This window comes from Geotrypetes seraphini, chromosome 11 (assembly GCF_902459505.1).
Source record: "Geotrypetes seraphini chromosome 11, aGeoSer1.1, whole genome shotgun sequence".
Lineage (NCBI taxonomy): Eukaryota > Metazoa > Chordata > Amphibia > Gymnophiona > Dermophiidae > Geotrypetes > Geotrypetes seraphini.
Genome location: NC_047094.1, coordinates 46,789,831 through 46,934,009, shown reverse-complemented (window position 1 = coordinate 46,934,009; position 144,179 = coordinate 46,789,831). Strand labels below are relative to the sequence as shown.

General features: G+C 44.6%; 1 protein-coding gene across 3 annotated transcripts; it reads left to right on the top strand.

The window, feature by feature from the left end:
- The first annotated feature begins 29,080 nt into the window (after nucleotides 1-29,080).
- Nucleotides 29,081-131,652, top strand: SEC14L5 (SEC14 like lipid binding 5). 3 transcript variants are annotated; one of them, XM_033914369.1, is made up of 16 exons: nucleotides 29,081-29,253; nucleotides 45,030-45,198; nucleotides 61,019-61,168; nucleotides 67,163-67,294; nucleotides 76,001-76,129; nucleotides 82,418-82,640; nucleotides 83,811-83,923; nucleotides 95,982-96,171; nucleotides 99,293-99,381; nucleotides 102,641-102,711; nucleotides 105,217-105,388; nucleotides 113,273-113,407; nucleotides 114,226-114,360; nucleotides 116,952-117,200; nucleotides 123,616-123,794; nucleotides 130,701-131,652. In XM_033914369.1, the coding sequence occupies exons 2-16, from the start codon at nucleotides 45,136-45,138 to the stop codon at nucleotides 130,795-130,797; spliced, it is 2,127 nt and encodes a 708-aa protein (XP_033770260.1). In that variant the 5' UTR covers nucleotides 29,081-29,253; nucleotides 45,030-45,135; the 3' UTR covers nucleotides 130,798-131,652. The 3 variants fall into 3 exon arrangements, with proteins under 3 accessions (XP_033770260.1, XP_033770261.1, XP_033770259.1); XM_033914370.1 differs by lacking the exon at nucleotides 29,081-29,253 and adding an exon at nucleotides 34,456-34,505; XM_033914368.1 differs by lacking the exons at nucleotides 29,081-29,253; nucleotides 45,030-45,198 and adding an exon at nucleotides 48,956-49,033.
- The last annotated feature ends 12,527 nt before the right edge of the window (nucleotides 131,653-144,179 follow it).

Genomic DNA, 144,179 nt, shown 5'->3' with positions numbered 1-144,179 from the left:
TTAGCGCAGTCCTAGGGAACTCCGGTCCTCGAGAGCCGTATTCCAGTCGGGTTTTCAGGATTTCCCCCAATGAATATGCATGAGATCTATTTGCATGCACTGCTTTCAATGCATATTCACTGAGGAAATCCTGAAAACCCGACTGGAATACGGCTCTCGAGGACCGGAGTTCCCTACCCTTGCATTAGCGTTTACCGCACGCTATATCGATTAGTGCACCTTAGTAAGAGAGGGCCTTAAACTTTTTATTGCGCTGTGTACTGTAAATGCTTTATGCAGTCTGTTACAACAATTTATTTATTTAAAAGATTTGTATTCCACACTATCAACATTTCTAGGTGGATACCAACAAACATACATCATTTAAAACAAAACAATTTATAAAACTTAATATCTTCAAAGCAGCTAAATATTTTTTTTTTCAAGTTTTATTAGGATTTTATATACCGCCTATCAAGGTTATCTAAGCGGTTTTTACAATCAGGTACTCAAGCATTTTCCCTATCTGTCCCGGTGGGCTCACAATCTATCTAACGTACCTGGGGCTATGGAGAACTAAGTGACTTGCCCAGGATCACAAGGAGCAGTGTGGTGTTTGAACCCACAACTCCAGGATGCTGAGGCTGTAGCTTCAACCACTGCGCCACACACTCCTCCATATTAACCCCCCCCCCTTTAGAAAAGCATGGAAGAGTTTTTAGCAACGGATGGCCCACGGAATGCTGTGCGCTGCGCAAACACTCATAGGAACTCTATGACTGTCAGAGCAGCGCAGAGCATTCAGCTCGCCGACCGGTGCTAAACCTCTCCCGCGCTTTTGTAAAAGGGGGGTAAATGCAATATCCCCCACCCCCCTTTTTCTGAAGCCGCATCCGGGGTTTTTTATCGCAGGCCATGGTGGTAAAAGCCCTGATGCTCATAGGAATTCTTTGAGCATCGGAGCTTTTACAGCAGTGGCCTGTGATTAAAAAAAACCCCTAATGCGGCTTCAGAAAAGGGGGGGGAGGGGGGCTATATTTGATATTGTGTTGAATGCTATTGTAAAATGTATTTTAAAAATACAGTTTAAACAAAGCAAACTGTATACATACTGAAACTAGAAACTATGTAAATTATGATCTTAGCCAAAAGCCAGAAGTACAATCATTATGGATAACACTGAGAGAATGAATCCAGACAGTCACAAAGTGCAGAACATAAGAATAGCCTTACTGGGTCAGACCAATGGTCCATCAAGCCCCGTAGCCCGTCCTTACGGTGGCTAATCCAGGTTACTAGTACCTGGCCAAAACCCAAGGAATAGCAATATTCCATGCTATCGATCCAGGGCAAGCAGTGGCTTCCCCCCATGTCTTTCTCAATAACAGACTTTGGACTTTTCCTCCAGAATAATGATTAATGTCTAAGAAAGGACAAAGAAATGCAAAGAATTGTAGAGATCTGATATCTGTAATATTTGTAATTTTATTACAATACCCATCTGATTTATTATTTAGCCTTTCTTTTTTTCTGTCATGTATGTTTCATGTTTTATATTTTGGAGTTCAAATTGGAATGTACTAAGAAACAGGAATTTTGGATCAGCAGAAAAATGTTTTTTAAATAAGAATAAACATGTTGCTTCAGTGCTCCTAATTGGGACATTTAGCAACTGCGGCCTAGATTCTCAAAAATATGCATTAAAAACTGACGGGCCGTTGTCACAGCTGTTAAAGTAGTGATTTTTTAAAAATTGAATAATTCTCCCAAAAAACATTCATGCAAATGAAGTTGGTGGAGAGTAGTGAAGATTCACTGATGATAACGATGGGCACATACGCAGAATAAACACTCAAAAAAACCCCAAGCCCCAAAGTCAAGCAAACTCCACCTGACAGCAGGAGAGATGTCCATTCTCTCCTGCTGCCAAGCAACACCTCCCCAACATCCTCTTGGCAGAAGGAGACATGTCCCCTATGTCCCTCGCTAGGCAAGATGCTCACTCTCTCTTGCCGACAGGCAACACACACTCCAACACCCCCTCAGCAGTAGGAGAGATGCCCACCACCACCAAGCAACACCCCTCTTGGCATTGGGAGAGATGCCCATGCCCATCACGCAACACCCACCAACACCCCTTCAGCAGCGGGTGAGATGCCCACTCTCTCCCGTTGCCACACAACCCCCCAATACCTCCAACGACCCCCCGCCCTCTCCCCTGTTCCTTATTTGGATGGCTGGCCAGAGGGATGCCTACTCCCTTGGCCAGCAGGCCTGCCTCTTCAAAATGGGATGCACCAGGGAGGGACCTGAGGCTCTGATTAGCCCAGGTTGTTTAATGCCTCTCCTATGGGTGGGGCCTTAGGCATCTGGGCCAATCAAAGCCTTAGGCTCCTCCCAGTGCATCCAGGGAGGGGCATGAGGCTTTGATTGGCCCAGGTTGTGTAAAATCCCTCCTATAAGAGGAGCCTTTTGCATCTGGGCCAATCAGAGCCTCAGGCCCCTCCCCATATGATAATCTCATAAAAAGCCTCCAGGTCTCTCAGAATATATTGAAATATGCTGCGAGATACGGTCTATCAGTATAGTGTTGTAAAGCACTTCATACTTAAGAGAGAAGGGTTTTGAATTTATTCATTTTCTTAGTCAAGCATGGCAAGGTATCTTTTTGACTTGAGAAGAGGGAGTAAAACAAACCAACCTCTGCCCCTGTTCCCCTAAACTTCCCAGTTGTTTCTGTGGTGTGAAGTTAAAAGTTAGCATAGCATGGGATGGAGGTGACTGGGGCAGCGGCGCCTGGCATCACTGCACCTTACTCCCTCACATACCTCCTCAAAATCTTTGGCAGCAGCAAGAAGCATCTTTCCTAGCTGCTGCTCACGCCAGCCTAAGCTCTCCCTCTGATGTCAGCTTTCCATACCCATCCCAATCTAACTATGAAGAGATGGGTGGGCAAAGAGCAGGAGAGGTGATGGCTCCCCCGCCAAGAAGGTGCCCAGGGTGGTCCCCTCCCTCCCTTGCTCTGTTACTGCCCCATTCCACTGCCTTTGTCCTTACCTCTTCCAGGTGTTCTCTCGCTTTTCCTTTACATTTCCACTCCTAATTGACATCTGTCCTTGTCCCTGTTTTCATGCATTATGCTATTGCTCCTATCATCTCTGGCATGAACCCATTCCATTCCATTCATCCACCACCTTTATGATAAACAATTCTTCCCATTATTATGGAGTGAAGGAGTAGCATCCTCACCTGGAGTACTGCGTGCAGCACTGGTCGCCATACATGTAGAAGGACACGGTACTACTCGAAAGGGTCCAGAGAAGAGCAACTAAAATGGTTAAGGGTCTGGAGGAGTTGCCATACAGTGAGAGATTAGAGAAACTGGGACTCTTCTCCCTTTAAAAGAGGAGACTGAGAGTGGACATGATTGAAACGTTCAAGATACTGAAGGGAATAGACTTAGCAGATAAAGACAGATTGTTCACCCTCTCCAAGGTAGGGAGAACGAGAGGGCACTCTCTAAAGTTGAAAGGGGATAGATTCCGTACAAATGTAAGGAAGTTCTTCTTCACCCAGACAGTGGTAGAAAACTGGAACGCTCTTCCGGAGTCTGTTATAGGTGAAAACACCCTCCAGGGATTCAAGACAAGGTTGGATAAGTTCCTACTGGAACAGAACATACACAAGTTCCTGCTAAACTGGAACATACGCAGGTGAGATTGGACTCATTTGGAGCACTGGTCTTTGACTTGGGGGGCCACTGCGTGAGCGGACTGCTGGGCACGATGGACCACTGGTTTGACCCAGCAGCGGCAATTCTTATGTTCTTATGATGGTTTAGAAGGGGGGGGGAAGAGAGGAACCAGTGAAATCAGGGTTCAATCCCAGTGCTGTTCTTTGCGATCTTGGGGGACAGGAAAATACTTGAATGTAACTTGCCTTGAAGCTAGGGTTACCATATGGCTCCAGAAAAAGGAGGATGGATTGAGACAGCTGGGTTTTATTTATTTATTCATTCATTTTTATAGCCCGTCCTCCCCAGGAGCCCAGAATGGGTTACAAGGATAAATATGCAAAGTTTTCAGGAACAGAGATACATACATTACAGAGTCAATAACATGCTCTAGGATCAAAACACAAAGCTATAGAATCAATAACTTACAACTTATAGAGAATGTGACTAAGAACACATGCTTTGCAGAACTTCCATGGAAGTAAAACCCAGATGTGTCCTTTTTCACTTCACACATATGGTAACTCTAATGCTAAGGCGATTGCCCTGATTGCAACCCCCCCTCCACCAGACAATTCTGGTCCTATGTACGGCTTTTAGGGACCCCCTTAAACCTGTGTTATTTCTATCTTCTGATTCTTCTCACTTTGTGCGATGGCAAAACCACTTCTTTTTTCTGCTTGTGTTACCTCTCTCATACACTCAGAAATCCTTTGGCTTTCATCACTGCCTTCTTACACTATTTGGCTGCAGTTCCCACGGTGTCAACATCAGGAACAGAGCTAGAGAACTGCAAAAACATGCTGAGCTAGAAAGAACCACTACCAGTGACAGCCTGCTCCACAAGATAGGTCAGACACAAGGTTGGTGCAGGGAAACTTGTGCAGTAATCAGTGTGTGAAGTAAGATGAGAAGTCTTCAGCCAGCTTGAGGAATGGAGGAGTAGCTAGGGTTACCATATTTTTCTCTGGTAAACCCCGGATACATGACCCCACCCCATTCTGTCTCCAGCCCCACTCAGGTCCGCCTTCAGCCCCACCCCCACAAAGCCTCCTCTCGTCTTCTGAACGAGCTCCAGCCAAGCATTCGCGCATGCTCAAAGGCCCTCCAGACATGGCCAGAGCTTGGTCGGGGCTTTCCAAAACCCAGACAAATGCCAGGTTTTGGAAAGTCCATCTGGGAGCCTGGACAGTCCTCTAAAAAGATTTCCCAGACATCAGGAAAAGCAATGCCTTAAGCAATCAGGAAAAGCAATGCCTTCCAGGGGTGTCAAAGTCCCTCCTCGAGGGCCGGAATCCAGTCGGGTTTTCTGGATTTCCCCAATGAATATGCATTGAAAGCAGTGCATGCAAATAGATCTTATGCAGATTCATTGGGGAAATCCTGAAAACCCGACTGGATTCTGGCCCTCGAGGACCGACTTTGACACCTGTGCCTTAAGCAATCATGCCAGAGCTATTGGATAAAGGGAAGGGAGGGGAGATGCAACATTGGCTTTCAACAAGCGCGCATAAGACATACTTTTTCTCGTCCCAAAACTGCTATAATTCATGTAAATCTTGTAATTTGTTTTTTATGTCAAATTTTATCATGAACCATAGCCAGAAACACATGACATGCTATAATACATGTGCTCAAGAAGTGTGCTTTTATCCCCCCTCCCCCCCCAAAAAGACTATAATTTATTTGAATCATCTATTTATTTTTCATGCGCCACAGTCAAAACACATGCCAGAGATGTGCTTTTCACAGTACTGGCACCCCTGGACCAGTCGCTGATTTTTGTTTGCCATAAGTCGATGCTTGGAGAATCACTCGGCGATGTTGAAGAATCCACCAGCGTGCTCGCTTAAATATTGGTGAGCCCATTTGCATGGCAGAATCGGAGACTGCTAGGAAGCTCAGATAAGACCACGTTAAGCCATTTTGGTCCGCCGCTAAAATACATGCACGCTAAACTGGCTGGAACTGGTTTAGCGTCCGTGTTACAAGCAATCTTAAGTTTTGAGAATCTAGTCCTTATAGTATAAGCCCACTAAAGACTGATAAAATGCCTGTATATATTTAAACTACTTTGGTTATGCCACATGTACCTTTTCTTTTTATCTGACCTCCTTACACATCCAGGGTGGGAAATGTATTATTGTTTGTTATTCCTATTTTATTTATTGTATGGAAATTATAAATGTATATCTACATTTATTAGTTAAGGGGGAGGGGAGAAAATGAGTGTTTTTTAAATTATTTGCATATTTAAAGCGCTTTTCTTGATTTATGTTTAAATTCATTGTATTGCACTATTTATATTCTAAAATTAATAAAGATTTACAAAAAAAAAAAATGAAAGGTGGTATATCAGCTCTATGACTATCTTTTCATGGGCATTAAATTAATTAAAAAAAAAAAAGAAAAACAAACAAAACCAAGCCCTCCTCTTTCATATGAATCTGTGTTCATTTCTGGCATTGTTGCACCTGCTCCTGGCCTTGTAAGGGATGAGTCATAGGTTACACAGCCCAGTCCCTGCCTGGAGAGTCCAAACCTTTCATTCCTCACTGTGCTTGTGGTAGTCACACCCTCCTTGACAATGCAGTGGGCTTCAGGAACCTGTTCTACAAGCTGGCTGCTGTCAGACTAGGTCTATTTGATCTCTGCAGAGCGCGCATCAAAAGTTCCACCCCGTTTACTGCTGGATACCAGCCTCTCTGTGGGCATTCACATGTCAGAGGATGACAGGACCCTAATGGGTAACAAAACCTGGCACAGCCCTGTGGTGATTTTAGGTGATACAGGCCTTTATATTTCATGACTGGGAACACGCTTGCAGATCTTTCTGTTTCTAGCATATTGTTCCAAAATCTTATAATACCTCTTCAGAAAGGTCACAATTTTTCCAGGTCTCTCAAAATGAGTAAGAACGCCCTCTGGTGACAGGATGGTAGACTCCTTCTCCCTCTTTTCCTCTGTGCTCTGCCCTCCTTATTTATTCATTCAATTTTCTATACCATTCTCCCAGGGGAGCTCAGGACTTCTTATGTCTCTCTACTCTTCTCATACTACTCTCACTTTGTTTCCCTGTTCTTTTTTCACTCTTTTATTAAAACTCTGTGTGATTCTGGTTGACTCTTCATCCCTCCTTTCCTGTCAGATCTGGTTTTAGACAATGGGGGTAGTTGCCTGTGGTTCCAAATATTTATAGATTAACACTACCATACTGCTATTTGGCTTGCCATGGGCTCTCCTTTTCCCTGCATCTCTCTGCCTTTTTTCCCTCAGGCTGGCCCACTGCCCTGCATGAGTGCAACAAAAGGAGCACCAGAGGACATAAATTGAGGTTTCATATTTAGGAATAATGTCAGGATTTTTTTTTCCACAGAGTGTGGTTAATGCCTGGAATGCCCCCCTGAGGGAGGTGATGGAGAAGAAAATGGTGACCGAAAAGATGAGCACAGAGGATCTGTAAAAAGAAAATGAATGGTTAAAAAAAAAAGGTTGCTTGTGTGCTTGTGTCAAGTGACGCTTAGATGGCAACTCCTGCTGTGCAGAACCAAGGCCAGTATTGGGTAGACTTGCACTGACTGGCTCACTGGTTGAGCTGCTGCTTCTGTACCCAGAGGATGTAGGATCAAATCCCAGTGCTGCTCCTTGTAACCCTGGGCAAGTCACTTAATCCTCCAGTGCCCACTGCATTTCAGTTTAGGATGGGCTGGAGAAGGCTTCAATGGAAACTCCAGTAATTTGAAACATGAGGACAGTGCCAGGCAGACTTCTACGGTCTGTGTAGGGTTACCAGACGTCGGGATATCCCCAGACGTCCTCTTTTTGAGGATGTGTCCGGGGATCTGTCCGGCTTTTGAAAAGCTTCCGGCAACGAGCGATGTCGAGACGGCATTCACGTATGCGCGGATGCAACGTGGCGATGTCACGTGCATGCGTGTGACATCGCCACGTCACAGTTTTAATTCCATATAATTCTCCTAAATTTTTAAGATCTAATGACCAACTTTTGTTGGTCATTCCTTCTCTTAAAATTATTAACACTCGAAGGCAATTCATTTTTACTGTAACAGCGCCACAGACTTGGAATTCACTCCCACTTTATTTAAGAGAGGAGAAGAATTTGGAAAAATTTAAGAGCCAACTTAAGAGCTTTCTTTTTAAAGATACGTTCAATACCTAATTGAAATGTTAATTGCTCTGTTATGCATTTTTGATCTTCAATTATTTATTGTCCTCCCTGTCCTCCCATTCCTTTTGTGCTTTTCCTTAATTGTTGATTCTTTCCTATCGAACATTGTATTTCTTCCCCTGTTGTCCTATTGTTTGCTTGTTTTTGTATTATTTACCTTGTTTTAATTAGTTTGTTTTTGATGATTTTATCCCCTTGTTAACGTTTCTCTCTATTTTATGTACATTTTAGAAATTTATTTTATTATGTGTACATCGCTTAGTAATTGTAATAGGCGATTAATCAAATAACAAATAAACTTGAAACTTGAAAACACCAGCGCATGCGCAAATATTGTCCAACGTCTCTCGCTGCTCATGTAGGTTGAGGGGTGGGGCCTGGGGTAGAACGGGGTATGCCTGGCTGGACCGGGGCAAGCTTGGGGCAGGGCTATGGGTCCGAATTTTCCATTTGGAAAATCTGGTAACTCTAGGGTCTGTGCCTGCATATGACAAGATGGTTCGGATAGGCTTGGTGGGCGTCGATGGCAACTCCAGTAGCTGGAACCTAATGACAGTACCAGGTGGACTTCCACGATCTATGTCCCAGAAATGTCAATTTAATCATGAATTTATAGAGTGTGACTGTTGGGTAGAATGTATCTAAGCCAAACCGATTGGCATCTTGGGACTGGTAGTCTGTCCCGTGAAGACTACCAGCAGGAAGGATGCTCAGTCCCACCTGCCGGGACCCCCGATGCTGGGCCCACCAAGCCCGAATCTCCACAGTAGGATTGCCCAATTCCTACTGGTGCCACCCCGTTAACACATCCCCCAGCAGGAGAGATTCCCAGTCCCTCCTGCTGGCACCCCCCTCTCCCCATAATGACTGCATCAGGAGGGATGCCCAATCTCTTCTGCTGGACACCCCACACCCCTCTGCAAAGGCAGGCCGCAGGAAAATGGAAGGTGGAGGCCTAGCAGATATAGTGGGCCTGCTCCCCAGTTCCTCATAAAATATTAAAACCATACTCTTCAAAAAACACATAAAACCTATCCAGCACGACCAATCCCAACCCAACATCCAACACTCTCTATACCCTTAGTACTCTCTAATATTCTTCTATCTACCAAACGTTATCTAAAACCCCATAATTCACCCTATTCTTATCTCCTAAAGACCTCTACTTCCCATTGGTAACTCTTTACCCGATGTTTTATTACCTTAAAAATTTTATGTCATCGCTTATTCTATTCCTTCAAATTTTGAGTGTAATTCTTGTTTTAGTTTGGATGTAATCCGTTTTGAACCGCAAGGTAATGGCGGAATAGAAATCACTAAAGTAATATAATGTTGCTGAAGGAAAAAGAGGGTAATAGGATGATTATAAAGATGAGCATATTTTCATTGTTCCAAAAAAAATGATGATTGCCCCCAAAGGTTGCTGGTTTCATAACTTCATTTTATCATCCAAAAAGCTTTAATTTTCTGTAAAGATCTCATTACATTACATTACATTACATTAGGGATTTCTATTCCGCCTGTGCCTTGCGGTTCTAGGCGGATTACATTATAGAAGATATCTGGACAGTTCCAGTTGAATTACATTTCAGGTTAGGAGTATATTACAGTAACAGTAAAGAGTTATGATACTTCAAGTTCACAGAAGATAATACTTGTCACAGAAGTTATTACATATGACAGAAGATATTGCATTTTGCAGAGGTAATACATGGCAACTCGATCGTTTAAATCAGGTGTAAAGTAGAAGAGTTACATTACATTTTAGGTCACAGACAAAGAGATAGTATAGATGGGTGTTTCCGAAGTCGTTGGTTGGGAACTCGTTGGGTGGTGGTTAGAGTGATGGGAGATATTTTTTGAACAGTAGTGTTTTTATTTCTTTGCGGAACTCTTTTATGTCTGTTGTTTTGGTCAGTAATTTTGAGATGTCAGAGTCTATTTTAGCTGCCTGTGTCCCCAGGAGGTTGTCGTAGAGTTTCTTACGCCAAACACGCTTATACTAAGGGAGAAATATACTATTTGGTATTTAATGAGATCTTTACAGAAAATTAAAGCTTTTTGGATGATAAAATGAAGTTATGAAACCAGCAGCCTTTGGAAGCAATCATCATTTGTTTTGGAACAATGAAAATATGCTCATCTTTATAATCATCCTATTACCCTCTTTTTCCTTCAGCAACCTTTTGATATGGGTAGGATGTTAATCTGAGAGCCTACATCTGATTTTTTTTCCCCAGTTCCTCATAAGCAGTTTTTGGGACTTTTCGTCAATGTGGCTTGTTCCGTGCAGAGACCATCTTAATAACTATTATTGGAGCTGAGGTTCCGTCTTTCACAAAAATGGAATTATTTTGTAAAATTTCTGTTAACAAAGGAAAATCGTGTTTTCTCCTACGGCCCTCAGTTTGAACACTATTACTGTATATATTCAAATATAAACCAAGAAAACCTTTTTTCTACCCAAAAAAGGTTGCCTCAAATATAAACTGGGGATTTATATTCAAGTGTGCTGCCCAGCTCTACATCCAGGCCCCTGCTGCCCACTGCAGGCCTCCATAGACCCTGATTGGCTTAGGGCCTAAGCCAGTGCATCCCAAGATGCACTGGGAAGGGAAAGGGCCACTATTTTGAATAGGCAGCACTATTGGCAGGAGGGAGTGGGCATCCCTCCTGCTGATGTTTCATACAAAGGTACAGGGAGTGTGGAGGGGTGTGTGGGGTGTTTGGTACAGCAGAAGGCTCTCTTACAAGGGGGTTGGGGGGGGAATCTCTTTGCTGGTTCAGCTGATCATAGCCACGGATCACAGCTGCAGTTTTGGGGAGTCCTGCCGGCTCAGCTGATTGGGGATTCCCCTGCCGCAATCAGCTGATGGCACTATTTTCAAAGATAAGCCAGCAAAGATAGGCCAGGATTTTCTGGGCCTACACTTCCGACGCCTATCTTTGCATGAAACTTTAGGTCACCTAATGCCACTTCCAGCTTTGACCATGCCTACTTTGGCACATGGTGGCCTAAAGCACCTAAATAGGCGCAATTCTGGCGTCTTTTATTTAGGCACCGGTAGGCACTTCATTTTTACAATTTTTTGCCATTATAAATGGCATTACTTAATTAACTTAGGAACCTACATTTAGGCATCATTTGTAGAATTTCTCCCTTAATTCCTGAAGAACATTCCATATGAGGATAAATGTGCTTTTGGCTGAAGTGTTTGCTACTATAAAAATGTACGCAAATGTATTTGGAGGTTTTCACATGAACAGGTTTTTGAAATCTGTACTTTCATGCTACAGTACCAAGTTGAGGTACTATTGCTATGTGGAAGAGTCGCCTAATGGTTAGAGCCGTGGTCTGTGATCCTATTGCAGTACCTTGTAACCTGGGCAAGTCACTTAACCCTCCGTTGCCCCAGGTACAAAAACTTAAATGATGAGCCCACTAAGGACAGAGAAAGCACCTGCATTTAATATGCACACAGGGCCATAGCACGGTATGTGTGGGCAGTGCGGTTGCACAGGATGCAGGGGCACTTAAATGGGGGCATAGGCTGCAGTACAGAGTGCCTCGCTGCCTCCTGTCTGTCCCTTCCCCCTAGGACATAGTGCAGAGTCTCTGCCTAACCCTTTCCCCTTGGAGACTTCCATTTGTGGGTGAGGTGCAGCGGTGCTCCATGGAGCCTCCTGCTCAGGTGTGTTCCAGGCATTGATGAGTCTCATCCCCTTTGAGATGCTTTTCCTCTTCCTGTGTAGGCAGGGCCTGGCAGTACTTGAACGTGCTTCACTATGCATGCTGGGCATGGTCGTTCACCACATTTATTCATTTATTTGTTCACATTTATTATTATTTATTATTATTCTATGTCAATATTTTAGTACCCCTGAGGAAGGTGGTTTACCGAAACAAGGCCTGTGTTGAGTCCACTCTATACAAATGTGGACAGTATTTTAAGTTTCTTGAAGAAATAAAATGAAGTTTTTTGAACATTATTCGTTTCCACAGTTCTGTTTTGTTTGGTATAGTCTATTGCCTGCAGGTGAGGGGTTTGGAGAGGGGTGGACTCCAGGCGGACAGATAGAGATGCATTGTAGGGAGACCAGGACGAAGGAAGTCATCCTGCCACTGTATCGTGCAATGGTGCACCCGCATCTGGAGTACTGTGTCCAGTACTGGTCGCCGTACCTGAGGATGGACATGGCAGTGCTTGAGGGAGTCCAAAGAAGAGCAACTAAGCTGATAAAGGGTATGGAGAACCTCTCATATACTGACAGACTGAAAAAGCTAGGGCTGTTCTCCCTGCAGAAGCGGAGGCTTAGAGGAGACATGCTAGAAACCTTCAAGATCCTGAAGGGCATAGAAAAGGTAGACAGGGACAGATTTTTCAAATTATGGGGAACCACAAGTACAAGGGGGCACTCGGAGAAATTGAAAGGGAACACGTTTAGGACAAACGCTAGGAAGTTCTTTTTCACCCAGAGGGTGGTGGATACATGGAATGTGCTTCCGGAGGCTGTGATAGGCAGGAGCATGTTACAGAGCTTCAAAGAAGGTTTGGATAGGTTCCTAGAGGACAAAGGGATTGAGGGGTACAGATAGAAGTAGAGGTAGGTTATAGGGATAGGAGTAGAGATAGGTTAAAGAAATAGTCAGGGACCACTGCTCAGGCAATAGGCCTGATGGGCCGCCGCGGGAGCGGACCGCTGGGCGAGATGGACCTCTGGTCTGACTCAGCGGAGGCAACTTCTTATGTTCTTATTCTGTGGAGTGTGTATGTGTGTGTGTGTGGGGGGGGGGGGGAGCCATGGTGAACAATTGCATAGGGTGCAGTTATGGCTTGCTACAGCCCTGTGTGTACACAATAGCAGTAGGATTCTTAACACACAAAAATTATTATAGACACTTGTAATTTCCACAGTGTTGTCTTTCAAAATTAAAGCCTGACTACATTAGAGAGAGTATATTCCTTGTGTGGTACTAATGAATAATTAAATGTAAGAATAATACAATGGAATTGCTTGGCTGGCAAAATACAAATGCAAGGAAAAGAGTGGGAGAAGTTGTTCACCATGAGCACTGCCCACATGTCAACGAGGCTGGAATTCTTTTGAGTCTACAGAGTGACAGAGCCAGCTGCAGCTACCGCAGCAGTTTCGGCAAGCCCTGCTCGGCCCAACCCTCCCCGAGATGTGGCAAGTAGAACTCATCCCACCCTGTCACCACACCTCTTCACCTTTTTACAAAACAAAAACAGCAGCTAGAGCTGAGACTTCTTCCCGAAATCAATAATCAGTAAATGCAAGTCAGTGATTAAGGGGCTGGTAAATGTGGCTCTCGGCACAGAATTCTGGGATACTAGACTTCCAGGTTTGAATCCGACCTACAGCATTCACAGAGGAAATAGGAATAATTGCTCTGTGCTCACAAACACAGACTGAGCTGTGTGAGTATTCAATATAATCATACAGCACTCCCAGCATGGGATTTGAAAACTGGCTGCTGAACTAAAAGGCCAATTCTAGAACAGAGCTCTTACAGTCGCACACTGTCTGTATTCATAAATATACAGAAAAGCAGCACTTATACACATAGAACCATGATGGCAGATAAAGGCCAAATGGCCTATCTAATCTGCCCATTCACAGTAACCATTATCTCTTCCTCTCTCTCTGAGATCCCACGTGCCTATCCCAGGCTTTCTTGAATTCAGACACAGTCTCTGTCTCCACCACCTTTTCCAGGAGACTGTTCCACGCATTTACCACCCTTTTTGTAAAAAAAAGTATTTCCTTAAATTACTCATGAGCCTATCACCTCTTAACTTCATCCTATGCCCTCATTCCAGAGCTTCCTTTCAAATGAAAGACTCGACTCATGTGCACTTACGCCATGTATATATTTAAACGTCTATCATATCTCCTCTCTCCCACCTTTCCTCTAAAATATACATATTGAGATCATTAAGTCTGTCCCCATACTCCTTATGACGAATACTACGCACCATTTTAGTAGCCTTCCTCTAGACCGACTCTATTCTTTTTATATCTTTTTGAAGATGTGGTCTCCAGAATTGTACACAATATTCTAAATGAGGTCTCACCAAAGTCTTATACAGGGGCATCAATACCTCCTTTTTTCTACTAGCCATACCTCTTCCTATGCACCCTAGCATCCTTCTAGCTTTCGCCATCACCTTTTCAACCTGTTTAGCCACTTTAAGATTATCACATATGATCACACCCAAGTCCTGCTCTTCTGTCATGAAAATAACTTCTTTACCCCTTAAACCAGGGGTCTCAAAGTCCCTCCTTGAGGGCCGCAATCCAGTCGGGTTTTCAGGATTTCCCCAATGAATATGCACGAGATCTATGTGTATGCACTGCTTTCAATGCATATGCATTGGGGAAATCCTGAAAACCCGACTGGATTGTGGCCCTCAAGGAGGGACTTTGAGATCCCTGCCTTAAACTGTACTGTTCCTTTAGATTTTTGCAGCCCATGTGCATGACTTTGCATTTCTTAGCATTAAATTTTAGCTGCCAAATTTCAGACCATTCTTCAAGCTTTGCTAGGTCTTTCTTCATGTTATTCACACCATCCAGGGTGTCTACTCTATTGCAGATTTTGGTATCATCTGCAAAGAGGCAAATCTTACCTGACAACCCTTCAGCAATACCACTTATAAAAATGTTAAAAAGAACAGGCCCAAGAACAGAACCTTGAGACTTATCACTGGTAATACCCCTTTCTTCAGAGCGATCTCCATTGACCACTACCCCTCTGTCGTCTTCCACTTAACCAGTTCCTGACCCAGCCCATCACTTTGAGGCCCATCCCAAGAGCACTCAGTTTATTTATTAGACGTCTATATAGAACACTATCAAAGTCTTTGCTAAAATCTAGATATATACCACATCTAGTGCACTCCCTCTACCCAATTCTCTGGTCACCCATCAGATTTATCTGACAAAACCTACCTCTAGTGAATCCATGTTGCCTCTAGTCCTGTAATCCACTAGATTCTAGAAACTTCACCATTCTCTTTTTTAAAAGTGTTTCCATTTATTTGCTTACCACAGAAGTCAGACATACTGGTCTGTAATTCCCTACTTCTTCCTTACTTCCACTTTTGTGTAGAGGGACCAGATCCGCCGTTCTCCAGCACCACTCCCAACTCCCAAAGTGCAAAGTAATAAAATTTGCAGATGACACCAAACTATTTAGTAGAGTTGGGATCAAAGAGGACTGTGAGGATATGCAAAGGGATCTGAACAAACTAGAAGAGTGGGCAACGAAATGGCAGATGAAGTTTAATGTAGAGAAATGTAAAGTCTTGCATGTAGGAAATGGAAACCCGAAGTACAGCTATATGATGGGAGGGCTGGTAATGGATGAAAGTACCCAAGAAAAGGACTTGGGGGTGATGGTGGACAGGAAAATGAAGCCGTTGGCACAGTGCGCAGCGGCCTCTAAGAAGGCAAATAGAATGCTAGGTATTATCAAGAAAGGTATTACAACCAGAACGAAAGAAGTTATCCTGCCGTTGTATTGGGCGATGGTGCACCCGCACCTGGAGTACTGCGTCCAATATTGGTCGCCTACCTTAAAAAGGATATGGCGATACTCAAGAGGGTTCTGAAAAAAGCAACGCGATTGATAAAAGATATGGAAATCTTTCATAAGCTGAAAGATTAGAGAAACTGGGGCTCTTTTCCCTTGAAAAGAGGAGGCTTAGAGGGGATATGCTAGAGACTTACAAGATCATGAAGGGCATAAAGAAAGTGGAGAGGGACAGATTCTTCAAACTTTCAAAAACTACAAGAACGAGAGGGCATTTGGAAAAATTGAGAGGGGACAGATTCAGAATCAATGCTAGGAAGTTCTTCTTCACCCAAAGGGTGGTGGATACCTGGAATGCGCTTCCAGAGGGTGTGATAGGACAGAGCACGGTATTGGGGTTTAAGAAGGGATTGGATGATTTCCTGAAGAAAAAGGGGATAGAAGGGTATAGATAGAGGATTACTATACAGGTCCTGGACCTGATGGGCCGCCGCGTGAGCGGACTGCTGGGCATGATGGACTTCTGGTCTGACCCAGCAGAGGCACTGCTTATGTTCTTATGTTAGAGAAGTATTAAAAAGGTCAGTCAGCGGAGCCACCAGAACTTCCCTAAGTTCCTTCAGCACCCTCAGATGTACACCATCCGGCCCCATCGTTTTGTCCACCTCCTCATGAACACAACCCTCTGAAAATTGATAAAGGTCTATCACTCCACCATCCCTATTCGCATTTGTCTTCTGTGGTCCCACTCCTGGATCTTCAGCCATGAACACAGAGTAGAAATATTTGTTAAGCAATTCAGCCTTTTCTTTATCAGCTTCTACATATTACTCCCCTTCACGTTTGAGTCTCACAATGCCACTTTTGCACTTCTTTCTATCACTGATATGTCTAAAAATGGCTTGTTTCCCCGTTTTACCATGTCAGCTATTTTTTCTTCCATTTGAATCTTTGCTTTGCTGACCACTTGACCAACCTCTCTTAACCTTTCCAGGTAATCTTGCCTGTCTTCCTCTTTCTGTGATCTTTTGTAGTTTATGAAAGCTAACCTCTTATTCCTTATCTTCTCAGCTACTACTTTTGAGAACCAAAGCGGCCTTCTTCTCCTCCTTTTTTTTTTTTTTTTTTTTTAAATTCTTTACTAATTTTAAAAACAAACACAAAGTGCAATACAATATTCAAACAATTGGTACAATAAACAGCACTTATAACTAACAGATAATAATATAAGAACAGATCACCCTCCTTCCCTCCCTCCCACCCTCCCTGGATGTGTGTGAAACTCATTCAGAAATCAAAGGCTTATATTAATGATCAGTTTTTACAAATTTCTCTAGTGAACCCCAAGTCTCTTTAAATTTTTTATAGTGTCCCAATTATTCCGAGTTCATTTGCTCATACCTATAAAATTGGCACAGGGTTTCCCACCAAAAGTTGTGATTTAATCTGTTCCAGTTTTTCCAATTTTTTGTAATTAGTTGCATAGCAACTCCTGTCAAAATAAGAAGTAATCTAGTCTTGCTTGCATTAATTGGACTCGTGGAGGGGCATAATCAAAAGAAACATCTAAGTCTGTTTTGGCCTAACTCACAAGTCGTCCAAAGTCAGACATGGGAAAAGGTCCATTTTTTTAAAAAAAATACGTTCAGCATATTTTTTTCCCAAAAATCGTCCAACTGTATGTCTAGCCGTCTGATCGTCCAGACCGCTAAGTCGTCCATCTTTAAACCCCACTTTCATCCAAAAATTCATCCAAGTCAAAAACGCCTAGAAAAAGACCTTTTGGATGTGGGAGGGGCCAGAAAAGTAAGGGACTGGACCCCTAGACATGGCAACAGAGTAGAGGGGCACCTTTCAGGGCATTGCTGTGAACTTCACAAAAAGGGTGCCACATAAACATCTCACAACAGCTCCCTTATATGTCATGGTGAGTCCTCCAAAACAACCCCAGAATCTACTAGACCCATCTATCTACCACCCCAATAGCCCTTATGGGTACAGGAGCCACTTATATGGCAGTAGAAAAGGGTTTGGGGTTTTTTTGGGGGGTGCACATGTTTCTCTATGAATGCAGTGATTAGAGTGGCTTATGGGCCTGGGTCCTCCTCTGCATGGTTCACTAACTCAACCCCCAAGACCACTTAAGCCACCTCTAGGCAGCTCTACTAGGCTTTCCTATGCCAGGCTGCCAGTGCAAAAGCAGATATGTAAAGTTGTTATTACATTTTTTTATGGTGGTGGGGGAGGGGGTCAGTGATCACTGGGGCTGTGTGTGGGGGTCTGTACTTTGTGTCTGCAGTGCTTATCTGGTCACTTTGGATACATTTTCTGAACTTAGACCTGGTTTTAGATGGCCTAAGTCACAACATCCAAGTTCCATCTAGGCCAGGGGTGTCCAATGTCGGTCCTCGAGGGCCGCAATCCAGTCGGGTTTTCAGGATTTCCCCAATGAATATGCATTGAAAGCAGTGCATGCACATAGATCTCATGCATATTCATTGGGGAAAACCTGAAAACCCGACTGGATTGCAGCCCTCGAGGACCGACATTGGACACCCCTGATCTAGGCAGTGTTGTAAAACCTTCGGTTATACATGTAGTACAACAGCGGTCTCAAACATGCGGCCCCCCAGGGACTATTTTGCGGCCCGCAATCTGTCCTCTCCACTTCACAAGTTTTCCGATTGTGGAGAGGACAATCGCATACAGACCGCGACTGCGGATCGCCTACAGCAGGGGTCCCCAATCTGCTTCCCTTCCCGTCTCACTGCCCTCCCCCAAGCCACCGCAATCGGAGAACAGGCCAGCGCCAAGCTCTTAGCCTGGCTGGCCCGGAACTTCCTCTCCGACATTAGAATTGATGTCGGGTGGCGAGAATTAGTCAGCCCCGCGTTGGGGAAGATAAGCAGGGAGAACTAAGACATCAGCGCTGGCCTGTTCCCTGACTGTGGCGGCCTGTTCCCAAATGGTGGTGGCCTGGGGGAGGACAGTGAGAAATAAAGAAAGAAAGGGGGGGACAGGGAGACAGAAAGAAAGAAGGGAGACGGGACACAGACAGAAAGGGACATGGAGAGAGAAAGACAGAAAGAAAGGGTGGGCATGGAGAAAGAAAGAAACGGGGCACGGAGAGAGAGAGAAAGTCAGACATATAGAAAGAAAGGGGGCATGGAGAGAGAGAGAGAGAAAGAAAGAAGGGGGCAGGGTGAAAGAAATAAAAAGTTGGGGATGGAAGGAGACAGATGCCAGATCAGGGGAAAGGAAGGAGGGAGGGAGAGAAAGGAAAGAAAGAGATGTCAGACCATGGAACTAGGGATGGAAGAAGAGAGAGATAGAAGGGAAGTAAGACATGGAAATGTAGATTTTGAAAAGAAAGCAGAAAAATTGAGTATTAAGTTAATGCCAAAGATGGATGCAAGGCAGAAAGTGAAGATGGAGAGAAAAACAGTCAAAGGACAAGAAGGCCCTGGAAACAGTTAAAAGCACAGAAAAATAAAGTCACCAGCCAACAAAGGTAGGGAAAATTATTTTATTTTCAATATAGTGATTAAAATGTGTCAGTTTTGAGAAAGGAAAGATATTAAACTTTAAATGTGAGGGCCGCAGAAAAAATAGTTAATGACAATTTTGCATAAGGTAAAACTCTGTATAGTTTATAAATCTTTCCTTTAACTGTTAAAGGAAAGATTTATAAACTATAAAAAAGTTTTATCTCATGCAAAGTTGTCATTTCTTTAATAAGACATTAACTTTTTTTCTGCGGCCCTCCAAGTACCTACAAATCCAAAATGTGGCTCCACTAAGGGTTTGAGTTTGAGACCACTGCAGTACAACTAAGTCTAGGACGGCCCACGGCCCACGGCCCACCCTCACCACTCCTCCTAATGCCCCTTTTAGCTCTGGTTGTTCAGCAGCACTGTGAAGGCCTAAGCCATTTTTAAAATGTGTCTAAAATCTTGTTATCGGCACTTGGACATTTTTTGTTATTGATCGTCCAAGTGCCGATTTAGGCCAGTTATTAGATGTTTTCTGTTTCGATTATGAGCCCCTTAGGTTTTAATAAAGTCCCAAATAACACTATGCCATATGATAATGGAATCAAAACTTCCAATATCATGTTGATTTTTACCCCATATAGACCTCCAAAAATTGAGTATCAAGGGACTAGAACAACAGGTGATCCAGTGTCCCTATTTCAAGATGACAGTGCCAGCATTTACTAGGCTCTGAACTAACTAAATTTTGCAACCGAACAGGGGTCCAAAAAAATTCTATACAACAGAAAAAAAACACAAGTTTGCCTCATAGATGCCGATGCTGTACATCTCATTATCCAAGTCCAAATCCATGGCCATTGAGTAGCAGAAATATGTTGCTTTGTCTCAATGCTACAAATGTCCCTTAGGCTTGTTTTTGGTTTCTTATTCAAATATTTCAATATTCATTTATACCACTTGGCGGCCTGATGTCCCTGCAAATCTGTCTGGAAACATAGGCCCGGCAAGATGTACCATTTTTTAAGCTATACTATTTTTAAAGTTACGCCAATCAGGGAACCCTTTCTGAATGGCCTGTTTCAACTGCAACCATTTATAAGCTTGATACTTTGATATGCCGAATGATTGTTGCAATTGTAATAAATTTAGCATTTTCCCATTTGAGATCACATCATCTAAAGTATGTATGCTTGCCTGCAGCCGATGTTTCTTACTTGCCTCACAAAAAGATTTGTCACCCTTACAATAACTCCTTTCAGTTTTGCCCACTGCATTTCTACTCCTTCCAGATGTTCCCATCCAGACAATTCCTTAATGTAATCCCACATAGAAACAAAGTAAGTTTATTTTTTTTAAAGTCTACAACCTTTACTTTTGAATGAGCCTTCTCTACACCTGTCTTAATATTAAACCATATCATGCAGTCATCACTGAATGCCAGATGATCACCCACTGTAAAATCAGAAACACTTTCCCCGATTGTAAGCACCAAGTCCAGTATGACCCCATCCTGTGTGGGTTCTATTATCAACTGCTGGAAAGTCTATTTCTAGAAGTCCATGGTTGGAGCTACAGCCTAGGCACCCTGAGTTTGTGCATGCAGGCCCACACTGCTTCTTGTGACTCTGGGCGGGTCACCTGCTCCCCCATTGCCCCAGGTACTAGAGAATGACATGGTGACCATTACCCGCGGCTAGCTGATGATGCTTCTGGGTCAGCCTCGTGCAGCATGCAAGAACCACTGCATGCATTCCTGCAAACAAGTGCCACTGAAAGCAGGAAGGAGCAGCCAAGCTAGAAGGAGGACTGTTGAGGTAACTAGGATCCCCGGCTGACCCCGAAGGCTTCCCTTAAAACCATGGGCTCGCAAAGAAGTTGAGGTTTAAAAAAAGTTTTAAAAAGAGGCTGCTGCTGCTGGGGATCGAGTCGGGCTCCCCCCCCCAAAAAAAATCTGCAGCATACCAACACGAACGCATGTGCAGACCATCTACAGGGAAAGCAGATGGTCTGGATTGCACATACTTCTGGATTGCACACTAATTATCCGTGTCGGCACATGGGGGCATTCCTCCGATCACCCCCATTAGAATATTATTGCTTGAAGAATCCATTGGACCTGCTCGGATCGGTCACGATCGGGCAGGTTAGTGAATCTAGCCCTTAGTTTGGTAGGAGATAGCATGGCAAAGATTGTCTGACAGACATATATTGCTTTTTAAAAACCACACAGATATGATGATAGGGAGATTCTGACAAATATGTGCTGAGACTCCTCCCATCACTCATTTTAACATAACACTTCAGGTAGCAGAGCTCATTTCCTGACCCAGCAGGCACTACAAAGCACTTTTGCATTAAAAAAAAAAATCTAGTTTTGGAAGCCTTTTCTTAAACTCTTTCTTGACTTTCAAATAACTGAACAACATAAAAAGGAACAAGTCTTAAGCAACAGGTCCAAAACCCACTACTGCTCATTGTGAGCTTGAACAAGTCACTCAACCCTCCATCAGGGTTGTAAACTCTCTCAGGACAGGGAGTTACCTAGTGTATCTGATATCTCATCTTGAGCTACTATAAAAGGTGTGAGCTAAATCCAAAACAAATAAAAACAGCTTAGTACAGTTTCCATCTAAAACCAATAGCCACGCCCACCCCCAACAGACTCACTTGGATAGCAGGAAGAATATTTGTTCAAATAATAGGACAACATAAAAAAAAAAAAAAAAATCCAGAGAGACACAAAACAAATAAAAATACTGTCAAATTGTATTAAGATAGTCTGAATCCGATTCAACACATCCCACACCAGCCTTGCTGAAAGCAACTGAGAGAAGTGTATATATATTGGGTTGGGGGATAGAAGAGGAGACCCAGGGGCTAGGTGGTTCTGCTGTCCCAATGGCTCACGTGGAAGATCTTGTACTGCAGAAGCTGCTAAGGCAGAGCTTCAGTGCCAGCGAGTGGGAGAATATTTTAACTATGGCACACTGGGGACATCTGGTGGCCAGTCACAAGGATCTACATATATCAGTTTTTAAAAGGCGCTGTATGGTCTATGGCCCCTGGCCAGGTTATCACTGTCTTGGTAGGGCTAGATGGGAAGATGCTGCAAAATAAGGGAAACCCCAAGATGGTTATGAATGAAGCCTTATGTCACCATCACTGCTTGCTGAGTGGCTGACGTCAGTTCTCGCGAGTCCCGCAAGAGCTGACGTCGGCCATTCAGCAAGCAGTGCGAGGGGCAGGCAGGAAGCTGAAATGATCGCGGCTGCCTGCCATGCATCGCTGGAAACCCGAGCCGCACGCCGTCCAGCGAGGGGGCTCCGACAAAGGTACAGGGGGAGGTACTGGAAGATAACCTGTGGCTAATACTATGGGGCGGCTTATCTTCTGGTTTTTAAAAACATAGGCCGCCCTTTTCTGCGACCCATACATGGCGGGTGGCCTATGTGCGGGGAAATACGGTAATGCTGTTAAACAAAATAAAATTGCACACAACAGTGCTGAAAAATAAATACAGTAATGTACTGTACAAGTATTGCACTACAACAGTAAGCAATTACAGTAGTCTGTTCATTAACCAATGCAATGCATTAGCCACACTGGGACATGCTACTGGGCTTTCTATAAAGGCCCTTAGTGTGCTTACCATTAGGACAAAACGGTTCAAAGGTACTGTAGGATGCTACAGTGCAGATTAGGAAATGGACATGAGATGGTACCCTGCCATTACGAATACATTGCTTGACAAAAAAACAGCTTTACAGATATGTACTGTACAGTATCACATAACCACAGTAAGCAATTAGTGCCTCTTTTAGAAAGTCACAGAGTGGTTCTCCTGTGACAAAAACACCAAAGCCCTTAGGAATGGAATGGGCTTTGGTGCATTAGCCATGATGGGACACGCTATTGGGCTTTTTAAAAGAGATGGTAACTACCATTAAGAAAACACTGCTCGACAAAAACCAGCTTTACACCAATATAGGTGTACAGTGTTCCCTCGTGAATTCGCAGTTCACGAATTGTAGACTCACTCATTCGCGGTCTGCTCCGACCGCCTTTTCCTGTAGTAAAGTCAGGGTACACCAATCAGGAGCTGCGTGTCAAAGCAGCTCCTGATTGGTGTAGCCTGACTTTACTACTGGAAGAGGCGGTCGGCGCAGACCGCGAGTGATTTTCTTCACTCGCCGGCGCTCCAGCTGCCCCTCTCTTGCCTCTCCAGCTGTCCTCTCCTGCCTCCCTTGCCTTTTGACAGACGAAAAACCGCATTTGCGCATTTTCAAAATTCAGTGGAGTACTTTATAATACTACACTGTACTGTATCACTCAAGGTGAACTTCTGTCAAATTAGCCACTGGAGAGGGATAGGCTTGCAGCTCCAGAATGGCAGTAGAAGATGACAGTGTTGATGCTGGCAGGTCAACCTCAGCCTGATCAACCTCTGGTGCATGAGTCGAGGCTGGCAAGTCAACTTCTGCCACATCAACTTCTGGAGAGGGGCAAGGATGACAGTATCTGTAGCAGATGGAGATGTCGGTGCTGGTAGGCTCTCTTCAGCCCGATCAACCTCTGATGCACAAGTCAAGGCTGGCAAGTCAACTTCCGTCACATCAACATTTGGTGCGCGAGTATCTTAATTCATTGACTAAAATAATCCATATCAGCCTTGTCTGCTTGGCTTTCCGCCTCGTGTCTCAGTGTAAAAAGGGTAAACATAGAGTTTGTCTGATGCTTGAATTTTAAGACTGCGGTCCAGCATGGGATTAAACTGCTCCATGTCACTGAACAGTTTTTCCAACACCGATGTCCATTCTGGCATGCAGTTTAGGTTCTTTCCTTTAAGTGCGGGAGGATTTTCAGGCTCTGTAGACAAAAAGTACCAATACATCTTATCATTCCCTCTGTAATTCCCCCATCTGAGCACTGTGTACAGATGAACCTTCTTGTCCAGTTTGTCTGCTCTTTTGAACTGCTATTTTCATTATATATGTCTGTTTCCCAGTCTGCTTGTAAAACAAGCCAGTCTCATTCACATTGATGACCTGCTCTGGAACATACCGTTTTTCTTCAATTACACTTAGCAGGTTCGTTTTAAATTCCTCAGCAGCTGAACCTGCCTCCCTGGAAAGGCTAACATTTCTTAGTGCATATCACTTTTTAAAACACGCTAGCCAACCTGAACTCACAAAAAAGGGTTTCCCATTTTCCTGCCCCTGGGTAACATGGATGTAAATGTCTCTGGCTTTCATCATGACAACAATGCTGTTCATTGTGCTTTTTTTCTCATTCACAATTTGCATTATCCACAAATTTAGTTGTTTCTCCATCTTTTTCATTGACTGATAACCACAGATGTTGTTTTGGAACTTTTCGGTGCAGCGTCGTGAACAGACCATCAAATATCTTCCTTTTATTGCCAGATGGATCAGATTGTGGATTCATTCATGCTGAATTTACAGCTGACAGCAGAAACAGACTTGCCAGAACAAAGCTGGTCTATAACATGTACAAGTATTTTGTCACTCAGCATGCTTCCTTTTTAGAGCTGTACCTGCAGATGCTTATAACTCACTCTTACTCTTTTATACTAACTCACTCTCTTGATGTTTGGTGGCTGTTTCTGGAAGCAAAGCCAAAACTGAAAGTGAACATGAAAAGAAACAAAGCTCTATTTCTCTAAGGTTGGAGAGCAGCAGTCACAATGAATGCAATTGTGGATAAGTAAAATCATGAATGCGCAAATTAACTAGAACGGACTGTACAGTATTTTGTTTTTAGATGTCAACATTTAAAAAAACATATGTTTACTTACATTATGCCAAAAAAAGAACTGAAGCAAAAAGTATGCTTTAGAACTTGTATACACTATTTGGATTTGATATAATGTTGAAATTTTCTATGCATTTCTTGTTTTAGTTATTAGCATGTCCAAAAAGTTGAAACAATTAGAGACTGCATTTGTCCACCAGGATTCCCTTTTTTTATATAGATAATAATAATTTGTATGTAATTGTTTTAATTAATAAGTCATTTATAATGAAAAGCTTTGGGTAATTGGACCAAAATTGAAGAAAGTTTCCAAAACAAGCGTCTTTATAGATCCTAGCTAATCTCACCTGAAACAAAGACAAAACTTCTTCAGCAGCTTAGCAAACAACAAATAATTTTTACACATCTAGTAAAACACACTGGCAGAAAACGCTCAATGACCTCAAATGATATTGATCCAAACACAAGGTCACATGAAATCCCAAGCTCACTCATCTGCGCAGGCGCTGACCTAGAGTTGTAAGACTTACAAGAGAGAATAATACGGATGAAACTCATTAATTAATAATCACGAAAGGCGGAGTCACGCGCGAGAAAGCCAATCAACAGGAACTAGAGGGCGTGGCAAAATTGTAGGAGGAGGTGTGGCCATCTGTGGCATTGTGGGGAACCAAGGTGGATGGGGCGTGTCTAAACGCGACCTGAATCAGAGGAGGGAGAATCTCAGATGGCGCGAGGTGCTTGTCAATAGAGTTAGGAGCACGACCTTGATTGCGGAAAGGGCGGGGCGGCGTGTTTAGAGGGCTGGGCTTAGGGGAGGGGGAGGGCAGAACTGTGCCGGTGGGTGGCTCAGTAAAGCCGCTTGGAATTTGGGAGCCGGAACAGGAGCAGGTTTGGGGGCTTGTGATTAATAGTGGGGGTTGCTAGTCTGGGAAAAAGGGCTGCAGCATGGCTTTTATCACAACGATAGGGAATTTGGGGTGCTTTTGGTACTGACTTGTTTTTCATAAATTCACTAATAATAAATGGTAATAGTTCTGATAACAAAACTGTATGGAGTCGGGTAATTAGTGATAGATTCAGGAATAACTGGTACGGCGGGTAGATTGCACGATGTACAGACATGAGATCCATAATGGAACTACAGTAGTCTTATTGGATAGTCAATGCAAACCTAATATTCTGTACATTATTAATTTTAAATCCTAATCAACTTTGTGATCTGTAATTTATTTAATGCATGCTAATATCTATAATAAGCTGGCATCATTTGACTAAAGAAAGTAAAGCACTAAGGCTGGAACTTAAATCTGGGAAAACGTATACCACAATGAGAGATGTCAAGACACCAGAGTGTTAAAATGAATGAAGTGCAAGGAAGTAGATAGTAAGAGATTATGGAATACTACTAGGAAACAGTAGGTAGAGCTGGAAGATACCAGGATTCAAGTCTCAGAGACGCAATAAACTATGAAAAGGATCTGATATGAACCAACAAGACTTGTGGATCTGTGTTGAAGGTGACAACAACAAGAAGGTTTGAAGATGTTGGCACAGAGGGGCATTTTCATTATAGCAGCTAAGTCTGAATTGAGACCTTTTGCTGAAAACGTCTCAAACCAACATTTATGTCAAATCAAAATCTATATTGTAGGCTATTCCAGACTGGACTCTAGCATACTTATTTCAAATTCAACACCAATCAAACAATCCTCATAAGAAATAACATAAATTCTTAACGATCCTCAGAGGGTTTAGAATGTCCCATAGGTTCTAATGATAATAATCACCGGACCCAATAGTCATAGGATCAGTAATTTATGTATTGTTTATATTATATATTTTTTATATTTTTATCTTAAATTATTTATCAATCAAGTTTTACTTAGCTTTATAGTTACTTCACTCAAATTGGGAGCGCCTCTACCGACATGTACATGTTTCAAAAGGTCTTTTCATCAGGGCTGAGGCTCCCGTAATTAATCTAGCAAGAAACAGGATAAAAGTAGAATATTAGTGATCCTGTTTCTTGCTAGATTAATTACGGGAGCCTCAACCCTGATGAAAAGACCTTTTGAAACATGTACATGTCGGTAGAGGCGCTCCCAATTCTAATCTAATCTAATCCTTAGGTTTGTATACTGCATCATCTCCACGTTCGTAGAGCTCGACGCGGTTTACAGTAGGAGAAATAGGAAGGAACTACAACAGAGGGTTAGAGGTAGAAATGTGAAGAAAATTTAGAGGACTTGGGATGCCAAGATATAAGAGTTTCCTTGATTCCTAAGTTGGAGGGAGACTTACATTTTTTGAGAAAAGCCAGGTTTTCAGATGTAACTATAAAGCTAAGTAAAACTAAATAATTTAAGATAAAAATATAAAAAATATATAATATAAACAATACATAAATTACTGATCCTATGACGATTGGGTCCGGTGATTATTATCATTAGAACCTATGGGACATTCTAAACTCTCTGAGGATCGTTAAGAATTTATGTTATTTCTTATGAGGATTGTTTGACTGGTGTTGAATGTCAAACCAACATTTAGCACACAGCTATAATTGAACCAGAAAAATGTCTAAATTTGTGGTTCGATTATGGCTTTGAGCTGGACATTTTCAGGCTCAACATGCCTATCTATAAGTACCATTTACAGAAAAAAAAAGTCCCAGGGAAAAATGTAGAAAAACAAGCCATAGGGAGGACAGTCTGGCAGCATTTCTAGTGAACTGACCACAGCAGTGCAGAGGGGCAGCCTAGTGGTCAGTGCTGTGAGCTTTACAGAAAGAGGCCCAGATAGAAATGGTACCTCAATCCTTCCAGAAACAGAGAAAACCAACTGCATCTAAAGATATGCCACTACAATAGCCCTCGGGTGGTTTGCGGGTCACTTAAGTATTTAGGTATAGAAAGATAGTTCTGTGTTCCCACTTCGTACCGACCCACTGGAATCGATTGCCCCCGCAGATAAGATCCCTTGAAGGACTCCTCAACTTTAGGAAGCAATAAATAATTACCTCTTCACCTAACTCCATGACCGATAGATTACAAAGAAATGTAGATTGATACAAAATCCTCGATATGTGTCGCGTTAGGATAAAAACTTGTACCAGAAAAACCAAACAAACAACTTGTACTATAACTATGGCGTATTGTAACGTGTTATGTATGTTAACCTGTCCTAAGCTCTTTGGGAAAGAATGGGATACAAAATGAATTTACATATACATACATACATATATAAATTCGTTTTCTATCCCGTCCTTCCCTAAAGAGCTTAGGAAAGGTTAACATACATAACACGTTACAATGTGCCATAGTTACAGTACAAGTTGTTTGTTTGGTTTTTCTGGTACAAGTTTTTATCCTAACGTGACACATACCGAGGACCTTGTATCAATATACATTTCTTTGTAATCTATCGGTCGTGGAGTTAGGTGAAGAGGTAATTATTTTATTGCTTTCCTAAAGTTGAGGAGTCCTTCAAGGGATCTTATCTGCGGGGGGCAGTCGATTCCAGTGGATTGGTACGAAGTGGGAATAGGAACGTCTTTTGGCACAACCAAGCCCTGTTGCGTTTACATATATAGGCAGGACATGAGTGGGCTCCCATTTACAGAAAACTATAAGTTACACATGCCCCCACTACATTTACATGGTGTAACTGCTAGGTGCATAAATAATAATAATAACTTTATTCTTTTATACTGCCATAACCAAAAGTTCTAGGCGGTTTACACTAAAAAGAGCTGGAAAATCAGCAAAATACAATAATACAGTAAAAAATACAAATATTTGTAAAATAGAATTTCAATAATAAAACTCACTAAGTAATAAACTTATCAAACAAAATGGTCTTAATTAATTTCCGAAAACTGCAATAGGATAACATAGCTTGCTGAATACATTTATCTAACCAAGATTGTCGCATACCAGCTTGAAATGCTAGGGTCCTATCTAAGAAGGTCTTATATCTACACCCATTAATGGTAAGTCGCCCTGATACAGGGCTACACTGATATGCTACAGAATTCCCTAATAGTATAGGCTCTCACGATATAGGTGCCCAGTTATATACTTCCCTCCTACATGCTGTTCTGCTGCTTCCTGTACCGCCAGCATTCCCCTGGGCTCTTGTTCCCATGTGTCTAAATTGGGTTCCTGTGATAACAAGGCTGCTGGGGTGTTAGTGAGCTCAGTTCCGCTTTCCCCCTGACAGGTATCACTGTTACAGTGTCCCATTGCACTTCGTGTTTCATTAGTTTGCCTCCCTGGAGAGCTCTTCTCGCTTACCGGCTCTCTCAGCATTTTAACTTTGCTGCTTCTGCTTTAAACTGCCTCTCTGACTTGTAAGATCTCCAAGCCTCTGCCATCTCACTAATTCACTAATTTAGCATTTTACTAACAACAAATGATGTTAAAAAAATCTCTCAAGGATCTCGACTGTTACACGACGTTCACATTCTCTCTTTCAAAGAAGTCAGCGGATCGGTGAGGCTATTTAATCTTGGAGCTTCATGCAGGTAGGTACACTTTTGGGGTTTTTTTTTTCCACATGTTTAATGCTCATTGGTCGTGTTCCCCTCGCTTTGTCCCTCCACCCCCACCTTCTCCCACCTCTCGTATCTTGGAACATTGGCTTCATGTTACATTCTGTCACTGTGGGTTGTGATAGAGAGAGATCTGACAATGGCTGTGCTGTTTTAACTCTTTGAGATTGGCTTGGCTACTGTTTGTTCATCAGCACTCTAGACTGTGCACTGCTTGGTGGAATTTGAGTGGGATAAGATCAGACTTCGGCCTGGCCGAGGCCCTTCTGGCATTTGCAGAGATTTGATGGGAAATTCAGGGGACATCACATCAAACAGACCTTAAAACATGCAAGTTCATTTCTTTCCATTTCAATTTTTGTAAAATTAAAAAAAATTCTGTAGTACTAGGGCAGAAGGGCTATGAGATGATTTGTAAACGACAAATTTATTGTGATCGGTGTTTTTACTCGGTTCAGAAAGGAATCGTGGACATTTTATATTGTAGGAAATAAGTTTTGAACAATATGCAGAATTTAGATTCAAAGAGAGCAAGCAGAGTTTGGATGGTGGGGAAATAAACAACAGAAGCTGGAAAGAGCTTGGTTTCTGGGGAGATAGCACTGAAGAGCTAAGGAGGATCTGGCTTACTGGAAGTAAGAACCGGACAGTATGAAAGGTTTGAACTCCGACCCAGTGGCGTACCTAGGGGGGGGGGCGGGCCGCCCCGGGTACCAGCCCTGAGGGGGTGTTCCCGGCCTTGCCGCTCAGTCCCCCCCCACGCCCGAAGGACCGCTCGCCCCACTGACCTTCCAGCACACCTATGAAGCAGCCCGCAGCAGGATCGCGACGTCAGCAATCCCTCAGCTGCTTGGGCGCTGCTTCCTCTGACGTCAGAGGAGGGGGCGGGACCGCGACGCAGGAAGCAGCTCCTAAGTAGCGCAAATATAGCTGACGTCGCGATCCTGCTGCGGCTGCTTCATAGGTAGTGCGGGGAGGCCAGGGGGGCGAATGGTCCTTCGGGGTGGGTCGGGGATCTGACCCAGTTCTAATACCTCTCCGTCTCCGTGCCGACCGACCCCCTCAAGGACCGACCCTTGGAAACATGTTTTCAGGCTTGGAATCCAGTTAAAAGGCAATAGACGCTCTGTCTATACCTGGGACCAAACTGAAAGAAATTTGTCCAGCCCTGGCAAGTTCAAACCCAACTCAAACCAAATTCTGCACTCCTGGGGAAGGGGGAGGTTTTGCTTCTGAGAAAGTGCTCCTTAGTACATCAGAATCTCTGTCTGCTTCTTGGCACCAGCACTGGAGAAATAATGAGACGCCCTACTTTCTTTCTGCATGTGAAGCCATCTGGAGGGGGGGGGGTGTTTGTGAGTACCAGAAGGCACTGCGAGGAAGGAACGGGGTATATTAGTAGATCTGTGTGTGATGGAGGGCACTAGGGCCAGCAGGAGTGAGGTACATAGTTAGAGCTGTAGAGGGGGGGGGGGGAGAAGGAGGGTGTCCCTATTGCAAGGGAGGAGTGAGGTTTTCCCTCGCCTTTTCTTCAGTCCTAAAGTTCACATTTTCTGGCTTTGGCTGCCTTCAGCAGTCATGCGACCGGGTAACAAAGCCCCCCTGACCCTGCACGCTGTCTGATTCGGCTGCTGTTGAACAGTTTGCGTGCCGGAACCCTTCTCAGGCTGAGTGGAATTTGGGTTATGAGCTGCAGGGAGTGGTTGTGAATTTCTCCGTGAGAACCTTGTGCATCCTCCTCCAGCTTGAGTCCGCACTAGACGCCCGCACTAGACGTCCCCACGTAGACGTCCGCACTAGACGTCCGCAATAGACGCCCGCACTAGACGTCCCCACTAGACGCCCGCACTAGACGTCCCCACTAGACGTCCGCAATAGACGTCCCCACTAGACGTCCGCAATAGACGTCCCCACTAGACGCCCGCACTAGACGCCCGCACTAGACGTCCCCACTAGACGTCCCCACTAGACGTCCCCACTAGACGTCCGCACTAGACGTCCCCACTAGACGTCCGCAATAGACGTCCCCACTAGACGTCCGCAATAGACGTCCGCAATAGACGTCCCCACTAGACGTCCGCAATAGACGTCCGCACTAGACGTCCCCACTAGACGTCCGCAATAGACGTCCGCAATAGACGTCCCCACTAGACGTCCGCACTAGACGTCCGCACTAGACGTCCGCACTAGACGTCCCCACGTAGACGTCCCCACTAGACGTCCCCACTAGACGTCCCCACTAGACGTCCCCACGTAGACGCCCGCACTAGACGTTCCCACTAGACGTCCGCACTAGACGTCCCCACGTAGACGTCCGCACTAGACGCCCGCACTAGACGTCTAGTGCGGACGTCTACGTGGGGACGTCTACGTGGGGACGTCTAGTGCGGACGTCTAGTGCGGACGTCTACGTGGGGACGTCTAGTGCGGACGTCTACGTGGGGACGTCTAGTGCGGGCGTCTACGTGCGGACGTCTACGCGTGCGCGTCCTCGTGCGCGCGTCTTACATTCAGCACCAAGTGGCAGAAACCTAAACCCCAAACTCAGATAAATGCATTCCCAGGCCTTGTTCTCCCCTCCTCCAGGTCAGATTGCTGTTGAAAGCTGAGGCAATAGGAAATACGTCAGCCTCGGGGAGGATCGGAACTCAAGCTGGAGGAGGATGCACAAGGTTCTCACGGAGAAATTCACAACCACTCCCTGCAGCTCATAACCCAAATTCCACTCAGCCTGAGAAGGGTTCCGGCACGCAAACTGTTCAACAGCAGCCGAATCAGACAGCGTGCAGGGTCAGGGGGGCTTTGTTACCCGGTCGCATGACTGCTGAAGGCAGCCAAAGCCAGAAAATGTGAACTTTAGGACTGAAGAAAAGGCGAGGGAAAACCTCACTCCTCCCTTGCAATAGGGACACCCTCCTTCCCCCCCCCCCCCCTCTACAGCTCTAACTATGTACCTCACTCCTGCTGGCCCTAGTGCCCTCCATCACACACAGATCTACTAATATACCCCGTTCCTTCCTCGCAGTGCCTTCTGGTACTCACAAACACCCCCCCCCCTCCAGATGGCTTCACATGCAGAAAGAAAGTAGGGCGTCTCATTATTTCTCCAGTGCTGGTGCCAAGAAGCAGACAGAGATTCTGATGTACTAAGGAGCACTTTCTCAGAAGCAAAACCTCCCCCTTCCCCAGGAGTGCAGAATTTGGTTTGAGTTGGGTTTGAACTTGCCAGGGCTGGACAAATTTCTTTCAGTTTGGTCCCAGGTATAGACAGAGCGTCTATTGCCTTTTAACTGGATTCCAAGCCTGAAAACATGTTTCCAAGGGTCGGTCCTTGAGGGGGTCGGTCGGCACGGAGACGGAGAGGTATTAGAACTGGGTCAGATCCCTGAAGAAGCTCATTCTCCTTCTATCAGTTTGGTTCGGTGCAGTGGCGTACCTAGGGGGGTGCGGGGGGGGCGGGCCGCCCCGGGTACCAGCCCTGAGGGGGTGTTCCCGGCCTTGCCGCTCAGTCCCCCCCCACGCCCGAAGGACCGCTCGCCCCACTGACCTTCCAGCACACCTATGAAGCAGCCCGCAGCAGGATCGCGACGTCAGCAATCCCTCAGCTGCTTGGGCGCTGCTTCCTGCGCCGCGGTCCCGTCCCTCCTCTGACGTCAGAGGAGGGGGCGGGACCGCGACGCAGGAAGCAGCTCCTAAGTAGCGCAAATATAGCTGACGTCGCGATCCTGCTGCGGCTGCTTCATAGGTAGTGCGGGGAGGCCAGGGGGGCGAATGGTCCTTCGGGGTGGGTCGGGGCATCAGGCCTTCAGGGTGGGGCGGGCGGGCGGGCAGGCAGACTTTCAAGGGGGAGGGGGGGTGACAGGCAGGCAGGCAGGCCTTCAAGGGGGGGTGCAGGTCTTCGGGGGGGGGTGCAGACCTTCAAGGGGGTGCAGGCCTTCAAGGGGGGGACAGGCAGGCAGGCCTTCAAGGGGGGGACAGGCCTACAAGGGGGGGGGACAGGCCTACAAGGGGGTGCAGGCCTACAAGGGGGGGGACAGGCCTTCAAGGGGGGACAGGCCTTCAGGGGGGGTGCATGCCTTCAGGGGGGGTGCCGACCTTCAAGGGGGTGCAGGCCTTCAAGGGGGTGCAGGCCTTTGGGGGGGTGCCAACCTTCAAGGGGGGGTGCAGGCCTTCAAGGGGGGGGGACAGGCCTTCAAGGGGGGACAAGCAGGCAGGCCTTCAAGGGGGGGACAGGCCTACAAGGGGGTGCAGGCCTTTGGGGGGGTGCCAACCTTCAAGGGGGGGGACAGGCCTTCAAGGGGGGACAAGCAGGCAGGCCTTCAAGGGGGGGTCAGGCCTTCAAGGGGGGGACAGGCCTACAAGGGGGTGGGACAGGCAGACCTTTAAGGGGGGACAGGCCTACAAGGGGGTGGGACAGGCAGACCTTTAAGGGGGGATAGGCCTTCAAGGGGGGACAAGCAGGCAGGCCTTCAAGGGGGGGTCAGGCCTTCAAGGGGGGGGACAGGCCTTCGGGGGTGCAGGCCTTCGGGGTGGGTGCAGGCCTTCGGGGTGGGTGCAGGCATTCGGGGTGGGTGCAGGCCTTCGGGATGGGTGCAGGCCTTCAGGGAGGGACAGACCTTCGGGTGGGGGGTACAATCCTTCGGGGAGGGTGCAGGCCTTCAGGGGGGGACAGACCTTCGGGTGGGAGGTAAAGTCCTTCGGGGGGTGCAGGTCTTCAGGGGTGGGGTGTAGCCCTTCGGAGGGGGGACAGACCTTCGGGGGAGGGGGGTCCTGGTGTAAAAGTACACAGAGGGAGAGAGGGAAGGGGGGGTTCAAAGATACGTGCATATGCCAGACTTTGGGGGTTAGAAATAATGGGTCTAAAAACAGAGGAGTGGGAGAGAGATGGTGCATAATGGGATTTAGGGAGGGAAGGAACAGAAAGGGAGAGAACTTGGAAACAGGGGATGGTGGGGAGGGGGGATAGAGATACTGGATAGGAGGATAGTTGGGAACAGAAAGGGAGAGATGGTGGATCCTGGGGTGGTGGGGAGTTGAGAAAAGGTGAATCTGTGGATGGAGACAAAAAAAAGGAAAGATGCCAGATCTCCGGGAGAGGGAAGGGAAACGGAAGGGGAGAACAGAGATGGCAGACGGATGGTTAGCACGGAGAAAGGAGACCCTGGCAAGCAAGACAACAAGAGCCTGGGACCAACAAGATTTGAATATTGATCAGAGAACAAAAGGTAGAAAAAATAATTTTATTTTCTGTTTTGTGATTACAATATGTTAGATTTGAAAAGTGTACATGAGACAGCTTGAAATGGGAACTTTTCTATTTTTGTGAATGGCAAGGCTGAGTTCAGTTAAAATATATGCTTTATAAGAAAATATAATAATGTGTTTTATAAAGTTTATAAGCATTGCTGGCATACTCGGTGAGGTGTTCCTAGTGTTGGTGGTGGTGGTAGCATGTCAGTGTGTTGAGAGGAAGAGGTAGTCTGGGAAATTCTGCTGAGCAAACTCTGGGCCCATTTCCACCCCCAGTTAGTCCACTCCACTCAACTGGTTCACACACTGAGTGGGTCTTTGGGTGTTATTTCTGGGTAGTTGTTTTAGAATCTCTTCCAGTGGTTTGTCAGTATCTCCTTCTGGTCCAAGGAAGGAAACTTTGTCAACCTTAGCATTGACCTTCAGAATATGTTTGTAACAGCGCTGCTTGTGTGGCATTAGGCTATGTAGTGATCGAAAGAAAAAAACAGACCTTTGCACATTTTTGCACTATATGGTGGGTGTATGAGGAGATTCATTTCCTGCACAGTTAAGTCCATGTGAAGTTACCTTGTGCTGTATTTGACATCTAGCAAGGTCTCTGTTTGGAAGGAAAGATCTAAGCTTAAAAATGAAGTGGCCAGAAGTTATGTTAAAAGTAGATAGCGTAGCTGGTTTTAAGAAAGGTTTGGACAAATTCCTGGAGGAAAAGTCCATTGTCTGTTATTAAGACATGGGGGAAGCGTCTGCTTGCCCTGGATTGGTGCACTCAGTTGTTCCCACTTGGAGAACCTATTGACTTTTACTGCTTTTCTGTGTGGCTTTAACATTTTTGCTATTCAGTATACCTAAACTATTATTCAGTAGAAAAAATTTGTTTGTTCAATCAAATCCTGTGTGGACATTGGACTTCTATGAGTGAATGTTCTGCTTGATTGAACAAACTAAATTTTTTCTACTGAATAATAGTCTAGGTACAATGAAAGTAAATAGCAAAAATGTTTGAGTAGATAATTAAGGAAATCTTTTTCATATTGCTTGCTTATGGACTGGGAAAAAAGACTGTTCAAGCAAATGTCTCCAGAACTGCTTTAATGGAAAAATGTGATTTTTTTTTTTAAAGTACTTTGTGAAATTTATTGTTGTTGTGAAATTTATTGTTATACTTTGTTTAAACTTAAAAAGCGGTGTCATTAACAGTGAATCTAATCGAAAAATCGATTCAACAGGGTGAATCGGATCGAATGAAATATTTTTCTCTGAATCAGGCAGCACTATTGGCTACCATGAGAATGGGCTACTGGGCATGATGGACCATTGGTGTGACCCAGTTAGGCTATTCTTATGTTATGTTCTCATCTGTAGGGGCCTTTGTTTTCACTTCTTATTTTAATGTATTTTTTTCCTGGGAACTTATCAGTGTTTTTTTATAATGGGAACAAAAATGGAAGAGAATTAATGTGTGTGGAATGGGGGGGGGTAACTAATTTCTTCAGCTAAATAATTCAATCCACTTCAAACAGACATAGGAGAACTCACGCACCATTCACACACCCTCCAACCAAAAACGTCAAAAGAAAAAAACTGTTCGACAACCTCCTAGCCATTCGAGCTGCAACACTTGACCCCCAACTCTACAACCTATTGACCTCGACCACAAACTACAAAACCTTAAAAAAAGAAATAAAAACCCTTCTATTAAAAAAACACATAAAACCAAACTAACATAATCAGAACTGTCCCAAGCATCACCTGCAACTACTCCATATGTACTTCTGATGTCATGACAATTCAGACATAATTTATGTTATGTTATGTTTGGAATAATGGTTACATAAATGAGGTTCAATAAAAGAAAATTTTCTGTGGGAGCATTTGTTGGAACTTCTGTTATCCTGATTTCTTCTATCTGTGGGCTTTCTTTAGCTAACCTACTTATCTGGGGCTTTCCACTTCTGCAGCTGCCCTTTTCACGGTCCACTTTGCGCTTGCACTCTCTGGGGAGGGGGGGTTGGGTCTGGGCTTGGTGGGGTAGGTGTGTCTGGTAGTTTTGTCTGGGTGGTGGCTGGGTGTTTCTTGGGTGCTTGTTGTGCGGATTGGTGTGTCTGGTGAGCGGTCTGGGTGTTGTTGCTTGTGGGGGTTTTTTTCATTATAAAATATGGCTGAGGGTCTAGTCCGGCTTATTATTCTTGTGGGTTCTGGGGTGGGATTTGTTTGCTTGCCCCAAGTTTTGGCCTTTTGTTGTGTATTGCTATGCCTCTCATTGGCAATTTTCTCTTGGGAGAGGCTTGTTCATGCTTGTTGTTGCTGTTACTCTCATTCTGTGTTCTTTTTGATAATGTATAAGTTTCTGTACAGACCATGGTTGCTTGTCTGGACCTTTTGCCATTCTCAATAAAAATACTTTGAAAAAAAAAAAAAAAAAAGAAAATTTTCACTGCCTGTTTCTATTCTGACCATTTATTCCATTTCATGGTTATTGCAAAAAAAAAAAAAAAAATTTTACATGAGGGGGGGGGGGGGGTGTCAAAAAATGATGGGCCCCGGGTGCCACATACCCTAGGTACGCCACTGCTCCGACCTAAAGGCAGGATCCGGGGAGGCTTTGGTAGAAGAGATAAGACACAAGTATTTGAAATTAATGACAGGATGACGTGAAGGGTGTGGCTTGCTGGGCAATGACAGGACCACAAGAACTGAAGTACTGTATGTGGAAAAGTCACGATTTTAGAGAGAGTCGGCAGGGTGGGGTAGTGACTGAATCCAGAGAGGATTACAATCGTGTTTGGACTGTGGAAAAATGACATATCATGAGAATAGATTACATTATAGGAGGAGAAGGGAATGCTTGTCTGAAGCTCATTCATGCATCATTTAATTCATATTTTTAAGTTTGGCATGCCATTTGGGCTTAGAGGTTAGGATCAGAGTAATATATTTCGGGATGAAAATGAATCGGAATGGAACAAACTATTTGAATCTGGAGAATTTAATCTGAGAAAGTTGCTATTTTTCTGCTTTATACATGCTATTCTTGCATACTATTTTTAGTACTGTATATATTTCCTGGTTTTGAGGTTTGTGATAAGGCTGAAAATACTGTTTGACAGCATTTATAATGCAGGGGTTCCTGAGAGGTTTGAATCCAGGTCAACTGTTCTTATTAACTGGTTGCCTGGCCCCTAGTGGTAATCATTAGGGGTCTCAGTGGCCATTTTTGAATCGTCTTCTGCTCTCACTAGACACCAGGGATCCTGGTAATGCTGGGGAAGGGGATGGGGAATTGGAAGGGGCTGTGAAGGGCCTTGGGGATGGTCATTGTTAGGAGTCAGGTGGGAGTTGCAGGTGGGTGTATCAGTTGCTTTAGGAGGTGAAATGTGAGGAGGCTAGGGAGGGGATCAAATTATTTGTGTCTTTTGGGGAGGGGAGGGTGATCAATGTTGGGGGATGATTGCTGAATCACTGGTTCTGCGGGCTTGAGCTACTCATCTGCAGTGGGAGCTATCGGCACCTCAGCTGCAATGCTGTCCTGCAGTTCAGTGCCTTAGACCAGAAGACCCTTCTCTTCCCCCTGGCAGACTGCAAATTCTTCCTGGGCCACACTGTCTTCGACACCAGCATTTGGTTTCAACTGATTTGATCGCCCATCCATGGTCCCACCCACTTGAGTGATTCAGGGAAGCATAAGTCTGAGAGCTCAACCTCTATAGCCTTTGGGGCTCATAATCAAAACAAAAAAACATCTTAAAAAGTGGCCTAAATGGGTGCTTAGACGATCAAAAAACCTGGTCGTCCAAGAACCCATAATCAAAGCTGGTTTTAGACGCATCTAAAACCAGCTTAGGAACTTTCCCCTGCCTCTAAACGCATAGAGTGAAAAGAGGCGTTTATAGAGGAGGGGAAAGGGCGGGAGGTGGGCTGACCTAGACATAGGTGTACAGCAGGTATGACCAAAAGTTTAGGCAGGTTGCCTAGTCGGCACTTATACGTTTTGACTTAGACTAAGTCAAAACAGGTATAAGTGCCGAAAAGGGTCCGCTGACCTGATCGCAGCAGCTCGGCGGCCCCAGCAACCTGCCTACCCCCTACTGCAACGATCGCGGCAGGAGAGATGGCTCATCTCTCCTGCCGCGATCCACCCCTCCCCCCAATCAGATCAGGCTGAAACCCCACCCGCCCGACATGATCAGGGCAGGAGGGAGCCCAAGCCCTCCTGCCCCAGCGAAATCCCCCACCCCCACTAAGATACAGGCAGGAGGGATCCCAGGCCTTCCTGCCCTTGGCGCATCCCCTCCCAACAATGGCCCCCCCTGAACCCCCGATCGCCCCCCCCACCCGCCGACCACGTGATCCCCCCGCTGACCTCTCAACACCACCATCCACTCAACACCCCCACCAGTACTTCAAAACAGTTGACTGGAGGGACGGGTTCCAAGCCATCCGTCTGGCAGGCCTGCCATCCGTTGAATGGTGGGCCTTAGGGCCTGATTGGCCCAGGCACCTCAAACCTCGCCCACAGGTGGGGCCTGAGGCGCCTGGGCCAACTGGAATCAGCCCAGTAGCCTTAGGGATGGGTTGGCCCAATGTGCTTAAGGCCCCACCCACAGGAGGGGCCTAAGGCTACTGGGTCGATTCCGGTTGGCCCAGGCGCTTCAGGCCCCACCTGTGGGCAGGGGTTTGAGGCGCCTGGGCCAATCAGGCCCGCTTTTCTGAGGATGGCGGGCCTGCTGGACGGACGGGCTTGGGACCTGTCCGTCCGGCCAACTGTTTTGAGGTACGGGGGGGTTGAGGGTGGGGGGTGGTGTCAAGGGGTAGGCGGGTGGGTCGTGGGGTAGGTGGGTGGGGGGGGCCGATCGGGGTTTCAGGGGGGAGATTGTGGGGGGGGGGGGTGCGCTGAGGTCAGGAGGGCCTGGGATCCCTCTGCCCGTATCTTAGTGTGGAGGGGGGGTTTGGGTAGTCACCGGGGCAGGAGGGCTTGGGCTCCCTCCTGCCCCGATCATGTCAGGCGGGTGAGGTTTTGGCGGGGCAGGAAAGCTTGGGCTCCCTCCTGTCTGATCCGATTGGGGGGGGTGGTTCACGGCTGGAGAGATGGCTCATCTCTCCTGCTGTGATAGTGATCCCAAGTGCCGTGTTTGGCGGCACTTGGTGGTATCGCTATTGTGGCAGGGGAGATGAGCCATTTCTCCTGCCGTGATCGTTGCTGGGGGGGTGGATTCTGTAACCAGTGTTTTTGATAGACATTGGTTACAGAATCCAGCTTTTAGGCGAAGGTCTGGCTCCTCCTTAGCCTAAAAGGCCTGGCTTTGGGTGTTTGGGACTTAGGTTTTTTTGGGGGGTTTATTATATGTCTTAAGTGTAGACGTAGTAGTGGTCTGGGCGTTTAAACAGCTGAACGTAGAGGCAGGCCATTATTTTTTTAAAGTTTTTTTTGAGAAAGGACATTTTCCCTGCTTCTGCTTTCAAGGTTTAGGGCCTTAGGCCAAAAGGGGACTTAGACTTTTTTTTTATTATGCCCCTCCACTTGACTTATCCTGACCATTGTCAGGGCTGTTTCTCTGTCCCTTACTCTGGGGAAGGACAGTGGTGCAAAGGGATTTTGCTTGGGGAGCCTGCTGCATCTCAAATTGACCTCTAGACCCTGTCTCACTCTCCACTTTTTCTGTCCTTTCAGATTGCTCCCCCCTGTACTGTTAGTGCTGACTCTGCTGCAAAGCCGATTCCGACACTGACCTCTTCTCCACGTGATTTTCCTAGAGTGGTTCAGAGCTAATGGTGTTCAGGTTCATCATGTATCTCCCTGTTGGGTTATGATCTATGCTTGTACCCTGGGCACTATACTGTGGGCTGCTTGGGCATTCCTTGCTGGTACAACTGTTCCATGGGCAAGAATTCCCCACTGCCCTTTTCACCAAAAATTCAACAACTAAATTCAAAAAACATGATCATCATGTGTCCATTCTAAAAAAATAAAAAAAATGCTGATGTTTTTCTGAGTATTGGCTTTGAGGAATTATAGTTGCTTCACTGTAACTGTTTTGCTGCCCTTTAAGCTGCTTTCTTTAGTGGCTATCTAGTTGTGCCTCATGGTTGGACCATCATGCCAAACCTCCCCTCCCCCCCACACACATGATCTTCAATCCTTCTGACATGCTGGAGATGGGGTGTTCCAGTGAGGTGGGAGCTTGCAGTGGAGGTGTGTATTGCATTGTGCCATCCGTTGCCCGTGTAGACCCTAGCAAATGGCCTATGGTGAACTCTCTGCACTGACTCCTTGTGGAGAAGACCCCCTTTTCCCCCCCTTGCTCCAGTAAACAAAGCTTCCTGTGCAAACAGCATATGATTCCTTACGGATGGGTTGGATTGCAGAAGGTATCAATCGTTTTTCTGAGCTCTGTCACCTTGTTTCCCTGGGAACTGCCCTCTCTCTTCAGTCTTAACATCTACAAGCGAGTTGAAAAGGTGCCATTTCCTCTGCTGTGCACTATTTTCAGGTCTTAATCCGATCTTTTTTTTGAGGCTTCTCTGTGCTAAGAGGTTCCCAGTAGTCCTGGTACAGTTCTGCCTGGGAGAAGGGTCAGATGTTTGGGTCTGAAGCCAGGAGGACCACACTTTTAAAAGAGCACTTGCCTGGCCGGCCTGCTCTAACATTTGGAGCTCGGGAATAGGTTCCCTGGGAATGGTGCTTGCCCCTGTGGAATCCAGCACTGGAGCAAAGGCCACTCCTATAGGACCTTGTTTAGTAGTCATATAAACCTGTACCCCAAATAAACATAGAAAGCCATTTACATGTGTAAATTTGCACTACATGCTTATGACAAGAGGCATGTTTTGGATGATAGGGTAGCACCAAAATCTACACATGCCACCACTTCAGAAGGAGAATTTGCGTCTATGATTACAGAAATCAATGTCAGGATTTACAATTCTTCCTGAGTACACAGGTTTTTTTTTTTCTTTTTAAAAAGTGCTTATTTTGGGCCTCATTTTACAGAGGGGATGATCCTTGATCCCTCAGTGTTATTTTACCTCAAAACTGATGGTGCTGAAGATTGCAGCCTCTGCAATTAGTAAATGTATTTAGAAGTGTAGGTTTCCAAACTGGCAGGCATACACGACTATTTTAAGTATAGTATTTTTAATTTCAACATGCCCTTTAACACATGAAAGCACCACCACTTCGATGTGCAAATTGCCGAGATGCTTCCGTTGATGTTTTAAAGGTTGACAGTTGTAATAAAATGGCTGCTCCCTCCACACATAGCCAGTACATGTGTACTCCTGCATGCATTTTAGAAAATGTTCTTTGGCAGCAGATCCTTTCCTAAAATACTGCTAAAAATGGACACATTCCGACCAGGATTTCTCAATTCAAATTTCTATGTTCCGTCTAAAAGAGGGCTGCCCACCACAAGATATCGGAGAACACAAATTCAAAGGCACCATAGATGGATTAACTCTTCTATAACTCTGAAGAGCCTTTTTTTTCAGGCTCTTCCAAGTATGTGCAAGCCACCCCTAACCCTATCCCCACACATTTCCTCTCCAATCTGATATCCAGCTAAAGGCAGGTTCATCCGAGAGGGAAGGTGGGTGTGTTTCTTTGGCTGATTTATTTTGCTGTCCACAAAGTACACCTGTTGCAGGTAAATAAACCTTACTTTGTCCATGGACAAGCAGGATAAGTCAGCCACACATGGGAGGGACATAATATCGAGGAGCAAGTTAATCAAGCTTTCACAGACCCAATAGTATGCTGTGGTAGGATGAAGTTGCATGAAGGAGATATAGACCATAAGTCCTACTGGAAGATCAACAAACCATGAAAAAGGTCAAGGCAAGGATCAAAGGCGACACGAAAAGCATGATAGCACATACATACCAAGCACCGGAGACCAGAGGAAGCTGTATCAAAATTCATAGTGAAGGGATCTGCATGGAGACATAACGGGAGGGGGTTTTGCAAGGAGAGAGGGGGGGTGGGTATGGCCAGAAAATTTTGTCAGTCTTCTGAAAGAGTACCAGATATTAAGAAAAGGTGCAGGGGGCCCCTTGTTTGCAAGTGCCAGATTCTGCATGATTTAAGCAGTTGCCAATTATGATGATTTTTTGTCAGACTATTGGTGGAATGATTGCCTTTGCTTTCTGATCCCATCTTTACTCACAGCTAAGGCAGGAAACTCAAATTACTGATCAAAAGTGGGTGGATGGCCAACATGTCGATGGATGGCAGAGTTAGCAATAAGCTGGCTAACAATGTTGGAGTAGAACTCGGGTTAAGAACAGGTCATGGTAGCCATACTACTGAATGGACCATGAGGCCTATTTGCATAGCTTGTAATAGCTACAGTGATTGAAGTGCGATGTGAAGAGGGCTCTGTTAAGTATAGAGCAAGTGGGTTCTCCTAAAAGCTTATATCAAAATGATGAGCCTTTTGCCTGCTTGTGAGCACTTTCTGCATGCGGAGCAGAGTGGAAGTTGTGACGTGCTGTGGCTATAAATTGGAGATTATGCAGTGTGAGCATAATCATGCTGATACCATGCAATCCCTCACCATGCCACAATCACAGAGAGAATCAACAAGGAAGAAGTAACCTCCCAATGCAGGTTTTTGAGCTTTCATTTTTAAGTAGGTGAGAAGCAAGGGTGGTAAGAGAGTCTTGCTTCAGTGGTGTGGAAGAGTTTCTTGTGTGCGATGATGCTTGCACTAGACAGCAATGGAGATACCTGTCGTTGGTGAAGTGATTCAAGAATGCAAGGAGCCCAACAGGCCTAGACACTGGTGTAATGTCTAAGGCCTGATCCAAAGAGTAGGATAAAGAGAAAAGTGTGTTGCACGTGTAGGGGACATCTTTACCACACCTATAATGCAACTGGGCAGGGTGCAAGTATAGGGAGTGTATGGGTTATTTGTTTTAATGGCCCAAGGTTGTGTCTGAAGCTGAGATGTGTCTAAACTCTGGTGAGTGCAAAAGTAAGCCATGTAGCTAATAAAGGATATACAAAAAAACTGTGGAACAAGTATGTATCTGGCTGGAAAAAAAATCAGTTTTGTTAAAAAATCCAGTAGTAGCTTTGCAGCTGTACTCAACTGTAGGCGATGTGAAATGATATATTAGGACCCGACGCGGTCCATGTTTCGGCAATTCTTGCCTTCATCAGCAGTCCATATATCCAAGAATCCACATCAAATACATGTAAAACAACTATTCTGCCAAACACCTCAACAGTGTGCTCAGGAGAGGTTTGCAACACAATAAGATCATAAGAATAGCCTATGGGAAATGGGCATTCCTGCACTATCTGACTATTATGTTCTGATTAGCACTTGCTAACTAGATAACGTGGACTTAACATGGTAGCATTTAGTCTTCGATTTTATACATGACACCTAAAGATAGATGGCACCGATAAATGGCAATTAACTCATAATTGACTAATTGCACTTGATTGGATGGTAGGCGCCTAATTTGGTAGGCATCTACCACTTTGAGGTAGGCGCCTAGTACAAGGCACCTACCAAAAAGTAGGTGTGACTAGGGGGGCGAATAGTGGGCATGTTTTTCATGTAGGTCAGTGTATTGCAAATTGTGTGTCTCCTGAGATTTCAAGTGTGCCGCAGCACACTGGGGAGGAGGAAAGGTGCCAGCTGACTGCCTACAGGATGTGCCTCTCATGGCGAGAGGCACATCCTGTAGGCAATCAGCCGGCGCCTCTCCCTCGCTCCAGCACTCTTCCCTGCTGGCACCCCCACTGGTGTCTCGGGGCCCATCTGGAAAGCCTTTGCGCCTGCGCAGACATCGACGTGATGACATCGCGCATGCGTACGACGACATCATCATGGTGATGTCTGCGCATTTATGGATGCCTCAAGCAACAGCCACTATCTTTAGTGTGCCACGACTCGAGAAAGTTTGCGGGACATTGATGTAGGTGCCTGTTTTGGGCTTAGGTACCCTTAGGCACCTGACTTAGGTACACTCATTTAGATCAAGGAAACCCTGGCATAAATAGGCACCACTAAGCATAATTCTATAAAGTGCGCGTAACTTTTATAAGTTCGTGCTTAACACCATACTACTCAATGCCTAATTTTTAGGTGCCATTTATATAATTTTCCTTCTAAATGAGAGACGGAAAGTGTTCCTGTATTAACTTTTTTGTGCAGGTTCCATGTGCTAAAGGGGACACAAAAATATGCAAATGCCCTTCAAAGTGTGTGACGCAGTGGTTAAAGCTACACCCTGGGCAAGTCACTTAATTCCCCCCTTTGCCCCAGGTACATTAGATAGACTGTGAGCCTGCTAGGATAAAAGACTTGAGGTCCTGAATAAATTCAGGTAAAACATTCTGAGCTCCCCTGGGTGAACAGTATAGAAAATTGAACAAATAAAGTCTGATTTATGTAGACCTCGGGTTTCATCACTGTCATTCTGTGACTCTATTCTTCTTACGTTCTGACTCCTGAATTATTTCTATGCATGTCTTTGCTGTTTTGTAGGAAGAGCTGTCGGGAAGAGCTTGACTGAGATCCTGACTGACTCATGACCTGGCGAGATGATAACCAATGAAATTCAGTTCTGAATACACATAGATGGGAAGAGGCAATGGTGCAGAAGTACCAGTCGCCGGTGCGCGTGTACAAGTCTCCTTTTGAGCTGGTCATGGCGGTAAGTGAAACTGAAAAATGACTAGGGTCTGTTGATCTGAGCTTTAAGTGGCCAGCAGAAGAATCGGCAAATTTAGGTGTGTTCTGGCCCAGTAGATAAATTAACATTGTCTCCATTTCTTTTTATTATTAAGCCCATCCTTTTTTAAACAGTTCACATAAAATCATTCATAAAATGCATAAAATAACATTACAAATGATCAGAAGCAATCATACATCAGCAAGTTTCAAGTTTCAAGTTTATTAGGTTGCTTGTTAAATCGCTTAATCAGATTTCTAAGCGATGTACAATAAAATATACATGTAAGGAAACAACAACATTACATACAATTTCAATTATAACGTAAACAAGGGTAAGAGGGGAAGAAATACATTTTTTTATAGTAAAGAAAGAACTTATAGGGAGAACACATAAGGAGATTAAAGAATGGGTAAAAAATAATTAACTAGAGTAACACTGTGTAATAAAATTTAATTAATTTGCAAATGCGTCTTTAAACAAAAAAGTTTTTAATTCGCTTTTAAATTTCCCAAACACTTTCTCCTCCCGTAAAAACATGGGAAGCGCATTCCAGACCTGGGGAGCTGTACATGAAAAGATAAATTGTCTTCTTGTGCTAATTACTTTTAACGTAGGAATTGATAATAGGTTCCGTTCACTAGATCTTAAAGTTCTTTTAACAGAATATGGGATAAGTAGTCTGAATAAAAATGCTGGAGTCTTATTTTCTAATGTTTTAAAGATAATAGTACATAATTTGTGTGTAATTCTGTGTATGACTGGCAGCCAATGAGCCTTTTTAAGGAGTGGTGTCACATGATCGAATTTTTTAGATTTTGTTATTAATTTAATGGAAGCATTTTGAATGATTTGTAAACGTTTAATTTCTTGTAACGTAATTCCTGTAAATAATGAATTGCAGTAATCGATTTTAGACATCACCAGAGAGTGAATAAGAATATTAAGTGCTCTAGGACAGAGGAATTTAGAAATGGATCGAATTTTCCGCAATCTATAGAAGGTGGTTTTAACAATACTACTAATGTGATCATGATAATTGAGTTTATTATCAAAAATTACTCCTAGAATTTTAGTATTTTTAACTAATTGAAGAGGAATATTTTGAATCATAATAGGAGTAACTAAAGAAAAGTTTTCCTTCCAAGGAAACAGCAATATCCATGTTGATAAAAGTCATAGGGACAATCTTGTTCATAAAAAGAATTTACCACCTCTAGAAACTTCGAATTCCATGTGACATAATTCATGATAACTTTTTTCTAGTCTGCCTTTTATCTTTCTTGTCCTGTCTTTACTTTCTGTGTTCCTTATTCTTTTCCTTTCTTAAAAAAACAAAACAGGGTACCTCTCAAATGTACTAAAGCATTTTACGATATGTTCCGTGTTGCTATTCGCTCTAAGGAGGTTTGACAAGAGCATTCCTGTATTATCCAGTCAGCAATAGAAACCAAAAAAGGAACTGCAGAACTGATGTACTTGATGTATTTAGGTCAACAGAACGTTGTATCAAAAGTGGTCCATCTATATCCTAAATAAACGAGGACCCAACATGGTCTATGTTTCGATTAGCACATCTTCCTCAGAGGTCCTATTGTGAGATATGAGAGTTTCACAATTGAAAGATTGAGTATATTTTATAAATGTAAGCACATGCAGATGTGCATATTGTGATGTGTGAGATAAACTGAAATGTGTGGACACCAGTGAGGTGTGGATATGCTGTGCACAGTTTAACGTCAGGCATGCAGATGTAAGCATGTGTACCATAAACAAAGCTAAAGGATTATGCGAAATATTCATATAATGGTTGAATCCATCCAAAAGGGTGTGCGCGATGGGCACATGTGCAGAATAAACGCAAACTCCCCCCCCCCACCAACAACAAATCAAGCCACGCAACGAAATAAAGCAACACCCCACCCCCGGCAGTGGGTGGGATGCCCACTCCCTCCTACCACAAAGCAACACCATCCCGCCACCCCCTGGCAGCGGGAGAGGTGCCCATTCTCTTCTGACACGTCGTACAATCACTTGATATTGCTACACCCTCCTTCCAGCAGCGGGAGAGATGCCCACTTCCTCCTGCTGCCAAGCAACACCCCTCCCTGACACGGCAGCTGGAGAGAGGCCCACTCCCTTCCACTGCCAACATTAAGCGACCCCGACACCCCCACCCCGGGAGTGGGAGAGAGGCCTACTCCCGCTGCCAAGCAACCCACCCCCAATACCGCTCTGCAGTGGGAGAAATGCCCATTCCCTCCCGCCGCCTTGACACCCCTCCATTCCTCTGACGAACCCCCTCCCCCTTACCTTGCTTACAATGGCTGGCCAGAAGGATGCCTACTCCCTTCAGCCAGCAGGCCCACCTCTTCAAAAATGTGGGCCTTCCTCTCCCAGGTGCATCCTGGTATGCACCGGGGAGGGGCTCAAGGCTCTAATTGGCCCAGATGCCTAAGTACCCTCCCATAGAAGGAGCCTTAAACAACCTGGACCAATCAGAGCCTTAAGCCCCTCCCCGGTGCATCCTAGGATGCACCGGGAGGGGAAGGCCCACCATTTTTGAAGAGGTGGGCCTGCTAGCCAGAGGGAATAGGTATCCCTCCAGCCAGCCATTGTAAGCAAGGTAAGGGGGAGGAGGCAGGGGATCATCGGAGGCACGGAGATGATGGAGTGGCGGGAGGGAGTGTGCATCTCTCTCGCTGCTGGGGGTGTTGGATAGGGGTCACTTGGCGTCAGGAGGGAGTGGGCATCTCTCCTACTGTGGGGAGGGGGCGTTGCTTGGCAGTAGGAGGGAGTGAGCATCTCTCACACTGCTGTGGGGAGGGGGTTAGCAGTGTCAGGTGATTGTGGGCATCTCTCCTGCTGATCTTCAATTTTGGTGTTTGTTGGTTGTTTTGTTTTATTCACTTTAATTTGCATAGGGGTGGGGGTGGGTCTGAGCTGGCAAACCTTACTTTCCTGTCAATGCCTGAGCCAATCAGTGCTCAGGCACTGATCAGAAAGTAAGGCAATGACAGCTCAGGCCTGATTGGTAAATTTTAGCAGCAAATGTGGCAGAGAATCACTCGACATAGATAATCACTCGGGGTGCTCATAGTCTGTTATTAAGACATGGGGGAAGCCTCTGCTTGCCCTGGATTGGTAGCATGGCCAGGTATTAGTGACCTGGATTGGCCATCGTGAGAACGGGCCATTGGGCTTGATGGACCACTGGTCTGACCCAGTAAGGTAATTTTTATGTTCTTATGATTGCTAGAAAACTTGGAAAAGACCCCAGTAAGCTGTTTTGATAATCCGCCACTAAAATATATGTACGCTAAACCAGCTAGAACTGGTTTAGTTAGCATGTTAAAGGTAGATTTTAGTTTTGAGACTCTGCCCTGGTTTAGTTTCCTGTCCCGGCTAAATTATGCAGATAGTTAACCTTTTAGCATACCCAACGCACACACAGGCAAGTGCTTATAATTTTTAGACATATATTTTATTGAGTAGATATGATAGGTGAACTTACAATGGATGAATCTCCTGGATGTTGCAGCTGGCGAAGAGAATGGAAATTTGAAGAATGGAGGGTGGGCAGAGATGAGGAAAAAGGCAGGAAGGTGCTCTAAGTTTCAGAGTTGAAATGCTGAGTTATTTTTGCATGTTGCAGGATAGCTGAAGGTGAAAATACTGGTGCTTTGCTGGGAATAGAGCCACATGCTCAAGATGGAAGCATAAGTGTGACTGGATTCTGAAGATGAAAGATTCTCAGGGAATACCCAGAAGGCAGGGGAGGGAAGAGGAGACCAATAAGGACAGAACTTGGCAACAGGTAATAGAACGAGGTCATACCTCTGCAGACATGTCGGAGGAAAGGTTATAGAGTAGAGCAGACCAGGAAGTTCATCAGTGAGAAAAAAAGACCCAAACTTAGATGAGAGGAAAAGGGAGGGGGGTCTTAGGAGAAAGACCATTAGAACAAAGCTTAGCCAGGTAAGCAGGAGTGGCTGCAGTATGTAAGAAACCACACTACACATAATGCCTTCCTTGCACACTGACTTCAGCATAAAATCCCATGGAGAGAGGGAATGCATTAAACATGTCTTAAACTAGTGCAAGGCTGCTGAGGGCAGAACACCTAGATCAGCTAGGCATGCCAATCTAGACACCTATCTTAGGCGTCATTTTATAGAATCTGGGCCTATTTGTCTGACTTTTTTTCATCCCCTGCTTCTGAATATAATGGAAGAGGCTGTCCTAACTTTAGCTGGGGGAGTGTGTGATGCAGTGGTTAGAGCTACAACCTCGGCACCCTGATAGGTTATGGGTTCAAATCCCATGTTGCTCCTTGTGACCCTGGGCAAGTCACTTAATCCGCCATTTTCTCAGGTACATTAGATAAGAGTGTGAGACCACCGGGACAGATACCTGAATGTAAACCACTTAGGCTATAAGTGGTATATAAATACAATTTTAACTGTAGTGGTTGGCATTTTAAAAATATGGGCCCCTATATAGTCGATCAAGTTAAAATGAAATGTTTCTTTGATGTTGAATCCATTGTAACTTGTAAATCATGAGCTAGTAACCATGAAACAACACCTATTTAAAACGCTGTTCAGTTTGAAAGGAAATGAGAGAATGCTAATTTTGTCACAATAATGAGATATGGAAGAGGAAGCAGTGCAGAAAAGAACTGACCATTTCATGCACCAATCACATCCATAAGGAAGGCTGGCAACATCTTGTCCCTGTCATCCTTTCCTCAATCTGGTCTCCTTCGTGTTCTCTGAAGCTGCCTGTGTGTTTAACATTTGAATCTCCAGTGAGCTGCATGCACACTGTTCCTGGAAAGGAATTGTTTATACGGTACATTGTTTTCTCCCTGCCAGGGGCTGAGCTGCAGTGAGTGTCAGCTGCAGATCCGCCAGGTCCCAGCTGCACGGTTTAGGCTATTTCTGGAATGTTTGTCACATCCATTTGGTGCGGGTCTTGCTTTGTCATGCGTGCCAGCTGCCACCTTCTGAATAGCCTCTTTCTGTGAGCCTGGGTGAGTGAGAGAGCTCACTGGATTCTGTCCAGGTTATGAGGACACTGGAGCAGTAGGTGATGGGAACCATCTAATAATCAAATACTAGGAGATCTTACGGAAGGGGGGGAACATTTGCTCAGCTCTTGTTTTTAAATTTTATTTTAATTGACTTTTCAAACATAGCAGGAAGATTGAGGAAAGGATGGGATGGTACAATTTACAGGCTGATCCTGGAAGAAAATCTATTTGAATATGCATAGACCTGGGAACGGAGAGAAGATTCACTTTTATTTATTTAGTTAGTTGGGTTTTATAGCCTGTCCTCCCCAGGAGCTCAGAATGGGTAACAGCCAGGGCCGGATTTTCCTATAGGCTAACTAGGCTTCAGCCTAGGGCCTCAAGATCAAGAGGGGCCTACATTCAAATTGTTAGCAAAATTAAAAATTACACTATTCTAAAAACAGTGAACACTAAAACACTGAACCGAAAATAAGGAGAAATTCTACACATATGACTAATAAACAAACATAAAAATGTATTGGTTAAGATCAACGCATTCGGCTCATTGGGTCTGTTCGTTTGTATATACAGTGGTGCCTCACACAACGAACTTAATTCGTTCCAGGAGCAAGTTTGTTATGCGAAAAGTTTGTTATGTGAAACACGTTTTCCCATAACAATACATGTTAAAAAAAATAATTCGTTCTGTAGCATAAAATATGCTAAGATGACATAAAAAAAGATAAATTTACCTTGTTAGAGCTGTTAGCATGATATAGAGGGGATATATGTGAAGGGGAGGGGAGACAGGGGTTTTGTTGATCCTTGCTGTGTATTATAATCACCCCCCACATACTCCCCAGTACCTTTTTTAATTCCTCCCATCTTTCCCAGCCAGTGGCGTACAGGCCAGAAGCGCAAAGATCAGGAGCAATTCCTCTGCACGCCTGTGTGGGCCCATGCCGATCTCCGAATGGCTGCAGTTAGTTCTTGTGAGTCCCGCGAGAGCTGGCTGCAGTTAGTTCTTGTGAGTCCCGCGAGAGCTGACTGCAGCCATTCAGAGATCAGCGCAGGCCCAGGCAGTAGCACAGAAGGCTTGCTCTTGATCTCTGTCTGCGCTTCTGGCTGGGAAATTTGCTAGACCACCAGTTCGAGTGAGCGGGTGAGAAAGTTGCAGCAGTGGTGGCTTTTTTAAAAAAATATGTGGCGGCGGGGGGAGGTTTAAAAATATGCGGTGGCGGCGGGGGGAGGTTTAAAAATATGCGGTGGCGGCGGGGGGAGGTTTAAAAATATGCGGTGGCGGCGGGGGGAGGTTTAAAAATATGCGGTGGCGGCGGGGGGAGGTTTAAAAATATGCGGTGGCGGCGGCAGGGGGGTTTAAAATATGTAGCGCCGAGAGAGGGCAGTTAAGGATGCAGCTCGGGCGACTTCGTTGTGTGAAACGAAGTTCGTTGTGGGAAGCAAGACCTGAAGTTCGTTGTGCGCAGCGTTCGCTGTGCGAGGCGTCCGTTATGCGAGGCACCACTGTACTAGATTGCACCATACGTTCACTGATTGCTATGGCAAATATTGACGTGCCTTATGCTCCTAAGCTCTGGTTTGTTCTTGCATAAATAAAGTGCAGATTGGTGTAGATTGGAACAGACAAACGAACAGACCTATTGATATCCCGACGTTCGGTTATATTCGTGTTACTTCGATAATATGAAACACGTGTTAATGTTATTAGAAAAGATTCTTATTTTAGGATTGCGTACACGATCATTTGATTCTCGCCTTTTGAGTTCAGTAGGTTCAATACTTTAGTGAAGTGTTTATAGACTATTGAAAAATTTTTTTGTGACAATATCTTCATTTCGCGGAATTCTAAGTAAGTTCTTAACATATGTTTTAATTTGCATATTTTAAAATGTATATTACGTGCTTTATTTTATATTTTCATGATTATATCATAAATAATAAAATCCTAGAGCGCACATGCGCTGTTGAAATATCGTGAGTCCTGGGGGCGTGAGGTGTGCTTCTGTGTCACTCCTCATGGCGCCTGCGCCAGCGACTCATCAAAATTCAGCCGGGGGTGGGGAATCCGAATTGCACACGTACTCCAGCTCCGGATCGGATCCCGCTGCTCCTCTCTCCCCCCCCCCCCCCACCCCTTTCCTGGCTCTGGAGGGGAATCGGTCTCAGCCCCGGGTGATGTATTTTATTATCTCTCATGTAATTTACAAACTTAAAAATGGGAGGTGAAAGGGCCTCATAAGTGGAATAGCCTAGGGGCTCTTTTCATCTAAATCCGGCCCTGGTAACAGCGATACATTCACAGTACAGTGGTACCTCGGAATCTGAACGCCCCAGAACTCAAACAACTTGGAATCCAAACTTTTTTTTTTTTTTCCCTTAAATTTTGCCCCAGAATCCGAATGCTGCTTTGGAATCCGAACGAACCACAAGCGTTGCTCATCCCAAAACTTCCCCTCTGACGCAGCTTCCTGTTTCCGCCGGAGAGGGAAGCTTTGGGCTGAGCACCGCTTGCAGTTGCCGTTGCCAATCTTGCTGCCTATGTCAGTGGGGGGCCCGATCTTGCTGAGTTTGTGGGACCAAGGAATGGATTAATCCAGTTTCTATTATTTTCAGTGGGAAAAATTGTCTTGAAACTCGAACGTTGTTCTGGAATAGATTAAGTTTGGATTCCAAGGTACCAGTGGATTTTGGAGGTGATACATGCACAAAATTTTTTTGGGGGGGATAGGATGAAGGGAACATTCACATTATACTGAAGGGCGGAGAAGGGAGGGAGGATGTGTTGACAATAATTTGGAGGCAGCGCATAGGGGTATATGCATAATACACTGGGTAAGAGAAGTGAGGTTTACAGAAGTACATTAACATTAGGCAGAGGGTTTTAGAAGAATCTTTGGGAGTACTGGTGGCATAAAGGGATGACTTTACAAAGTATTGGATGCACTTGAATAGGTTACATTTGTCTTATGCTCGTCAGGGCATATAGATGCATTCACATTGCCATATTTGTTATATACTCAAGGCAGGGATTAATGAGGACAGTGATACATTCACAGCTAGACTGGTGAAATGGGGTTGGTGGGACCATGGGGTATTGGAAAGGGTGTTTGAGGTGGACAGAACCCTGTCATCAGCAATGAGTCTTAGGCTTGAGCGTAGGGCGCGAGTTGGTTTATGGTGGTCTATTCTGTTTCCTAGATATTGCGGTTCTGAAAGATAAATGATTTTGTGTGTCGGCAACATGATCTTGAATTTTACCCTGCTTTCAATCGGAAGCCATTGTATCTCTTTCAGTAGCAGGATGAAACTCGTCTGCTTCAATTTTCCCAGCAGAAATCTATCTGCAGCATTTTGTACTATTTGGATTTGCCTGATCATGTACGTCGGGACGCCTAACAGGATTGCATTGTAGTAGTCAAAGATTGAGAGTGCTAGGGATATTGCTACGTTAGACATCGCTGACCCAGTAGAGTTTGCCATAAGTGTTTGTCATGATGCGTTGGATGTGTATCGTCATGTCTACGGTTGGGTCTAGCCATATTCCTAGGTTTCTCACTCCTTCTGTGGATGATTTTATGGTGTTTCTTTCAGAGTTAGTTGATATCTTGGGCTGTTTTCACCCCATTTGTAGATTAGAAGTACCCATAGTTCTGTTTTTTCCCTGTTGGCTACTATTCCATTTGTTTGGAACCAACTGAAGATTTTCTGTATGTCCGTCTTGATCTGCTTGGTCTTCACGTCCCATTTCTTCATCCTTGTTTGCTGATTAATTTCCCCAGCAGTTGGAGGAAGATGTTGAACAGCATGGGTAACATGGCTGATTCCTGTGGAATCAAAATACCAAAAGGTGAAAAATGTGTTAACCACAGTATAACAGCTTGCCACAAGGTTAACTAAATGAACTAGTGCCTATCGTGAAGGAAAGATCTCAGATTTCCACCCCAAGGATCATATTGCTATTATCCTTTGGATTTTTTGGGTGGTTGAGGCTATCTTTCATTGATTAAAACCTTCATATTTAAATGACTGTATATTGTATCAGTCCTATCTTATTTTTATAATCTTTCAATAATTTATATTAAATATTATTTTTACAGAACTTTTTTCTTTTTTTTGTGTATATGTATATGTGTATATATATATATATATGTATATATATAAAACTTCTTTTCACCATAAGTGATAATTATATTTGTGTTTTAAGGTTGTAGTATGCAAGGCCCAAACTGCATACACTGTCTACTCGAGACCGGCTTCACCAGTATGTTTTCCAAACATCATCCGACGGGAACCTGTTGCGCCAAGATGTATTGGCTTCATCAAGGCTTAAAAGTTAGGCTTTTATCTAAGCAAAAAAAATCAATTTAGCTAAGGTACATAATTTGTAAAAAAAACAGTAAAGGTAATGTTTAATTACTATCAGCGTTTCAGACAAGTCGCTACTGCATGAACTTGATTGCTCAAAATGGCGCTTCTTAGTGAGATAACCTTCACTTGTGCCTTCTTTTATTAATTTCCTGACTGTGTTTTGTAAACTCACTAAGAAGGATGTTAGGTTTCTCTATACACCCAATCCAGTCATTCCAGTTCTCTATTTTTTACCAAAAATTCACAAAAGTTTAGAGCATCTACCAGGCAGACCAATCATTTCTTCTCGTAACTCATTGCTGGAACCACTTAGCAAATTTGTAGATTCTTTTCTTAAAAATATTGTGATGGAGCGTAAGACCTTTATCAAGGATACAACACACTTTCTGAGAATTTTGGATGCGATCCCCAAGGGTGATTTCCCATTTTTCATGACTACACTAGACGTTACTTCACTATATATCTCGATTCCTCGGCACTCGGCAATTCAGCTTGTGAAAAATGCTTTAGATTCACTACCAAGACCCTTTCTGATTCCTCCTGATTTTCTAGTGAAAATTGCGAGATTAGCCCTAAGCGAAAACTTCTTCATTTTTTGAGAACAGGGGCAACCTTCACACCCTCCATCGCAAACCTTAATTAATTTTGAGAACGAATAAGTTAACAACTCACCATTTGCTGATAATATTTATTGCTGACACCATTTTAAAGATGATGTCTTCATGCTTTGGAAAGGCACGCAAGAGAGTTTGAAGATGTTTTTGACTTGGATAAATTCTTGTGATGTCCAATTGAAATTTACTATTAATTTTTCTGATACTTCCATTCAGTTTTTGGATGTGGACATTCAACAAGATAAGGCAGGTTTTACAACAAATTTTTTTTTACTAAAACAACTGATAAGAATACCTTTCTCAGATTTGATAGCTGCCATTCAAGGAAGCTTAAGGAGAGCTTACCCTTCTCCCAGATGTTGAGAGTAAGGCAGAATTTTTCATTTTTTGAAGAATCAAGGTACAATTAGTGACTCTACAATCTCATAGTAACATAGTAGATGATGGCAGATAAAGACCTGAATGGTCCATCTAGTCTGCCCAACCTGATTCAATCTAAAAATTTGTTGGGTTTTTTTTTTTCTTCTTCTTAGCTATTTCTGAGTAAGAATCCAAAGCTCTGCCCGGTACTGTTCTTAGGTTCCAACTACTGAAGTCTCCGTCAAATCTCGGCTGTTATCAAGAGGATACCTGAAAGAGGTCATAGATAAGGCACATCGTAGAGCTAAATATGTCAACAGAGAACACCTATTTTATAATCAGAGAAAACGCTTTAGAAGCGGAAGACATCAGCGCCGGCTGCCTGTTTACAGGACATGCCTCTCCTTGCCTGGCATCTCGGCACACCTGAAATCTGCTGCGGCACACAGTTTGCGATACACTGATTTAGAACAAAAATAATAGTGAAGGCCCACACAAGCGTTTGTTCTGCATCTAAGTATGAGCCTTGCAAAAATTTTCTGTGTAAGTGATTTTTGCGAGGCTCATATTCCGTAAATCGGTAAAGATCTCCTCTGTCTTCTCCCCCCCTTACGCCCCACCCCTCCACTCTCCTATCACCTTCCCAAACTCCAGTATAACCCTCTCTTACTCTCTCCACTAACAAATTGTACCTAAACGCATATAACTTTCCTTAAACTAAACTACTGTATTTCCCCCTTCTCTCTTTCTGCTATACTCTCCCTGTATTTAATTCTCTCCAAAATCTATAAATCCAATCACTAAACCTATTGTATTACTTATATGTCTAGTTACTCTCCACTGTGTATGTTCATTTGTAGACCGTTCTGAGCTACTGGGAGGATGGGATAAAAATCCAAATAAATAAATAAATAAATAAAATAAATATTTAGGCACAGAACAAGCGCTGATGTGTGCTGACACTTATGTTTTTTGTTTGGACATAAAAGAAGCCACACTTACCATGAAATTTTGTGCACATGTGTCCAACACACTCCCTCCTCCTCACATTTGCTGCAGATCTTCCACGCATACAATTTGTGTGCAGGTAGCATCTTGCATGCGTTATAGAAGCCATGTGCTCAGACATCCGTAAGCAGTTCTGCCGTGAGCCTTTTTGAATCATCTCCTGAGTGTTTATGAAAAAGTTATGGAGAGAGACTGGAAGAAAGAATGGAGACAGAACCAACCCAAGAAGATGAGAGGAATTTATTTGATAAATTTCTATCTAGAAAAGCAGGTTACGGTTGGAAACAGGATACTGGTCTTGATGGACCTTTGGTCTGTCCCAGTATGACAATTCTTATGTTCTTACAACAAACATCCATACGAATCAAACATATGAAAACAAACAACATTCATCGTAAAATTATTTTAAACAATCAAGATTAAAAACAGAAAAACTTCAATTCAGGTCAAAAGCTTGCTGGAATAAATGCACTTTCGACTTGTTTTTTTAAATGAAAAGGTCAAAGTTAACTGTCTCAAATTTAAAGAGAAATGGCCCTATAAAATGGGACCTCCAGTATAAAACATGAGTACGATTTTCATCTGAACAGACATGGTGAAAAGAAGGAATGTCCAATAGACATTTCTCTTGAGAGCATAATGCCCTTGTTGAGCAGTAAAGCTTCAGACTTGATGCAGTATTTAAAGATAATTAAAAACTAAAATCAACACTTAAAAACTTTATATGCCAAATAACTGGTGACCAATGAAGATCCCGTAATATAGGAGTGTTATGAGGAAAACGGATGACCCCCCTCAAATTATCCTGGAGATGTGGTGAAATAGTTTATAAAAATGCAGCCTGTTCTTGATATAGGAGCCTCGATATGCCAAATGTTGCTAAACTGTAGAGAAACACAAGAATCTATTCAGAGATTGGAGCTAAGTCTTTAGAAAACAGCTGCCTGTTAGCTAGTGAAGAACTAAAGAAGTGATGCCAACCAGCAGTGGTGTGTAATGGCTGTCCCTTTCGGATACCTAATACTTGCTCTAGCTAGGGGTGCTGCAGGTCAGGAAGGGGGTACATTGTGGGTTGAATTACTAGAGGTATGTATTCAGTTCTGGGACTCAGCTGAGGTTGGGAAAGATTAAGAAAGAGGTGTACTTGCAGTGGGAGAAACCCAATGCTGGAATAGCAAGAGGTGCTGCAAGACAGGACTGAGGTACTTTGCAGAGCTATGAGAAAGTTGATGCTTCTGATTAGGATTGAAGTGTAGAGTAACTTGAACAGTGTCTGTCTGCAGGATACCTGAGAGTAACCAATTAAAAATTGAACCAAACTATTAAATCAGGTAACTGTATAGAAAGATATATTTGGCATTTGAGTTTCTTTACATGCCGTCACTGAGGAGGCTTTACTGCTGGCAGTATTGGCTGGAGAGTACAAGGGGCCGCTGAAAAGTTCTCAGCCCAGTCAAGATGAGAATGATGTGGAGCCATAAAACTTATAAATAATTCCACGCTTTTCTCGACACTTTTTGTTTCAATGAGGCAAATGCATCTAGAAAATGGGCACGAGTATAGGGAAACCAAGCCATTGTGACATCACCAACAAGATTGGCTCTTAGGCATTGGTGGAATGAGGCAATATGAGGGGCCACTGATAAGTTCTCGGCCCAAGCAAAAAGAGAATGATATGGAGCTATGAAACTTACAAGTTATTTCACACTTTTCGTTTCATTTCATTTCATATCATTGAAACGAAAAGTGTGGAATAACTTGTGAGTTTTATAGTTCTGCATCATTCTCTTCTTGGTTGGTTTGAGAAATTTTCAGCAGTCCCTCGTATACATTTTTTCTCGATAAATGGCATTAAACTATATGACCGTGGCTCGTATCCCTGCCTTGGAAGCACAGGTAACTGGTCAGGTTTTCAAGATAGTTGTAATGATAGTTGTAGATTCAAACTCACGCTGTTCCTTGTGACCCTGGGCAAGTCACTTAATCCCCCCATTGCCTCAGGTACATTAGATAGATTGTGAACCCACTGGGACAGACAGGGAAAAATGCTTGAGTACCTGAATAAATTCATGTAAACCATTCTGAACTCCCTTTGAAGAACAGTATAGAAAATTGAATAAATAAATAAAATTGGAGACCCATAGGCAAATGTATCTTATGCACTATCTTATGCACTTGTGACTATCCTGAAAGCCAGAATGATTAGTAGGATTGGCCCATGGGTATTGGATGCCCTAGTTGAACCTTCAGCCATGTGTCGCCTCTTCACCACAACTCCTCCTTCCAGAGGTGGCTCAAGGCCCTAATCCCCTTCATAATACAGGATCTCCTCTTCCCTTTCTAGCCCTCCTCCACCCTCACGGCCCAGCAGCCCTCCTTCACCTCAATCTGCCACCACCTTCCTTCTAACCTGAAACTTTAATGGCACTCAACATGGTGGCGGGCCTTTCAGTATAGGCCACACCTGAGCTACCAGCTCTGCACCCTCTGATTTCCTGTCGGAGGGAGTGGGGGAGGGAGCAGTGCTTGAGACAGATCTGTACTGAAAGTCCCACTGCCATGCTGAAGCAGTAAGCCACATCAACACCCTCTATAGTTTTCTACCCTAGGCGGCTACATAGTCTACTTAATGGCAGTCCCAATCCTGCTGACATGCAGGACACGGTTGAGAACTTCTGCCATAAGGTACATTTATCCCTGTTTATCACCACAGCAGCACTCATATAATATAGGATTGCAGCCAGTTACTTCTGCACTTGGCTTTTTGATGACTGGACTGATCCCACTGTGAAGGTCAATTGGAAATTTTTCATACCAGTTGAGTTAGCAGCTTCACCACTCAGTGGTATAGTAGTCACCATCCCAGCACCAGGATTTCCTGCTACTGTCTTGAGCTGCTGTATTTTTAGAATTTTTAGTTGTGTAAAATTGGTGAGAAACAAGGGCTCAGCAGTGACTTGAAAGCAGAAATTCATCCCTGCTCTTTGTGTCTCCTTCCCAGTGGCATAGGGAGAGACAGAGGCACCTGCCATCCACCCCCGGTGGTTGTGTCTATTAAATGCATTCTGCCCCCTCCCCATCTCTTCTAGATGTCACTAGCACTAGCAGGGCCTCCTATCTGCTGTTTGCACCAGCCTCAACCCTCCCTCTAACATTACTTCCTGGTTCCATGAACATAGGCTTACCAGCTATCTGGGAAAACCTGGACATGTCCGGGTGTTGGAAAGCCCTGGCGAGCTCTGGTTGTGTAAGGAGAGCCTCTGAGCATGCGTGGATGCTCCAGGCCCTTCAGATCTGCACATGCTACAGATCCTCCAGATGCGGCCGAAGCTCATCAGGGAAGAAGAGAGGAGGCTTTGTGGGGACGGGACTGGGGCTGGAGGTAAAACTGGGCAGGGCTGTATGTAAAACTAGACAGGGCTGGAGGCGGAACATAGTGGGGCCATGTGTCCAGGGTTTTGCGGCCCAAAATCTGGTAACCCTACATGAATGAACAGGAAGTGATGTTAGAGGGAGGGCTGAGGCCAGCCTGAGCAGTGGAGGGGGGGGGGGGGGAGGAGAGATGCCAGTGCCTCTGCCAAGTTGGTGCCCAGGGTGCTTTTCCCCTGCTTCCCTTTAATGCCATTGCTCTTACTATCGGCAAACCTCATCAGAATTTCTTTCATTCATAGGACTCTGTAATCGAGATCCCCTGTGCCCTTCAAGTTATAGGGCTCTCATTGATGGGCAGGATAGGAAGTCCTTTAATAGAAATTTGATATAAAATAGACAACCTTCAGCTCATGATTTTGTTGTCTGTATAATTTGATTTGTTTGAACAGCTCTATAGATAGACTCCCCCTCCCCATATACACTAAAGAATAATACATCATTCCCTGCTGGAATTCTGTGGGTTTTGAAGGATATTCATATCCAGGCAAGCTCCCAGTTTCAGCTCACATTTCATCATGGGTTATATTCAAAATATACATTTCTTTCCATCCCTTTCTTTGTGCATCTTTCCTGTTGCCATTCCCAAGCTCCTAAAAGTCTTGTTTCTCTCTCTTTTGTGACCCTATTTTTCAATATGGGAGTGATCTGACTGAGATACATAACATTATACCTCAAGTGTCATGGCAAAGCAAACATCTTTGGAAAGTCTGTAATGTGTCTTTGAAGTCTGGGCAGGTGTGCTCCTTTCCTGTATGTGTGTATTCAGCAGTAAAAATTTGTCTGATTTTCAGGACCCAGCCACTGTTTGGTAATTGGGTACTATAAGTTAGGTGCTTTAAATTAACATAGTAACATAGGAAATAATGGCTGTACCACTGCTGTACCAACCAGGCACTGACAAGAACTGATGTTGCATGCAGAAGACTGTAGTTTGAAGTTTTGTGATAGGTTCCTAATGTTTTTCTCCTTTATTGCTTTTCAGGCCTATGAGAAACGCTTCCCTACCTGCCCTCTGATTCCTGTCTTCCTGGGCAGTAACATTCTATCCGAGTACAAGAGCAAAGATGGAGCGCTTCATATAGTGGAGCGCAGCTGCAAACTTAGTGTGGACGCGCCACGCTTGCTGAAGAAGGTGAGCAGAAACACTGTCCTGGTCCACACCTATGACCAAACTTACTGCCACATGCTCTCTGGGTGCCATTTGGAACTACCTCCCGACCTGCTTACGCCAGTTTTGGAAGGTGCTAAAAACGCATCTGTTTTCATTATAGTTTTGCTATGATTCATAATGTCTATGTTGCTAACCTTTATTAATCTTATGTAAGCCGCAATGATTCCCAGTTGACATTTGTGTGGTATAAGAAACAATATGGTATGGTATGGTATGGTATACTCACAGCACACTGCAACTAGTGCCAAGAAATGGGAAGACTACAAGACGCTGGAAAGTTGTATAAAATATTCAAACAAAATGGCTATCGTTACAAAAAAATAAGCCCAACTTCACAGTATCTGTACTTAAGGCAACTATTTAAACAAAAAAAAATTATTTGTTTTTTGCTTTGTCTTTTCTTTGCTTTCCTATTTTAAATGGCGTTCTTTTTGGTTTTTGTTTTTATATATTATGTACACTGTGCTGTTGAAAAATCGAAGTGCGGTGAAAACTTTTTAGATTGTAAACAATTTTTATTGACTGAAAAACAGGCAGAGCCATAGGAAAACTACAGGATACAAAAGACAGCGAACAAAGGCGGGAGATCAACTTAGCAAAGCATAGCAGTACAAAGGCATGCGTCATTTTCATCTACCCACTAACCCCAGAAACCCAGAACTCCCCGCCATCCCCTCTTCCCACCCCCCACCCCCTACCCTCCAAATATGGAGGGGAATGCAAAGGCAGCTCCAGGGTGCAAAAAAGGACCAGGCAAGCCAGTCCTACTTGGAAAAGAAAACACCACCAAGGTTTCCCCAGGGTCTAGACTCTGATGACCCCAGGGCACTCAGCAGAGCAGGGCATCCCCTCCAAAAACAGACCCCTCAACCCCTCCTCCCGCTCCAGAGCAGAGAGATGCGATGATCCAGAGCAGACTAAGGTACACTCAACTGTTAAGCTAGGGTATTGAGTCTAAGGCTGTGCCCCCTAAACATTTTGAAAATTAATTTTTCTGAAATTCAGTTTTTATTTTTTATGGTTTTTATCTGTTAACTATTATTGTAAACCAAGTTGAGCTTTCTTAGAATGATGACTCGGTATATAGAGCCAAGCCTTAGATTAGATTAGATTAGGAAGTTCGTCTTCACCCAACGGGTGGTGGACATCTGGAACGCGCTTCCAGAGGGCGTGATAGGGCAGGGTATGGTATTGGAGTTCAAGAAGGGATTGAACAATTTTCTTAAGGAAAAGGGGATAGAAGGGTATAGATAGAGGGCTACTGTACAGGTCCTGGACCTGATGGGCCACCGCGTGAGCGGACTGCTGGGCATGATGGACCTCTGGTCTGACCCAGCAGAGGCACGACTTATGTCTTCCTGCTTGGGGTTCCCGACAGTTCATGCACAAATTGGGTGTGTTAGGGCAGAAGGAGATTTTGTTGGTTTTGATGACAGGGGTTGCATCCTCCTATTGGAGTTGAAGGAATCGCTTACACTCTTTGATGCTCTTGGAGCATCACTTGGCAAGGGCTAGTCCTAAGAGCAAGAAGCGCTTCCTTCAGATTTTGGAATTCCTATCTACAGGTCTTGCCACCTCGTCCACGTAGTGAGATACTGAATTCCTTCTGATTTTGCAGAGATCTTTGGTGTTTCACCCAGTTGGGGGCTCAGGGATGTTGGCTTGCCTGCCTTCTTTCCTTTTTTTGGTGGGAAGGGGATGTATTCTGTGATTATCATATACAGCTTCCTCCTTACTATTTCCTTCCGGTACTGGACAAGACTACATGAGGCTAAGCTGTAGCTTATAGTTGTTGTTGGGACTTGCTATTTTGGGGGACGTTCAGGGGGAGGGAAGGGGTTTCTGTCATTCTTCAAATTTCTTTGTTACTACAAAGGAAATATTTTAATGACTTGAAGTATATACTTACTTTGCTGGATTATTTTTGTATATTGGATTGTTTGGTTCGGCTGTTGTCATCAGTAAAAAATTGCTGGATTATTTTTATATTTTGATATCTCGTATATTGGATTGTTTGGCTCTGTTGTTGTCATCAATAAAAAATTGTTTCAACATAAATAAGTTCAGTATAAAATCATAACTATTCGAGGCTTGTGCGAATGGGATCAGATGGCTTGCGGGGACGGCAAGGGAACCGAGTTCGTGGGGACAAATTTTTCCTCTGTCTTTCTCCAATACGGGATGTCCATGTCCCTTATTTTTGCCTTCAAGATCTGGACGTTTCCGTTTGTAAAATGGATGTTTTTGTTGGATGTTTCCAGTTCACATCGACGTCCATCTCATGTGTTTTCAAACTGGAAGTATCCTGTTCAAAAATACTTGTGACATGGATGTCCGTTTGGGCATCTTTTCAGAAATGCCCTCCACATCTCCTAACTGCATTGGAAGAGTGAGAACACAGGTAAACAAGTATTTCTGAAACCCCTTTAACTGTATTGCTTTGAGAGGAAAGGGTTAGACCCAGAGCTCATAGTATGGGTATGGCAGTCATTCAGTGTAATACAGGCCCCAGGGACCTGCACTGAAGATCTCCAAGGGAGAGGAGGGAATTGTAGAGTTTTAGTAATTGGTATGGATGGCAGACTGGCTAAGTTGTATAGTTTTTATTTGCCAGCATTTTCTGTGATACCCGTGCAGTATAAAAAGGGTGATTTTTTTTTTTTTTTTTTTTTAACTGTGTGAGTAGGAAATAGGTGGAGGCTTTCGGGAACACTACTGAGGACTGACAAAGAATATAAATAAATCTTTACAAGAAGCTGCCCCTATATAGTTAACCTGTATAGTTAATAGTGCAATGTATGTAGTACCTATTGCACTGTTTTAGTTTGAAAATCAATAAAGATTTACAAAAAAAAAAAAAGAAGCTGCCTCACTGACAGTGTTGAAAAAAGCTATGGAATATAATAAGGGAAAGAGGATGAGATACGGCTAAATTGGGAGATTATCTTGGCTAAGTTTAGTAGCATTTAAGCAACTGATTTCCAGGTGCATAAAAAGAACAAACTCGTATTCAAAATATTTGTAGATAATAATAATAGATTTAATTATATCTCCCTATATCTTAGAGTTCAGAGGGGTTTACATCAAGAATAAATTGCATAATAATAAGTGAGTCTTCAATGATCTTCTACATGTTTGATATGAAAATGAATTCAGAATTAGATCATTTAAAGTTTTATTGCAGATAACCTGCCTGAAAAGATAATGGGGTCTTTTTGCTAAGGCGCCTATTATATTCTATAGGCACCTTAGCATTTAGCGCGTGCTAAATCGGTTAGCATGCCTTAGTAAAATGATCCCAATGTTTTGTCACGGTATCTTTTAAACTGGCATCCTTTAGGAGTCGGAAATGAAAATAAAGTAATTCTACGTGTAAAGCGAATTCCAAAAACATAAGAATAGCTTTACTGGATCAGACCAATGGTCCATCAAGCCCAGTAGCTCGTTCTCACGGTGGCCGATCCAGGTCACTAGTATCTGGCCAAAACCCAAGGAGTAGCAATATTCCACGTTAGTCATTCCCCTAGTCTTTGTAATTTTTGACGGAGTAAAAAAATCGATCCTCTTGTACCCGTTCTACTCCACTCAGGATTTTGTAGACTTCAATCATATCTCCTCCTCAGCCGTCTCTTTTCCAAGCTGAAGAGCCTTTCCTCATATGAGAGGAGTTCCATCCCCTTTACCATCTTGGTCGCTCTTCTTTGAACCTTTTCTAGTGCTACTATATCTTTCTTGAGATAAGGAGACCAGAACTGAATGCAATACTCCAGATGAGGTCACACCATGGAGCGATACAGGGGCATTATAATAATCTTAGTCCTGTTAACCATCCCTTTTTTTTTTTTATAATTCCTAGTATTCTGTTTGCTTTTTTGGCCGCCGACACACATTGGGTGGGAAGGTTTCATAGTATTATCTACAATGATATCCAGATCCTTTTCTTGGGCGCTAATCCCCAAGGTGGACCCGAGCATCCGGTAACAGTGATTCAGGTTATTCTTCCCAATGTGCATCACTTTGCATTTGTCCACATTAAATTTTATCTGCCATTTGGACGCCCAGTCTTCCAGTGTCCTAAGGTCCGCCTAAGATAAGTAGGTGAAATGCCAAAAAGTGTTTTTATAACACAGGCAACCAAATTTGAATATTATTCTGGCTTCAACTGTTAACCGGTGTAATGTGTTCAGATTTCTTCAGACCAAAAATGTAATGAATTGCTGTGTTTTGAATGATTCTGTCTTTTGACGATATTTTTGATAAAAAATTCTTGACTTAATCAAGTTATCATAAATTCTGGTTCTATCGTCATGTTTCCTCATCACTCCTATATTTTACTCCTCCCCCCTTTTTATAAAACCGTAGCGCAGTTTTTAGTGCTGGCCACGGCAGTATCAGCTCCGCCACTCATAGAATTCCTATGAGCGTCGGAGCTGTTACCCCTGTGGCCATTGCCAAAAAACCCACGCTACTGTCTTTGTAAAATGGTTGGGGGTGGGGTTAATTTTCACACTACTTGATGGACTCTAACGTACTCGCCTTTCATTTTTCAGGGAAATATACCATGTTCTCTCCATTTTCTGTTTGATTCACGCTGTCATTGTCTGTCTCACTGGTTCCTAATTCTTTTCAGTTTGGAGGATAGTAAGATGTCTTTCTGCTTTCTTTCATTAAAAATGGAACAGTTCCACATATTGTCAACAATTTTCGCCATTCATAACTATTGCGACACTGCTCTGACTATTTTTCCCTCAGACACAAAGGCCCCGATTCTATAAGTGACGCCTAAAACTTAGGCGCCGAGTAAAGTGGCGCTTAAGAGTAATTCTATAAAAGCTAGATGCACTTTATAGAATCGCGTTTAGTGGTTCTTAAAGTGGGCTTAGGCGTTAATAGATGTTCTAACCTTAGAAGCACCCCATTTATGCCAGGGTTCTCTTGGTCTTAATGAGTGCGCCTAAGTCCAAATTAGGCGCCTAGATGAATAACTGGCCTACAATCTGCCTTCAGACCATGCCTACTTTCTAGTTGGCGCCATGGACAAGTGGTAGGCGCCTACCACATTTAGTTGCCCACCATCCAATTAAGTGCAATTTACATCAGTTAAAAAGTGCTAATTGTTGGGGTTAATTATTGTTATTAATAAGTTAGGCACCTAGATTGGCTAGGCATGCCAATCTAGGTGCCTAACTTTAGATGTCATTTATAGAGTCGGGGCCAAAATGGGAGAATCCTTTGTTTGTTTCATAGGATTTGGAGGGTGGTGCATTATTCCCTCTAAGCTGAGCGGGTGTCCTCCAACTGCAATGCTAGCAGCAGGGAGTGGTATGTTTTTAGTTGCTATAGACAAGCAGATTCCCTGAAGTCAGTGGTGTAGTAAAGGTGGGGTGGAGGGGCGGTCCACCCCAGATGCTGTCTTGGTGGGGGCGCTGGCACCCATCCTTCCCATCCCCGCACTACCCCCACGTGGGTGCATGCCCCTTCCCTTCCCCATACTTTAACGTTCCCAGTGTGAACAGTAACCCCAACCTGCTGCTCACGCCAGCATTGGCTCTTCTTCTGACATCACTTCCTGGACTTTGACATCCTTTTTTCCTTTGGAATTATTGGATATTGTAAATGTATTCAAAACTCATAAATAAAAAAAAACAAAAAACAAAAACAAAGGAAGAGCCGACGCTGGAGCGAGCAGCAGGTTGGGGATGTTGCTCGCGCCGAGAACGTTGAAAAGGTATGGGGGAAGGGAAGGGCATGCACGCAACGGTTGGGGAGTGGGGGAGCGGCGCCTCTCAGCCTTGCTGCGCCACTGCCTGGAGTCCTGCAGAACTTGTCTGTCCCTCACTGTGGAAAATGTGATGGTGACACAGCGCCCTCCAGTGACAGGACTGTTGGTGGAGGACTCCTGCTCAGCTTAAAGGAAACAGTGATGGTAAGGTAAGTGCTTTCCTCTCTTTGCAGATTGCTGGTGTTGAGTTTGTCGTCTTTGTGCAGAAAAACACACTGAACTGGAAGGACCGCACGCTATTGATTGAAGCGCACAATGAGACCTTCAACAATCGAGTCCTCGTTCATGAAACCTGCAGTTATTCTGTAAGTGGCTTTGGCGAATCTCATTGTTACTTTGCTCACCAGATGTCATCATGCAGTCCAATCTAGGTATTATGCACCTCTGTGATGACATCAGCAGTCGTATGTTGTTTCATACAGTGTCTGATCACTTTTAAAAATAGCCGCTCTATTCTGAAATGTCATTGAATCTACCCTACTTCTATTGATCCTTAGGAACCAGACACAAAAGCTAGGGTCTGGTTACCTGTGTTAAAAGCACCTATACGCTGACAATGGAGACATCCAGGGCAGAATCTTTTCAAGGAAGGGGAAGCTCATTGAATAAGTCTGTCTGAAGTTGCCACTTTTCCACATGGCTTGGCAGCTTTTGTGCTCATGGTTCTTCTGTTGCTGGAGCTATGACGCATTTTATGTTAATTATCGCTCTGCATGTTTGTGAGATTGTGCTCTGGGATTCAGCACTGACACATTCTGAATTCTTTCAGTACCAATTTCAGTCTCCAGATCCCATCTCACAGGAGTTCTCTTTCCTCTATCTCTCTAGGCTCCTCTGCTTTTCCTAGGACGCTCATTTGGCCTAGTTACCGGGGACTTATTTACCTTCCCTGTTGTTTTGGGTAGAGCTTTATTTTTTCATAGCTTTTCTCTCTGGGCACTAGCTATACCCCACAAAGGCTTGTTTGCAGTGTGTGCTGCTCTTGGATATAGTTTCAGTAGTAGCTGCCTCTCTATATCCATGGCATCTTCAGTTGAGTCCCAGATATAGGGGAGCAGAGGGCTACTACTACTGCTAGTTATCATTTCTATAGCACTGAAAGGCGTAAACAGCATTGTACATTTAATATTCAATAGATGGTCCCTGCTCAGAAGAGCTTACAATCTAATTTGGACAGACAGGACATCTCAGGGTTGGGGAATTTCTGGTAGAAGGAATGATACATTGGGTAAAGGTATCTGACAGTTAATGAGAGTTAAGAGTTGAAAGCAGCTTCAAACAAGTGAGCTTTTACCTTGGATTTTAATACTGCTAGAAATGGAGCATGATGTATCGATTCTGGCAGCCTGTTACAAGTGTGGCAAGAAAGAAAGGACGGAGTCTGGAGTTGGCATTGGAGGAGAATAAGAGGGACTTACTGAATGACCGGAGTTCACAAGGGGGAGCATAGGGGGAGATAAGTGAGGAGAGATATTGAAGGGCTACAGAGTTAATGTAATTGTAAGCCCAGTGAGAGGAGTATGAACTGTGTTCAGAAACAGATGAGGAGCCAATGAAGTGACTTGAGGAGAGGGGGTAATGTGAGCGTGGTGGCTCTCATGGAATATGAGTTGTGCAGCAGCATTTTGAATGGATTGAAGGGGTGAGAGATGGATGAGGGGGAGACCTGGGAGAAGTACATTGCAGTAGTCTAAGCATGAGGTGATGAGAACATGGATAAGGGTTTTGGTAGTGTGCTCGGAAAGGAGACATTGGATTTTGATAATATTATAGAGCTGGGGTGCTTTCTCCCATTTCTGCTCTCTTGGATTAGAACATGGGTGGGAATATTGTCTTGTTCATTCTTAAGGAATTTACTTTCAGTTGTACTGATCTGAAGAATTCTGTTTCCATATTTGAGGAACATATGTCTGTTTACAATAATTGTTTTTGTTACAGCTCATAAGAACATAAGATTTGCCGCTACTGGGTCAGTCCAGCGGTCCATCGTGCCCAGCAGTTCACTCACGTGGTGGCCTTTAGGTCAAAGACCAGTGCCCTATTTGAGTCTAGCCTTACTTGCGTATATTCTGTTCCAGTAGGAACTTATCCAACCTTACCTTGAATCCCTGAAGGGTGCTTCCCCCTATAACAGCCTCCGGAAGAGTGTTCCAGATTTCTACCACTTCTCCGTTGAGCTTGTCTACTGTAAAAGCATGCACCAGAATAATCCACATACACTTTTAGACATATGAGCCTACTTACATTACTAAAACATAAGAACATAAGAAATGCCTTCACTGGATCAGACCGAGGTCCATCAAGTCCGGCGATCCGCTCACGCGGCGGCCCATATAGGTTCTCTATTATGAAAACCTGAAATTACCGTATCCCTCAATATGATTTGCAAGAAGGTGTATATCCAACTTGTGCTTGAAACCCCGAAAAGTAGTCTCCGCCACAACATCCTCAGGAAGAGAATTCCAAGCGCCCACCACTCGTTGTGAGAAACAGAACTTCCTGGCATTCGTCCTGAACGAGCTGCCACCCAGTTTCAGGCTGTGACCTCTTGTCCGTGTCACATCTGAAAATGTTAGTAATGCTGCTTCTTGGTCTATTTCATCAAATCCTTTTAATATTTTAAAAGTCTCTATCAAATCGCCTCTCAGTCTTCTCCTCTTGAGTGTGAACAGTCCCAGTTTCCTGAGGCGTTCTTCATAGCTCAAATTTTTCATTCCTTTGACTAGTTTCGTGGCTCGCCTTTGCACCTTCCCCAACAGAGTTATGTCCTTCTTAAGGTAAGGAGACCAGTTTTGGACACAGTACTCCAAGTGTGGTCTGACCATTGCTCTATAAAGTGGCATTATGACTTCTTCCGATCTACTCGTGATCCCGTTCTTAATTATGCCCAACATCCTGTTTGCTCTCTTCGCTGCCGCCGCACATTGTGCCGATGGCTTCAGGGTTCTGTCAATCAGTACCCCCAAATCCCTTTCATGTTCGCATTTTGCTAATGTTACCCCAAACATTCTATACTCGTGTTCTTTATTCTTTTTTCCTAGATGCATCACCTTGCATTTATTTATGTTAAAATTCATCTGCCACTTTGTCGCCCATGTTTCCAAAGTGGCAGATGAATTTTAACATAAATAAAGGTGGCTAGCCTGGGCCAATCAGGTCTTAGGATTAGTGGGGATGGGCGGACCCGCTATGCATAAGGCCTGATTGGTCCAGGCTTCTAGAGCTTGAGCCAATCAGGCCTTAGATTTAGCAGGGATGGGCCGGGAAGGGGCGGGCCCATCTCATTTCCACGAGGCGGGCCCGTCAGCTGGACGGCAGCAAGACCCGTCCAGCCGACCAACATGTAAAGGTTAGTTGGGGGAGGGAGGTTAGTTTTGGGGGTGGGGGGGGGTCGTCGGGCTTTCCGGCAGGAGGATTGGGCATCCTCCTGCCCGCGATTACCAGTTTGGGGGGGAGGGGGGTTCCAGGGGGGTTTCGGCAGGAGGACTGGGCATCCTCCTGTCGGCGATGGGACAGGCGGCTGCGGCCGCTATACTTATTGCAGTAGGGAGATCCCTTGCTGCCATAAGTATAGCGGCCGCGTCTAATTTAACTCGATTCTCTAACCGGCGTCTGTACCATGGATGCCGGTTACAGAATCGGGGTTTAGTGTAGGACCGATTCTGTATAGGACACCTCTCCTGGGCGTCCTATACAGAATCAGGGCCTTTGGGTATCTTTTTAGTACTTAGACACTTTTAAAATAGGTTTAGCTCCGAACTTCTAAGTTCTATCCTGAACGTCTTAGGAAAGGTTTGATTATTGCCACAAAATATCCCAAGTCTAAGCCCACTCTTAACATGCTACCAACACTCCTCCCTTGAATTTTGGACACAGAGCAGCTGGGATGCCTAGCATGATGTCCAGAAAGTTAGAGGAATGGTCTAATGCCTGGCAACTAAAATTCAATGCAAAGAAATGCAGAGTAATGCATTTGGGGATTAATAATAGGAAGGAACCGTATATGCTGGGAGGAGAGAAGCTGATATGCACGGACGGGGAGAGGGACCTTGGGGTGATAGTGTCCGAAGATCTAAAGGCGAAAAAACAGTGTGACAAGGCAGTGGCTGCTGCCAGAAGGATTCTGGGCTGTATAAAGAGAGGAGTAGTCAGTAGAACGAAGAAGGTGTTGATGCCCCTGTACAGGTCATTGGTGAGGCCCCACTTGGAGTATTGTGTTCAGTTTTGGAGACCGTATCTGGCGAAAGACGTAAGAAGACTTGAGGCGGTCCAGAGGAGGGTGACGAAAATGATAGGAGGCTTGCGCCAGAAGACGTATGAGGAGAGACTGGAAGCCCTGAATATGTATACCCTAGAGCAGGGGTGTCAAAGTCCCTCCTCGAGGGCCGGAATCCAGTCGGGTTTTCTGGATTTCCCCAATGAATATGCATTGAAAGCAGTGCATGCAAATAGATCTCATGCAGATTCATTGGGGAAATCCTGAAAACCCGACTGGATTCTGGCCCTCGAGGACCGACTTTGACACCTGTGCCCTAGAGGAAAGGAGAGACAGGGGAGATATGATTCAGACGTTCAAATACTTAAAGGGTATTAACGTAGAACAAAATCTTTTCCAGAGAAAGGAAAATGGTAAAACCAGAGGACATAATTTGAGGTTGAGGGGTGGTAGATTCAGGGGGCAATGTTAGGAAATTCTACTTTACGGAGAGGGTGGTGGATGCCTGGAATGCGTTCCCGAGAGAGGTGGTGGAGAGTAAAACTGTGACTGAGTTCAAAGAAGCGTGGGATGAACACAGAAGATTTAGAATCAGAAAATAATATTAAAGATTGAACTAGGCCAGTTACTGGGCAGACTTGTACGGTCTGTGTCTGTGTATGGCCGTTTGGTGGAGGATGGGCAGGGAAGGGCTTCAATGGCTGGGAGGGTGTAGATGGGCTGGAGTAAGTCTTAACAGAGATTTCGGCAGTTAGAACCCAAGCATAGTACCAGGTAAAGCTTTGGATTCTCGCCCAGAAATAGCTAAGAAGAAAAAAAAAAAAACTTAAATTGAATCAGGTTGGGCAGACTGGATGGACCATTCGGGTCTTTATCTGCCGTCATCTACTATGTTATATGTTACTATGTACTATGGTTTTGAAAATCAGCACTTCGACTTTTAATGCCATTTATTTGGACGTTAAATTAAGTTCTGGATATAAATTTTCAATATACCTCTTTGGCCTCAGACCCACCACTCCACCGCCAAATAAAATATTATAGCAGGAAGAATTGCATGGCTCTTCATAATTGGTCCACCAAATATTTTTCTTACAACCTAATTTAAATTCATTTTATTTTATATATAAGTTAATAATTTTCCCAATAAATAATGCTTTATAGTTGTTCTAATGACCCGACATGTTTCGCACTCTTTGTGCTTTATCAAGGGTCCCCCTACAAAAAAAGGAAAACAGTCAATACCCTCCATTAACCCGCTTTTCCCGTTAGCTTTTAATCATGCACAAATTCATAATAAACAAAATTTAAAACTGACTCACCATGGTCGCTGTTGTCATCCAACTCATAAACTATTTAAAGAGCAAGATGGCAGCGGTGTCCTATCCCAATGTTTAAATACACTCTCTGATCAGCTGATAACCCCTGCCTCCTATTAGACAAGCCTATCCTATCAACGACGCCCATTCTGTCTCCGTATTCAAACCCCGTTCAACAGTATCAAGCTGATAAATCAATCGCTGTTCCCTTTCATGCAAGATTTTCTATATATTTCCTCCCCCCCCCACCCCTGCTGAATACTATCAATAATACGCCACTGCATCTCCTCCACCTTATGACCCTTCACAATCCAATGTTGGACCATCGGGGCTTGCAGGCATTCAATTATCAACCGAGATTTATGCTCTGTTAGTCTTGTCTTTACAGGTCTGCTCGTGCGTCCGATATACATCAGCTTGCACGGGCAGACAATTGCATAAACCACTTGCTGGTACAGTTAGTGGTCCCCTTTGATCTTAATACCATATTCCTCCCCGGGATCTGCCAACGATCACCCTCAATAGTCATACTGCACCACTGGCACCTGCCACATATAACATGACCCCTCCCTAGGGCCTTTCTTCCCCCCAATTTTTGACCGTGGTGAGTCAGTTTTAAATTTTGTTTGTTATGAAGTGGTGCATGATTAAAAGCTAACGGGAAAAGCGGGTTAATGGAGGGTATTGACTGTTTTTTCTTTTTTTTTATAGGGGGACCCTTGATAAAGCACAAACAGTGTGAAACATGTCGAGTCATTCCCTCCCAGGTCACACAAACTAAGCTAAGTTTTAGAACAACTATAAAGCATTATTTATTGGGGAAATTATTAATTAACTTATATATAAAATAAAATGAATTTAAATGAGGTTGTAAGAAAAATATGAGAGTGTGGCGCCGTGGTTAAAGCTACAGCCTCAGTCCCCTGAGGTTGTGGGTTCAAACCCACGCTGCTCCTTGTGACCCTGGGCAAGTCACTTAATCTCCCCATTGCCCCAGGTACGTTAAATAGATTGTGAGCCCGCCGGGACAGAGATGGAAAACTGCTCGAGTACCTGAATAAATGCATGTAAACCGTTCTGAGCTCCCCTGGGAGAATGGTATAGAAAATTGAATAAATAAATAATTCTTCCGGTAGTTCACGATATAAGATCCAAGATGGCCGACGGTCTCTGAGGCTGAGCAGCACGCCGGAGGAGATTGTTTGGAAATTTTTCTTGGAGGAGAATTACTTACTTGAATATGCCGAAGAGGAGAGGTCGCAGCGCCGCTGGAGCCTCGCGGCGTTCTGCGGTGTCCTCTTTGGGCAATATCGAAGAACTCCTGCGTCGGATGCAGGATATCCCGGCAGCGTCGGCAACCCCGCTGGAGACGCCTCAGAGGGGCGGAAATGAGGTTATCTCCTTGGGGCTAGAGACAACGCTGAGCCCCGACGCTAGGTCACCTCCCCCACCTCCTCAGGTTACCAGCTCCCCACGAGTGGAGGAGCTACCGGAAGAAGGCAAGCACCTACCCTCGGAGGCTAGGAAGAACATGGAGAGGAGCGAGGAGATGGACTCCCTGAGTTTTCAGGTGAGTCCAAGAAGTACTGAGGACTTGGAAACATCAGGGATTACCCCAGTCCAGCAGAAGGATTGCCAGGAACAGCTAACAATTGGTGAGACTATTCAAGTTTCTAATGTTTCATATGTTATAGAAAAACCCAGAGAAGTAACACTGGATTCAATTTGGGACCTAGTTGCTGACCTAGCCAAGTCTGTTAAGCCCCAGCTTTTGCAGCTGGAAAATAAAATCATACTTCAAGAAACTGAGATAAAAAATATAAGGGTTGAAATTGACGAATCCAAGAATTCTATTGTGAATATACAACAGGAATTAAAAGCATCAAAACAGCTTAGTGATGCATTAGTAAAAGATAACACAAATTTACGCAGAAAAGTGGAAACTTTGGAGAACTTTTCTAGTAATAATAATCTCCGACTGATTAATTTTCCTAGGATAACCTCGGTGACACCTAGGGATATGTTGAAACGCTACATGTTGGAGATTCTAGGTATTCCAGAGGATACATTACCACCACTTACTCAAGTATATTATTTGCCAGTGAAAGTTATTAAATCACCATCTAAACCACAGGAGTATAATCAACCACTTAATGTTTCAGCAATGCTGGAACTCTCGGACAGAGAAGCTGCATCTCCGGCAACATTGCTTCTCACTGTGGCTCTTGCACCAGATAAAAATTGGTTGCTTAGACTGTTCTTTAGAAATAAAATGAAATAATTTCTTGGATATAAAATTTTAATGTTTCCAGATTTGGCACAGGACACTCAAAGAAGACGGCGAGAATTTCTTTTGATGAAGCCAGGAGTTGCATCTCTTGGAGGGACTTTCTTTCTATGGCACCCTTGTAAATGTGTAATACAATACCATATGAAAAAATATATATTCTTTGAGCCATTCCAGTTGACAGCCTTTCTGGCAGGAACTCGACTGGATGAAGGGAAATTAAAGTGAAGTGCAATTGAATAAATGATATCCTTTCTCAGCTAAAGGGATCTTGTTTTCCTGAATAAATGATATCCTTCCTCAGCTAAGGGATTTTGTTTTCCTAATATTTGAATTGATATTTGTTAGCATTTAATATGTCCGCCTTATCCTTCTTGGATCTAATTTAGAGGACTTGAGCTGAATTTAAGCTAAACATTTATTTTTATTTTATTTGATTATTATGTATTTTACCTACGAGTATTATTTTCCTGCTTTTCTTCAACTTTCTGTACAAGTGGATACTTGATTTATAAAATGTAAAAATTTGATAAATAAAAAAAAAAAATAATAATAATTCTTCCCACTATAAGATTTTATTTGGCGGTGGAGTGGTAGGTCTGAGGCCAAAAAGGTATATTGAAAATTTATATCCAGAACTTTACTTATAGTAGTAAGTGGTTCTGGACTTACCCTAAGTTTGATATTAATACTTTGGAGATTTATTTGGGCGTTTGCATTTTTTTTTTTTTTTTTAAATGAGCCCATTAATCTCTATCTCTCCCTGCCAATTTTGGAGCACAGACCGTAGAAATCTGCCCAGCATTGTTCCTACTTCCCAACTACTGGAGTTACCATCGAATCCCACCCCGTCCCTGATTCTGATGTTTTTGTCCTATACGAGACTCGGACGGTAGAAGTCTGCCTGGTATTAGTCTAATTTCTCAGCCTCTGAAGCTGCCATCAAAGCTCTCTCCATCTATGAGGCCATTTACGTTTTGCTTTTCCATCCTTTTTCTATACAGTGATTATCCCATGCATTCTTGCATTCCATTACCATTTTTGTCTTTACAACCTCCCACAGGAAAATATTGCAGGCATCCACCACCCTTTCTGTAAAAAATGTATTTCCTAATGTTGCTCCTAAGTCTCCCATCCCTCTCATAACCTTTGACCTCTTGCATTTATTTTCTTTTTTTCTGGGTTCAAGGTTCATCCTGAGAATGAGGACTGGACGTGCTTTGAGCAGTCTGCATCCCTTGACATCAAGTCATTTTTTGGGTTTGAAAGCACAGTGGAAAAAATAGCAATGAGACAGTACACAGCAAACATCAAGAAGGTGAGTAAACAAGGCAGCCTGACAGAAAGGACAGCTGCCGGTTCCTTTAAGAGTCTGACTTTAAATATGCACCAGTACTGCTTACCACAGGGAGAAAATCCAGCCTCCTCAGTTATATTTTTAGTGTTGTACTGTGATATTGAGAATCTGACTTGCATTGCTGCAGGTGTGATATTTGGCAAGATTTCCAAACAGAAATAGCCACATCCTATATTTATAAAAATAAAGTATTGGCAAGCATGGGATTCCCTGGGGATTAGGGATCTCAGAATTGTTTGAGATTTTCATGTTTTCTTGGCGCTACAGGAAAAGTTTGGATAGGAATTACCGTATGTTTGAAGATACTTTCAAAACAAGTGTTGGGTTAAGTGGGAGGCCTTAGGGCAATCTGTTAAAAAGATGCCCATGGGAGATATAGATGAGCATTTTCGATATGACTTCCAAATCCAAGTTTGGATCTTTTGCAGAAGAAGCACAAAATGCTAGTACCAAACATGCCCATTTTCAAAACTGCAAAATGTCTATCTTGTTTTTAAAAAAAAATTATAATTTTCCAGGTGTACGACTTTCTTTTTGAACAATTTAAAAAAACCGATATCCAAAAGTAAAATTCATGAAACAAGACATTGGTACGTAGGGGGGGGGGGGGCAGCATTCTTAGATGACTGGCCACACAGACATCCCTGCAAAGTAGTGCTACTGCAGTGAACTTCACATAAATGGTCCCATGTAGAGAATGATACGGGGACAAATTTTTCTCCATCTCAACAGGAACTCGATTTCCCTGTCCTGTCCCCGTGAGTTTTGTTGCTGTCCCTGTCCCATTCTCCTATGCTCTGCCTTAACCGCAAAAGCCTTGAACGTTTATGATTTTAAAAGTGTTTGAGGCTGGTGCAGATGTGGACAGAGCTTGCAGGAATGGTGCCGGGACAGGAAAAGAACTCGACAGGACAGGAAAATGAGTTGCCTCGGGGACAGAGAAAAAATTGTCCCCAAGTCATTCTCTAGTCCCATGTCCACATCTCACCATAATCCCATTATATTGTATAGTAAGCTCTCCAAAACCCAACAAATACCTACTGTACCCAACGGAACACCATATCAATAGTCTTTATGCCTGCAGGTGACACTTTTATGATGGTACAGTGAGTTTTTGTTGGGGGTCATGTCTTCCACCTCAAGTGTAGTAGATAGAGTGGGATATGGGCCTGGGTCCCCTTCTCTGCAGTCCACTGCACTGACCACCCAGGCTACTCCAAAGACCTGCAATTGGCATACAGGCAGGTATGTACTGTTTTTTGTTTACAGTACTCCCCCCAATATTCGCGGGGGGTTCCATTCCAGGAACCCCCGCGAATCTTGGAAAAACCACAAATACGGCTTTTCGTGGGGGAGACTGGAGAGGGCAGTGGGAGAAGCAGGAGAGAGCAGCAGGAGTGCCGGGGAATGAAGGAAATCACTCGCTGTATGCTCCGACCCCCTCTTCCTGTACTAAAGTCGGGCCTTACCAATCAGGAGCTGCGTGTCAAAGCAGCTCCTGATTGGTGAGGCCCAACTTTAGTGCGGGAAGAGGGGGTCGGAGCATACAGCGAGTGATTTCCTTCACTTGCTGGTGCTCCGGCTGCTCTCTCCTGCCTCTCCAGCTGTCCTCTCCTGGTTGGCGGTTTGCGGTCGGAAAATACTGTGAATGACTGGGACCGCCAACCGCGAATGACAGGGGGAACACTGCTCATATTTGGGGTTTTGGAGGGAGTTGGTGACCACTAGGGGAGTGTGTGTGTGTGGGGGGGGGAGGAGGGTCATGCTCCTATCCCCCTAGTGGCCATCCTTTTTGCCACTTATTCATTGTTAATACAGATCTACTCCCAAATGTCCAAATTGTGCCCTTGACATACGAGGGTGGTTTGAAAAGTTTGGTAAATTTCCAAGAGATGGCGCCGCATTTCTTTGTCATCGATGCCATAGATGAGTATTTTGCAGAGTTCAACAAAACCTATTTTTCTGACAAGATGAAAAAACTGGAAACTTGCTGTACTAAGAGGGGCATAATCAAAACCAACGTCCAAGTCTCCTTTTGGCCTAAGGCCCTAGGTGTACAAAGTAGGCAGTAGGGAAATGTCCATTCTCAAAAAAAATAAAATGCCCAAAATGTGATTTTTTTTTTTTTAAGAATGGCCTACCTGTACGTTCAGCAGTTTAATCACCCAGACTGCTACTTCGTGTATGTTTAGAACACATTCCCGACCCCAAAAAATCGCCTAAGTCCCAAACGCCCAAAACAGACCTTTTAGGCAAAGTAGGGGCCAGTCCTTCGCCTAAAAGCACGATTCTCTAACCGGCGTTTTTCATAAACAACGCCAGTTAGAGAATCGTGGAAGCAATGATTAGTACTTTGTCAATTTGATGTAGATCAATGTTTCCCAACCCTGTCCTGGAGGACCACCAGCCAGTCGGGTTTTTGGGATAACCCTAATGAATATGCATGAGGGAGATTTGCATATAATGGAGGTGACAGGCATGCAAATCTGCTCCATGCATATTCATTAGGGCTATCCTGACAACCTTACTGTCTGGTGGTCCTCCAGGACCAGGTTGGGAACCACTGGTGTATGGTGTTTTTACCATGGGGGGGATGTAGAGAGGTAGGTACAGGATGGTGGGGGTATGGACAGGAGTTGGAAGAGTTGTTTTAAGTTTATTGGGGATTTACTATCCCACTCATTGTAAAGAGCCATCTGGGCAACGTACATTCTCAGAACAATCCTGAGAATGGGTAACAAGTGGATCAATTTTATTTTTTACTGCATCAAGATTTACAAAGACTAGGGGACACTCGATGAAGTTAGAGTAACACTTTTAAAACCAATAGGAGGAAATATTTGTTCACTCGGAGAATAGTTAAGCTCTGGAACGCATTGCCAGAGGATGTGGTAAGAGTGGTTAATGTAGCTGGCTTAAAGAAAAGCTTTGGACAAGTTCCTGGAGGAAAAGTCCATAAACTGCTGTTGAGACAGATATGGGAGAAGCCATTGCTTGCCCTGGATCGGTGGCATGGAATGCTGCTATTTGGGTTTTTGCCAGGCACTTGTGACTTGGATTGAAGACAGGATACTGGGCTAGAAGGACCATTGGTCTGATCCAGAAAGGCTATTCTTATATTCTTAATAGGATAAAAGAAGGAGGGGGGTATAAGACTAAGACATGAAATAAAGGCAGTACAACAATGGGGCAGTACAAACAAATGGCAGTGGGGCAGTACAACAATGTACCGTATTTTCACACATATAACGCGTGCGTTATACACGATTTTACAAACCGTGCATAACTGTGCGCGTTATACGTGTGAGCGCGTTGTACAAATTTTTTTTTTCATTCCGATCCGGTATCCCCCTTGCGAACTGGCATCCTCCCCCCCCGCTCGCGTCACCCCCCCTCCCCTGCGATCCTACATCCCCCCCCACCACCGCAAAACATCTCTTACCCGATTGGTCACCGGCACCAGCACCAGGACGTGCCAGTGCCAGTGCCCGAAGATCCTCCCTCGTTGGGCTGGGCTTGGCTGGGCTGGGCGGTGCGAGGGAGATCCTCCTTCTTCCCTGTGCCGGGCTGGACTGGGCTTTGAGCATTTGCGCATGCTCAAAGCCTTCTGGTCTCGCTCTCTCCAAGATTTTCAGAATCTCGGAGAGAGCGAGACCAGAAGGCTTTGAGCATGCGCAAATGCTCAAAGCCCAGTCCAGCCCGGCACAGGGAAGAAGGAGGATCTCCCTCGCACTGCCCAGCCCAGCCCAACGAGGGAGGATCTTTGGGCACTGGCACATCCTGTGCATTGGTGCTGGTGCCGGTGCCCAATTGGGTAAGAGATGTTTTGCGGTGCTGGGGGGGGATATAGGATCGCGGGGGAGGGGGGGTGATGTGAGCGGGGGGGGGGGAGGATGCCGGTTCGCAGGCCAGAAGAGTAAGCGGGAGTGGGAGGAGGTTATAGCAGCATGCGCGGTATACGCGTGTGCATACTATATAAAAAATTTTTTACAGAAATGCTTTGGACCCGCGCACTATACGCGTATGCGTGTTATACACGTATGTGCGTTATGTGTGAAAATACTGTAACTAGGAAAGTAATGGGTAGTACATAAGGAGGGGGAATAGGTGTCTTTCTGTCACATCCCATCCAGATGAAATAGGTGTAGGCATCTGTGAATAAGAAGGTTTTTAACTCAGTTTTTGAGAGTGTCTGTTGTCAGATTAATTGTGGTAAGCAGTTTCAGAGTTCTGGGACTCAAGAGGGCTTCTGCATCTTGGAAAATATTTTCAAACTGGTCGATAAGCTGCTGACTGGTTAACTCCCTTGTTTGCAGCTATACGGTTAGGACTGCTGAAAATGACCAGTTAGCACTGAACTTCAAGCTGACTATGTCAGGAGCAACCCAGGGCCACTCTGGGTTAGTTTCTGGTTACATCCCAATATTCAGACATAACTGGCCAGATTATGGATCAATAAGACCTGCCTAAAATAGCTGTCCTGTCTTTATATGCTGACTCGTGGCTGGTTAAGTCTGAATATTAACTTATCTGGTCTTATGCTAGCTGGCTTAGCAAACTCTGAAAATTCAATGCAGAAGCCCAGACAAGGCCCAGCGTTGAATTTCCAGTTTGTGTTGGCGGGGGACAAAAAAATGCCTTCTGCTGCCAGCTGAATATCAGGGGGTATATAACCAACAGTAAAGCAAGGTGGGAAGTACTGGGGAGCTACTGTAATTTTAATGATAACAAAAGGAGTTCAGTAGGCCAGGATTTGCATATGAGCTAGACCAGTGTTTTTCAACCTTTTTTGGGCAAAGGCACACTTGTTTCATGAAAAAAATCACGAGGCACACCACCATTAGAAAATGTTAAAAAATTTAACTCTGTGCCTATATTGACTATATATAAAGTAATTCTCTTGAATAGGAATCAAATAAACACAAAGAAAGTATTTTATAATGCTGCCACCGCCAACAACACCGTTGGCGGCGGTGGCACTCAATGGCTAAAGAGCCGCAGTTTGCCGGCCTAGGGATAACACTGGAGGGTGGCCAGCTGTGCACCCCCTTGGGACGTAAACCCGGGGTGGGGCAGACCGCCCCCCCCACCCCTGGTATGCCACTATCTGTACCTCACTCCCTATGACCAAAAGTTCTCCTTTCTTCTATTCCCCGTGTACACAACCATCTCTTTCCCTCCCTTCCTCTCTCCAAAGTCCATGCCTTCTGTGTCCAAACACTCATTCCCTCCCCCACCTCAGCATCTCTTTCCCTCCCTTCCTCTCTCCCAAGTCCATTTCTTCTGTGTCCAAAAACGCATTCCCTCCCCCACCTCAGCATCTCTTTCCCTCCCTTCCTCTCTCCCAAGTCCATTTCTTCTGTGTCCAAAAACGCATTCCCTCCCCCACCTCAGCATCTCTTTCCCTCCCTTCCTCTCTCCCAAGTTCATGCCTTGTGTCCAAAACGCACTCCCTCCCCCCTTTTGTGTTCTGTGTTTGCCTCCCAGCCCATCTTTGCAACTTTCTCAGCAAAACGAAGTTCAAGCCGCGAGGCTTGTCTTCTGCTTCCTGCCTGCCCTGCCGCGCACAAATAGCCGAACGGAAGTATTCTCCGACGTCAGCGCTGACATCGGAGGGCAGGCTTTGCTTAAGCCCTCCCTCCGACGTCAGCGCTGACATCGGGGAACGCTTGCGATCGGCTATATGTTAGCTGCAGGGCAGGCAGGAACAGAAGACGAGCTTCACGGCTCGAGATGTATTGAACTCCGCGGGTCCCCCGTCCAGCTCTCTCCTGTCCACGTGGGGCGGACCGCCCCTCTCCCTAGACTGGTGGTACTGCCCTGATGGCGGCCCTGACAGTACGGCACACCAGGCAACATCTCGCGGCACACTAGTGTGCCGCGGAACAGCGGTTGAAAAACACTGAGCTAGACAAGCTACAGCTTAAGGCCTAACATTAAAAGGGGACTTGCACTTCATTTGCAAGGAAAATTATTGAACCTAAAATTTACTTCCTATTTAATTGATAGAGGTGGGGGGGGGTAGCTCTTAGATGATACCGCTTAGAGGCCACAATAGACATAAATAAATCCAGCCCCGGAGTCCAGCGAGAACTGCCCTAGCTCACTGTGAATTGATGAGAGATTCAGGGGGAAAAAAAAAAAATGAATTTGTATCCTTTTTGTGCCCATCCTTCATCTTAGACTCTGTCTTCCCTTCTGTTACTCTGTAGTTTTATTAATAATCCTGCAATTTAATTTATACTGCAGGGCAAAGAAGTGATTGAGTATTACCTGAATGAGCTAATCTCTCAGGGCATTACACACATTCCCGGATGGAAGCCACCAGCTCTTGGAAGCGAGAGGCACGGCCTGCATGCAGTGGGGTTTAACTGGAATTATGGGAGGGAGCCAGCTGGGTGCTCCAGCCAAAGTGCTAACACAGAGCAGCATGCTATGCCCGGCTCTGCCACAGAGACAGTCACTACTGATGGTAAGTAGCCCTTGATCACGGTAACAGCGATCAAGGTGTCTCTAACCTTGTGCCACGGCACAGTGGTGTACCCTAAAGAGATTTCAGGTGTGTTATGAGAGATTCCAGAATTTTTACTTTATTTTTAAAAATTCCCTTCATAAGTATACACTGGAATAGATAACGGGTCTATTAATGTTATGAACATCTGATGTGATTTGTCCTTGAAAACTAATGGCAAGTAATTTTATTTTATTTATGCAGTAGTTAGCTTGAGCACAAAGTAATCAAGGCTTTACCATTTGGATCTTCGTATCTTTGCAAACTTTGATTTTCGGCTCTGACAAAAATTAAACTTTAAAAAAAGAACAACTACAGATGGTGGATGATGAAATGCGTGTTTGCATGTTAACTGTTGAACCGCATTTAGAGTTAATTTGCCCTCAAAAACAAGCTCATCCATTGCATTGTTTAGCAATGCTATTCTAACTACTTTAGTTTCACTGTTACCGATGCCAGAAATGATATTCAGTTCTGATGAATTGGAGAAATTCATACAAATCTCTGTAACACTCAATGATGTAATGGGTCAGTTTGACAAACTGAACAGTAGCAAATTGCCTGGGCCAGATGGTATACATCCCAGAGTGCTGATAGAATTGAAAAAAGAACTTGCAGAGCTATTGTTAGTCATTTCTAAATCCAGCATAGTATCAGAATACTGGAGGGTGGCCAAGATGACACCAATTTTATGGATAAAGTAAGAAAATAGGTTAAAAAAAATAAGAAAATAAATAAAAAAATTGAAGCTAGCAGCTAGTAAAGAAAAAGTTTCAATAAGAGATTGGACTGACGAAGACCTTGGCATCCAGAAGTATGAAATATGCCTGACTGCACTCTGAAGGTCCATACCAAAATTTCTTACATATGCAGCCACTATAGCTAAGTGGTGAACATATATCTCTATATAAAGTGTGATAAGGTTTCAGTACCGGTAATTAGTACTTTTCACATGTGGTCCAACAGAGGTGACATCCTGGTTCATAGTGCAATTTTTATTATGATATCTGTGTAAATTGATCCTAGTCTTTAGCATAAATTCATTAAAACCTCATTTTTTTTGTTTGTTTCTGGTGACTTTAGTCATGTTTCCCAGAGAATGTAACATATTTCCCCTCTTTTTTTTTCTAGCTGATAAATTGCACGCGGATTATATCGAACGCTACTTAGGAAATCTGACCCCAATGCAAGAGAGCTGCCTCATCCAACTTCGCCAGTGGCTGCAGGAAACACACAAAGGCAAGGTAAAAAAAAAAAAAAAATGTGAAGCCCTCTTCTAACACCAAAGGGCCGATGTAATAAAGTGCGGGAGGCTTTGCGCAGCTTCTGAGCAGAGCCTCAATGCTAAAACAAGTTTTCCACACGAGCATGCACTCTTTGACATCGGCACACTGTACTTAATTTTGTAAACTGCTTAATACTCATGTACAAGCGGTGTATCAAATATTATAAATACAATATAGCTCATTTAAATCTCAGGATAACAAAGATAATAACATTATCTTATTTTCAGCATGGTGTGTTTTTTTTTTTTTTAATTTATAGCTTTATTGATAAACTCAAAAGGCACAGCAATGAACATTGCAATATAGCAACAAGAACATAGACTCCCAAAGGGAGATGTATGGAGTTCCTTCGATACACCTCCCTCCTTATATACAATCCGTAATGAAACTCCCCACCACCCTCCCCTCCCTCCTCCCTAATTCCCCTCCCTGCCCTCATAGCAAACAAGAACGTTTCCAATCTGCAAATTCATACCATTGGCGAACAAAACTCCCCATTCTGTGGTATTTTATAGCAGTCAAGTTATAAAACACATACCAATCCTTCAATTTCTGTATTACCGAGTTCCTGGCCAGTGCCAATAGTAGCCACCAAGCCACTCTGGTCGCAGTGAATAATATTTTACAAACGGCCACTTCTCCCTCAGTCATATCAAGATCATATTGATGCAAGAAAACAAGTTCCATCTTAAGAACATAAGAATAGCCTTACTGGCTCAGACTAATGGTCCATCAAGCCCAGTAGCCCGTTCTCATGGTGGCCAATCCAGATCACTAGTACCTGGCCAAAACCCAAGGTGTAGCAATATTCCATGCTACCGATACAAGGCAGTGGCTTCCCATGTCTTTCTCAATAACAGACTATGGACTTTTCCTCCAGGAACTTGTCCAAACCTTTCTTAAAACCAGCTACACTATCCGCTCTTTACCACATCCTCTGGCATGGCAATGTGTTCCATAGCTTAACTATTCTCTGAGTGCAAAAAAATTTCCTCCAATTGGTTTTAAAATTATTTCCCTGTAACTTCGAGTGTCCCCTAGTCTTTGTAATTTTTGATGGGAGTGAAAAATCGATCCACATGTTCCCCACAAAATCTGATAGAGCATCTCAAATATTTCAGCCCCAAACCCCTGGACAACCAACCATACAGCTCCACCTCATAGTAACATAGTAAATGACTGCAGATAAAGACCCAAGTGGTCCATCCAGTCTGCCCAACCATACTTGCTCCATAAATTAATTTAGTTTAAATGGTCCTTTTCTTACATATTTCTGGGTATATATGTACCTTCCCCTCCTCCCCAACACCCCCGCCAACAATAGCCCATGCTTTCTCCCTTCATCTTTGCTAACCTTATTGGGGTGTAATACCATATTAGAAGGGTTTTATATCCATTTCCATATTTAGGGATTTACCTGCTCTAATTCTTGCTGGATCAAATACCGTCCCAGAGCAGTTTCCCAGGCCTTCATATATGCCAGGGATTTGCCTCTTCTAGAATGTAAACTATTTATAGATGGCTGAGATACTCCCCTTAGGAAGCGAGGGCTTCCCAGCAATATTTCAAAATCAGATTTTCCACCAGCAACTCCTGTAGTATCCCCGAGAAGTGCATATAATATTTGACCTGTAAATATGGGGTAAGCCCATAGCAGTTTTTTTGCAGTTCCTCTAACAACTTTACACTACCCCTTACTAAATCCAGAAATTGTCCCACACACACTAGTCCCTGTGCCTCTCAACAGGTAAATACACTAACCCCCTTCCCTGCATAAACTCTGGATTAAATTGCACTGGGGTGAACCAAGAACATCTCCTCCCACTCAGCAATACCCTGCGAGTTCCACACCATACTCACATGGCTACTTTGACTGCTGTTAGGCCCTCTGCAGTTCTGCCTCCCCAACCTGTTCGATATCCACCCTTGCTTAGGGCTTTGGGTCTGTCATTTCAGCATGTCATTCTAACAGAGCTCTCAGCTGCACTGCCTGATATAGTGACAAAGTTCAGCACAGCATTTTGAACAAATGGGAGCACTGGCTTCCCCTTTCTGCATGAATTGCCTTTAAATTGCTTACTCTAGTTTTCATGTCACATCTCCCAACTGCACCCTTACTGTATATCTCAGCAGGCTTATCATCCCATATGTTTCCTCTTGAACCCTTCGCTCGGCTGTTAGTAACCTCCTCTGCCTCCTGTCTCTGTCAGAAATTCATCCCTCAGTTTTCTGTTATATAGTTCCAAAACTCTGGAATGACCTTCCTCTTTACATCAGGAACCTTTCTACTTTGGGAAAATTCAAGAAATCACTTAAAGTTCATTTGTTCAAGCAGTTTGTGTGTGTGTGTTGTTTTTTTGTGTTAGTTATCATCATTGCTATTGTACTGTACCTTGATGCTAACTGTTATGTATACTGTGTTTTATCCGTCACTCAGCAGTATATCAGATTTTAATAAAGATTAGATAAGATTAAACCCAGATGCAAAGAAGTGCACTAGGTCTTCTAATGTCAGGGTTTTAACATCAGATCTAAGGAGGAGTACAAGTTTAGCTTGTTCTTCTGTGGCTGGCATTAAAGGGCATTTCATATCCGTCTATTCTTCCATCTACAAGCATGTCTTTGATTTTTATTTTATTTTTTTTGGGATTGTTATAGTGCATGGAGAAGAAAAAAAAAGCGGAGGAAGTGACGTCATCCTAGCGAATGGCTGCCTGAATTCAGAGCTCCGTAGGGGCAGTAGTGCAAAAGAGTGTTTTAGCTTTCCACGCGGTTTCGTTTTCGGCGCTAAGATCGCTAATTGGTTGTCGGGGGAATGGCGACACGGAAGAAACTTGATAAATTCAAATATTTCAACAAAACCGGCGAAAAGGCGGCAGGTGAGGCGCAGGGAGGAGCGGGAGACATGGTCAAGATGGCGGCGGGGCCCGCGATACCGGCGGAGTCGGCTGAGGCTGGAGACAAGGAGCTTCCAGCGGAGCCTGGTGGGACAGCACACAAATCCTTTCATGCTTGGTTTAAGGAGCTGAAAGAGAAGAAAAAAAAGCAAAGGCAGGGAGAAAGGGGATGGGACGTCTATACCACCTTCTTGTGGTTATACATTCAAAGCGATTTACATATATACAGGTACTTATTTTGTACCTGGGGCAATGGATGATTAAGTGACTCGACCAGGGTCACAAGGGCAGTGCTGGGGTTCATTCCCTCAACCTCAGGTGCTGAGGCAGCAGCTTTAATATTAGGCCACTCCTCATCTCGTAGATGGAGTCGAGGGGGAGGTGCTGCGACTAGGAATGGAAAAGCAAGAGATTGCATATTTATGCAAAGTATAGCACTCCAGCACATGATGCAATTATTTTTCAAATACATTAATATTTTGATAATATTTACAAAAAATAAAAAATTACCCCAAACTTGGAATTACCCCAAACTTGGAATAAAGTCAAGTGATAAAGAAAACAAACCCTGAGATCACTATAGCCAACAAACAAATTTGCAGATATTTAACAATGAACAGGGAAAGGGGATGGGACTTGATATACTGATTTCAATTTTTTTTAACTGTATATATATTTTTTATCTGTATATTTAAAGTTATACATAAGTAACACAAGAAATCATTGACAATATAACCATGAAGAACACAACCAAACCGTCCCAACCACCCCCCTCCCCTACAATGTAACAGTCCAATATCAAGTAGTCAAACTCCTCTTGTCCAAGCAAAACTACCCTGGACCAAAGAAGGAGTGGTCATTTTGGGTAGAGCTGTCAGATGGTCCATTAAATGTAAATAAAAGTCTTTGGTGCCATCTTGTGGTAGAAAAAGGTGAAGCATTTTTCTGGGATTTAGTTATAACTTCCCGAGCTTCATATGAACAAGATCTCAAGATGATCTGATTCTGAATCTCCTTATCCATCAACAAGGCTTACAATCCCCGAGTAAGGATTCATTAAGCCTCCAAAATCCTTAGCCTTTTGGACCCGTCAAACCAGAATACATGACCCAAACTGGGCATGGTCCGAAATATAGACGAGCTCAAAATTGGCATCTAAGACCTGCCACCAGAGGTTGCAAATGGACCATGTCACCTCAATACATAGTGTTCGTGTGAGAAAAAAAAGGTGAAATCTTTCCTGGGTACATAGAGGAGCTACCAATTATCTATTAACTCATAGTAACATACCCTGTTTCCCCGAATATATGACACTGTCTTATATTTTTAAAAACTCCAAAATATGCACAAGGTCTTATTTTCAGGGGGATGTCTTATTTTTCCATGAAGAAGAATACAGTACACATCTATTGCTGAAAAAAAGACATTTATTACCTGTATATGGTACAGGTCATCACAAACCAGAAAAGCTGTATCACAAACCAGAAAAAACTGTATCACAAACCAGAAAAACATTTAAGGCCCTGATTCTCCAAAAGTGCGTCCCGATTTTAGGCAGCTGTAGACGTCCTACAGCTGTCTAATCAGCTAATCGGGATGCACGTTTTTTTAAAAAAAATGCTCCCCAGGCAGGCCGCCCGGGAGAGGCGTCCTATACTAAACGCCAATTCTGTAACCGGCGTCTTTAGAGAATCGGGTTAAATTAGACGCGGCCGCTATACTTATGGCAGCAAGGGATCTCCCTGCTGCAATATGTATAGCGGCCGCAGTTGTTGCAGCCGCCTGTCCCATCACCGACAGGAGAATGCCTAACTCCTCCTGTCGGAACCCCGAGCCCCCTCCCCCCCAAACTCGTAATCGCCGACAGGAGGATGCCCAACTCCTCCTGTCGGAACCCCGGACCCCACCCCCCAAACTCGTAATCGCCGACAGGAGGATGCCCAACTTCTCCTGCCGGAAAGCCCAACGACCCCCTGCCCCAACTAATCTCCCTCCCCCCAAATAACCTTTCAATGTTGGTCAGCTGGACGGGTCTTGCTGCCGTCCAGCCGACGGGTCTGCCTCGTGGAAATGAGACGGCACGCCCCTTCCCGGCCCATCCCCGCTAAATCTAAGGCCTGATTGGCCCAGGCTAGGCACCTTGGCCAATCAGGCCTTAGGATTAGTGGGGATGGGCGGACCCGCTATGCCTAAGGCCTGATTGGTCCAGGCTTCTACAGCCTGGGCCAATCAGGCCTTAGATTTAGCGGGGATGGGCCGGGAAGGGGCATGCCGTCTCATTTCCACGAGGCAGACCCGTCGGCTGGACGGCAGCAAGACCCGTCCAGCTGACCAACATTGAAAGGTTAGTTGGGGAGGGAGATTAGTTGGGGCGGGGGGTCGTTGGGCTTTCTGGCAGGAGGAGTTGGGCATCCTCCTGTCGGCGATTACGAGTTTGGGGGGGAGGGGGTTCCGGGGTTCTGACAGGAGGAGTTGGGCATCCTCCTGTCGGCGATTACGAGTTTGGTGGGGGAGGGGGTTCCGGGGTTCCGACAGGAGGAGTTGGGCATCCTCCTGTCGGCAATTACGAGTTTGGGAGGGGAGGGGGGTCCGGGGTTCCGACAGGAGGAGTTGGGCATCCTCCTGTCGGCGATTACGAGTTTGGGGGGGAGGGGGCTCGGGGTTCCGACAGGAGGAGTTAGGCATTCTCCTGTCGGTGATGGGACAGGCGGCCGCAACAACCGCGGCCGCTCTACATATTGCAGCAGGGAGATCCCTTGCTGCCATAAGTATAGCGGCCGCGTCTAATTTAACCCGATTCTCTAAATACGCCGGTTACAGAATCGGCGTTTAGTATAGGACGCCTCTCCCGGGCGGCCTGCCTGGGGAGCATTTTTTTTTTAAAAACGTGCATCCCGATTGGCTGATTAGACAGCTGTAGGACGTCTACAGCTGCCTAAAATCGGGACGCACTTTTGGAGAATCAGGGCCTCGGTGTACAGAGGCTGTTCCTGGACTTGTTTTCCTGGACAGCGGAAGCAGGAAGTTGTGTGACCATGCATACGGTACTGTACCAGTACTCTGGATCGCCAAGACATGCTTGCCAAATAGTGCCTTATTTTCGGGGGGGGGGGGGCTTATATTTCCCAGGTGGGGAAAAAAAGGGGGGTGTCTTACTAAAGGAGGAGGTCCTATAATGGGGGAAACACGGTAGTAAAGAACAGCAGATAAAGACCCGAATGGTCCATCCAGTCTGCCCAAACATACACTCTCTATAATTTAATTTAAATTGTTCTTTTTCTTAGATATTTCTGAGCCAGAAACCCAGAGCTCTGCCCAGTACAGAGCCTAGGATCCATCTACTGGCGTCTCAGTCAGAGCTCACTCCAGCTCATCCTCAACTAAATGGCCATATACGGGACACTGACCTTGCAAGTCTGCCCAGTATTGGCCTTAGTTCTTCAATATATATCATTATTTTTTGATTAGAGATAACTCAAGCTGCTTCATAAAGTCCACAAGGGCCTTCCTATGTAGTTTGACTATACTCCCTTCCCCCTCTAGAGTGATCCAGACATATTGAGGTCTCCGCCTAAAATTATCCCATCCTTCACAAAGCTTGCCTTGCAACCCCTCAAAAATTTGTTTTGTCCTGCATTAGGGTAGTACAAATGAATTAATGTAAGTTCTTTGCCCTGGTATAATCCTGTTAGAGCTATTACAACAACTCTCAATGTCTCTAAATTGATTCTGAATTTCATATCCTACTCCTCTGCAAAAGTATTGCTACCTCAACCTTACGATTATTGCCTTGATGTTGATGTACTACCACATTTCAGCAAGTGAGTTTCCTGTAACACAATAATGTCCCATTATAAGTCTCATTAATTCTCTTAAGACCCTACTACATTTTCCTGCATCATTAAGACCATTAACATTCCAGGAACCAGCCCTCAATGTCTGATCCCCAATGGATTGCCCGATTTGCCATTCTTCAGGACCCTGTCATATCTCATCCCTCCCCTCCCCCCAACTTTCCCCTACTCAGTTTTAACACTGATCACTCTCCTTCCAGATCAGCTGCCCCTAAAGGAAGAGTATATCACATCATAGTGGCACCATATAATATTAAACTATCCTGCATACATGTCCAATCATACCAACATCCAGTCACTTGCAACTTCAGGTGTTTGAGTTGAGGGGAAAAGCGGAAAGTCAAAGAACCAACTCTTTAAGAACATAAGAATCCCAACAGACATTCTCGCCCCTCCCCCTCAGCCCCTTTCACAACCTTTGGAGCCAGTGTCATAAAATAACATTGGACCAATAAAGAAAAGTCATACAGTAATGTGAATCATAGAAAACAGCATATCGCCCATTTTAGTTCACAGATTTAGAAGGTTTTTTTGCGGCCTCCAACAACCATCTGCAACGCTGAATCTCTGGAAGGTTCTGGGTGTTCCTGAGATCGCCGAGGTGATGATGGTAAACTATTACATCCCAAGTCTTTAAGCATGACCCAAGCGTCCTCTGTAAACTTAACCTTGTATGACTTCCCGTTAACTGTCAGCCAGAGTACAAAAGGAATGCGTTTTGAGCAGAGCTGACCGGCCATAATGGTATTAATATTCTCTCTCACCAGGCAAGGTCTTGAATAACTGACAACTTGACATCTTTCATACAATCACATTTTGCTGATGGGCCTTCCTTAGGATCCACCTTATAGCAAGATAGTAATCAAAACACACCACAATGTCTCAAGGGGGATCCCTCACTCAATTGACCAAGGCTCCGATGAGCCCACAGGATAGTAAAATCCCACGATTCAAAATCCGGCTCAATACTCATAATGTCCGCACAAATCTTGGCGTTACTTACCATCTTTTTCCTAATAATTCCTAGCATTTTGTTTGCTTTTTTTGGCCGCAATCTCTGTATCGCTCCCTGGTGTGACCTCACCTTGAGTATTGCATTCAATTCCGGTTGCCGTTTCTCAAAAAAGATATAGCAGAATAAGAAGAGCAACCCAAATATTTAAGGGGATGGAACTCTTCTCATATGAGGAGAGGCTAAAGAGGTTAGAGCTCTTCAGCTTGGAAAAGAGATGGCTGAGGGCAGATATGACTGAAGTCTACAAAATCCTCAGTGGTGTAGAATGAGTACACGTGAATCGATTTTTTTACTCCATCAAAAAATTACAAAGACTAGGGGACTCAATGAAACTGCATGAAAATACCTTTAAAACAATGAGAGAAAATAGTTTTTTTACTTAACGAATAGTTAAGCTCTGGAACTCTGAGGATGTGGTGACAGCGGTTAGCATAGCTATGTAAAAGTTTGGACAAGTCCCTGCAGGAAGCATCCATAGTTTGCTCTTGAGACAGATATGAGGGAAGCTACTGCTTGCTCTGGGAATGGTAGAATGGAACGTTAGAAACATAGAAAAAAGCAGCAGAAAAGGGCTATAGCCCACCAAGTCTGCCCATTCCAAGTATCCCCTCCCCTGAATTTACTTTCTTAAAGATCCCACGTGAGTATCCCATTTTCTCTTAAAATCCGTCACGCTGCTGGCCTTTATCACCTGGAGTGGGAGTCTGTTCCAATGATCCACTACTCTTTCGGTGAAGAAGTACTTCCTGGAGTCGCCATGAAACTTCCCTCCCCTGATTTTCAGCGGATGCCCTTTGGTGGTCGAGGGTCCCATGAGCCAGAAGATATCATCTTCTGACTCGATGCGTCCCGTGATGTACTTATATGTTTCAATCATATCTCCCCGTTCTCTTCTTTCCTCAAGTGAGTACAGCCGCAATTTTTTAAATCTTTCTTCATATGTGAGATCCTTGAGCCCCAAGACCATCCTGGTGGCCGTTCGCTGAACCGACTCGATCCTCAGCACGTCCTTTCGGTAGTGTGGTCTCCAAAACTAAACACAGTACTCCAAGTGAGGCCTCACCATGGCTCTGTACAACGGCATCATTACTACTATTTAAGAACATAAGAATAGCCTTACTGGGTAGAACCAATGGTCCATCAAGTAAGGTAGCCCGTTCTCACAGTAGCCAATCCAGGTCTCTCATACCTGGCCCAAATCCAAGGAGTAGCAATATTCCATTCTACCGATCCAGGGCATGCTGTGGCTTCCCCCATGTCTTTCTCAATAACAGACTATGGACTTTTCCTCCAGGAAACCTTTCTTAAAACCAGCTACGCTATTCACTTTTACCACAACCTCTGGCAACACGTTCCAGAGCTTAACTATTCTCTGAGTGAAAAAAAATTTCCTCTTATTGTTTTTTGTTTTTTAGTTCAAATATTTTTATTGGTTTTATAAACATGAGAACTACAGTATAAAAGAGAAGCTTATTTCCCTGTAACTTCATTGTGTGTCCCCTGGTCTTTGTAACTTTTGACGGAGTGAAAAATGGATCCACTTGTACCCGTTCTACTCCACTCAGGATTTTGTAGACTTCAATCATATCTCCCCTCGGCCGTCTCTTTTCCAAGCTGAAGAACCATAACTTTTTAGTCTTTTTTCATAACGAGAGAATTTCCATCCCCTTTATCATCTTGGTCGCTCTTTCTACCAGGTACTTGTGAAATGGATTGAGCACTGTGGAATGGGATGCAGGATACTGGGCTAGATGGATCATTGATCTGACCCAGTATGGCTTTTCTTATGTTCTTATGCACATATTTTATGAAATCTGTGTATAAATGTGAATGCCGTCCTTAGGAGCACCACTGCTCAAGTTGGAGAACCCCCCCCCCCCCAAATATATATAGGGTATATTGTAAAGTTTACACACCTACAGTTTTACAAATAGTTACTTCTGCTGTAAGGACACTGTTTTATCTACATAAATGGCTTATAATCTTAACCCTAACCTGGGCAATAAACGTTCCCAAGTCCAGTTTCTGTACGAGCTTGTGGCCCTCAGTGTGCACACAGAGCTCATAGGATCGAAGGAATATTTATTGTTACTTCATGTCATCATAGAACTCACCAGGAAACCACTCTCTTTTGTTCTGTAGTCAGAAAGTGGTGAATGGAAAGCAGAAAAGGTAACTCCAGTTCATGCCGGTGTGAAGTTTGTGCATGAGCTATTGTGCAGTGTCTCTCAAAGCTTGGTGACTCTCTCTCTAAGCTGAGTTTTTTAGTTCAATCATCTTTATTGAAATTTTAAGATGAGTTTTTAGTTTGCTTTAAAAATACTGTAATTGGCAAAGCCAATGCCCAAACTTTCTCCTGTTCCACCCCTTCCTTGGAAATGTATGCACTTGGTATCGAATGAGCCAGGGTTGTCCTGAGAGCTGTGTGAGAGGTACAGTCGCACAGGGCGCCAGGAAAATAGAGGTGCAAAAATTTCTCACTGTCCATTGTCTTCCCTGTGGTGTCCACGGGGGGGGGGGGGGCAGGGATACTTGGGGTGGAGTCTCACAGGGCATGATTTAAACTTCAGACACTCCTGCAGTGGCGTAGTAAGGGGAGGTGGGGGGAGGGGGATCCTCCACGGGCGCCATCTTGGTGGAGGTGCCGGCAGCAGTCCGCCTCCTCGCTCCTTCCTGACCACCCCCCCTGCCGCTTCGCGTGCACCCCTTTCCTTGTTCCTCTTTAATTTTGCCAGCGCAAGCAGTATCGTGAACTTGCTGTCAGTGTCAGTTCTCTGACGTCACTTCCAGGTCCTGCCCCCAGGAAGTGACGTCAGAGGGAGAGCCGATGCGACGCGGGCAGCAAGGTCATGATGCTGCTCACGCTGGGAAATTTAAAGAGGTATGGGGAAAGGGAAGGGGGGGTTGGGAAGGAGGGGCGGAGGAAGGGTGCTACCGCCCCGGACGTCATTCACCCTCGCTACGCCACTGAATGAACCAAAGGCTTTGACTCGCTCTGTGTTTGAGAAATCCCCTTAGTACATTTAGTCCTGGGTGTTTTCGTGCGGCTGTTCTCACTTGATGTGAACTGCAGTGCTGGGATGGGATGACCCGTCAAAAGCACGCAGGACACTGGCGCACTGACTCCAACGTTCGCGCGCAGGTCAAACGCACGCCACCCTTTTCCTTCCCTATTGCCTTCCCGTTTGCACTCTGAAACCCCCTCAATACACTCTCACAGAGGGGGGGAGTGGGGGGAACCTTCCCCCCAATACACTTACAAGTCCCGATCTCCTCGCCTGAACTCCAAGTTTTCAATTTTCCGCTCTAAGGGGGTATGTGGGATGCGCACCATTGCCGCAAACACCCCCCCCAATCCACTTACAATTTCGGCCACAAAGAAAATAGGGTGGCGCGCATGTCGGGGCGGGATTGTCTTTGCGCAAATGTCCTTCTCGCTACTGACGGCGTACCTTGTGATGGGCAATGTCCTGCTACACTGAGGTTGAGTTGCTGTCTCCAGGGCTGGGATATTATGGGGCAGCTGTCATTACCAGTTGAGACTGGTTGATAATGGGATAATTCTCTTCTCTGTGTGTGCACATAAAGATGGGGCTTGGGTTGGCGGTCAATGACCTGCTTTCTCCCGAGAGGAGCTTCACTTACCATGGGCATAGGCACTCTTCCTAACATAGGAGCCAGCTCTGTGGGCGGTGGCGTAGCGAGGGTGAGTGGCACCTGAGGCAGAGGCGCCCCTGCCCTCTTCTCCGCCCCCTTCTCCGCCTCCCCCCTGTGCGGGTACACCCCCTTCCCTCCCCTCCATACCGCTTTAATTTTCCAGGTGTGAGCAGCATCACAAACTTGCTGCCCGCATCACGTCGGCTCTCCCTCCGACATCATTTCCCTAGGCGCGAGATGTTGGAGAGAGCCGACGTGGGCGGCAAGTTCGTGATATGGCTCGCGCCTGGAAAATTAGAGGTACAAGGGAAGGGGAGTTGGAAAGGAGCAGGGGCAGGCAGAGAGGAGGACGGGTGCCAGCCCCCCTGACTACGCCATTGTCTGTGCCTAAATACCGAGCAAACTCCTTGACTGTGACCAGGGAGGGGTAATTTCCATTGAGTTTGGCCTTCAAAATCATTTTGAAAGGTTGGCTTCTATGCTTCCTAGGGGGAAGGGTTCTACTTTGGCTAAATAGATGCTGGTCCGCAATATTTCTCTTCAATTAATTCTTTTCCTGCAGAATGTCCGAGAATGCATTTTCTCTTCAATAGATCCCCAAGGATGAGCACATTCTCCGCTTTCTGAGAGCTCGGGACTTCAATATTGAGAGGGCACGGGAAATGCTATGCCAGTCTTTGAGCTGGCGTAAGCAATACCAAGTGGACTATATCTTAGAGACCTGGCGAGCCCCATCCCTCCTGGAGGAATATTATGCGGGAGGCTGGCACTACCAGGATAAAGGTTAGCCATTGACCCTGCTTCATGGGTCCTTACAATTGTGAAATTGATGTTCTCGGCTAATAAAGAACTGCTCCCAATTCTTCTTTGCAACTGTAGAAGTTTCCCACCTAGGTGAGAAATGCATGAAAAAAAACCCCTACTTCCAACCTACCCGCTAATTCTGTAAAAATTGTGTGTTCATTTTTACACTTAGCACATAAAGTTGAGTATGCAAGTTATAGAATAGGGCCAGTTATGCACATAATTTAATAACGAGCAATAAGGCCCTGATTCTATAAATGACTCTTAAAGTTAGGGGCCTAGATCGGTGCACTTAGCCAATCCAGGCGCCTAACTTAATTTTTAAAATTGGTCTAATTGGCACTGAAAATTGAAAGTGCCATAAAAAAAAACAATTAAAAAAATGATTAAAAAACAATAACCCCCCTTCTACTAAGCTATGGTAAAGGTTTCTACAGCAGCACGGAGCGCTAAATGCTATAACGCTGCTCCACTGCTCATAGACTTATCAATATCGGAGCATTTAATGCTCTGGTAGGCATCTACACTGAGGCGCCTACCAGCAAGTAGGTGAGGCTGGAGGCAGATACAGGGTGGATTTGGGGGCATGGTTTGACTTGGGCGCACTCATTTAAGCCAAGAAAACCCTGACCTAAATGGCAGTGTGCTTAAGGGTTCAACGCCTACTGGCACCTAAGACAGCTTAGATACCACTTGACGCGATTCTATAAACAGCGCCTACTGAATGATTGACAATCTCGCTCAAGGGCACCAAGGAGTTAGGCGCCTTTTATAGAATCGGGCCTTAAGTGGCTATAATTGCTGCTAATTGGTGTTAATTAGCAGTTATATGCATAGCTGTCATCAGATGGTATTCTACTAAATATGCATGCAAAATCTGTAGCAGACAACTATGGGGGGGGGGGGGGCAGGGGGAAAAGTAATGGGCAAATTTGGTTGGTTGCCTAGCACGGGTTATGCATCTAACTGCCTAAACTTAGTTGTGACACTTTACACCAGCCACTGAGCTAACATAAGTGCTTGGACCTAAAGTTAGGTGAATAACTGCAGACTTATGCTAGTATTCTATAAAAGCAATTTTGCATACATAGAAACATGACAGCAGATGAAGGCCAAATGGCCCATCTAGTCTGCCCATCTGCAACATCCACTATCTCCTCCTCTCCCTATAGGCTAAGGCTCTTAACACATGCATTGTGAGGTCATAGAGCTTTATGGTTATAGAAACATAAAAAAACATTGCCGCAGATAGAGCCCAAATGGCCGATTCAGTCTGCCCATCTGCAGCATCCACCATGTTGCCTCAGGTCCTGTAATCCAATGTATTCCAGAATTGCTGATATAGAATTTATTCTTAGCATGAATCATCCCAGCACTTGACGTTAGACGATCTGTAGAGAATTACCCCCGCAGTGACAGTGAGCCTGCAACAAACCCTCCCATAAATTTGTTAGTGTTTGATAAATTCTTTCATCCTTTCCCAGTTTGGGGTTTAGAAGGAGATTTTAGAGGACTTATGTACTGTTTATATGTGTGTCAATCAAATACACATATAGGTGACCATTTTGCTATTTTTATGTATAAGTACCAAAGGGAGAAAGAAAATCCGACGTAGTCTGCAGTAAACAACAGCAACCAGAAAACAACAAACAGACTGCAGACAATGTACAAGATGCAGGCGTTGTTTATTAGTAAATGCAGTAACATATACAACCTTATAGCCAACCAAGGGACCCGACACGGTCCGTGTTTCGGATGACACGCCTTCCTCAGGGGTCCATGGTGGTTAAGGTATAAAGCAAACTGCGTAAAAGATAACAAACACACGCCAATCACGATCAAATGGGGTCAAGCAAGTCTTACACAATGGTAAAAGTATGTATAAGTACCACCATTTTCTTCATTAAGCTGTGAATTTGGTAAAACTTCACCTCTTTGAGGAACTGATTAAAGAACTAATCTCCTAACCTTAAACTTTTAGCATTTCAAGGTGGTTTTGTATACCAGAGAGGTAAGTCAATTCCTCCCTTAAGGTTTCCTTCCAGGCCCAAATACATACCAGCCTGTATGACAGCTTCAGATGTTATGACTAGTCCTAGTAAAGCAGCAAGCAGGTTCCTGGAGTATCCTAGTGGGTGGTGTGTTAAACCATAGAGATGGGGACTCAGGTCCATATCCCACTCTAGCTACTGCACTTATGGTAGAATATGTGAGCCTTCCAAAATCCACCCAAATCCCACTGTATCTACATATAGGTGACACCTGCAGGGAATAAGGGGCTCTTGGTGTGGTAAACAATTGGATCCAATTGGTTTTGGATGGGTTTTGAAGGGCTCACTATTTATCTATTTATTTATTCATTCATTCATTCAATTTTCTATACCGTTCTCCCTAGGAAACTCAGAATGGTTTACATGAATTTATTTAGGTACTCAAGCATTTTTCCTCTTCTGTCCCGATGGGCTTATAATCTATCTAAGGGCAAGGGAGGATTAAGTGACTTACTCAGGGTCACAAGGAGCAGCATGGGATTGAACCCACATCCTCAGGGTGCTGAGGCTGTAGCTTTAACCACTATACACCATAAAGGGGCTATTGTGAGATGTGTACCTGGGACCCTTTATGTGAAGTTCACAGCAGTGCCTCCCAAAGTGCTCCACTGCGCTGCTGTGATATCTGTGTAGCCAATCTGCTAGGCATGTTGGGCCCTCCTACATCCCATTGGTTTGTTCTGTGCGTTTTTCATTTAAACATGTGCTTTTCAAAAAGATAGATGCACAGGGCACAAACACATTCATTTGGGGGGGGGGGAATAGCTTTTCCAGTTTTGAAAATGGTTATTTTGGTACTGGATTTTTGTGAGTCTTCTGCAAAACATTTAAACTCTGATTTAGACATCATATTGAAATGGCTCTCTATATGTATTTTAGAAAAGGTTGAGTGTTCACCTAGTCTCTTTTAAAATAACGGGGATAGGAGTTAAGTGTCTTATACAATACTATACCCCTGGTGTCTGAAAACATGTTGCTAAGTGACCCCCTTCTGCAGCTGTCTGGACATTTTATCCTCTGATCTCTCCTTGCTTTTTCATTGTTTCAAGATGGCCGCCCGTTGTACATCCTCCGTCTGGGCCAGATGGACACTAAAGGTTTAGTGAAGGCTGTGGGAGAAGAAGCTCTGCTGCGTCATGTGAGTGCCATGATCTGAAGGTTCCCTGTTCTTGCGACTGGGAGAGAGAAAGTCCTATTATACTTAGAAGGTAGAGGCTAAAATTGTAATACTATGGTTGGGATGTGCTCAGTTCTGCTGGTATTTTAAAAAAGAATCTGCCAACGTAGAACTTTTTCTAAAATATGCACATGTATGCACATATATTTGCTGATATGTGCAATGAAAACAGCTATTTAACAACTATACACGTTGAATAAACAAATACCATGGACCCGGCAGCTTCCACATGGAGGTGTCAGCACTTACATGTGTACACAATTTTTTTAAAACTTTCTATAGAATTAGGTTGTTAGGCATCCCTAGCATCCTAGGTTGCACATGCAAATTGGTGCAAATAGCTGATCTGCGCACACAACTTGATTGTTTAACAAGCCAGTTGGCATTGATACTTGGCAATGTAATAATTGATGCTAATTGGCACTAATTATAAGTTACATGCACAACTTTGTAGGTGCATTCTATAAAGTGATATGCATCATATCTAGAGCATGAATTTCAAAAGGGGGTGTGGCCAGGGATGGAACATGGTCAGATCGTGGGTGTTCTTAGAAGATGCACTGTTAAAGAATATACCCAATCCACACATAACTTAGGCACCAGGTTGTAAGATAAGATTTGTCTTTGTGGATGATACCAAAATCTGCAATAGAGTAGACACCCTGAATGATGTGAATAACATGAGGAAGGACCTAGCGAAGCTTGAAGAATGATCTGAAATTTGGCAGCTAAGAATTTTTTAAAAAAATTTATAAGCTTTTCACATTCTGATACAAGCATCTAATATAATAAAACGGTAAGCCGCGCATGCGCACTTCCTATGCGTGGGTCCGTTTTCCGTGAGCTGTAGCTAGGAAGTTCGCATGCGCGGCTTACTGTCTGGCCTCGGAGCGGCGGCTGCCGGCCGCTAGCACCCCCTGCCCTCTCCGTCGCCTCCCGGCTCCAGTGACATGACAGTTCCCGACAAACGTCCTTACTCTAGCAGGGGCTGCAGCACTGTAAACACGCTACTTCGCAGCCTGCTACTGCCCTGATTTGCTCTGCCTGACACGGGCAGAGCAAATCAGGCCAGTAGCAGGCCCACTACTCCCAACATTCAGGTTATAAGTTGAACACCAATAAGACCGAAATAATGCCTATTAATTGCCCTGAACTGAAATGCAATGCTGCTGATTTTGGCTTTCATTTGACAGATAACAGACTCAGTACCTAGGTATATTTTTTGGTCCCACCCTGGAAGAGACTATAGTTTATAATACCAATTATATTATCTCCATGGTTAATAACATCTATTTCTAACTCCTAAAGTTGTTTAAGTTGCTTAAGTTGTTCTTCATGTTTTTTAATTTAATGCTAAGAAATACAAGGTCATGCATTTGACGGTACAGTTTAGGGGGTGAAGAATTTATGTGCACGACAGAAGAGTAGGACTTGGGTGTGATTGTATGTGATGATCTTAAGGTGGCCAAACAGGTTAAAAAGGTGACAGCAAAAGCTAGAAGGATGCTAGGGTGCATAGGGAGAGGTATGGCAGTAAGAAAAAGGAGATATTGATGCCCATGTATAAAACTTTGGTGAGACCTCATTTAGAATATTGTGTACAATTCTGGAGGCCGCACCTCCAAAAAGATGTAAAAAGGATGGTATGTGGTCTTCATCATAAGGTGTATGGGGACAGACTTAAAGATATCAATCTGTATACTTTAGAGGAAAGGTGGGAGAGGGAAGATATGAAGGAGAGGTTTAAATACCTACGTAATGCAAATGCGCATGAGTCGAGTCTCTTTCATTTGAAAGGAAGCTCTGGAATGAGTTAAGTTAGGATGAAGTTAAGAGGTGATAGGCTCCGGAGTTAATCTAGGAAAATAGTCTCCTAGTAGAGGTGGTTGAGACAAAGACTGTCTGAATTCAAGAAAGCATAGAACAGGCTCGTAGGATCTCTTAGTGAGAGGAGGAAATAGTTGATGAGTCATTTGGTCTTTATCTACAATCATATTTCTGTGTTTCTATATTTAGATATTTAGCTCTGGTTTTCTTTGGCCTAAATGGTGGGCTTAAATGTTACATTACATTACATTAAGGACTTCTATTCCGCCTATACCTTGCAGTTCAAGGCGGATTATATACGGCTGCTAAGTGTGATTCTATATATAGTGAGAGCCTTTTATAAAATTGCATTAAGCACTATCAGTTTGGCGCCAATTTTTTTAGGTAATATATGTAAAATATGGGGGCATGGCCTTAGGCGTCTGAGCCAGTGTGAGCCTTAGGCACCTTACCGTGCACCACATGATGCACCAGGGAGGGAAAACCCTGCCATTCTGGAATGGCGAGCCTAAAAGCAGGATGGACTGAGCTTCCATCCTGCTCCAACATCTCTGAGAAAGTACGGGGAGGGTTTAGGGGTGGTGGAGGACCTCCGGTGGCAGGAGGGAGTGGACATCCCTCCTGTGGAAGGGGGGGGGGGTAGGAGGAAGGTGGAGGATGTTTGGGGGGGCACCTGTACAGGAGTGCACCTTCGGTGGCAGGAAGAAGTGGGCATCTCTCCTGCTGCATTGCTGCCGTGGGTGGGGGAGTAGCATTGGCAGGAGGGAGTAGACATCCTTCCCACTATTTTCACTGCCGTGGGGAGGGGTCAAGGTGCCCTAACATCTGTGACAGGAGGCTGCTTCTCCTGTCGCTGCTGTTAAGGATCTGCGCATGTGCCAATCGCTCACTGAGCAATTAATCGGTTGCGTTTGCATGCAAATGATTTGCATGCAAACTTGATAGTGCATCGATCGCTGCTGGAGAATCAGCCAGAAAATCAGCCAACAGCAATCGAGTCTGTATCTTTAGTGCATCTAGCCTTTAGTGACCATTTCCTACAGGAGTTCACAAATATGCCTGAATATTTACACCTCCTGAGGAGGTGTAAACATTCACAGTTTCTTTTTTAACTGCACTTTCTGCAATTTTTCTTTGAATATTATATGAAGACACGTGGAGGTGCCTATGTGCCTTTATTAACTAAGCTAAAAGTAGCACTTTCTTGCCCTCTCAACCTCGGTAATTTTTTCTAAAACTACCCTCCACATGGCAGTGGAAGCAGTGCTTTCACCATCACTGGGTTGTCTTGCCTTCAGTGCGCAAAGATAAGCGGTGACATGCGATTATGAACTGGCCAAGTAACGCCATGGTGTTGCTTTCCATGAGTGTGAGCTTATCGTTTTCTCTATAGGTTTTGTCAATTAATGAAGAAGGACAGAAACGGTGTGAGGAAAACACACAGGAGTTCGGCTGTCCTATTAGGTGAGTGCACTCTGAGTAATGTTTGTTTATTTGTGTAATCATTTTCCCTATCATTTTTAAACTGGAATACAGCAATCAAAACATAAAGTGCAATTCTCATATTCAACAATAGGTGGAGGGATTTTCAAAAGCCTGTTACTTGGTAACTAGGCTCAATGAGGAGTGCCTGCCCTGGGGGTTAGATTAAAGGGAGGGGGGAAGAAATGCATTTCAGAGATAAGTAACTGCAGAAACTGTAGGTGCAGACGTTTGTGGCAGCTTTCAGAGAAAAGTACCTGTATACATTCTCAATGAGAAAATCCCTTGGTAAAGCACCCACAGATGCAGTAGCTGCCCCCAGAAATGCCCATTAAACAATGGCTGAAAAAGCGAAGCGTTCACTTGCCGTCTAGAGGTCTGCTTGCAGTTATCCATAGCTGTGATTGCCCCTCCTCATTCCATGCCCTGGCTAGGGCTGCTCTCTGTTCTCCCCGTCCCCACGGATAACTACGGGAAATCATCCCGTGTCATTCTTTCGTGTCTATTAGAGAATGACACGGTGACAAAATTCATCACTGTTCCTGTCCCCGCGGATAACCGCAGGAAATAATCCCATGTCATTTTCTAGTGTCTATTTCAACCTCGGTCCTTCTACGCCAGCATTCTTCAAAGCAAAGCTTGCGGGTCAGTGGTTGTGGCCATTCATACTCTCATTCTTATGTGAGTCAAGGATAATGAAGCCATTGTGACATCACTGATGTGATTGGCTCTCAGGCACTGGTGGAATGAGGCATTATGACATCACAATATCTGCTCTGGATACCAGAGACTGTCATTCTGTAGTGTCTATCTCAACTTCAATCCTTCTACACCAGCATTCTTCAAAGCAAAGCTTGCGGGGCAGTGGTTGTGGCCATTCATACTCTGATTCTTCCCTTTCTCCTTAAAGAATGACATGAAAATGGTTATCCGCGGGGACGGGAATGGTGATGAATTTTGTCACCGTGTCATTCTCTAGTGTCTATCTCAGGGGTAGGCAATTCCAGTCCTTGAGAGCCACAGGCAGGTCAGGTTTTCAGGATATCCACAATGCATATGTATGCGATGGATTTGCATGCACTGCCTCCTTGAGATGCAAATCTATCTCATGCATATTTATTGTGGATATCCTGAAAACCTGGCCTGCCTGTGGCTCTCGAGGACCGGAATTGCCTACCCCTGAACCTCAGTCCTTCTATACCAGCATTCTTCCATGCAAGACTTGAGAATCACCCCCCCCCCACCTGTCATTCATGGGGCAATTTTTATAACAGAGCACCTACAATTAGATGCCTAGAGGGTACCTTGAAAGAGCCTCTTCTGTGAAGGACATAAGCACCTGTGTTCCTTTTATGGCATATGAGCCTATCCAAGTATTAATGCACCTAATATTTAAGTGCAAGCCATAGAGCTGGTAATCATTAGCACCTACCTGCAACAACTAAAAAAGCAAATAGAAGGTTAGTATTATCAGGAAAGGAATTTTAAAAATGATGATAATTTTATAATACCCTTGTATTGCTCTGTGTTGCAGCTGCACCTCAAATATTGTATGCAATTCTGGTCGCCACATCTGTGAAAAAGATATAGCAGAATTAGAAAAGGTACAGAGAAGGGCAATGAAAATGATAAAAAGGATGCGATAACTTCCCTAGGAGGAAAGGCTAAAGTGGCTAGGGCTTTTCAGCCTGGAGAAAGAAACGACTCAGGGGAGATATGATAGAAGCCTATATAAAATACTGAGTGGGGTGGAATAGATAGACGTGAATTTCTTATTTACTCTTTTTGTTTACAAAAATACTAGGAGTAAGGGGCATGCAATGAAGCTGCTAAGTAGTAAATTTAAAACAAACCAGAAAAAATATTTCTTCAAGCAATGTATAATTAAATTCCAGAATTTGTTGCCAGAGAATGTGGTGAAAACAGTTAGCTTAGCAGGGTTTAAAAAAGATTTGGATAACTTGCTAAAAGAGAAGTCCATAAGCCATTATTTAAGATGGACTTGGGAAAATCCACTGCTTATTCCTAGGATAAGCAGTATGCAATCTGTTTTACTCCTTGGGATCTTGTCAGGTACTTATGACCTGGGTTGGCCATTTTTGGAAACAGGATACTGAGCTCAATGGACTTTCAGCCTGCCCCAGAATGGTAAATGTTATGTTATATGTTTTGAAAAAACCTCAGGGACTAAGGAATAGGGTCAGTGCAGGGCAGACTTATTTATAATCTGAGCCCTGAAAATGACGAGTATGGATCAGGAGCTAGTATGCGTATTTTATATCACATTCATATCATCTGAGTACAGGTCTTGCATATTTCAGGGGGAGAGAAAGACGTCTTATAGTGGAACTCGGCAAATAAATTGTAGTAATATGCTGCATTGTTAGTTCAACATAAAATGCGACTGTTAGGCAGACTGGATGGACCATGTAGGTACTTTATCTGCTGTCATTTACTATGTTACTATGTTTTGCTTCTCCGTTTAAGGACCTGGACCTGTCTTGTGGACCTGGAGGGGCTGAACATGCGGCATCTTTGGCGACCAGGAGTCAAAACCCTTCTTAGGATTATTGAAGTGGTGGAGGCCAATTATCCTGAGACGCTGGGGCGGCTGCTCATCATACGAGCCCCCAGGGTCTTTCCTGTGCTGTGGACACTGGTGAGTCTCTGTTGCAGGGGACTAGCATACATAGTGCGAGCTGTGTGGTCACCGGTGACGGGTCTTAAGTGCGCGAGACAGATGCGCGCCGACAATTCAGCGCAGGACTTCATCGTGCCGAAGAAAAACCTTCTTTTAAAGGGCTCCGATGGGGGGGGAGGGTATGGAGGGAATCCCCCCACTCTACTTAATAGGGATCGTGCTGGCGTTGGGGGGGGTGTGGGGGGTGTAACCTCCCAAATTATACTGAAAACTTTTTCCCTAAAAAATAGAGAAAAAGTTAAGTTTACAGTATAATGTGGGGTTACAACCCCCCCAAATCCCCCCCCCAACGCCAGCGCGATCACTATTAAGTAGAGTGGGGGGGTTCCCCACCAAGACCCCCCATCGGAGCCCTTTAAAAGAAGGTTTTTCTTCGGCACGATGAAGTCCTGCGCTGAATTGTCGGCGCTCGTTTGTCGGTGCGCATCAGTCTCGCGCGCTTAAGACTATGAACCGTGGTCACCAGCTCTACAGCACAAGCATTGGGAATTTGTTGAAAGGACAGGCCCCCCCTGGGATTGTAACAGCAGTGTTACAAATACTGAGAGAAACCAGATAATGAGCACTGAGAGATACTAAAAGAAACCCACAAAATCTGCAGTAAAATCACCAAAACAGGAAAACCAAACAAAAACTGCAGACGATGTACAAGATGCAGGCAATATTTATTGTACCAAAACTAAAATGCAGTAATATAAAACCTTTTTACCAACCAAGGGACCCAACACGGTCCGTGTTTCGGACAACACTCCTTCGTCAGGGGTCCATGGTTAATAAGGTATAAAGTATACCGCAAAAAAAAGTGAAGGTAACAACAAGTGCCTATATGATTAATTCGCCAAGGATCACTGCCAAAAGTGACGCTTCAGCACCCTGAAGTTGTGGGTTCAAACCCATGCTGCTCCTTGTGACCCTGGGCAAGTCACTTAATCTCCCCCTTACCACAGGTACATCAGATAGAGTGTGAGCCTGCTGGGACAGATGGGGAGAAATGCTTGAATACCTGAATAAATTCATGTAAACAATTCTTTGCTTCTTGGAGAGAATGGTATAGAAAATTAAATAAATATGCAAATCTATCTCATGCATATTCCTTGTGGGTATCCTGAAGAGCAGACCACCTGAGATCAGATTGGAAGCACTGCTCTGCACTAAAGAATGACACGGTGGTTGTTACCTGCGGCTAGCCGCGAGTAGCTGCGGGTAACCCGCCAAAACGGGGAAGAAAAAATAGTGGTCTCTGCGGGGACGGGGACAAGGCCATTCGCCCCGTGGAGCGGTGAATGGACTTGTCTCCGCAGTGAGGCATTCAAGGATCGCGCGGTCCCCACCCGCCCGATCGCAGCGTTCCGCCATCTCCCTCCCTCCACCTCACCTTTGATGTAGAGCAGGGTCGGCAAGATGGACAGGCGCAAAAAAAAAAGCCTCCTTCCTTTTCCCCTGCTCTTACCGCCATGCTGCAGCTACTAAAGCCAACAGGAAGTCTTTCTGACGTCAATTCTGATGTCGGAGAGGACGTTCTGAGCCAGCCAATCGCTGCCTGGCTGGCCCAGAACGTCCTCTCCGACTTCAGAATTGACTCGGAAAGACTTCCTGTCGGCTTTAGCAGCTGCAGCATGGCGGTAAGAGCAGGGGGAAAGGAAGGAGGCTTTTTTTTTTTTTTTTTGAGCGGCAGGGAGGCAGCAGGCTGGCTTTGGCTAGGGAGAGAGGGACAGAGGTAGACAGGCAGGCTTCGGGGTGGGGGTGGGACAAAGTGTGGAAGGCAGCGAGAGGAACATAGGAAGGAGGCACTAGGGGCACTAAAGACATGGGAAGGATGCACTGGGGGCACTAAAGACATGAAGGGGCACTAAGAATATGGGAAGGAGGCACTGGGGGCACTAAAGACAGGAAGGGGCACTAAGGACATGGGAAGGAGGCACTGGGGGCACTAAAGACAGGAAGGGGCACTAAGGACATGGGAGGGAGGCACTGGGGGCACTAAAGACAGGAAGGGGCACTAAGGACATGGGAAGGAGGCACTGGGGGCACTAAACACATGGGAAGGAGGCACTGGGGGTACTAAAGACAGGAAGGGGCACTAAGAATATGGGAAGGAGGCACTGGGGGCACTAAAGACAGGAAGGGGCACTAAGGACATGGGAAGGAGGCACTGGGGGCACTAAAGACAGGAAGGGGCACTAAGGACATGGGAGGGAGGCACTGGGGGCACTAAGGACATGGGAAGGAGGCACTGGGGGCACTAAACACATGGGAAGGAGGCACTGGGGGTACTAAAGACAGGAAGGGGCACTAAGGATATGTGAAAGAGGCACTGGGGGCCCTGGTGGGCTCCTGGCTGAAGCTGCAGTCGGCAGCGTTCAGAGTTCCCAGCTCCAACTCCTCCACGGAGCTTTTCTTTCCAGCTCCCTCACAGAGCTCGTCGGATCTCCCTCTTGCTGCATTTGGCAGCGTTTTGGAAGTCGAGGCCAGCTCCTGCATGGAGCTTCCACCGAAACTGCCCCCTGCAGCCGGGCGTATGAGCCAGCTCCGCCCCCCCGGGTTAGCAAAACCACACAAATCACACCAAGTGAATCGGCTCGCAGACGTTCGGCGTGCCGGCTAAGGCTGCGTAGCGTCTTGCAAATACTATCATCTGCCTGTTCTACCCATTGCATGCACTATAAACTGCATGTACTATAATCTGCATGTACTGCTCGTTATAGATTGTTATGAATAACACCATAGCCTGTTATAGCATGTAAAATTTGTTACTGCATGTATAGTCAGTACTGTTTGTATAGTATAGTCTGCTATTGCTTGCACAGACCTGTTATCACTGTTTCCCAGCTAAGCATCATCCCTATGTCTACCTTACTAGTAACATATGCTAAGCCCCACCTCAGTCTGTATCTCACTATTAGCTATTGTTAGTCCCACACCGTCAGTACCTCATTAGCTTCTAATTGCGTGCAAATTCTCTCTCAGTTTTCGTCCCTCTCCTGTTTCCCTCAGTCCTCACCCAACCAAACTCTCCCCCACCTGCCTGGAAAATCCAACCCCACTCGTTGGTTTCTCCTTGTTTCCCATCATGAAACCACCTTCCTGGCTCCTCCTTCTCCTACTATGCTCGTTCACCAGCACTTCTCACTGCCAAAAACCCCTCCCCCCCACCTCCCCGACTCCACATACTCCAACAGCACCTGCCATGGCCTTAAAATTCCCATACTAATACGAACCAGAAACCATCCTTTCACAAAACACCGTGGAGTCAATCACTCCTCCTTAACGCCTGTTTCTCCTGCCAACCTACCCAACCATACCTCTGACTCTCTCACCCCAGTCCCAATTCTCTACTGTAACGCCAGATCAGCCCGAAACAAGACCCAAATACTAAAAGACTTACTCGGAGATTTCGACCCTGGTTTCCTGTGCATCACAGAAACATCGATCAAAAGAGATGACTCTTTCACACAAAACGAACTCTGCCCCCCTGGCTACTATGATCTCTTCTCACCCAGAACCAACCGGAGGGGAGGAGGCCTGGCCCTGCTTTACAAATCATTTTTTGATGTCCAGCTCCTTGGAAAGGGCAGCCATACATCACTAGAATTCTTGCTAGCCTCAGTCAATGATGAACTCCATCCCTACCCATTAGGCATCCTGCTACTTTACCGCCCACCCACCCCCTGGAACAAATTCTCCGAACTCCTTCTAGAGACCATAACAAGGGCCTTCCTAAAATTCCAGAGACTATTGATCATTGGCGATATTAACCTCCAACTAGATGATAACACCAACAAGGATGCAACCGATTTCAAAGACTTCCTCACCTCCCTCGGTTTCACTCTCCCTCCGCCCACCCCTACCCATGATAAGGGGCATACTCTAGACATCATCAGCTTCCTAGACCTGACTGAACACAAAACTTCTGCTGAAGAAGCCCGTTGGGAACATGTCCCCTGGTTTGATCACCTTCTTGGCTCCTTCTGCCTTCTCATTTTCATGTCCCACCTGGGCACTCCTCCCCGAGCCACAAACTATATCACCTACCGCAAAAAAATCACGAGTGAACTGTTCTGGTCCCAGTTTCTCAACCAACTTCCTCCTTTTCCTAACCATACCGACCCTGATTCCAACTGGCACAACTGGGTCACCCTTTCCGAATCCACTTACCGTGCTCTTGCCCCTCTATCTACTAAACCCATCTCCCACTCCCACAAGGTTCCCTGGTATCTTCCATTTCATAGGAAATTGAAGTAGAAATGTCGAGCACTGGAGCGGAAATGGAAAAAATCGAAATCCCCTTCTGACAGACAATCCTGGAGAGACAACATCAAATTCTACAACACTGTATTGAAAAAAGCAAGGAAAAATTTCAATGGTGACAAAATCACCAGATCAAAAAACCAAACTAGTACACTTTTCAACATCTGGCGTAATTTAACCTCAAAAAATGACTCCACCTTCCCCTCTCTCCCCCATCCGCAAACGACCTAGCCAAATTCTTCAACGAAAAGATCATCACCATAAGATGTTCCTTCCTCCCAACCATCTTTTACAATTCTCTACCTCCCAACGACTCCAACCCTATCCCTGCTGATAGATCCTGGACTGCCTTCGAACTAGCCTCCGAACCCCAGATCTCTAAACTTTGCCTCAAATTGAAATCCTGCAAATGTATCCTAGATCCTTTCCCATCCTACCTTTATGATAACATTCCTGCGCAGGCCATCTCCTCCCTTACCAATCTTGTAAACATTGCCCTACTATCTGGCCTGTTCTCCACAGAAATGGGACACATTGCCTTATCCCCTCTTCTGAAAAGAGCTGATCTCGAACCTTCCTCACCATCGAACTACTGCCCCTTAGCAAATATCCCCCTCCTAACCAAACTGCTTGAGACCATAGTCGCTATCCAGCTATCTTCTTACCTAGAGAGATTCTCCATTCTTCCCCCCTATCAACATGGCTTTAGACCCAGCTTCAGCACCGAGTCTTTCCTTGTTTCCCTAATATCAAAGGTGCAACAACTACATTCTCGAAACAAATTCGCTGTACTTTTACAATTTGACCTCTCTGCTGCTTTTGATGTCGTCCACCACGACATACTACTTTATCAACTTTCCGAGATAGGAATTGATTCCACCTTTCTTAATTGTTCTCAAACTTTCTTTGCTCTTGCTCCTACATTGTCAATTCTAATGGCACCATGTCCGCTCCTTGGTCTCCTTCTTGCGGTGTCCCTCAGGGATCACCCCTATCCCCTATTCTTTTTAATATCTATATGTCCTCACTGAAGCTCCTCCAGCTTTCCTCCCTTGAAACAATCTACACATACGCCGATGATATCCTTGTCCTTCTTGAAACAGACCAGAACCTCACCAACCTCCACGATAACATAGCATCCTGCATAATGAGACTCCACTCCTGGTCCCTTTCGGTACAGATGAAACTAAATGAATCAAAAACAAAATTACTCTGGCTTGGCCCAAAGTTAGAACACCTGCCTACCCTCTTCGCACTACCCTCAGGCACTGCTTTACTCCTTGAGTTCTCAAGCAAGGTCCTTGGCATCATTATTGACTCCTCTCTCTCCCTCAACGACCACCTCAACTCCTTGTCAAAATCATACTTTTTTCAGCCTCCACATGCTAAGGAAAGCAAGACCCTGCTTCCGCCAAAAACATTTCGCCGTCCTCGTCCAATCCATCATCCTTTCCAAACGTGACTACTGCAATGCCATTTACTTATGCTTAACAAAAAAAAAGCCTCCAAAGACTCCAGCTTATTCAGAATACTGCAGCCAAGCTGATCTTTGCAAAATGTAAATCTGACCACGTCTCCTCACTCCTGGCCAATCTTCACTGGCTCCCAGTGACTTCTAGAATCCAATTCAAATGCTCTTGCCTGGCTTTTAAGATTATTCACGGCATCCTTCCTTCCCTAATCCCACTTTCCTTTAACTCCTCGTGCCCTGACTCCACCAGGACCGCCCAAAGATTAAAACTATCCTTCCCCTCCCTACATGGAATTCTCCACGCAGGTAAACTGGGAAAATCACTTCTATTCAAAATCACAGGTCTCTGGAACGACCTTACTATCCCGCTGCGGAACCTGAGCTCCCTCCATTTATTCCGCAAGCAACTAAAAACCTGGCTCTTCTCTAACATGTAATTTCTTTTTTCCCTTACTTTTCCACTCTGTTTATAAACTTATGTAAACCTTTTCCTATCCTTTCTCATTTTTAAGTTCTTGTAAACCGTGCCGAGCTCTACTTCCGTGGAGATGATGCGATATATAAACTTAAGGTTTAGTTTAGTTTAAAGACATGGGAAGGAGACACTGGGGGCACTAAAGACAGGAAGGGGAACTAAGGACATGGGAAGGAGGCACTGGGGGCACTAAGGACAGGAAGGAGCACTAAGGACATGGGAAGGAGGCACTGGGGGCACTAAAGACATGGGAAGAAGGCACTGGAGGCACTAAAGACAGGAAGGGGCACTAAGGACATGGGAAGGAGGCACTGGGGGCACTAAAGACATGGGAAGGAGGCACTGGGGGCACTAAAGACAGGAAGGGGCACTAAGGATATGTGAAAGAGGCACTGGGGGCACTAAAGACATGGGAAGGAGGCACCGGGGGCACTAAGGACATAGGAAGGAAAGAGGGAGGGAATAGAAAGGGACAATTCTTGGGCCTGAGTGCAGAAAGAAAGAAAGGATACACAGACAGAAGGAAATGCAACTAGAGACTCATGAAATCAATCACCAGACAGCAAAGGTAGAAAAAATGATTTTATTTTCAATTTAGTGATCAAAATGTGTCAGTTTTGAGAATTTATATCTGCTGTCTATATTTTGCACTATATTTGTCTATTTTTCTATAGTTACTGAGGTGACCGAGCTCGTGGAGATAGGGCGGATACGGGGTTTTTAAATTTTAGTCCTAATAGTTTGCCGGTCCACAAAATAATTCTTTTATTTCTGCCAGTCCACGGGTGTAAAAAGGTTAAAAAACATTGATGTAGAGTATGCCGGCTTTCTTTTTTGCCCAGCCGCATGCGCGGCTGCTCGAGTTGATCAATCTTCTCCTCTCCTGTAACTTCTGTTTCCGGTTGCGTCAGAGGAGAATATTGTACAATTGAGCAGCCGCGCATGCGGCTGGGCGAAAAAGAAAGCCGGCATACTCTACATCTAAGGTGAGGTGGAGGGAGGGAGATGGCGGAACACTGCAATCGGTCGGGTGTCTGCTCTTTTTGTATCACTACCTGCCTGCGCTCACGTTCCAGATCCTCCTGTTGCTCATTGTACAGCAGCATCTGCATGATTATGTGCTCAGGTGGGCATTTTTAGTGTGCACAATTGACCTGATTCGAGCTATAGATGAACATGGGGGACACGCCATTGCAAGGGAGGACAAGTCAATTGATTTATTTTATGTTCTGTTTTTACTACAGGGCAGAGGCACTGAAACAGATTCTCAGTGCAGTAGTAGTAATGGCAGGACTCTCTTCTGTCTTCATGGTGTTTCGCAGTACTGAGGCTTATATGGATGCTGCGGGGACGGTGACGGGGCGGTGAATGGGATGGCAGTGACGGTGACGGGGCGGTGAAGGGGATGGCGGTGAAGGGAATGGCGGTGATGGGGCGGTGAAGGGGACGGGGCGGTTAAGGGGACAGATTTTTTCCCAGTATCATTCTCTACTCTGCACCATGCTAGATGCCTTGAAAGATTTTTCCTTTTCTTCTGCAGTGCCCCTAATCCCTGCCTAGAATACTGTAAGAATCTTCTACAAGGAGATGTTCCCTGGAGATGAGTCCAGGTTGCCACTAACCCTATCTCCCTTCTCTCTCACTGCAGGTCAGCCCCTTTATCAATGAGAATACAAGGCAGAAGTTCTTGATCTATAGCGGTAATAACTACCAAGGAGTGGGTGGACTCGTTGATTACCTGGACAAGGAAATGATTCCTGACTTTCTTGGAGGGGAATGTGTGGTAAGGTTCAGGGCAGATAGTTTATCAAGATTATATTGGGCTTTCATTTGCATTTTGTTTTTAAAATACAGAAAAAGAAGGAAAAAAAACTCCACTAATCGTCAATGAAGACAAAAAAATCAGAGATGACCAAGGTTATCAAGCTGGCAGTTAAACATTAATCAGAGCCCAATGCATATATCAGATTAAGAAGTTTATTAGTATTTTCTATACTGGCTATCAATGGAGGTTATCTGAGTGGTTTTTATATACAGGTACTTCAGTGAAAGAGAATTACACTTTTCCCTCCAAATTCACGGGTTTAGGACTTGCGACTTCGGTTATTCGTGAGTTTCTAAACCCTGACCCACCCCCGCCTTCCGGACCTCTTCACACTGTACCTGGTGGCCTAGCGGTGAAGCGGGGCAGGACCGATCTTTCTACCCTCCAGCCCCATGCAGAACTGTCAACAAAAATGGCCGCCGTGAGTTCCCATGGTCTCACGAGGCTACAGCAGGAACTCACAGCAGCCATTTTTGTTGACAGCTCTGCACGGGGCAAAAGCATAGAAAGATTACTCCTGCTCTGCTTCACTGCTATAACACCAGGTAAGGTGTGGAGAGGTCCGTGAGGCGGGGTGGGTCACAGTCGGCCCTAAAAGTTATTCGCAATTTTTCAATATTCGTGGGCCAGCTCTGCCCCTTACCCCCACAAATATAGAGAGGGAAGTGTACTCCTTTTTTTCATGTGAGCAATTGAATTCTGACTTGAATTTGCACACATATGGACTTCAGCGGCTTTTCCTTCCATTTTTTGTAATATTGTTGATTTTCTTTCAGTGCAGTGTCCCAGAAGGAGGCCTTGTTCCCAAATTTCTTTATCAGACAGAAGAAGCAGAGATATCTGACCACATCCGGCTCTGGACTGAAACCATTTACCACTCTGCCTGTGTTTTAAAGGGAGCCCCGCATGAGGTATGGCGTGGCATGAAACACACTTTTTTAAGAGAGAGATATATATATATAAGAAGCCTTTTTGTACTGTGGGATCTACCTACAAGTGTTTGCATCATGTCCAGTAAGTCCTGTCAGTCTAATTTACCCTCCTTTTATTTTATGTTAACTGTTGCCGGGTTTTGTTTTGTTTTTTAGCTATCTTATGATAAATGGTATACCGAACATGTTTTTATTCTGGTGTCCTGCTCTAGCCTGGCTCTGCCAGATTTGTGACCTCTCTTGCCCCTGCCATCTTCCAAACTTTCTTTCTCCTCCTTGCTGACAGTGTGAAGTCTAATCATTCTGTCACACAGAAGGAGAAACATGTTGCCAATATAGGGAATCTGAGAGCTGCAAAGACAGTCATATAGAAAAATGGATTGTTAAATAAAATTTAAGATATATTTTACAGGCAGGAAAGAATGGATTGCATTACTGAGCTGGGGATGACGTTGAATTAGCAGCCCTGCTGTTGTAACATTAGCACATTTTTATTGGGTATCAGATGTCCAAACGTATAAATACTAGATATCAAACCCATAGAACTACAGTCATGTGATTGTCTACAGATATAAAGAAATATTTTATCATACACAACAAATCCCTAACCAACCTCCCTCCCACCAAACCTAGGTGCTACCTCGTTAACCAGTGTAAAGTCCAAAAACTCATCATTTATTCAGAATAAGGCTACGAGCCACTGGGGGGGGGGGGTCAATGTAAAACCAGAATTTTTCCCATATTTTTTTAAAACATAATGTCAGGCTTCAATGTGACATCTTGTATTGCCAGTCTTTCTGTGTTCAAAAGAGCTACTATTTGTCGTCTCCAAGCTTGAAATGTAGGCACAGTGGGAGAAATCCATAAGTAGCTTTGTCGCCATAAGGATGGCTCTTTTCAAAAAGTCTAGTAGCCCGTGCAGAGTCAGTGTTGTAAAATCATATTTATCAAATAATTTTGGGGTTTCTCTTAATTCAAAAGTTCCAGAGAATGGAAATCCAGGTTATTAACCGAGTCCAAAACAAAACCGCCACCTGGCATTGCTATAACATATGACTGGGCGTAGCTGATTCATCTAGACATTCATTTCCGTATTTATAAATGCCTGGTTTTATGGAACGGGTCCTGAGACTGCTGGAGTTTAGGGACTTGCTCAGAAATGTTCATATCGGATGTATTTTATAACTGCCTGAGCTTCCATTTTGAAAAATATCCCAGGAACGGTGCCCATGCACACACCCGATATCTGCTTTGTGTAGATAATTTATTGACATTCAAAAGTACATGTATAGTTTCAGACTCTACATCCAAGGACGTATGTTCCTAGTAAACCGTAAAAGTATATGCACTATGCGTATCGGCTGGGCAGGTCTGCAGATAAAATACTGTTGTAGCCAGGGAAGTGGGAATTCTCCTGAAAAAATGTTTAGGGGCTGTCTGCTAGGCTGCATTAACCAGCTAATATGGGGCTTACCGTGTGGTACACAGTAGCACAAAGCCCCCCTCCACTGTGCCCTGCATTAAAAAGGTAGCTGCCGTTGGCTGCTGAACATGGAAGAGAGTGAGATCTGGGCAGGACATAGGTGGAGGAAGAGTGCATTAGCTGTCACAACCATCAACAAGCTTTTCTATATGTTTGTCCACATTAAGATCATCACATATGATCACATCCAAGTGCTGCTCTTCTTCTGCAAGATTGCTGCCGGAAGTCACAGTAGCTATTTTTACTGTAGAGACAGCATGGGCAGGAGTGAGTGAGAATTGCTCCTGCCCCAATGCACCACTAGACCACCAGAGAAGTATGAAATACCTGGGGGGGGGGGCTTCCAGTGGATCGGGAAAGTGGGGTTCACCTAGGGGGAGAGAGAGAAGGGTGAGCCGTGCCTGTTCGGGTGGGGGGGGGAAGGAAGGAGAACTCTGCCAGTTCAGGGATTATTAGGGAATGTGGGTAGACTATAGTACAGTGTTCTTCAGTGCAAGACCCGGGGGACAGTGGGTGACCCCTGAAGACCTCTGTAGTGGTCCTCATCATCAATCTGGCATTTTCTCTGCTATTCTGCCTCTCTATCTAAGTTCATGGGAGAAGAAGCTGCCCACTTGAAGAACAAGACATTTCTCAATAGATGAAGAGAATTCATTTTAAAATGCCTACCTCCATGAGGATACACTCAATAAAAAGTTTGAAGGCAGGCTGGTGGGGCAGATGTCATTGACACACACTGGTCAGTAGTGTCACAGCCTTGCATGGGAAGATATTTGGCAGTTCTCCTTCAGCTCATTTTAGGTCCAAAGTGGCCCTGATTTAAAAATTAATAAAGACCACAAGTGGTGATTGTGTGTTAGCTGTCAGTGGTGGTAGAGGAGGAGGACACTACCAGGAGGAAGGGTGGGAGGAAAGACTCAAATATAAACTGAGATTCCCATTTATGGGTCTTTTTTTTTGTTCCCAAAATCTCGGTTTATATTTGAGTATATACGGTATATGAGCTTTTCATACTTTGCTTTTGTCATAATGTGGACAAAACTTAAATCTGATCCTTAATCCCATCCATTGGTTTCTTCTTGAGCAGATTGGTGTTGAAATCCTGGAAGGTGAATCTGTGATCACTTGGGACTTTGATATTCTCCGGGGTGACATTCTTTTCAGCCTCTTTCATTCCAAGCGGGTGCCGGTGAATCTGCACAGGGAGACGGCACCAGTGCCTGCCTCAACGGTGGCTGGGAGCAATGTGCAACTGATAGACAAAGGCTGGGTCTTGGGGTCAGACTACAGTCAAGTGGAGTCTCCTCTGGTCTGCAGAGAAGGGGAGAGTGTCCAGGTGAGAAAGTTCATGTGGTGTCATTTGGAAGAATGATGGGGGGATTGCAGGAGGGAATGCATGACTGTGTCACAAAATAAATCTGAATTAATTGAAGTGAAAACTTGGCTGTTTGATCAACAAATCGGTGTCAGGTCAAAAGCGCGCCGGGACAAAGGCGCGAGCAGACAATCGGTGTCAGGTCAAAAGCGCGCCGGGACAAAGGCACGAGCAGACAACTGAGCGCAGTGTGGAGGTGCGCACCAAAGAAAAAGACTGTTTTTAGGGGCTACGACGGGGGGCGTGGGGGGGAACCCCCCATTTTACTTTATACAGATCGTGCCGCGTTGTGGGGGCGTTGTGGGGGGTTGTAACCCCCCCACATTTTACTGAAAACTTAACTTTTTCCCTGTTTTTAAGGAAAAAGTTACGTTTTCACTAAAATGTGGGGGGTTACAACCCCCTAAACCCCCCACAACGCTGCCGCGATCTGTATTAAGTAAAGTGGGGGGCTCCCCAACAAAAACCCCCGTCGCAGCCCCTGAAAACAGTCTTTTTCTTTGGCGCGCGCCTCCGTCTTACGCTCAGTTGTCGGCGCGTGCCTTTGTCTTCCGCGTTACTGTCTATGAACCAACAAATCAATTGTAAATTTTTGAAAGGAAGGGGATTATTATTAATTGATGATTTGCAATTGGTAGAAATAGTTACTTGAAAATATTGAGGGCAATTCTATAAAAGGTGCACTTATTTGTAAGCGCCCCCAAAAATGGAGCCTATTCTATAAAGAGAAGCATATGCTTACTTACCTTTTTAGAATATCAGTGTAATAGTAGGGTGGTCCCAAAAAATTAAAAACATTTCATTTGTCCACAAAGCTAATTTTATTCCTTTATGTAAAAATGAAAAACCCACATAATCTGACTTAAAACAAACAAAGATTAGGGGTCGCCCCACCTTGCTGTTTTTTAAGCTTAACAGCATATTGTAATTCTTGTTCACTCAACAAATAATCAACGATCTATGACATAAGAGCAGCCTTCAATGCAGAAGGAAACTTCTTTTGATGGCTGGCCACCAGCCAAACAACAAATTGCTTCTGTTCTTCATCTTTTGTCAAAAAATTTTTGAATGAGGCTTATCCCTCGTTCTGCTGCATCATTAACATTAGATGCCCAGTTTCAAAGTTCCTTGAAAACTGGATCGTCGGTCCACCCTATGGGATGTTTCTTCAGGAATATTTTTGCTTTTGCTGATCCTCCTTTAATCAAGAGATCAAAACATGACTGTGTACTGTGTTACAAGACTTTCAAAGGTCACAGGTTTCCGTTTCATCTGTGCGCGTGAGACGTGGAATATCTGGCAACGTTGGACACTGCAAGCTTTGCACCATTCGTAGCTTTGTTTTTGGTGCGATTCTGTCATCAAAAAAGGCAAGCGCTGCTAGGTGCTCGGACAGAATGCATAGATGTCTAGAAATGGCTGTGAGCGCCTTGTTTGCAACGATTTCATTTCTGTAGTTTCTTCAACTTCCTAATGCAAGAGTCTGTGCGTTGGGTCGGTATCCTGGCTCAATCCCATACCGCCATCACTGGCTCACATGCCAACAAATAACTTTCCGGTAAAGGTTTTCCTTCGTCATAGTGATGAAAATTGACCAGTCAAAAAACATCCAGTCCACGTGGCACTCTAGCGTTTGACAGCTGACAAGACCAACTTCCTAATGAGCCAGTTTTTGGATGCAGATCACAAACTAGATTACGCCATACAAACTAATTATGTGCAATCACACTACATAAAACAACACACAAGCAAACAGTGCATGCTGATGTGACCTCTAAATATTGTCTAATCAAGCTGAAATTTGACACATAAGACCAAGTGGACAAAAATCAGCCTTGTGGAGACAAAATTTGGCAAGGTTGATTTTTTTTTTTTTTTTGCTTACTGTCGTGGGCCACCTTAGTATAATAGGTCAAAAGCACTCTTAGTTTTTAGGTGGAATCACTTACACTAGCACTAGTACTTGCACCTGGATTGTTAGGGAATGTGGGTAGACTATAGTACAGTGTTCTTCAAAACAAGGTCCGGGTGACAGTGGTGACAGTGGCAACCCTTGAAGGCCTCTCTGGTGACCCTCATCATTTCTGGCTTTTTCTCTGTTACTCTGCCTCTCTGCCCAAGCTCGTGGGAGAAGAAGCTACCTGCTTGAAGATCAAGACATTTCTCAATAGATGAAGAGAATGCATTTTAAAATGCCTACCTCCATGAGGATACACTCAATAAAAAGTTTGAAGGTGGGGCAGATGTCATTGACACGCACTGGTCAGCAGTGTCACAGCCTTACATGGGAAGATATTTGGCGGTTCTCCTTCAGCTCATTTTAGGTCCAAAGGAGCCCTGACCTAAAAATTAGTAAAGACTACTGCTATAGTAGTTCACATGTACAAAAGTGTGTGCCACCCAAACTCTACCTGTGTGAACGTCCACCTGCAACATAAACACCATTGAATATTGGCACACACTTTATAGAATATCGCATAGCAGATTATACATGAGGTTCATGTGGGAAGCTGGGAAGTGATATCCCAGTGATGTAAACCTTGGCAATGCCTGTCTATTTTGTGATTTGGCATTGTGTTTATGGGCATTGACTAACTCCGTACTTACATCCTGGACTCCTGATGCAGGCTCATTCGCCCATATACAGCCCGTGTCGAGTCCAGTATTTCTTTAGCCTATATTGGTTGCCAATAAAGTGTGGTTCATTTGAAGACCGACCCTCTTTGCTTTTTCTTATGGACTCCTTTGGCATATCAAATGCCAAATGTAGGGCATTGCAGATGGTCCAAACTACAGCTGCCCACCTAGTTACAAGTGTGTCTAGGTCTGCTCACATCACCCTTGTGCTTTGTCAGCTCCATTGGCTGTCGGTTATGTTTAGGGTAAGAACATAAGAATAGCCTTACTGGGTCAGACCAATAGTCCATCAAGCCCAGTAGCCCATACTCACAGCATAAAGTTTCATAATTTACAAACCAAGTAAATAAGCACTTGTACAGAAAGTGAATTAGTGAAAATAATACTACATACATTGTAAATCATACCTTAATACCATTTACAAAGAAGGTTTAAAATTAAGAAAAAGAAAGATTAACTAAGACACTCAAGTCCTCCACCTAGGATTCCAAGAATACACATAGACGAAAAATAAAGGAAAATATATTATAATTAGCAAGATAACTACAAATAGTGCTGAGGTAGGAGCATCTCTATAACTATTGAGCACTTGAGCATTTTCCTTCATCCAGCCGAGACATTGCCAAGAAAGCACTTAATTGTTGAGGTTCAAAGTAGAGAATGACACGGTGGCGGTTTACCCGCGGCCACCGCATTTTAGCTGCGGGTCACCCGCCGAAACGGGGAACGAAAACTAGCAGTCGCTGCGGTGACGGGGACAAGGCCATTCACCGCCCGTGGGGCGGTGAATGGTCTTGTCCCCGCAGTGAGGCATGAAGGATCGTGCGGTCACCGAAGCCCACACCCGCCTGCCCAATCGATCCTAGTGTTTAGCCAGCTCTCTCCCTTCTCCTCACCTTAGTTTGTAGGTTTTCTTTTTCGGCGACCCACACGCTATCAGAGAGCCGCGCACCCGCTGCTGTTCAGTTTCGATCTTCTGCTCTGACGCAACCGGAAACAGGAAGTTGCAGCAGAGCAGAAGATTGAACACTGAGCAACCGCGCGTGCGCGGCTCTTTGGGAAAGCGTGCATGTCGCCGAAAAACAAAACCTACAAACTAAGGTGAGGCGAAGGGAGAGAGCTGGCTAAACAGTAGGATCGATTGGGCAGGCGAGTGGTGGCTGCGTGGACCGTGCGATCGCTCGTGTTCCCGGCTCAAATTGGAAGGAGGGAGTGAAAGGGAAAAGGATTCTGGGCCAAGGGGATGAAGACGGAAAGAAAAACCCACAGCAGGAAAGAAAGGGAAGGACAGGCAGGTGAGCCAGATGCTAGAAGCAGGGGGGGGGGAAGAAAGAGGGAAAAAAGCTAGATGGGGTTGAAAAGAAGAGACACACTGGTATGGAAGAGGAAGATAGGGGAAATCTGGACACAGGAAGGTAACAGAAAGAGGGAAAATTATGTGCATGGGGCATAGGGACAGTGACATAAAGGGGACATGCCATGGGGATGGTATATGGACACAGGGGGGGGGGCAATGACAGATACATAGGGGAGATATTAGGACCAAGCTCGCAGGCTCCAGTGGCTTGCACAAATAACATTGTAACGTGCCATGAAAATAAGAGGGAGGAAGGTAGATAGATAAGCCACGTGAGAGGAGCTGAAGGGTAGTAGAAAGGAACAGATGGTAAAGGAGGGAGGGAAGGGTGGTGGTGGAAAGGAATAGGACAGACATTGAAGGAGGGTGGAGGGTAACAGACCCCGAAGGGAAATGTGGAAGACAGAGTGGGAAGAAGACAGATGCCAGACTATGGGGGAGCGGAGGGAAGAAGATGGGTGCTAGACCAAATGGGGGGGGGGGGGGTTGAAGGGAGAGGCACAGTAACAGCAAATGGAAGACGTAGAGAGAAGACACACAGTGGATGGAAGGAATTGAATGAGAAGATGTGGAAAGCAGAAACCAGACAACAAAGGTAGAAAAAAAAATTATATTTATTTATTTATTTTTTGCTTTAGGATAAAATAGTATATTAGTTGTGTTGATAAAAATTTATAAACAAAGCCCTGCCAGCTGAACATCTCTTTCTCTAGTTCAGCAGCAGGAACTTTGATTTATAAGAAAGGAATAAGCTAAATATTACAGTACTAAGGCTTATATGGATGCAGCGGGGACGGTGACGGGGCGGTGAATGGGATGGCAGTGGCGGTGACGGGGCGGTGAAAGGGATGGCGGTGACGGTGATGGGGCGGTGAAGGGAACGGCGATGACGGGGCGGTGCAGAAGATGGTGGGCCGGTGACGGGGACAGATTTTTTCCCCGTGTCATTCTCTAGTTCAAAGAAAACATATTTAACTGAACGGTGGCAAATAATACACTTGCAAGGGTGTCTCAAGTAGAATGTTGCCCCCAGTGAAGTGACTCCTGGTCTCAGGAGAAGAAATTCTCTACGACACCTTTGAGTTTCCCTTGAAAGATCGGGAAACATTTGCATTTTACACCCAAGAAATTCTTTCTGTTTATTTTTGAAGAAAAGCCTCAATAAACACATTTTATCAATCGAAAGAGCTAATGTTAATATCATTGTGGATGGTGTAGCAATATCACTGTCTGATGTTTCCAAGATTTCCGATACATTTAATGGTGCTTGATCAGTTACTTTAATCTGTAATTTATTTCCTCCTTTATGAGGTAAATAATAAACTTGGGGAAAAGATGGCAATGTTTCCTCTGGAATTTGTAGAATTTCCACTAGGTATCTCCTAAGCATCTCCCTAGGAGCTTCTCTGTATTTTAAAGAATCTTTGACTGTGTATTGTCCAGGTAGATCATTACGATTTGAGTTGTTGTCGCAGATCAGGATGTCAAAAGTTCGCTATGCTGACACTGGAGCATCAACTTTTGCTATCGTGGGAACGAAGTTGTAGACTAGCCTTTCTGGCCATTTGCAGTTGTGTGCTAATAGATGGAATTTTAAGAAGCTTTTGAAGATGCTTCTTTTTGCAACTGCATTTTGTTATCTGTATAATTTGGAGACTATATTATGCTGGATTGTTTGTGGCATTGCAGAGATTTTTTTGAGTGTGTGTTTGTATTTATGACCTATGATATGTATGGTTATTTTTAAACCGCCTACTTATAGGCGGTGTATACATTTTTAATATAAATAATAAATTATGTTTTGGTGACCTTGAATTCTCAGGGTCGAGTGTGAATGGGCAACCTGAGCTCCCTTGTCCATCAAGTGGAAAAGAGATAGCTGAGGGGAGATATGATTGATATCTACAAAATCCTGAGTGGAGTAGAACAGGTACAAGTGGATCGATTTTTTTCACTCTGTCAAAAATTACAAAGACTAGGGGACACTTGATGAAGTTACAGGGAAATACTTTTAAAACCAATAGGAAATTTTTTTTTCACTCAGAGAATAGTTAAGCTCTGGAACGCGTTGCCAGAGGATGTGGTAAGAGCAGTTAGCGTAGCTGGTTTTAAGAAAAGTATAGACAAGTTCCTGGAAGAAAAGTCTATGGTCTGTTATTGAGAAAGACATGGGGGAAGTCACTGCTTGCCCTATATCGGTAGCATGGAATAGTGCTACTCCTTGGGTTTTAGCAAGGTACTAGTGACCTGGATTGGCCACCGTGAGAATGGGCCACTGGGCTTGATGGACCATTGGTCTGACCCAGTAAGGCTATTCTTATGTTCTTATGTGGTTTGATGTTTCTGGAACATATGGTGATGTGCTATGATGTTCCCTTTCAGGGCTCTCACGTGACTCGCTGGCCTGGATTCTACATTCTGCAATGGAAGGTTCATAGTCCCTCATCCTGCTCCAACAACAGCCTCACCCGAGTTGATGATGTCCTAGCCTCATTACAAGGATCCAGTCACAAGTGTAAGCTGATGTACTACTTTGAGGTGCTGGCATCAGAGGACTTCAGGTGAGAATGTAATAGAATAGTTATGAGCAGACAAGGACCTTTTGGCCCAGCCAGTATCCCAGTTTGCTTCTACTTACTGAGACCCTATTCAGTCTCTCTCCCTTGCCCAGGCAGAATATACTAATGCACTTTGTATTATTATTCTACATTGTCATCTGCCCAGGACATTATGATAAGTAGTTGAAGGCAGGGGCTTAGTCAGACACCCAATTTTGGGTGGCCTGGACCCAAGTTGTGTGGACAGAACTCTGCCCTACAGGTGATCCCATCTCTCCTGCTTAGGTGATCAGGTCTCTCAAACCTCCCCCTCCTCTGCCTATCTTGCCACTGCATACTTTTAAAGAGCAGATTTTCACCAGCAGCATATGTAGCACACGAGGTTCTGAATGTTCCAGGTTTGGGTGGTCCTTTATTTTAAGGGAAGATTAAGAAAGAATAATTTGAATTTATGTTGTATTTTATAATGTTTCATTTATTATTTATATTGTGTATTATTTGTTATGATTTTTTATAATTTGTGTACATATGATATATGTACACCGCTTAGATTTAAGTGGTTTATAAATTTAAAAAAATAAATAAATATACACTGCTCATGCTGGCCCCACAGCCTTTCTTTTTGACGTCCTCCACCTTTGTGGAAACTGGAAGTTGCATCAGAAGGAATGCTTGGGGCTGACCCAAGCAGTGTGTGTATCACTCCCTCTGCTTACTGCCGGTGAAGGTACAGGGGAGGGAGAGGTGTGGCAGGTTTATGGCTATTATGTATTTACTACAAGAGTTGGCAACTGGTGGTAAAACATAGAAACATAGAGCATGACAGCAGAAAAGGGCATTTATTACGATCTATTCTGTAAAGTTTGTAATCATCTCATATTGAATTTTGACAAGCAATTGGATGTCGAATGTTTTATGCATGGCCTTGTACAATAAACATGCATGATTGGGAACATGGACAGGAGGGAAGGAAACGGAGAAGATTGGGTGGGGACTGGGGAGGAATGGATGAGGCAGATGTAAGAAAAGAAAAGGCCTGTTCCTCTGGCTCTAAAGATCACAATGCCTCTATCGCTAACGATTTGCAAATACTGCACGACCTCATGCAAGAAAACTTGGCGGCAACTGCCGATATGAAATCTGAAATCAGTAATATAGTGTTACAAATGAAACAACATAGTGCACACATCGATCTTACCGAGGAGAGACTTTCAACACACGATACTCAGTTTCTTGATATGCAACATGGTCTCCATAAGATGTCCTTACTACAATGGGATATGGAGGACTTATCTAACAGAATGCGCCGCAATAATGTGCGCATAATTGGGCTTCCTGAGGGAACCGAGGGTAAGGATATTATCTCATTTCTGCACACCTTTATTCCTGACATTCTGAAACTCCAATTCAGCCCTCCTTTAGAAATTGAACGCACCCACAGAATGCCTTCAGGTCCTCTGGCCCCGACAAAACCTGCGAGACCAATAGTTCTTAAAATCCTACGGTACCCGTAAACTCTTCAGATCTTGCAAGCCGCAAAAACTAAATCCTCATTTTGTTCCAGATCTATCAAACGTCTGCACAAAAACGGAAGATTTTTCTTTCAATGCGACCTCACCTTAAAAGTATAGGTGCACAATACAGATTATTTTACCCCGCCAAAATGAGAATCACCTACCGTAACACCACAAGAAACTTTGATGAGCCTGCCGATCTACAGAAATATCTGGATGGCAATGTGAGTGAAATGACCTGAAATAGTCGAACTTCTGATCTCTACTTCATTTTGCCTCGTGGGCTAATGCGTAGTTTATCCGGCTTCCTTTCCCGGGCTGGGGGAAGTTGTGCTGAGCACACCTTGTCAGCATGTGATCCCAGTTTTGGATCTTTGTTTTTCAACTGAGAATGTTTGCTGCAAGCATGAATTTATTTTTCCTTTATTTTTTTATCTTTTCACCCTCACTTTTTGGAGCTTTTTGCTGTATTCTCTACCTCCTATTTTTTTTTCTGGTCCCATCGCCTAAAGGGATACTCTCACCATCAGATTTCACCACCCTATGCTCCTTGCTACAGTATGGTTAATCTTAACTTAGTCTCCCTTAATGTCAAGGGCATCACTAGTCCTATCAAAAGGAAAAAGATACTCCACTATTTTAAACACCTTGGAGCAGACAACTGCCTAATCCAGGAATCACACCTCAATCTTGAAGAAGCACAGAAACTAACCAACACTGCTTTGCAGGTTGATCATTGGGCAAAAAGAATGGGGTCATCACTCTGGTGAATAAATCTCTCAACTTTCAACATTCCTCTCACAAATTTGACCCTAATGGACATTGGTCTTATATTGAAGGCTCTATTGCTAGAAAACCAATTAATCTCTTCAACTTGTATGCCCCAATGCAGACGACCCATCCTTCTTCCACTCTTTTCATACTGTCTGCAAATTTTCTTTGTCATCCAACACCATTCATTCATATGATCTCACTGCTGCCAAATTGATAGTTAATGACGAATCTTCAGCTCCTTTTACCTTACAAAGGGGCACTAGGCAGGGATGCCCCATGTCCCCACTCTTTTTTAACTTGGCATTAGAGCCCCTTTTATCAGCCATAAGACAATCTTGCCTCTATTAAGGGTATCACCATAGCTAACATAGAATTCAAACTATCAGCTTACGTAGATGATGTTACGCTCTACCTTTCAGAACCTGAAGCATCATTACAGTCCTTAGTTCACTTGATTTCTGTATTTTCCACCACGTCTGGTTACAAAGTCAACTGGGACAAAAAGGAACTCATACTGATACCTGCATTCCATTTACCATCTCCTCACATCTGTTCACATGGGTCACCTCAGGTATATATCTAGGCATACCCTTTGATAGAGACATTAAAACTACTTCTAACTTAATTATTTCAAAATTAGCCACTCAGGTTAGAGACTTACTGTCCTCTTAGTCCCCCTTACATCTATCCTGGTGGGGCAGACTGGATACGCTGAAAATGATGATAGTCCTGAAAATCACATATATGCTCAATATGTTCCCTCTCCTATTCCCTGCCTCATTTTACAAACAACTGGAAAAACTAATGCTTACCTTCCTCTGGAATAATAAACCCAATCGAATATTAAATTACATTACATTACAGATTTCTATTCCGCCATTACCTTTCAGTTCAAAGCGGATTACAAAAGGAGTTATGGAAGAAGGGTTACAAAATTAGATCAGAGATCATTTCCAAGAGAGGGATAAGAAGGATCAGAGGTTGGGGAGGGGATGGTAAGAAGGGGTATTCATGGTATTAAGCTTTATTAAGAGATTTCTTGAAGAGTATAGTTTTTATTTCCTTTCTGAACATCTTGTAGTCTGGGGTTGTTAGCAATAGGTTGGAGATTTGGTTATCTATTTTTGCTGCTTCAGTGGCTAGTAGGCCGTCATATAGTTTTTTCTGTTTTACTTCTTTGATTGGGGGGTAAATGGATGGGGTGTGTGTTTTTCTATGCCTGGTAGAGGTAGTTTGGATGAGGCGGTCGTTTAGGTAGATTGGGCTGTCTCCATTTATAGTTTTAAATAGTATACAGTAGAATTTAAATTGTATTCTTTCCTAGATTGGAAGCCAATGTGAGTTGATGAATACCTCAGTAATGTGGTCATGTTTCTTCAATGAGTAGACGAGTCTCAGAGCTGTATTCTGAATTGTCTGTAATTGTTTAATCATTATTGCAGGGCAGGGTAGAGGATGTTGCAGTAGTCTAGGATACTTAGGATTAGAGATTGTACTAGGAGCTGAAATTGTGTTTTTTCGAAGAATTTTTGGACTTGTCTAAGGTTTCTCATTACTGCGAAAGATTTCTGTATTGTTTTGTTTATTTGTGGTTGCATGATGCAGCTTTTGTCAATAGTCATACCTAGTAGTTTTAGGGTGGTTTGCAAAGGGTAGATGATAGAGTTGATTTCTAAGTTGGTTATGGTTGGGATTTTGTTATTTTCTAGGAGGATGAATTTAATTTTGTCTGGGTTGAGTTTCAGTTTGTGGTCTTCCATCCAAGTCGTAACTGTAACTAGAGTTCGGTGTAGTGTGTCTGTCATTAAGAGCTTTGGTTGGTTAAAAAGAATGAGGATGGTGATGTCATCAGCATAGCTATATGAGGTTAGGCCTTGTTTGTTCAGGTAAACGCCGAGAGAGGCCGTATATAGGTTGAAGAGAGTAGGGGACAGTGGGGATCCTTGTGGAACGCCACAGGGGTTGGACCAAGGTTTGGATTTTTCTTTGTCTGATTTTACTTTGTATGTTCTGGATTTTAAGAAACCTTCAAATCGTGAGTATACTTTATCTGAGGTGCCTATTGAGTCCAAGATTTGCAGTAGGATGTTATGGACTACCAAGTCAAATGGCGCCATCAGGTCCAACTGTATGAGCAGCATTTTTTTCCAATGCTGAGGTGTTGTCTTGCTGTGTCAATAAGGGAGCCTAGTAGTGTCTCTGTGCTGAAGTTAGTTCTGAAGCCAGGTTGTGTGGGATGGAGTAAGTTATGGTCCTCGAGATAGTTGGTGAGGAGTTTGGCTTCTAATCCTTCTGTTAGTTTGATATATAGAGGTATTGAGGAGATTGGTCTGTAGTTGGATGGGTGGTCTGTTGGTCCTTTTGGGTCTTTTAGGATTGGGGTGGTGATGATTTCGCTGAGGTCAGTCAGGAAAATGCCATCTGTGAGCATGGTTTGTATCCAGTGTAGGAGTAAGATACGGAACTTAGTGCTTGCTGATGACAGTAGATATGGCAGGCAGTGGTTGAGTTCACAGGATGCATGGCTGTACTTATTGTAGAGTTTATTGAATTCGGTCCAATGTATCTTAGGGAATTGGGACCAGGTTCTGTCTGTAGCATGATTCATTTTCTGTGGGAAGTATTGTGACTTCAATTAGGTAGGCTGGGTTACTATTGAGAGTAGCTCTGGTGTTTGTAATTTTATTCTTGAAGTGTTCTGCTAGGAGGGAGGCTGAAAGGGAGGGGTTATTGTTAGTGGTCAAATAGGGTATGGAGTTAGTTAGATCTTTTAATATTTGGAATAGTTTTTTGGTGTCTTGGGTTCTGTGCCTATTAGGTTGGTGTAATATTTTTTTCTCTTTTCTTTTAATAGAAGTTTGTATTGTTTGTTAATTTTTTTCCAGGCGGTTTTTGTGTGATCTAGGTTGGTTTTTATCTCTTCAAAAATTAAAGACCCCAAAAGGCTTTATCACAAAGCATTCATGTTGAGACAAGGTGCAGAGTGGCTTTGCTCCTCTGCCTGCTCTGACATCCCGAATTGGTTATGCCTCAAGATGTCTTATATGCAGCCTTTCCCTCTTATCAGATTGCTAGGCTCCCCTCATGTACAACACTTCTTACACAACCCTCTCTAATCAGCACCACTCTTAAAATCCTGATGGACCTCGATAAATACTTGGAACACCCTTGGCTTCAATCTGCCTTATGCCCATTATGGCGCAACCGTAACTTTTTGATAGACAAGAAACCCATATTATGGTCCTCCTGGTACAAACAACATATATGGGATACCACTTCCGGATGGTACCTGGCTTACCTACAATAATCTGATGGAAAAATACTCCCTCACTGAATCTCAGTTCTATCGATGGTTGCAGCTGAGATCTTCTATCAAAAAATCAGGATTTAACCCTATAGCCTCAACTCACTCCCCCATTCTTCTCCTCTCTAAACAATACTGGACTATTGCTCATACTGCATCCAACTTTTACCAACTGCTTAAATATACCCACTCCTGCCCAACCACATCTTTGAAAAGATCACGGGAAGATGACTTTGGTATTTCCATCTCAAATAATACTTGGTCTCATATCTTAAAATCCACATTCCATACTTCTAGGTCTGCTTCTCTCATGCAAAGCATGTTTTTCCTTTTGCATAAGGCACACTGGACCCCCTTAAAATCTCATAGGATTAATTCCTCCTTCCCACAAACTTGTTGGATCTGTACAGCAGAAAATTGATCTCTTAAATATTTACTTTTCTATTGCTCTTCCATTCAAAACTATTGGAAATCTATATGGGATACAATATGTTCCTTATTTCATATTAATGTATCTTTAACTTATCAGATGCTATTATTAAAATCTTCTGTATTTACAAGTGAGTTATCTTTAAACAATACTTTCCTAATGGATATTTTACTCACTTTAGCTCTTAAGATCCTCCTCAGTTCCTGGAAAGACCTATCTAAGGCTTCTCATCTACAATGGTGGAACTTAGGGCTCCTTTTACTAAGGTGCCTTAACGGTTTTAGCGCGTGCTACAATGCCGTACGCGCTAGGCGCTAACACCTCCATAGAGCTTGCGTTGGTATTTTTTTGTTTAGCACTAAAAACACTAGCGCACTTTAGTAAAAGGAGCCCTTTGCCTGTCTAACATATAGATTTGAAGCATCCAACAGATTTCCTCAATTTCAGAGAAAATGGAACTCTCTTAAGGTTTACTTGCATAGCTCCACCCCTTGATTTCTGTTCTTTTTATTTGCATCCTGTTGTTTTCCTTCCTCCTCTATCCTTTATTCTTCTTTTTTCTCATGATGTATATTTTGTTGTTTAGATTCATGCTACCTGATGACCTTTCATTCATTGCTGAATTTCTCGTGTGCTATACTAAGGTTATACAGTTGTCACTTTATTCACTACTTGTTTGACTTTACCGCTTTGCACTACTCATGTATAACTTACGATTTCTAGTTCATGTTTACATGTATTTCTAACTGAAAATTTTTTTCAATAAACAAACCTTGACAAAAAAAAAAAAAAACTCAGTAAATGTTGTGGAAGCAAATGTTAAACAGAATGACCCATTTTGTTGTCGATACTGTATGTAATAAGTGTGTTTTTCTGTTTCTTGGCAGAGGTTCCATGTCGAGTCTTGAATCGTGCAACAGTGGCTTTTCTCAGCTCAGTGGTGTTACCATGTCCTCCCAGAGCAGCTCTCTGGTCTCCAGATAACTTGGCTGCACACCTGGTGACACCGAAAATGTATTAGTCTGCCTTCAGGAACTCCTTGGCATGATATGAAAGAAGATGACAACCAAAAACACCAAATCCCCAGCAATCCTTTACCCCCTTAACAGCCGTTGGTAGGGCGGTGTCAGATTAATTTGAAGTCTGCATGTGACACCTTGTAATAAACACAGATTTTATTTCTGTACTTTATATCGGAAGTATTTTAGAATACAAACAGTAATTTGTTTGGACATGAACTTGATAAGAATATCCAAGGATTCTTCAGAAACTGCCACTGACAGTCGACTGGAAAGGCCTTTTTACTCTGTTGGTTTTCCAGCCAGGACACTACTCAGAAATCTGTTCTTCGTGGTATACATTGCTACCATGTCCCATGGGCCTGGTTATGTGAGTGGCAAGCTGTGCTTCCCTCGCATGGCATTCAGCTAAGATCAGTCCTTGTTAGGCAGTATTTTATGTTCGTAGGCATAGACATTTCAGATCCAACATGTGCTTAAAGCATGAGCTTTGCAGAGACTTTGAGCCGCCGTCTTCCTCAGGTTTGTTAGCAATAAATGTGCAGACTCTGCATCACTTTCAGGGAACCTTATTACTATGAAAAGGGCTTCTGGAAGCAAGCAATAAAGATGTTATTTAATACTAAAATTAATAGCTAAAAATAGCATCAGTGCAATAATGATAGCTCTTTATACAGTGGCGTAGCGAGGGTGAGTGGCACTTCTTCTCTGCCCCCCTCCCCATTCCTTTCCGAACCCCCCTTCCCTTGTACCTTTTTAATTTTCCACACGTACACGAAAGAAGCTGTTGTCACTATTAAATCCAAATCCAATAACAATATATCAGTGTTTTTATTATCTAATATAATAAAATGGTAGGCGGCGCATGCGCACTAAAAAAAACGTGTTCCCTGATCTGTCGCGTTTTTTTTAGTGCGCATGCGCGGGTTGTACGTCACCAAACTCGGCAACGCAAGCCATGTCCGCCGCCGACCTCGAGCTCCTGGGAGCCGGCGGCGTGAGTCGCCCAGCCGGTGCTGAGGCCCCGCCTCCCGCTTCCGCTGGCACGGACGGTTTGAGAATGAGGGAGAGAACAACGCAGCCAGACGGACCGCGGGAAGGGAAAGGTGGGGGGGGAGGGTTTCGAGGGAGCCGGCTGGCCGCATAAATTATTTTAATTTGAAATCTGCCGCCGTCGCCACGGCTCCTCTCTCATCTTCCGACATAATATAAGTGCAGCTCATGAGAGGAGCCGCGGCGGCGGCTTTGAAAACGGCTCCCTTAGTTCTTCGCTGGATTTTTTTTTAAGTTTAAAACTGTCGCCGTGGCTCCTCTCACGATCCCGGCCTGTGTCAGAGAAGGCTTCCGACGCAGGCCGGATTGTGAGAGGAGCCGCGTAGGCATCTTTAAACTTAAAAAAAAATTCAAGCAAAGAACTAAGGGAGCCGTTTTATCTCCATGCTGCTACGAAGGAACAGGTGAGGGGGAGGGAAATGCTGATGCTGATGCACAGGGAGGAGGCAGGCATGGCAGGCAAGCAGGGGGAGAGGGAAAGAGGCTGCTTTGGGGGTAGGTGTGTGCTGGGGGCACATAGCAGTCATGGGCAGGGGATCACAGAACAGGCAGGCATGGCTCAACAAGGGGAGAGGGAAAGGGGGCTACTTTGGGGTGAGGGGTTTCCTGGGCCAGACAGCAATCATAGGGGGGAAACAGAAGGGGGCCACGGAGCAGGCAGGCATGGCACAAAAGGGGGCAGGGGCATTGGGAAACGGGGCTGCTTTGGGGGGAAGGGTGTTCTGGGGGCACACACCAATCATACCGGCGAAGAGAAGGGGGCCACAGAGAGATAGGCAGGCTTGGCGCAATGGAGAAATACAGGCAGGCAGGGCGCAAGACAGAAACACAGACAGAAAGAATGACAGACAGACAGCATCCAAGCACAGAGAGAGAAAGGAAAAAAAAAACAGTCGTCTACTCTAGCACCCGTTGCACAGGGGGAGAACGAAAGAGATGCTGATGGACAGGGGGTTGAAGAAAAGGAACGGAGGACTAATGTTGGACAGGGGGAGAAGGAAAGGGGTGCTGCTGGACAGGGGGGAGGTAAAACAAAGGGAGAAGGGCTGCTGCTACTTAAGGAGAGCAGTGAAGGGGTGGTGGTGGACACAGGGGAGGTAAAAGGAAGGGAAAATGGACAGGGGGAGCAGGCAAGGGGTGGTGATGGACAGCCAAGGAAAAAGAAAGGCAGAAAGAAAAAAAGCGGCTAAGGAGAGAGAGAGAAAGAAATAAAGACAGACACACACACATATGTTCTAGCACCTGTTAATGTAACGGGCTTAAAGACTAGTAATAAATAATACACAAATATTTGTCACACATTAAAACTTACAAATATACACATTCTAATAGGTCACCCCACAAATTGTAATCCAACATTTATATTAAATATCCAGTGTCCAATACCAATATTTAATATGAACATTGGGTTACAATTTGTGGGGTGACCTATTAGAATGTGTATATTTGTAAGTTTTAATGTGTGACAAATATTTGTGTATTATTTATTATAATAAAAACACTGGATATATTGGTATTAGATTTGAATTTAATAGTGACAATAACTTCTTTTGTGTACGTGTATAAATTTAAATTGTTTAAAGCTATTAAATATAGATAACCCCAGATAGTAGTATATTTTTAATTTTGCAGGCACGAGCAACATCACGAATTTGCTACCCATGTTGGCTATCCCTCTGATGTCCCTTCCTAGGCGCGATGTGATGTCAGAGAGAGGCGACACCTATGTGGGCAACAAATTCGTAATGCCGTATGCGCAGGGAAAAATTTAAAGAAATTAAAGAGGTACAAGGGAAGGGAATGGGTGCGCGCAGATGTGTGTAGGGAGGTTGGGAAGGAGGTCAGGTAACTGCTATAACTTCCCCAACCCTGAAATGTCCTGTCTAAATTAGATTGTAAGCTCTTCTGAGCAGGGACTGTCTATTGTATGTTAAAATGTACAGCACTGCATAAGCTTTTCAGTGCTATAGAAATAATAAATAATAGTAGTAGCTGTGTGTATCAGAATAACATGGCCTCTGTACAGCCCATCACCACAGCAGCATAACTCCAGCGTGATTAAAGCATTGTTCAGCCATGATTTCCTGGGCCAGGGATGCTACATAAGGTGCCCAGAATTGTGCATGCAAATTAATTGGGTAACAAGCCAATTAACATCAATAATTAGGTGCTAACAGCCAATTGATGTTAATTGGCATTCATTAAAATTTGCATGCACATCTAGGCTGTGTGTGCAACTCAAAAGTGGATGTGGGCATGTCAGGGGCATTCTGAAAAGTTGTGCGTGGAATTATAAAATATGTCCTCAGCGCACCTAACTCGGAGACCAGTATTTACCCCAGGTTTCAGCAGGTGTTAAGTCTGGCACCTAAATTTAGTCTCGGGGATCAGTGTGCACTGTGAACCCTTTAGAGAAATGCGCTTAGCACCAATTTTTTTCAGCAATGAATTTTGAGCGCCATTTACTAAATCCTGCCTTTATTTCTAAGATTGTATCTGAGTATATTTTGATAAGCACTTGCTAATGAGTATTTATTCTTAGTTTATTTAAAATGTATTTTCTAGAAATATTTATTATGTTAACTATTAAAAATGAAATCTGAAGTTTTTGTGTTCTTTTCATGTAAAATCTCTCATTCAGACCTCGATTCTACCAGGGTTTGCCTAACTATGTTTGACTTACCGTTCTGTCTAATCCAAGGATGGAAAAATCTTCTCAAGATACTAAACTCCTTTTTAGCATTCTGCAGGTGGTGAAAGTGTGCTTTATCCATCAATAGTTTGGACTTTTCAGAGATGGACCAGTGGTGTAGTCAAGTTTAGGCCCAGGTGGGCCTATCCAAAATTCTCACAAATGCACAAAAAACGAGCATGTGTGAGGAGGATGGGGCACAGCACCCACATACTGACAGCCGTGGGAGAGGGAAGTGTTCATGTTGCCAGAGGACCCTTACTGCTGGTAGATCTTGGGGATCCCCACCGATTCAGATATTTTTAATATTTTGAGTTGACCGAGGTGGGGGGGGGGATGTGGAGACCACATTGCCCACCCAGTTTGCCCAGTGGTCCATCCAAAATTTGAGGTCTGGCAATGTTTCTGATGTACTGGGATTTTAGGTGAAATCTGTTTTTATTAAGCAGCAAACCACAACAGGTACAAACAGCAAGCAAAGTCATACGTAAAAAAACAGGGCTCCCCTCCCCAAGAGGACTGGACTCTTATGTCCTCTCAGGTTACAAAACACCCCACCCCCCTATGCCCCCCCCAAAAGCAGTCCCCTCCCAACACCCCCCCAACCCCCCCAACCCCCAGCTCAGACAGGTGAAAGGGAATACAACTGCAGTCTATTCAAGATACGACTACGAACCCGGGGAGACAAACTGTCCAAATAAGGAGTCCAAACATGAACAAAGTCTCTGCTCCGTCGACGGGAGGAAGAAGCCAGCGCGGCCTCCCATTCCAAAAGAGCATGTAATTTATTCCTCCAGTACCAGAAGGAGGGAGGGACATCCGCCAGCCAGAAATTCAATATACACTTTTTCCCCAAAATATAACATTTGCTCAAAAACAGTTTTTCCGCAGAGGTATACACAGAAAACAAAGAAAAATGAGCTAACAGCATATGGAATGCAGAGACAGGAACAGAAACTTGTAGGAGACCCTGAAGAAAGGAAGCCAGAGCCCCCCAAAAGCTTTGAATACTCTCACACTCCCAGAGACCATGAAAATAAGAGTTCACCTCCGCTTGACAGGTGAGACAGTATTGGGTATCAACACATCCCATATGGTAGGCCCGGCTCTGGGAGGCATACGCTCTCAACAAGGTCCTGAAGTGGCACTCTCGAAGCTCCGCACTATACACCAAAAGAGGAATACGGCGAACTGCCCGAAGCAACGAACCCACCCCGAGCTCCCGCCCCAAATCCCTCTGCCAAGCCCTCAGCACCAAGGTAAAATCCTTCAGAGGCCCAAGAGCCCCAAGCTGTTTATGATATAAGGAGACCGAGATCCCCGAGACAGAGTCCTCCCCCCCCTCCAAAAAGGCGCGAAAACTAATCCCAAATTCCAAAGAAAGAGAACTCCGCGGAAGGGACTGTACATAATGCCGGAGTTGACAATGAGCAAAGATAAGACCCGAAGAAGGCAAACCACAACGCAGCAACTCATCGCAAGAGAGCAATGTCCCATCATCCCGCATCATATGAAAAAGAAACTCAAACCCGTGAGCTCGCCAGCGCCCGAAGACAGAGGGAAGGAGCCCCGGAAGAAAGGAAAGATTACCGGTCAGAGGCAACAGCACACTAACATGAGGATCCTGCCTCCAAAAAGGCAGCACCCGTCGCCACACTTCCCAAAGGGGGCGAAACAAAACACTACGGCGACAGAAAACCGGCAGAGCCGCCAACCGAGAATGCAAGAGAGAGAGGAGATGAGAAGGATAAAAATAATCTCGCTCCAAGAAAACATCAGTATAAAGGGCAGTCCCCATGACCCAGTCCCTTACGTGGCGTAAAAGACACGCCTGATTATAAAGAGCAATATCCGGCACCCCAAAACCGCCCCGGCCCCAGGAGCCCACCAGAAACTGCCACCGCAACTTAGGTCTCCGACCTCCCCAAAAGAACCGGGACAACAAGGAGGAGAGAGCCCGGATATCCTTACGCAAGAGAAACAAAGGTAACGTCTGTAAAACATAAAGCCACTTAGGGAATAAAACCATCCGAAAAAGTTGCACCCTCCCCGTCAAAGAAAGAGGCAGATTACGCCAGGCGGCCAACACGGAACCTGTAGTGGAGAGCAAACGAGCGACGTTCAACCGGTAAAGCTCCCGAACATCCATAGACAGCTGAACGCCCAAATAGCGAAAGGAGGAATCCGCCCAGTGCAAGGGAAAGGCCCCCTTCCAAGAACGCCGCAGAATTTCGTCAGAGGCCAACGCCTCCGATTTCTTTAAATTTAAGTTGAACCCGGAAAAATCCCCATACTCCCGAACACTCTCCAAGAGAGTAGATAACGAATGCTGCGGGTCAGTCAGAAAGACCAAAAGATCATCGGCGAAGGCCGCAATCTTAAAATGAGAGGCCCCCAGATAAAGACCACTAATATCTACATTGGATTGCAGCTCCCTGATCAAGGGATCCAAGGAAAGCACGAACAACAAAGGCGACAGGGGACAGCCCTGACGGGTCCCCCTATTGATGGAAAAGGGCTCCGACAAGCCCCCATTCACCGAGATCCTCGCCACCGGATCACTATAAAGCGCTAAAAGAGCATTAAGAAAAAAAGGGCCAAAACCATATGCCCGCAGCGTAGCAAAGAGGAACCCCCACCGCAACCGGTCAAAAGCCTTTTCGGCATCAAAACTTACAAGTAAAGCGGGGGTGCCATCCACTCCTGACTTCTCCAGGGCCAGCAAGATACGACGAAGGTTCTTAGATACCGGCCGTGCACTCACAAAACCTACCTGCTGGTCCGACACCAAAGAAGGCAGCACGCGGGCCAAGCGATTCGCCAACACCTTAGCCATCAATTTGGTCTCAAAGTTCAGCAGGGAAATGGGTCTATAGGAGTCCGGCAGAGTGGGGTCCCTCCCCGGCTTAGGGAGAACAATGATCTCAGCTGAGTTCAAGTAACGGGGCAAAAACCCCTTAGCCACATTCAAATTAAAGATTTCAGACAACAACGGAGCGACCTCATCCACCAACAACTTATAAAATTCACCTCGGTAACCATCGGGTCCCGGAGCCTTGCCCAATGGGCTAGCACGAATCACCCACGCCACTTCCTCCGCCCCCACCGGGCGCTCCAACAACGCCGCGTCAGCAGGAGAGAGATGGGGTAAATCCAAGCTGTCCAAATAGACCTCCCCAGCAAGATCATCCGGGCCCGGCGAAGCATACAAGTCAGCGAAAAAGTCCCGCAAAATACGACTAAGATCCTCAGTCTTATGGTGAAGCGTGCCCTGTGCATCGCGCAAAGCCGTGACCCCCGCAGACCCACGAGAGGAGCGAGCTAAACGCGCCAACATCCTGCTACTCTTATTGGCAAACCGGAAAAGCTGAAAATGATAATGGTCCCGGGATCTCTGAGCCCCCCTATGCAGAAGTTCATTCAAGGCCTGTTGCGCCTCCAAAAGCTGCGTCTTAAGCGCCAAAGTGGCGGCGCGAGCAAAACGGCGCCGCAGAATCCGAACCCTATGCTCCCAGGCCAGAATCTCTCTATGACGCGCTCTAGCCTCAAAGGCAACAAACGACATGATTTCCCCACGCAACACAGCCTTCGCAGCCTCCCAATAGAGGATGGGATCCTCCCGATGCTGCAGATTTGTGGTTTGAAAATCCCTCCATTTAGCCAACAAAAAGTCGTGAAAGCGGGTATTACGGTATAAATGACAGGGGAACCGCCAAGAAACACCTCCCCTCCGAGGCGCACCCCAAAGCCAACGCAAGCCCACCCATGCATGATCCGAGATCTCAATCGGACCCAAGATGGCCTCCCGAACCATAGGAAGGAGATCCCTGGAAAGGAGAATAAGATCGATGCGTGAAAGCGTCCCATGTGCGCGAGACAGATGAGAATAATCCCGCTCCACCGGGTGAAGAACCCTCCAAACATCCAATAAGTTCAAAGAGGAAGCAAGCAGGCCAGCCCCAGTACAGGCCCTCAAGGACTCTCGTCCCACCGAAGAAGAACGATCCAGCCGTGGATCAGGGACCTCGTTGAAGTCACCCCCGAGAATCAAAGGAATATCCCCAAACTGCAACAAAAGATTACGCAACTTCTGAAAAAATTTGGCAGAGGGATTGTTAGGAGCATACAGATTACATAGCAATAAGGGTTTATTGTTGAGAGAGACCGAAGCAATAAGGTACCGACCTTCAGGATCCCGAAGCACCTTGCGAGTTTGGAGGTGAAGGCCCTTGCGAAAAAGTATCACCACCCCACCCTTCCCCCCCAGAGCCGGAGCCTCCAAGTGTGTACCCACCCACCAAGAACAGAGCTTAGCATGCTCCACAGAGGACAACCGGGTCTCCTGGAGAAAAGCAATAGATGCCCTCCTACGATTCAAGGCTTGCAAAATTTTATACCGTTTAATCGGTGAGTGTATCCCCCCCACATTCCAAGACATCAAATTAGGTTCCAGAAAAGACTAGAAAAAGAACCAATAGCAGATACAAAATATCCCATCTGAAAAGGCCAGAGGAGCATCCCAGCCACCACCCCTCTAACCACACACACAAAAAACACCGCCAATCCCCCACCTGTCGAACCCAAAAGAATCCCCGTCCCCCCCGCTCCCCCCCACCCCCTCCCCCAGATCCCCCCCATCCGCCCCCCACCCCCTCCCGTATCCCACACCAAACCATATACCGCACCCCAATTGGTGCCACTTCCAGAAAGCAGGCACGCCCACTGCAGGCCCCCCACAGAACACCTCAGCCCCCAGACACACCCCATAACTGGCAGGCCCAACTCCACCCCAAGAAAAACAGAGCCAGAGAACAGGATCCCCAGACCAAAATTACCACCACCCGCACCCCAGGCATCCAACAAGCAAACAGAACACCCACCAGCCCCCCTACACACGATCAGACTGAACTCACCGCCACCACACCGCAAGACCCGACCCAGACCCGACCTGCACGCTAAAGAACATACCCCCCACAATCCACTGCCACTCCAACCCCCCCCCACAGGCACCAGGACACCAAACACACAACCCCCCCCCCCCCACACGCACACAGCCAAGAAAAACAAACTCATAATGCAGAAACCCCAACAAGTGAAAAACAGTGGGCAACATGGGGGAAATCAGCAAAAGCCCCCACATCCATGGAGGAAGGCCCTCGAGGGAGACAGTGCAGCACTCTTGAAGCCCAGGACCACAGCATCCAACTCCCAGCAGGGACAACTCTCCCAACGAAACTCAGCAGAAGATCACGGCGCCACCTCCGGGAACTGCTCCTCCACAAACCGCTGAGCCGCCTCCGGAGTGTCAAAATGGTGTGGCCTGCCGGAGTGCAACACCCGCAACCGTGCAGGGTATTGAAGAGAGAAAGGAATATTGCGCCGGGCAAGACTGGAACAAAGGGGAGAAAACTTGCGTCGAGCCTGCGAAACCTCCGCTGAGTAATCCTGGAAACAGAGGACCGGTTTGTTGTTGTAGAGCAGCTTCTTCCCCTGGCGCAGCGCCCGCAGGACCGCAATCTTGTGGCGATAGTTGAGCAGGCGGCAGATAACCACCCGCGGACGCTCCACTCCATCCCGCCGGGACCCAAGACGATGCGCCCGCTCAATATAGATGGGACCCAATTGTTGCGGAAGGGCCAAAGACTCCAACAGCCAGCTCTGCATAAAGTCCCCCAAATCAGCGTCCCCCAGAGACTCAGGCAAGCCCACGAACCTCAGGTTATTCCGGCGGGACCTGTTCTCCAGGTCCTCCACCTTGGCCCGGAGCGCCGCCAGAGAAGTAGAGTGGTCCACCTGCTCCTGCGAGATCCGCTGCACCGCATCCTCCGCAGAACTGATCCTCTGCTGCGTCTCCCGAACCTCCGAGGTCAGGGTTGCAAACCTCTGGTCCAATGTGTCCAGCTTGTCGAGGATACGCTGCAGTTTAGCTCCCAGCGTGCCCTCCAGCGCGGCCTGCACCTCAGCAGTGACCTCCGCGACCCACAAAGAGCTGGGGGTTTCAGGCGATTCCGGCGATGCTGATGCCACGTGCGCCGCCATCTTGGAATCGGGTTGCTTTCGGCGCTGACGGTCCGTGGCTCCCTGACGCGCGGCCATCCCCCCGACAGCCGCGAGATCACAGCAGGAACGCCCGACCGCACTCCCCTGCACGCCGACACCGGAAACTGAGTTCTTCAATGCAGATTATCGATCGAGTCTGCAGCGGGCGCGCCGGAGCCACGAGCCCGTCCTGCTCACAGCCCCATGCTTCCGCCGGAAGTCCGATGTACTGGGATTTTATTATAAAGCTTGACTGGGCAATTTTTAAATGATTTTACCTCGATAAACACAAGTTTGCCGACACAAGAACTCCTTTTGTTAAATGTGTGTTTTGGGAGTGTGAGAGTGTATTGATGGTATATTGGGGGTTCAAGTGTGCATTGGAGTATATTGGGGGTACAAGTGTGCATTGGAGGGGTGTGTGTATCCTGGGGAGATCTAGGCTACCTTGCGTTTGTCCTTGTATATTCACTTTGTCCGTCACCTCCTACCCTGTGTTAGCATCCCTGCCACTTAATTTGCATGATCCACTTCTATCCTGTTCCCTCCCCTTCTCTGATATCCCCTTTATCTCCCTCCCTCTTCCTTCTTGCAAGGTTCTTCCATGGGTTTGGTTGCGTTTGTGTTAGGAGAATGTATTGGGAGTGGAGGTGTGTATGTGCGTGTAGGAGGATGTTTGTCATTGGGATGGAAGTGGATGTGTGCATAGGGGGTATGTGTGCATTTAGGGAACTGTGTGTAGGGAGAGGAATGTTGAGGGTGGAAGTAGGTATGTATATAGGGGACTGTGTATGGGTCACAGGTCATGGGGTGGAGATACGTGTGTGTATGTAGGAAATATGTATATGTCATGGGAGTAGATGTGTTTGTGTAGGGGATGTATGTGTTTAGGAGTTGAAGTATGTGTGTGTGTGTAGGGGAAGGTGTGTTGAGGGTGGAGATTGGTGTGTGTATAGCGGACTGTGTGTGTCATGGGGATGGAGGTACATCCACCTGTCTTATGTGTGATGTTAGAACAGTGCTCAAACAATCTCCATGCAAAATGTCTTAAAACAAGATTGTTTGAGCACCGTTCTAACATCACACATAAGACAGGTGGATGTACCTCCACTCCCATGACACACACAGTCCGCTATACACACACCAAAGACAGGTGGATGTATTCATGTGACATTCCTTTGATGAGTTTAGGTGCTTTGTATTGGATCATATTCCTCTTACAGCTCGTTGTGGTGATGTATAGACATTGTTATATCAAAGTGAACGGTCCATTTCCTTTCTGAAAACCATCTGGCCTAATGGACTTAATCAGAAAGTGGAATGGTGTGCCTTCTATTAGGTGTGAGATTTTGAAGAAGTGTCCCAATGAATAAAGCTTATTGATATTGACGTCATGAGACTGGAAGTATAAATCCAAGCGCCATTCTGAGCCGAGTGTGGACGGAGCAGGAGAGAATGTGATTTCCCTGACACAGCCATTGATTGGCGAAACAAGAGCCTTGTTGGTAACACACTCAGTTCCTTTTCTTCTTCCAGCGTGAGAAGTGCTATAGCAGGAAGATCTACTCGCTGTTTCTGGTGACATGATGAAGATAAGTGAACTGAACTGTGTTTTTGCTCTTTTTCTTGGCTCCCTGTGCACAGTGGTGGCTTTGGTCCCGTTTAAATTACATTTTGAAGAGTGTGGAGTTTTTTGCCTATGATACAGAGCAGGACTGGCTTTTAAACTCATAGGGTTGCCGTCCGTATATTGTTGATAAGTTGAGGCTTTTTCTCCACTGATTATAAATAGTTTTTCATGGGGTATCTCCACCACTAGGCTAATAACCATTTTTTGTTTATTGAATTTATATTCTATTATTGCAATTCGTATTCTTGAGAGACGTTTAAATATCTATGTAATATAAATATGCATGAGTCGAGTCTCTTTCATTTGAAAAGAAACTCTGCAATGAGAGGGCATAAGATGAAGTTAAGAGGTGATAGGCTCCGGAGTAATCTGAGGAAATACTTTTTTACGGAAGGGTGGTAGATGCGTGGCACAGTCTCTCGGAAGAGGTGGTGGAAACAGAGACTGTGTCTGAATTCAAGAGGGTCTGGGATAGGCACGTGGGATCTCTCAGAGAGAGAAAGAGATAATGGTAACTGCGGATGGGCAGCATTTGGCCTTTATCTGCCATCCTGTTACAATGTTTCTATGACTATAAAGTTCTATGACATTATAATGCAGGTGTAAAGAGCCTTAGCCTATAGGAAGAGGAGATGCAAATGTTAAGAGCCTTAACCAATAGCAAAAGGAGGAGATAGTGGATTTGAAGATGGGCAGTCTAGATCGGCCATTTGGCCTTTATCTGCTGTTTTGCTTCTAAGACCAGTTGCATTCTGGTATTGTTCTTCTCCTCTCCCTGGAGAGTTTCAAATCTGTTTATACCTGAGGCAATGGAGGGTTAAGTGATTTGCCCAAAGAACACGAGAAAACAGTAGATTTAAACCCTGATTTCCTCCAGAGACAGGAAAATACTGTACTTGAAAGTGATTCACATATCTATTTATTTATTGTATTTATATACTGCCTATCAAGATTATCTAAGTGGTTTACAATCAGGTACTCGAGCATTTTCCCTTTCTGTCCCAGTGGGCTCATGATCTAATATACCTGGGGCAATGGCGGATTGAGTGACTTGCCCAGGATCATAAGGAGCAGCGCAGGATTTGAACCCACAACCTCAGGGAAGGCCAAAGTGAAACTGTAAGAACCTTCATTTGCTGAGTCCTAGAATACCCCCTTGCCAGTTAGGTTCCAGGAAATCCACAATGAATTTGTATGAAATACATTTGCATATAATGGAGACAGTGCATGCAAATCAAGTTTAAGTGTATTCATTGTGGATCTCCTGAAAACATGGCTACTGCAGGACTGAGTTGAGAAACACTGCCTTAGGACAGGGGTGTCAAAGTCCTTCCTCGAGGGCTGCAATCCAGTCAGGTTTTCATGATCTCCCCAATGAATATGCATGAGATCTATTTGCATGCACTGCTTATAGATCTCATGCATATTCATTGGGGAAATCCTGAAAACCCGACTGGATTGCAGCCTTCGAGGGAGGCATTTGCCACCCCTGCCTTAGGATGTTCTCTTTGTTTGTATCCTCTCCCAGCTTATTTTAACCCAGTCAGTGGGACTGCCAGTGGTCATGCAGGAAGGATCCTTTAAGAATCTTGTCATCATGGCTCCTTGATCTGGCCATTTGGTGTCACCGTTGCACAAAGTCTGTAATTCCTCCTCCCAGGGGCAGGAGCATTGGGGCTCTGGCTGAGCCGGAATGCAGAAGACTTGTTGGAGATTGAACCCAAGTTCACTGGGCCTACTGGTCACGTTACTACAAATAAGTGCCTTTTATCATAGTGGTCAGGTTTTAAGGTAATGTTACACAATAAGTAATCAATTTGAATATATTGTGATATAGAAAAGGTTTATTTGTGCAATATTTTATCACCACATGTTGAGGTATGTTGCTTATTAAAGGTCACCTTTATTTTATTTTTCCTTATAAGTTAGACTT

Coding starts and splice junctions, on each gene's coding strand:
- SEC14L5 (XM_033914368.1), top strand. CDS start 48,959: ATGAAAGATTCTCAGGGAATACCCAGAAGGCAGGGGAGGGAAGAGGAG. Junction 49,034..61,018: donor AGGACAGAACTTGGCAACAG/GTAATAGAACGA, acceptor ATTGCTTTTCAG/GCCTATGAGAAACGCTTCCC. Junction 99,382..102,640: donor AAGAAGCTCTGCTGCGTCAT/GTGAGTGCCATG, acceptor TTTTCTCTATAG/GTTTTGTCAATTAATGAAGA.